We start from the raw sequence: 120,800 nt of genomic DNA on the forward strand, positions 1-120,800 counted from the left end.
TATATACATCTCAACAGGGAAGTAGATTGCAGGCTCTAAATCCTGGAATTGGGACTTCAATTTGTTCGGTGATAAGTTCATCGTTTGGCTTTTAGCCGCTTGTTTTTCAATGAATGCAAAGAAGGGCTGGCAGTAAAATTGGATAGCAATTGGGTGGATGAAGATACCTACGGCTGCATCAGGAAGGTCCAGTATCAAATACAGGTTATAGAAACCTAAACAAGTGAGGAGATTTCCAGGTGATAAATCTCCAAGAGCAGTCAAAAGCATTCGGAATTGGGTTGTTACTCCAACACCAATCAGTAAGATAAGTATGTGATTTCTATGGAGGCAAAAAATCCCTGTGCTTAACACACAAATACAAAACACATTACTAAAATGTATATATATTTATGGGTTCTTAAATTTTCTTCCAAAATTTCTCCAAATTATATACAACCTACTAACAGTAAATTTTTTAATGAGAAACATACAATGCAAGACCTCTTATTTCATCCGGACATGTGAAGGTGATCAGGATATTCTGTTGCTGTTGAAACTACAATTTTATATCCGAAAGCATATCACCTTTAAATATATGTTTACCTTTACTCCAAAAAATAAATATACATCTAACATTTTCTTGCATATTACAACCCCAGATAATTAATGCAAAAGAATCTACTCTCTCTAGAAAATGAAAATAGTATGAGTAACACACATATTGCGATGATGATAATTGTGCACGCATGCATATTACCCTCCTCCCCTGCAGCCCAGCGCTTTCTCTCAACATCCAAGACATCAGCGACCCTCTGTACCAGGATAAAAATAACAACTATATCAAAATCATTTGAGCAGCAACAAGGAAAACAGCAAAGATAATACAGATAAGCATGAAGTACAGCAACCCTACCCCCATTTCTAACCACAAAGATAGGTAAAGAAACAAATAATCTGATGCAACTTTTTCTTTTCCAGTTTTAATAAAAGATTTTCTTTCGCACACAAATATTTATGTACGATACAATCAAACCCATAACTCGCAGATTCCGCATACAGATCCCTAAAAATGTATAAAAAATTCCATATGAAACACTGGAACCGCTTACACTCCTCTGTTCTTGTTCTCTCTGAGTTTGAGGGTCACGCTGGTTCTATCAGCAACTGCTTTAGCCTGCATAAGCAAATATTCGAACTGTAGAATATCCCTGTGTGAAGATAAGAACATTTATAAAGTGAAATTCGACAAAAGTCCATTTCAGCAATCAGTTACCACCAAACGTTGAAGAGAGAGGTCATCAACCAAATTCGCAGACAATAATGACGGATGAGAAGCCATACACGTGAGAATTTTGATTCACAAGTGGCTCTTTTCAGGAAATAAACATAATAATATTAATTTCTTTAACGGTTTTCCAACTTCTATATAAGGAATGAAGCTCAACCGAGATATGCACACTACTAAGTTTACTTCAATTCCCTTCTGGGTTTCTTCGTATGGAGTTGTTATTGTGCCCTTTTTTGAAGAAAGGAGAGTTTCTGCAAGCTCTAGCGAGCCATTTCACAAGAAGAGGGGCCAACATGAAGGTATGAGTCTACAAAAACGTCTAGTTTTGAAAATTGCATCCCATCAGGTTCATTGGCACTAGGAGCCGCCTCAAGTAGGCATGTCAAAGGAAACATTGGCACTTGGAGCATCCCTTGACAGGCCTACTCAAGGCAGCTCCAAGTGCCAATGAACTTGATGAAATGTAATTCTTAAAACTAAAGGTTTCTGTATACTCATACCTTCATGTTGGCCCCTTCTTCTTGTAAAATGGCTGGCTAGAGGTTGCAGAAACTCTCCTTTCTTCAAAAAAGGACACAATAACAACTCCATACGAAGAAAACCAGAAGGGGATTGAAGTAAACTTAGTAGTGCGCATATCTTGGTTGGGCTCCATTCCTTATAGTACTTGGAAAACTGTTAAAGAAATTAATATTATTATGTTTCTCTCTTGAAAAGGGCCACTAGTGAATCAAAATTCTCACGTGTATGGCTTCTCTTCCATCGGTATTCTTAGCAAACATGCTCCTTTCACCCTTCATTCCCATAAACAAGAAAGAAGCTGTGAATAAGCAATAAAGAGAGGACATAATACCATTCATTAATAATTTTATCAGCCAAGCGTTTAATAATCTTTTTTAGTGAGCTGTGCTCGTTTAGACTCATATCCGAGTAAATTAATTTTGATGGGTAGGCTGAATAAACCTGAAGGTGGAGGTGGACCGGGTTGAGCTGACCTTGATGTAACCCACTAGATTTATGAGTTAGAGCAGATCTCAGACCTATACAATAACAAGTCTTTATGCTAGATTGATTCAAAAAATTCATAAACTCACGACTTAATCTAGTATATATAGGATTGGGCCGCAAACGAGCCAATGCATTAATTATAATAAAATAAATAAAATTTTATATTATAATTATTATTTATTTAATTAATTTTTTTATTAATTATATAAACAAAAACGTGTCGAACTGACTTATGGATCTTATGTCTAGCCCAAAGCTTAGTCTAAAATTCCCATGGGTTAGATTCAACATTCTATAATATAGATTGACCCTTCCAAGCCGGGCCATTTTCCCATGCCTCAGACCAATCCAGCCCAATTGATGCCTCTGCCTGTAGGCAACCAAAATAAGTTAATAAAACAAAATTTTCAATTCATGACATGTCTACTCTGTCTCCACAGACTACAATTCTTAGTTCTCGTCTAACAATGGTCACATAACTCAACACTTCTCAGTTAACAAAATCCCACCTAAAGTTAGACTGTTTTCCTCTGATCGCATTTGTTTTTGTTGTTGTTGTCTGTTCTCTAATCTTTTATCTTATTGATAGTTGGAAACCCTAGATTGGCTTTACTTCAATCCTGCCATTATTTAAAAATAAAATAATATTTAAAAATAAAATTCACTCCTACGTCTCTACTTTTCATTTTCTTAATAAATTAAATTGTAAAAAGGGTGGTTAATTATATCCAAAGCAAAATAAAACCGAACAACATTCCTTCTTACAACCTTAAATTCCAACTTATTATTAATGAAACATATAATATAGTATTTTATCTTATTTATAAATGATCAAAAAATTATATACTAAAACCTCTAAAACATATTAATAATCTAACTAACAAAATCACATTTTTATTATTTAATAATAAAATAAAAATAAATAATAATATGTATAATTACAGTTATATAAAAATACAACTATATATAATCTGTAAAAATTTTAACTTGTTAATATTGTCTTTTAATATTTCTATAATTTTTCTTTAATAAATTATATTAAAGTAACATTTTTTCAAAACATTTGAATCGATACAAATTATATCGAGTTACTTTTTTCAATCCTATGAGTGCATTTGGTTTTGATAATCTTTTATCATAAAAAATGGAAGATTATCACAAACATAAATTATCAAAAGGATTATTATGTATAAATTATTAATATTTGATTGAATATAATTAAAAAAAATAATATTTTACTTAAATGTCCTTAGATATAATTATTTTAAATATTTTTCATATTACTTGTTATATTAATTGAAAATGAGAGTACTTATGTTCTAAAAAAATTAATAAGTAAAGATATAATTATAATAAAATTAAGATTATATTAATAATCTTAATTATTTGTCACATCACTATTGATAGTAGAAGGTTATCAGAATCTTTTTTTACTTAGTAAAATAAATAATGTTAGTAATAAAAGATAGATTAATAAAGTAATCTTTAAATACTCGAACCAAACGTCTCCACGTATAATATTAAAATATATAAAGGCAAATTAATTTATCAATAAAACTATATACATAAATAATGATATATCATTACGTGATTGGATGTTATTTTATATTTAATTTAAAATTACTCAATCATACGATGACATATCATTATTTATGTACAAAGTTGTATACATTATTTATACATAAAATTGTACACATTATTTGTACATATAGCAATACTCTTATTTTATATAAAACCTACACCTAATAAAGCATTAATGTGGGGTTATGCATGGATTGGAAGTCATAAATGGAGGAATTTTTTTCCAAAGGTAGTCCTCTTCAAGAGATAAAGATGAATATGATTGTTTTTAAATACAATATAATACCACTCCAGATGAAATGGAGCTTGATTCAGTCTTCAAGGAAGCAGAGTTTCTGAAAGCTGACAAAAGAGAAATGGTGGAAAGGTAATTAAGAGACCTTTATAATCTTGTTTAGTTTCTTGATTACGTATTTGCATCTCTTATTATCCATTAACATTCATCGAAAAAAGTTGAATAGTTGGGTCTATTTTCTACGTTTCTGTCAACTTTTATTTAGAAATATATAAATTAACAATATGGCAAAATAAATGGGATTAGTTGGGGTTAGGCGCCATTCATGGATTATGTTTTACTTGTTTGATAAGAAAACTAGCCTTTTTACTTTTTGTTTCTTTCACCCAGGTAAATGGAAATCAGGAACGAAGAAACAACGCACTATCTGTCCTCTTTAGATGCAAATAACAGTTAGGATTTGGTGACCAAAACCATTTTGTCTCCCTTTTTAAACCTTCTTTTGTGCTAAATACATCTCAACAGGGAAGTATACTGCAGGCACTAAATCCTGGAATTGGGTTCTGTGATAAGTTCATCGCTTGGCTTTTAGCCGCTTGTTTTTCAACGAATGCAAACAAGGGCTGGCAGTAGAATTGGATAGTTAGAGGTGGATAGCTAAGGCTGCACTAGGAAGGTCAAGTGTCAAATACGGGTTATAGAAACCAAAACCAGTGAGGAGATTTCCAGGTGATAAGTCTCCAAAAGCAGTCAAAAGCATGCGGAATTGGGTTGTTACTCCAACACTAATCAGTAGGTATATGCGAATAATTAGCTTTCTCTAAGAACATCATAATGGCTTTCTCTGACTTTCTGAATAATTGGTATGTAACAGGACACAATTGAACTGCATCATCAGCAGGCAAGACAATGAAGAAGGCATCAATGGTTATTAGTAAAGTGATGGAGTAACCACACGGTTTTGTATGCTCTTGGGCTGCTTTTGAAGACTGATCACCAGGGAACATCCTCACTGGTTTTGATTTCTATAACCCATATTTGCTGCTTCACATATCCCATGTAGCCATTTTTGTTTCATCATGTGTTCTCATAACAAGTCTACTGCCGGCCCCTCTTCGCATTCAAAAGAAATTCGAGTCCCAATTCCAAGATTTAGAGTACTGTGATTCCAATGCTTCTTCTGCCGATCTTAGAACGACATGGTTTGTATTGTTGGAGCACTAGGACATTGACTACTCCCCACTTCCCTGTTGGTATGTATACAGCAACAAAAGTAGATACCTAGTTGGAAGACAGAATGGCTTTGACTCCAAATCCTGATTTTGCCTCCCTTGTTATTACTATGGTTAATGCTGCTGCTTTTACTGTATAAGTTCTTCTGGATCTTTTGATTTCATAAGATCAGTTGAATATAAAAAAGCAATAGCAATTTTATCAAGACTATATGAGACAAGGCAATAATCATCTACTTTCCATTTTTCAGATGCAGAATCGGAAAACTTGAAGCCAATGCTTATATATTTTATGTTCTATTTCCCATTATTGTACCTCTTGGAGCTTCCCATGCTTCAGCCAGCCAGCAACTGCTAAAATTTCGATCATCAAATGACTAAAAGCTAAAGAATTCTTACAGTAGCTAACAAATAAATACTGTTCTTACAGTTGCTAATATAAACAGAAACAAATAAAACTATAGATACAAATAAATTATATAAATTTATTTATACAAAATAAAATAAGTAATTGACTAACATGATACCTTACATTTTTTTCATTTTAAAATCACTTAATTAAATGATATCACATCATGTTATATAAATAAGTTGTTTGCAAATATAGTATTAGCCAATAGAGTTAACCATGATAAAAGAACTAAAAGAACACTGAAAGAAAATTGAAAAGATCTGAAAACCAAACTTGCAACCCAGAAATCAAATAGAATGACCATCACTAAATATTACCGCCTTAAACATGTTTATGATTATTCAAATTTAGGAAGAGAAAAATTAAACTCAACCAACTTTTAAAAGAAAAAAAAAAAGTTTTCACCATCAACGCTATTGATATGGCTATTCAAATATTTTTCCGATGGAAGTTGCTTTCTGATATTCTGTGTATGTTTAGGAAACATGATAATTCTATGATGCAGAATCATTTACATCATCACTAACAAATAAAGATAGTTTTCTTTACTACGTGTCTCGTGGGCATCGAATGAAACTTTTCTCACTTTTCGCAGAAGACAAATTCATGTTGAGTTCATTGCTTCACAAGCAATTACAGGACTTGCAGATGTGTCCCAAATGGGTAGTATAACTAACTGCCAGATAATGAGGTTGCGGCTGTGGCTTGGTACACAGATGTTTGTATTATGAAAAGTTTTCAAGAAAGCTCTTCCTTATTGAACTTGTTCCACGCTTCCTGTTTAAATGCATAACAATGAACCATTAAAATCAGCACAACTGAACAATACTTGTGGTGTTCAAGCACCACCCGGGAAATGAGAAGAAAGCAATATACTTTTCAAAATGATGGCAACTTAGAAACACCTTTAAAAAATGAGCATATAGGGGAAAGTATATCATAGTATCAATAGTCAATAGCAACCTGCAAGAAAATTTTACTTCACTATAATGGGTTATCAAGAAACTACCGGGATTATTTAAACCTCCCAACTTGGCACGACATGAAAGCAATATCACAAATCTGTCCTATGACTTAGCATGACCTTATTCATGGGATTATGGCAAAGGACAAAATAAAATTGCACATAATTTAGCAGACTATACAGATCAAAGCAAACTTTGAAACCTGTACATTCAAAGTATACTCAAGCAAACATACCTTGAGAATATCAAAAACCTTCTCTGCAGTATATTTTTGTTGAATAGTAGCACCTTTCTGTTGAACCTTATCAGGATGAACACATAATGTTGCCTTTCTATAAACTTTTTTAACTGAGTTAGAAGTAATGAGATCTGTTAGTGAAACTGGCTCCCAACCACATTCTGGCCAAAGGACCTGTTTGTCATTTGGTAGATATATTAGTTTGCACGGACAATTAAAGGCTGATTTCATGCAGCTTAAGCAATAACAAATCTATACTTTCTATATACTAAAAATAAAACAGCATTTTCATATAAAGTGCAAGTAACTTCAATGTACTCCATAGTGAAACCAATAATGAAGTTTTAAGTAGAATGCTACATACTGGAAACATTACTTGGAAACAGAAGTCTTCAGAATCATAAAAACCCATCAAAGAATATCAAATGTAAAAACAACAAACTTAAATTGTTCTCTCAAACCAAAAGTACCATAAACATGTAATTTCTGTGGAGGCAAAAAGTCTCTGTGCTTAACAGACAAATACAAACACATGACTGGAAATGAATAAACAAGTATTACTTCCCAATGTTTGCAGACAAGCTACTTATACAGCTAATGACATTCAGCTGTAGAAAAAGAAAACATTTGCTCAAAATTTGACCTAGATCATGGTAGAACCTGTCAATCATCATGTATGGATAAGCGAAAAATGTTCATTTTCATGCTGTTTCACAAGCCCAGAATGAGAAGTAAATAAGAATCACCATAGAAATGTTGCAAATGAGAAGCAGTAACAGAAAGGTATACTTTGTGTGTGCACAACCATGTACTTCTTGTCCTTCAAATTTTTTATGTTATAAAATTTTTAATGAGATGAAATCAGAATGCAAACATACAATGTAAGGCCTCTTATTTCATCCATGAGAAGGTGATTAGGATATTCTGGTCGACTGTTGAAACTACAATTTTATATCCAAAAGCACATCACCTTTAGATGTATGTTTACCTTAGACTGTTCAGTGTAGAAAAATAGCTAACAAAAGTTCTAAAACAAGCAACTCCAAAAAATAAATATACATCTAACATTTTCTTGCATATTACAACCCCAGATGTTTAATGCAAAAGAATATACTCTTTCCAGAAAATTAAAATAGTATGAATAACACACATATTGCAACGATGATAATAGTGCACGCATATTGCCCTCTTTCCCTGCAGCCCAGCGCTTTATCTCAACATCCAACACATCAGCGATCATCTGTACCACAATAAAAATAACAACTATATCAAAATCATTTGAGCAGCAACAAGATAAACAACACAGAGAATACAGGTAAGCATGAAGTACAGCAAACCTAACCCCATTTCTAACCACAAAGATAGGTAAAGAAACAAAATAATTTGATGCAACTTTTTTTTCCAGTTTTGATAAAAGAACCATCTTTTGCACACAAATATTTATATACGATACAATCAAACCCATAACTCGCAGAATCCGCATAAAGATACCCATAAATGCATAAAAAATTTCATATGAAACACTGGAACCACTTACACTCCTCTCTTCTTGTTCCTTCTGAGTTCGAAGGTCACGCTGGTTCATATCAGCAACTGCTTTAGCCTGCATAAACAAAAATTCAAACTGTAGAATTTCCCTCTGTGAAGATAAATACATTTATAAAATGAAATTCGACGAAAAGGTTTGGATCCATGCAGTCTAAAAGGAACATTAGCTATAAGTTGTTAATCTATCAACAAGCATAGGTAAGGCTCAAAGACCAACAGACATTTATCAAAAATTTTATCAATTACTGCTGCTATTTTTACAAAGAAAATTATGCTCAAGGGAGAAAAAAAGTTATATGACCTAAATAAAGCAAAACAGTTTAAGGAAATGCCCTTTATCAGACTGTTAGATGAGCATGTATTTCAATTTGTTTGTCCTCTTCCTATATCAATGCACTGGTAGACTTTATTTCGCTGTTAATCCAATAAACCTCCCCTCAGCATTCATATTTCCCTATATAATAAGAAAATTTGCCAATTCATCCATCTTGGAAAAAATATGTCTAGCCCCATTTTAGAAAATCAAAGCAAGTGCATACCACACGGTCATTGGTCCTTTGGTGACGTCCCAATCTGGCTCTTCGTCTTTCTTCTGTTTCCCCTTCATATTCCTCAAACTCTCCAAACAATGGGGCAGCTGCCAGGACAAAAAAGGTTAGGACAGAAAAAGATCCCTCTCTGACAGCAAAATTAATAACGTTGTCAATGAAAGTCCATTTCAGCAATTGATTACCACCAAACAATGAAGAGAAGTCATCAACCAAATTTGTTGCAGAAGAAGCCTTCTTTACGGTAGGGGATCTCCCAGAAGATGTCCTCTGCGCCACATCAGGCCCTCTCCTGTTAATTTTTGTATCAAAGACAGGGTCCTGGGAGGCACCAAAAAAGAAAAAAAAGAACTTGATCTACAGTGTTATAAATGGAATACTTTTTATACCAATAATTCTTACCAAAGTTGTAGGCCTTGACCTTGGTGCACTACTTGATCGAGAACCCATGCTAAAAAAGGATTCCAGATCATCCTCACTCTTTTTTTGGTTTTTTCGTGCAGCACCTTCAGCTTCCTTAAATTTATTCGCTTTGGCACTATGTTGATCCTTGCTTTCCTTAGCATTACGTACACTTGAGATTCCACCAGCACTATTTCGCACCCTAGCCATGGCAAAATCTTCAAGTTCATCAATTGAAGATACGCCTGGATTTATAGCCGAGTGATAAACATGTTTAGTACACTAAAGTTATGGGGAACTGAAGGAACAGAAAGCCCTCATGTTATACAATAAAGAAAAATAACCTTGATCTGTCTTCAAAACTTGAGATGGTCTTGGAGGGGGATTCAATATTGGTGATACTTTTCGTGATGAAACACCAGGCTTCCTGCCTCCAGATTGAGTGAGCTTACCGAGCTCTTCCAGTGGGTCTGTGAATGAATCTGAGGAATTGTACACTGCAGTTGAAGTTCTTTCCAATACGAAGAAAGGGTCATCTGCTGACATGAAGGCTGATTTGGAGGCCCCTGCATTTGTTCTGCACAAAAGGTATGAAACAAGAACAAAAACATAGATTTTATATATCGCAACACATCAAAATTAATTTTATAACATCAATACAAGAAATAATTAAGAAAAAATATGCATCTTTGAATATTACAACAGAAGACTCTGGTCTGATTAGCAAATTTGGTAATAAGCTTTGAAATATAATTAATTTGTATAAGGGGGAAAAATGTAGATGAAATTAATATATTAGTTGCAAAAATGAATAAAAAAGCAATTGCCACGCTTCAAAGTTTGCACCATAAACCTACCTCTAAGGTATTTTTTTGGGTATGCATCACCAGTGAGAAAACTATTTCAGCAACTACCATGATGTGGATCAGTAATGAGATGCTGCATTTCATGCAATGGTGACAAAATATAAAACACTTCAATGAAACATGTCTAAATTTTCCTCCATCAGTCTCTCCCAATAATGCTGGGTTCTTGGCTCATCTATATTTCTAAATCTTTGTGTGTGTATGTGTATAACATCATTATGACAGTGCATTCAGTGCTCTGAATGAGAAGATACACGGAATAGCTTAAAATCAATAAAAATACCGGCTAACAATCCAAGGTTCGCTAGCTCGGGTGACTAAAAGCTGCAAAGTTTTAATCCAAGCAAATCATTCCAAGATAGTGCATGCAGAAAGGCATAAACACATTAAAACTTCCATCTGGTCCTGACACTGCTAGAAACATGCAAATTCACTCACCCAAACACAAACAAAATATAATAATTGAAAGAAAGAACTACAAGGAACTATAACTATAGACTTTAAGTATAGGCTGCTGGTTTCATTTCGTTTATAAATATTTTAAAGTAAAAGCTAGTTTAAATAAACAATCAATCAACCATAGCATTATCAATCAATTACTAAATAAAAAATAAAATCAAAGTTGCCAATCATGTACATTTTTTAAGTTTAAACAAATACCCGTTATTTGGAGAACTACTGACACCAAACCCAGGTATCAAATCATCAAAATCACCCACATTTTGCTTCGATTTATTGGATCTCAGTTCAGCTCCACCAAACCCACCGCCCAACAAATCATCAGTTAAGTCATTCTGCTTTGGTGGCGAAACAAAAGAGCCAAAAACGTCATCGTTTTTGTTCTTATTCAGCTCAAAAACATCATCATCATACGCATAAGATTTCGGACCGGAATTACTTGATACCTTGAATATGGAATCGTAATCAACCGAAGATACATTACTTGATTTACTCGTCGAGTTTTGAAATTGGCCAAAAACGTCGTTGTCGAAGGTGCTAAAACTGTTGTTGTCGGTGTTTGACTTCAGGTGAATGCCATCAGGAAACCCCCCAGTAAAGGAATTCCAATCGTATGAAGAGGGTTTTGTGTTCAGACCCGAATCGGATGAAAATTTTCGGGTCATGCCGCTCGTGGAGGGTACGGCGGATCGTTTTGAGGCGGCCATTGGAGCAGATTTGCCTTGCGGCTTCAGACCAAAACGCTCTGTTAACACACCGAACTCATCCATTCTCACAAATTCAAGAAAAACTGAGAAGAAAGGAAAAAGTTACGATAAAGCAACAAACAATCCGAATCTTTGTTGATATTTAGAAGATATTTTGCGTGAAAAAACAAGAAGGGATCTGAATCAGGTAAGCTAGCCCAGATAGAGGTTGTGCCGTGTATAGACGGTGAAGACAAATTAGCGGGAATTAACTGATGAAGAAAATCGGCGGTGAAAAGAAAAAATTTCGGGAAATAAAAAGAAATTGAGAGGAGAAAATTGTTTCTGAAAATCAACCAGGTCAAGTGTTTCTCTCCGTGAGATTGTGGGTGGGTGTAAACTTTAAATAAATAAGTAAGAATGGTGGGCCATTGTTACTGAAGAATTTCTCCCACCGACAAAGATGGCTGGTGTGTGTTAAATAAATAAATTGATTTTGGAAATTTTTCATTAAATTTGAAAATTCAATTACCAATAGCATTCATAGTTTCATACATCATGAGATTATAAATACTAGAATTAAGATTTTTTATTTATTTATTATGAAATTTAATATTAGATTATTGATGATGATGTTATTGTTTCCATCTCAAGGTTGCAGCCCGTCGTGGTCGAGCACTAAGAGCTCCCACCATCGGGGCTGTTGCCGTTGTAATTGGTGCTGACTCCACCTCGACTGCTGCCTATCCAAAGTGCTTTGGTTGATTACAAGTAATTAAAAAAAAAATGTCAGACTATTTTACATGAAAGGTTTAGTTAAATTATAAATCCTTAAGTATTAATTTTAAAAAATTTAAATATTTATTTATTTATTAAAATTTATTGTTAAAATTACGAGTAAAAATATTTTTAAAAACTAAAATTTTATTATTTTTTCCTAATTTAAGGTTTGAAAAATCTTCCTTAAAGCTTTTCTTTTTTTCTGGTAACTATCTTTGACGGCTAATCTTTCCAAACTTCTCTTCTCTAACCAATGAATATTGATCTTTAAGCGAAATTGTTAAATAAAGATGATTCAGTTTTGTCTATTTAAAAAAACAATGATAATTTATTTTTATATAATGAAAATGTATGTTGTCTTCTTATCTCCAACGGAAGAAGAAGATATAATGAAGATCGTTTATTAGTCAAAATCGAGGTGGTCATTAGAAAAAAGAAGAAAAACCTTATATGAGATTCAATCATTTTTTAAATTTTGTTTAGAGAAAAATTGTTAAATTTTAAATTCAAAAAGGAAAATGGGATGCATTTTTAGTTTTCTTTTTTTGTTTTTACTTTGAATTTTTTAAAATTAATTAGTAAAAATTGTAGTTTCGCTAAACTTTGGGTGGGATAGATACATTGGCCTAATAAAAAATGCAGTAGGGAGAATAGTTATTAGCTGGCCACGGCTCGTCCTTCGCTTATTTCTTGTTGTCATCTTTTATTTCTTATTTCCTGACAACCCGCATTGACAGCGGGAATCGAAGGATGATTATTTGATAATGGATGAAGTTTTGAAACTGCTGCGTGTACCAGACCATGCCACCCGCTTTAATATCTACTTCTCATTAGGGTCGGATTAGAATCAAACTATCGGTGCTTGTAACTCAACTTGAATCCACATGAATTATGTTTAAGTAAATGGAGTTTGATGAGCTAAGAGCTAGGCTCGTATATGTTAATGACTTCGTTTTACCTAAATAAAAAACAATAATGTTTTAGGTTTAATTGTAAAAAAAATAATTTTCATCATCATTATAATATCTCTGATATAATATTTCAGTATACTGTTAAAATATTATCTATTTTAGATATACAGTCTATCGTAATTTTATTTTTAGGTTTTACAATCCAAAACATATTTTTACAGTTTAAGGAGTTTATAAGCTATTTAACTTGTCAAATTTTTTCATCCTTAATCAATACAAGATATATAAATAAAGTACAGATAGACCCAATATCTTTTTCATATTTTATTAATATAAGATTTATTTAAGAATATTATAGTCATAAAGTTGCATTCTAAATTATTCTATTGAGTTTTTGACTTTTGCTCTTCTCTCTTCGAATCCAAACCCTCTCTTCGCCCTTCATATTCTCTTTTGTTAATCTCAATTTGTGGTAGGTTCAAAAAACATTTATTATAAAATCTTAAAGTATTCTCATCGGGGGATGATATATTCTAGTTGGAACTATACACATTTTCAATTGATTTGAATTTTGCTTATATTTGTTGGATCTAAAGATAAACTCAAGTATCTGAATTTTTCTTGCTCAACCTAAAATATTAAACTATTTTTGTCGGATCTATTCTCGATGGTTTTGAAGCTATTATCATTGAATTCACATATTGTGTATTTTATTTATTTCAACTCATTTTATTTAGTTTTATTTTCATCTTTCGTAGATTTTTTTTTTCTTTTGTTGGTGTTATTATGATTATTATTATGATGTATACTCAATTTATATGCTTGATGTGCACACCATGTAACTTTTTTTTGTGCTTGATTGTTATTGTCATGTTGTTTACTCATTTATTTGATGGACTAACATCATGTGTCGATTGTATATGTTTCATTGTTATTATTATGTTTATTGTTGTATTGTCTAGGGTTTGAGTTTTAATTTAATGTTTTTTTTATGTCTAGATTAGATTAATTGTTTAGGGTTTGGAGAGATTTCAAGGTTTTTAATAAATGTTTATGTTTGATTTGTTAGTTATGATTAACCCTATATAAACATGTTTTCATATGTATTCATGACATATAAGGTGAATGAATGTTTGTGACATTTTTGTGTCTTGTTAATTATGTATGTTTGAAGATAGATGTGTATATGTATAATTAATTAATAAAAGCCAAAGGACTATTTCTCACTCAAGTTTAAGTGTAATCTCAAAACACACTTATAACGTTTCAAAAACTCAAATACCTACTCATAAGTTAACTTCTCTTAAAACTTTTTCTTAGAAATAAGAGTAAAATTCTTGTTTTATCACTAAACCCTAAAATCTTAAAAATTTATATCATTTTCTCCCTTCAGTTTGAAAAATTGAAAATTTTCCACTAAGATTAAATTTTAAAAATTTCACTTTTCACCCCTTTCCAAGTTTCATCTCTGATGGCTTAGCGAATCTGGTCGCTGATCTTCTTCGACAAAAGATGATCAATGAAGTGTCATTCAGATATGGAAGACACTTCATCATCCTTCATGGTGGTAGATGATCATCCTTTATCATCCTTCATGATTAGACCTAAAAGATGGTTGGAAAACATTGGCTATTGGTTGGAATGATAGTGGCCAGAAAAGAGAAACAAACCTTAGGGTGAACTGATAATTTTTCAAACTTTGGGTGGGTATAAAGTTGTTAGTTTTTAAAATATGGGAGAAGAATGATATCAACTTTTAGGATTTAATGGTAAAATAACGTTTTTCCTTACCTCTAACTAAAAATTCTAACAGAAGTTAATTCATGGATAGATGTTTAAGTTTTTGAAATGCCGCAGATATATTTTTGAGAATGGATTAAAACTGGGTGGGAAATAGTCCTTTGACCATTAATAAAATATCAAAGTTGTAAATGTTGTATAACTAGACCACTCTTTATATAAAGTTAACCATATTGGGCTCCTCAATTTGTTGACACAACATCATTGCACTAGCTTGCACATTCTTGGCTCTTTGTTCCAATGATGAACATACTCTAGTTTCAATTAAATGTAGGAATGTTTGTAACAATTTTGTATATTATTGATTTTACATGTCTAAATATACATGTGTCTATGTATAATTCATCAAATAAGAAACTTTTATATGGAAGGCATGTAGTTGAATAACTTGTTATAAGGTTAAACATATTGTGCCCTTTGATTAATTGATATAACATCATTATGCTAGCACGATCTCTACTTCAATAAGGAACTAACTCTAATTTCAATGAAATGCATTAATTTTATAGCATTTGTGTGTGTTATTGTGCATGTATACTTGAATACACACATGTCTATGTATAATTAAGCAAATATGAAAGTATTATGTGACAAGAGTGTTGTTGGACCATGTAACACTCACAAGTATGTTGAAAGGTCATTTTAGCCATTTTACATGTTATAATTATGTCTATCCTTGGAAAATTGACCAGTGTGAAAATATTGTGAAAATGGACCTAATGTATGTTTGTGCATATAGGATGTATGTTTGTACATTAGCTTACCACATGAATGATAGGAAAATTGTGCCATCTTGATGAGAGAAAAATGGATGCACTATCTTGCAACAAGAGAGGCACACCCATGATGCCTATTACAAGCAAAATTTTAATTAAACTAGTGTATTATGATTTTTAGGATAAAAATCATTATCCCACAATCTCATATTAATTTTGTTCTTATCCCTGTATAGAGAGAGGGGAATTCATGATTATGCATAGTCGATTTCTAATTGTTAAAATGAGCATTCCAAAAAGCCTTGAGATTTTTGTGGTGATCAAGTGAAGAAACTACATTGAATCTTCTAGTTGGGTATATGGTAAGTAGAGTTCAATGCATTAGTTAGTTTAATGATTTGATATGTATAGAGATTGCATTATGTTGACAACGATGTTTAGGGGCATAAATAGGATAGTTGGAGTAGTTGGATTGATGTTGTACGCATGAAGTATGTTTATGTTTTGAATATCACCCTTATATAGAAGTATGATTATACGATGTTGTGATAATAAACATGTTCTCTTTTCTGCTCATTTTTGGACACCAAATCAAAATATTGATGAGAATTATATAGTGGGAACTTCACTCCATGATTGATGAATTTCATATTTTAGTTTGTGGCATTATAAAATGAAATTTTGATGTAATCTATAACTTATGACTTGTTTTTATGATGGTTCTATGTTATATTATATTGTTAATATTGGCTAATTGGTAGATATATGTTAGATGTGAAAATTAAACTGAGAATAGCCTAGTTTTGTCATCTTAGACGTGCATGCATAGTCGTCCTAAGGACAATAATGATCATGGCGTACATTATTTTAGTTCAACCATATATGACATATGACTGTGCACATGAACATGCACGCTTGTATGTCCAATATCTTAGGTTTTTGTTGATCAACAATTGTTTACATGAAGGACATGCATAACCATCAATGACATGTAGGATAGGTAGCGATGGATAATCGTATCAAATTGTTGTATAATAGTTTATACAGTTTTAAAGATGATTTTACCCCTAGGGAATTAGTCCACTCAAGAGGAGAAAAAGGAAGTCGTGCACCCGAAAGGTATGCACAACTGTGCATAAAGTATGTACAAGTGTGCATAGAGTCATGACCAAGAATGCCTGTGGAAGGTAGCTCGTGCATGTGAGGAAAACATGCATGCTCGTGTAGCCTTGATGTGTGGTTGTACATCCCTATGAATATGAATGAATATGTGTGGTTGACATCTAATCGTTCATAAAGATGTCCTGAGTGATAATCAGAGACGTAAATGGTATAGTAAAGTACCAAGAGGTGGTCGTGAGAGAGATTAAGCTATGACATATAAATCATGAGCATGTACAATATAGGTGAAAGCTAAAACTTGAGATGAGTTAAGATAAACTTGAGATATAAGAGCATATATCCTAGAGTGAGAATATGAGATTAATCATGGCTTTCTAGAGTAAGATGATGAGGCATAGAAATTTCATAGACCACATGTCAGAGCCAATGATCCTGAGAATACATGTGTGAGACATAGAAATCCTGAGATAGAGAGATGGATATCACCTATGCATACATGAAATCATCATGGATGAGGGGATATGTTTATCACCTATGGAAACCCCTTATTCTGAGGGGTACAGGTTTTCTATCTAAGAAATTTTAAAATTTAGTTGTTGTTAGTGTTATAGATTCAATAAAACCCTTTCAATTGGTATTAAACCCAAGAGTTCTTTATTATGCATATAATATATTTTTGGATGAATATCCATATATATTTGATTGCATATTTGTTTTAATTTTATGTGTGATCGTTGTAGTATGTTTAAATTTGTAAAAAGAATTTATTTGATTCATGTTTGTTATATTTTAATTATTCTTGTCGGAATATTGATTGGTTTTGGATGGTATGTTATTCAGTTTTGTGTGCTTGCACAAGATAGTGTGTTATTATATAATTTTTTTCATGATAATTGATTAAGAGCATTTCTCAGGACATCTTAGATTTGTGAAAGGATGTTTTATACCCTTACAAACCCATCAAATAGGAATTACATGGCCAAATTCTAGGAATTCATGTAAAAACAAAATTTATAATTACCAAAATTTGGTTAACTGATCCAAAATATGAAAACATACAAAACAATAACAATCTCGACCAAAGTAATAAAGTGACAAGCGACAAGCTACAATAATAAAGACCAGTAGCCATAATGATTGTAGAAATTCATCAACTAAAGGCGACAATCTTCCATCTTTATTTTGTGTCTAATTGGAAAAGCAATAATTCTTAACCAAATTAGAATCAATCAATTATCTATCAGTTATCATATCTCTAATAAAATGTAATAGGAAGTTAATTTTTAAATTTAAATTATAATATAAAATAATGTGACATATAAAAAGTTCCAAAAGATTTTCATAAACGGGTGATAAATCCCTCAAAAAAACATAGGCACTCTAACTAGAATTTCTTAGCTATTTGAATCCTCTTTAATACATTCTTTCTATAATCACTCTATTGAAACACAACAATAAACTAAATTAAGTTAAAAATCTCTCTTATTTTTGGTGATTCTCTTCTCATATAATAAAGGCCAAAAGATTTATTCCCACCCAAGGTTTCGTATATCCCCAAAGTTTCACTCGTAAACTTTTAAAAATTTAAATATTCACTCATCTGTTAAATTTTATAGTTATTATTAAGAATAAAATCGTTATTTAAAAATTTTATTTAAACTTATATTTTAAGAATACCCTTAAGTTTCAAAATTTTATTTTTGCCCTCTAATGTTATATTTTCTTGGTTTAAAAAATGACTTTTCTCCTAAATTTTGGGTTTTAACTCTCATATTTTTCCCATCTACACTACCCCCCTGCCTTTTGAAAAATCACAGTTTTAGTTTCCTTTATCATTAGCATCCTTCTCCTCCATCGTTGGTGTGCTTCTCTTCTGAGACGAAGTCATCGACGTCTTTCTCCCCCCCTGGCTCGTGGTGACTCTTGTCGACGCAAAATGGGGACAAAATAGAGTGAGAGATCTTGTTCGATTTCGATTGATTTGCTTAGATAAGAGTCACCAGAGAGAAAGGCTAGCACTAACAAAATGAACTACATTGAACTTACTCGATCTTAGTGGAAAAAGGCAACAAGAAACCGAGAATAAGGCAGTCAATGACAACCCTAAAGAGAAGAAAAATCATGTTTGGAGGTCGTCGAGAAGGAATGAACTTGTCGGAGAGTGGTACTAGGCTTAACAACGGTTCGACCTTTGGTAGATTAGTGGTTGAAGACAGAGGAGATGACATCAAAAATGCAACAATAACAAAAATAAGAGATAAGGTGCAAGTAGTAAGAAAAATATATAGGGGGTTCTGAAAAATTTGTCAAGTAAACCGTAGGACCTTGAGAAAACTTAAAAAAAAAAAAAAGGTAATCTAAGGGAGGGGGAGCAATTTCTCAAAATTTAAAGGTAATCTTAAAATATAAATTTAAATAAAATTTTTAAATAATAATTTTATCTCTGATAATAACAATAAAATTTAATCGATAAATAAACATTTAAATTTTTAAGCATTAATCTATATGAGTTTAAGTTTACATTAAACTTTGTGATGGGAGTAAGTTTTTTGGCTTATAATAAATGACTCATCTTATTCTATCTCATTTTATCGTTGTTTACCTTAAACAAAGTTCAAATTTATTTTCTTTACACGTGGACAACAAATGACATCAGGAGAGTACCCATTTCTAGTTCTATCTTGCGTAGTATATTAAGTTGCTCGCAGCCTGGCCCATTTTCCAACTTGTTCGGCTGGTCTCCATCAACAGGTAGGTCCAACCAACTTACTGTTTATAAATAAATTTATATCAGGCAGACTTAATCAAAAAATTATTATATTCTTTTAGCTGTTTTTGTAAAAAAATAAAAAGTAATTTAATTACTGTTGGTATCTCAAAAATAAAAGGCAAATTTATATTACAAATATTAGAAAGATAAAAGATTAATTGATTTGAATTTATACAACATAACATTAAAACTTGCAATAAAATAAAATTTTTGAACAAAGAGGAGTGGACAAAGTTTCACAAAAATGTCACTCCTTTTAGAAAGTTTATCGAAGAATGATAAGAAAAAATAAAATTTTAGAAGGGAAAATATAAATTTTTAAATTTTAAATATAAAAAAATTATTAATTTTTTAATCTTTAGATAAATATGTTATAAATTTTTTAGTTTTTTATATTTTTTATTAAATTATATTTTTATTTTTTAACTTTAAATCTTAGAAATAAGAGTTTGCTGTTACGTATGGGATACTAAAGCCACTTTTTATGTGAAGTTGTTAACTATCCTCTATCCGAATAAATAAAGAGCACCCACCACTCCCTGTTAAAAATGCCTTATGTTGTTCCGACTTTGACCACGCACAGTAGGTGACAGGCATATCCGTATCAAACTTGGAAACCAAACACATGTGACATGTACTTTGACCGGCAGCCAATTTTGATACTTGGAAATTTCCACTCTTGATTAATAAAAATTAAGACACAACATGCCGCTGCCAAATTACACTGTCAGACTCAACATGGCTAGCCTCATCTTCTTCTTTCTCACCCTTTTCCTTTCCTTCTTCACAACTTTCTCCATTGATTCTTCATGTCCTATGGATCTTTCCTATGTCCAAACTTATCCCTGGGACAAATCTTTGTGCCTGCAGGATCCTAATGGAACCAACTGCTGCCAAAGTCTGCTCAGTCTTATTGGTATAGGACTTGCACAGTATCTGAGAGACACCTCCAACTTTCAACTACAAAATCAAAACGCTTCTTTCTCTTGCTTAACCAATTTCCAAGATAAACTCTCTGCTTTGTCAATAGATCCGGCTGTAGTCCCGCTTTGCTTCAAGAACTACACCCAGTTTGTCACCAACACTTCCAGTTGTGCCGGAATCGAAACGAAAAATGACTGGATAGAGAAGGTGGGTCAGGTGACTTCATTAAACATGGCGTGCGAGAATATGACTGGGCTAACTCAGTGTAGCGCGTGTCTTGACGCTGGCAACACAGTGACTTCTCAGCTGGTGGGATTAGCTCCAAATTCGTCAAAATGTTTTTACTTCACTGTTTTATACGCTGCTGGGATTCTTAATGACCCCAAGGATCCGAATGCTGCTGCTTGCATACTGGGGTTGCCTTTGGCTGCAAGCAATCCATCGATGAGCCGGGAAAGCATAATCAAATTATCTTTCGCTTTATTTGGTGCTGTTGCTGGTGTTCTATTCTCTTGTGTAATTATCATTGTGTACAGGAAGTGGGATAAGAACAGGAAGAGAAATGCTTTGCATGATGAATTTGTTAACAGTTTTAGGGCCACCGTCTTGCCAAACTGTGGCGCAAAATGGTTCCATGTATCAGAGCTTGAACGAGCCACAAATGCGTTTTCTCAGAGAAACATGATAGGCCAAGGAGCATCTGGGATTGTTTACAAAGGAACTCTCTCTGATGGAACTTTGGTTGCTGTGAAACAAATCCTTGATTTGGACTCCAAAGGCGATGAAGAGTTCATCAATGAAGTTGAGATCATAAGCAAAATAAGGCACAGAAATCTTCTTTCTCTTCGAGGCTGCTGCCTCTCAAGCGATTACTTGAGAGGTAAGAGAAGATTTCTTGTTTACGATTTCATGTCTAATGGCAGTCTCAGCGACCATTTGTTCAATAACCTCACCAGAAACCAATTAACATGGCCTCAACGCAAGAAAATCATCCTCGATGTGGCTACAGGACTTGCATACTTACACTATGGACTCCAACCCGCCATTTATCACCGAGACATCAAGGCCACCAACATACTTTTAGACTCAGAACTCAAAGCAAGAGTTGCAGATTTCGGACTAGCCAAGCAGAATTTAGAAGGACAATCTCATCTCACCACAAGAGTCGCCGGCACACACGGCTATTTAGCCCCCGAGTACGCCCTTTATGGGCAGTTAACCGAGAAGAGCGACGTGTACAGCTTCGGGATTGTGATTTTAGAGATAATGAGCGGGAGAAAAGTACTGGACACATCGAATTCATCGTTTCTTTTGATCACAGACTGGGCTTGGACTCTTGCGAAATCTGGAAAAGTGGAAGAAATCTTTGACGAGTCAATAAGAGAAGGAGGACCAAAAGGGGTGATGGAGAGGTTTGTTCTTGTGGGGATTCTTTGTGCACATGTCATGGTGGCGCTCAGGCCTACCATTGCAGAAGCTTTGAAGATGCTTGAAGGCGATATTGACATTCCGAGATTGCCAGAGAGGCCATTGCCGCTTAGTCATGAGTCGTATAGATCATCTTTGTGGCAAAGTACGTCAACAAGTGGAAGATCGAGAAACAGCTCCAGCTTAACGAGCACGATGATGTCTATGTCTAGTGCATAGTCAGCTGGTTTTGTAGCTTAATTGCAACAAACACGGGAAAATTACTATTGGGTTCGATAAGCTTTGAAATTTGAATTCAAACACAACGTTTTTACCACGTAATTACGTTTCGTGTAGAAGATGCAATAGTTGAAATTGAAAGCAGAGTGTGTAGCATCCGTATTCGTAATTTTATATATAAATAATAATATATATTTTTAATTAGATATTAATTTATTTTTAATTATTTAATTATATAATAATATATTATTATTTATATATAAATTTATATATATAACATTATTTTCATAACATATATGGATAATAGAGAATTAGTTGATAGATCAGGGAGGAAAAGAAGTGTGGCCAACATATATTTTGAGTAAAACATCAATTATATAAAAATATTATTCTAATCTTATACTTATTTTTCTAATAAAATTAAGGAAACACACTTTTAAATATATAATTGATTACATAGATGATATGTCATAATATAATTGAATAATTTTAAATTAAAAATAACAATAAAACTATACATATATACTTTTAATGTATAATTTATATACACAGATAATGTATCATCATATGATTGAATCATTTTAAATTTAAGATAAATAATAACCGAACACATGATGATATATTATCTGTATATCTAAATTATGTATTAAAAGTGTATACTTATAATATTACTTTTAAAATAAAATAACACATAATTTAATGATGAATCATCTATGTATTTAATTATATACTAAAAAATGTATAAAAATATTATTATTCTTATTTGATCAGATGTGTCAATAAAATGTTAACGATATTTTACCTCGATCTTAGATAATTTGAGTGACAAAAATAAAGTATCTAAACAATAAAACTATATCTAAATTAAATTAACTTATTTAGTATAGTTGTTGTTACAGTGACCACTAGACAATTTAGACTTAGATTTTGTACTATTTAATAGGCCAAACGACTATTTCCCACCCAAGGTTTAGCGTTTTCTCAAAAGTCCCCCCTTTAACTATGGTAACACCAAACACCCACTCATGACCGGTTAGACTTAACCAAATCCTAACGGTGGTAGGGGTAAAATCGTCATTTATGCTATAATATTAAAAATAAACTAAAATAGAACCTAATTTTGCCCCCCTAAACTTTAAAAACTGAAATTTGCCCCCCGCCTAAGTTTTAAAAAATGGCAGTTTCACCCTAGGGTTTGGTTTTGAAATCTTCGGCGACCTCTCCAGCTCCGTTGCCGACGGTCGCTCCCTCCCGAAGCAACCTCTCCTTCCGACGATCTCTTTCCTCCCATTTGGAGGTTCGATCAACGCCCGGAGACGCCGTGGGAGACGAAAAATTTCGTCGAGAAGACGAAGTTCTTCGTCTTCCCAGATGAAGCTGACGCCGTCGTCTTCGTCTGGGAAGACGGTCGTCTTTCCAGAGGTCTTCTTCTGGGAAGACGAAGAACTTCGTCTTCCTAATGAAGTTCTTCGTCTCCCACGGCGTCTCCGGGCGTCGATCGGACCTCCAAATGGGAGGAAAGAGATCGCCGAAAGGAGAGGTTGCTTTGGGAGGGAGCGGTCATCGGCAATGGAGCCGAAGAGGTCGTCGGAGATTTCAAAACCAAACCCTAAGGTGAAACTGCCATTTTTTAAAACTTAGGCGGGGGGAAAATTTCAGTTTTTAAAGTTTAGGGGCGCAAAAGGAGATAAAATTTTCAGCCGTTAGGGTTTAGTTAAATCTAACCGGTCATGGGTGGGTGTTTGGTGTTTCCATAGTTAAAGGGGAGACTTTTGAGAAAACGCTAAACCTTGGGTGGGAAATAGTCGTTTGGCCTATTTAATATGGTCAGCTCAAATTTGATTAGATCAAAGAGTAACCTAAAAAAAATTATTTTACCTTCACCTGATATCCATGGAGATTACTTCCTATGCAAATCTATGTAATGCTCAGTAATTTGAAGGGTACGATGAACGTTTAAGCTTTGCTGGCCGTTTTCTGTGTCAGTTAACCAGGTAAAGCGACGTATCTGTCATTTTCAAAAGGCCAAAGGACTCTTTCCCACCCAAGGTTTGGTGAAAGGACATTTTCATCCGTTAACTTTCAAAAACCCAAATACCTACCCATCAGTTAAAATTCACTCGTGAAATTAAGGGTAAAATAGTTATTTAGCTAAAAATATTAAAAAACTAAAAATGATCATATTTCACTCCCTAGGTTTAAAAATAACATTTTTTCCATCCAAAGTTTGAAAATTAGCAATTCCCTCTTAGGGTTTGGAATTTTTTTTTGTTTTTTCTAACAAGCAGAATCGACCTTTCCCATTAATCTTTCGTCAGCAGCCAAAGAAGAAGGCTGACGGATCTCAACCACGAGTAGAAGCATCTCCTCAGAGTCGTCATCGTGCTATTCGCCTCTCTGGTGTCACTTTCATCGCACGATTTGTCTCCTCAACATCTATTTCGTAGAGTGATTAGTCTCCCCGACTTTTGGAGGGAGAGGGAGCGCCGGTGAGGGAGAGAGTGCTAGGAGGAAGAGATTGATAGAGACGAAAATGGCGACAAAGAAGCTTATCGGAAAAAAATTCCACACCTTATGGGGGAATGACGAATTTTCAAACCTTAGGTAGGGGAAGAAATGTTAGTTTTTAAACCTAGAGGGGGGAAATGTGAACATTTTTTAGTTTTTTAATATTTTTAGCTAAATGACCATTTTGCCCTTAATTTCAATAGTGAATTTGAACTGATGGGTGGGTATTTAGGTTTTTGAAAGTTAACAGGTGGATGTCCTTTTACTAAACCTTGGGTGGGAAAGGGCATTTGGCCTTTTCAAAATCATTGGGGCGTACCAACACATTTTCAAACCTCCAGGGGGACTGACGGTGATTGCACTCATTTAAAGATCATTTACGGCAGTCTGACCATGTGCAGACTCCCCGCGCTTCCTCTCTTTCGAAAACTCCATTGCGAACACGACGAAATCGGCCCTCATTTCAGGTAATATAAATAAGAATGAGCAGTTTGTGTATAATCTGTATATGGCCAATGAAACAAAACAAAAACTTAATTAATTGTTATTAGTTTATCTCGTTACTCTTTTAACTTGTATATCGGAATTCAAATTTGTTCGTCTTTTTTGTTATTCTTATTCATGTGGTTGATTGAATCTCTGGTTAACACAAAACATGATTTAAAACATGAATTCTTGTATAGTTTGCGGTAACAGTATCAGTCAACTGTTCTCTGTATAACAGATTTTACTTTTTTTCTTTATTTTGCTTCTTTTTTATATGTGTTTTCTATGAATCATTCTCTCACATTTCCATCGTAACGAACGAATATACGAGCCTAAAAGTGTTTTACTCTTATACTACATATTATCTGCAATTCTGCATATGGATTCTTGGAATTTGTTTTATGTACTGTATATTGCTGCTTTTGCACTATAATTAATGAGATTTTTTTTTCTCAGATCAAGTATTTGAAAAATGATGTTTTTTGTATGTGATTAGTGGGTTTTAATTTAATTGAAGGAATCGACAGCCCTTGCTATGGATTTTATCAGCTGAATTGTGCTCAATCTGCTTGAACAGTTAGATATCAGTTTATAGTTGTGCTGTTCGACTTTTATGTTCATTGAAGGGAAAGTTGAGAAATTTGGAAGGGAAATGATAATGGAGGCACTAAACTGACATATTACTGAATATCTCTGGGGTTTAATTTCTATTGGGAAACTTTTCTTATAAAGCTTGGGAAGTTCTATTCCTTTAATTTTGGCCATAACATTTTTTACTTTTGTGTTATATGGTCTTGTTCATCTAATATTTTGTCCAAATCGTGATGCTCGATGTTACGTTTGTTTTCTGTGTTAAGATAATTGCTTCAGCAACATGATCAAATTATACACTTGTCAGAAAATTTATATCAGGATGTATTTTGTTGGTGAGGAGGCATTCAGGTGAGCCAAAAACAGAGATTACAGATACAGCAAAGACTATAACTAAGATAATGTTATCTTCCCAAACAATACCCTTGAACAAAGTTGGATTGAGCAATAGCCAGAAAGAGTTGTAGTAATCCTCAAGAGATTTAAGTATGCTGGTATGTTGGCATATCGTTTCTTTAAATGGGTTGAAAAGCGCAGCGGAGATTTGAGCACAGCATCAGAGCTTGCCACACCATGATTGAATCTCCGCCAATATAAGACAATGAGATCATGTTGGATCCTGTGAACGCCATGAGGAATAAGAGAATGGTAAATATTGAGACCTCTTGCATTATTATCAGAAAGTATGCTAGGGCTCAAAAGGCGGAGGAAGCAGTTTTACACATTTAATATGATAGGAAAAATATTTCCCCCAAAATTTAGTGGCATTCAAATGGCCTATAAGTGCTTTATGCAAGTCTAAGAATGTGAGGAAGGCTCAGGAGGGGCCTATAACAGCCAAAAAGAAAAATTATAACTCAGTAGAGGTATTCTATAATTTTCAGTTCAACAAAGATCTACATCCAAAAACTGATTATGGAATAGGAGATAAAATGATAGAATTTCTAATCAGCTGATGTTTGTACTAATAAATAAGCTACGATATTTGATCTCTTTCAGTGCCTCCTTGTTTTAGATTCGCTTCTGGTGAGGATCATCCCTGAAAGCTTGTTGACCTCGTAAAGTAGTCCAGCTGAGAACAAGAAACTGCATTGAGATTTAGGAATACGATCAGTCCTGAGCATAAATGTTTTTGAGAACCCAATACTAAATAGACAATTTTATAATAAAAGCATAATTCATTTATCTATTTTGACATTACCAAGTTGTGATGCAGACTCTATGGACAGTGCTAGCAGCAATCAGAGCAATTGCTTCAGCGATCAAGACTGCAAGGAAGTCACATAAAGAAGTGAAAAAAATTCATTTGAGTTATTTCTGGAACTATCAATGTTACCACAAAGGAGCCCAGGCACCATGAATGAACTACACTACACTGGCACTACATCTTAATCTGGATTCTGATATGACAAAAACTACATGGATAAGATTTTGAGTTCATAGAAAACAGTAAGAATAAATAAAAGGAGCTTAACGGTCCTATCCCCTTTTGCTACTGGGCATCACTATCAATCATACAGAAGCATACTTCAAGAACTTTTAACAGGGTTCAAGAGAAAATCCATGCTGTGCACTGAATTTTATCTCAACTAAAGAGTTACCAAAAATGAGCACCATAATTTAAGAAAAGCATGCCTTACAAGCACAGAATTGACAGTAGAATGCACAGACAGAGGTCATGAAGTAAATATAGAAAGACATGCAGAAGGTTTTAAAATAGCGGTTTGCACATGCAGAGAAGTATGGGATACGCGTGAATTGCACAGAGGATCTGCAATAGTGGCTAAATCACAAGTCAAGGGAAGACGTGTTCACATGCAACCCACACTCTTACCACATAGAATATACAATAAAGAAATATACAGGAATGTTTGAAAAGCCCCTTCTAAAGTCATTCTCTTGGGCCTCACTCAATGGAGGGAAGAACAACATAATGAAATACATAAATTAATTGCACTCACCGGCACCCCATCCAGTCTTCATTCCACATGTTTCCTGGAAATTTCCAATGAACTGCAAAAACATCCAAGCTGATGCATCTTAACAATGGATAATAAATTTATTTAAGTTGTATAATCAAACTGCCAACTTGGTATGCAGATTTAAATTTGCAGACTTATGGGACAATACAAGAATGTCAACCAATCATATAAACAAATATCCAGCTATACTTGGTCTAGGGCAAGGAAAAAAGGGAGAAACAAGTATCCAACAGTGGGAGTGTGTATTAATAGCCAGATTCCAGTCAATCACTAGGATACAAGAAACTCATGCGTTCAAATACAGAGATCCGAGCTTAAACGTACATGCTTCAAGAACTTAGCAATCAGAAATATAGTAGATCTAAGTTACGTGACAGTCAAAGTACACAACAATATTCTTGAACATAAGATAAAAGAAAAGGGAAGATTACATGCGAGTGCGGGGCAAAGAGAGGGAGATCTCATTACAAATAATCATCTAAAATGACATTTAGTTAGGGGTGAGCAGGTTCGAGTACCTTGTTGAGAAAAGGGAATCGGAACCGACTGGTTCTTAAGAATTAGGAAGCAAAACTAAGACATGTACAGACAAGTTCCTATCCAGAGCCTACCCGGTCAGTTCCAATTCAATTCCGGGTGCCTGATTTTGTTCTCTCCCTCTTCTTCCTCCTTAATTATTGTATGGACAAACAACTGTACAATTGATGCGAAATTCCCATCGAATCGGAAACCAGTTTTGTATGGACAATGATTACCAATGTATGGACAATTTTTCCAACTCCCATTGAAATTGATGTGAAATTCCTTATTCAAGTGATAGTTTCGAATGACAAAACCAAAACCAAAAAAATATTAACACACCAAACACACTCACTCTCGTAGACTAGTTGCTTTTTTATTCAAATATAAAACTTACTTAGATCCACCAACAACTATTTAATACTTTTACCAGTCAACAATTTCCTTTCCTTTTTTTGGTCTTTGGAAATGGAGCAGTTCATACATAAGGAACCACAGGCTCTCCTTCAAGACTGCACCGAGGGTGTGCATTTGTTTCAACGACCCTTGGATCTCACTCACAGCATCACCAAAGTTCAACTGGCAATCGTGGAGCGCTAATGATGCCTTGGGTTGGAGCTGTATTCAACATCGTCTCTGATCCAAAACCAAAGCTAATCAAGTTTAGGGGAAAAGTTCCAGGTCGGGAACCTAGCCCGGTACCCATCATACGGTTCCAGATTAGGTTTCGTATAAATTCTGGTTCCCTTAGGAGTGAAACCAAGACCTAGCCAAGGAAGCTCGATTCAAAGTAGGAACCACAACTGAAAGTCGGGTATCCTATAGTTTTGGTTCCTACCAAGTATTTTTCTCACACCTACATTTAGTTTTGTCTCCACTAAGAGAAAATCAAATTCATGGATTTTTGCAGTTTATAACATATAAAGAACTATAGACTATGAATCAAAAGACACATGTATATTTAAAGTATCACTTTTGATACATCATATGTATGTAGACTAACCCCTTTTCCTCTGAATATTAATAATATGACTAGTGAGAATATTCATTTTAGTTAATGTGATATCAATTTCTTTATAAGAAAATTGCGGACATAAAAAAATAAAACTCTGAAAAAATAACAACACTAATGTATGAAATGAGATCCCCATAACTTACAGTTAGTGACACAAGGAACAGAAGAGAACTAATGAAGCCTCCAAGTATGGTAAATAACTCAGTTGATGCCAACTTGCCTCGGTACACTTCTTGAAGAGACAGAATGACAACAAACAAAAGAAATGAATATAGCATTGAACTCCCTGACCCAGCCATTGCCTGCAGAATCAGTAACAAGAAAATCAAACACACAGTTAAGCACTCAACCGCTTGAAATGTCAAACATTGAAAAAAAAAAAAAAAAACAATGCACCATTTTAAAGGGAATCACATTTTAACTAGGAATCAAACAAAAGAAAATGTGTAGATGCCGTAAGTGACCTATGTAGTTATAAAAATTTGATTATACCTATATGAAACAATAAAAGCTTCTGTCAAAACCTTATCTTTCATGGAGTTCTAGTTCAAGTCAGAGCAGAAACGAACGTCCATAAAAATGAACTTGTAACATGAGCATGGTCTCTGGTTGTCTAAATTCATTAAGAACACATAAGAACTAGTATGAAGCACAATTTTGCATACAGTGATTAATTTTTTCGCTTACATAAATGATATCCTTAGTGACGAAAATGAGTTCTGAAGATTTCTTTATGCAGAGACTCACGTGAAAGAAACATCTGTCCAGCACATTGAGATTCTCAATCTAGAGAGAACTTTCCCTTTTGACGCTTCAAATCACACACATCGACAGTTAACCCACCTAAATGATATTCACTAATTTCATCACATAAACTACAAACGAAAGTATGAAAAGATCACCGTCATCTTATCAAGTCGCATCACATTCATTTCCTAATAAGCGCACGATTGATCAGTTCACAACAAAAACTACTGCGAAATTGTTTAAAGTATGAATCAATCACACAAAAAGACATTCAAAGATTATAGCTTGTTAGCCGCAGCCCCAATCGAAGTTAATGCATGAGCTCAGTTGAGGGCAGGCCCCGAAAATGGAAAAGATTTTAAAATTATCCATCAACAGCGACATTTTCCCGGAAACCAAAGAAAAATGGCCCAAAAACATACCTTTAAAACCCTAGAACTCCGATCTGGATCTCTTTCAATGAAACGCCCAAGTCTATGAATCTGAGACTCGGCCTAATCATCTACCAGGGTAGAGTCATTAATAAGTTGAGAACCAAGGGGCAAACTTGTCCGACAAAATGAAAGATACTAAACGATGTCGTTTACTCGAACGACGTCGTTTTATGAACATGCGCAGCGCTTTTGGCTTAAACCATCTTACTGGTACTAGGTGGTCGTCGTCATCCCTCGTCTCTGCGTGACGATGGAAATGCCCGAGTGTCCGGTGTGCTTGCAATCCTATGACAGCGACTACACAATTCCACGCGTACTCGCGTGCGGCCACACTTGCTGCGAGAGCTGCCTGTTGAAGCTTCCACACAGGTTCCCGGAAACCATTCGCTGCCCCGCGTGTACCGTACTGGTTAAGTACCCGCCGCAAGGCCCCTCCTATCTCCCCAAAAACATCGACCTTCTCCGTCTCATCGACTCCGATGCACAAAAACCCCACAACAGCACCAAAAATGTCAACTCTGCCCCACACTTGGACTTCGTCCCCCGTTCGTGGTCCGGTGAGTTCTACTCTTTCTGGAAAAAGTATATTCTTTGTCACGACGCTGTTTTGATTGAATTGAAATCTGGAGAAGATGGTGGTGTCTGTTTCGGTTGTTTAAATCAAAGTCAACGGGTGAGTCTTGTTAAGGTGGGTTCTTTGTTATCGGATGATGATTCTGTGTTTAAATATACTTATGTTGTGAGAGTGATAGAGTGTTTGAGTGCTATGAAAGAAGAGGAGAGAGATGAATTGAGTTTCATTCTTAAAGGTTCTTCAAAAGTGAGTAAGTTATGTCGAATTTTGGGCTTGTGGGGTGATTTGGAAGACGGGTCTTTGTGCTTAGTTTGTGAGAGATTAAATCAGAGTTTGTTGGAATCGTTGGGAGCTGTCATAGATGAAGATGGTATGACCAGTAAGGGATTGTTTGGTTTGGCAATGATGGGTATGGAAATGTGTGAAGCATTGATTGGTTTTAATCAACAAGGGTTGATTTTAGGCTGTTTAGGTTTTTCTTGCTTTAGTTTTGATGATTTTGGGCATGTTTTTGTTGATTTGAATGATGTTTTAGTGATAGGAAGGAAGATTGTTAAAAGTGTTGTGAATGTAGGTTGTGGTGGTAGAAGGATAGGAGATAAAGAAATAGGTGCTCTTTGGAGTGATTTATTAGAAAGCAATGTGTTTTTGAGTCCGGAGTTGCTGTTTCAGTTATTGAAGAAAGAGGGAATTGAGGTGGAATTTGGGGAGACTAGACATTTGGTTGGGTATGGCTCAGATGTTTGGTCATTAGCTTGTATTTTGCTTGGACTCCTTATTGGAAAAAAATTCAATGGAGAGCTTGTTAGTTATATACGTTTGGCTAGTGCAAAAGCAGGTGAAGATAATGGTTTGGGGATGTACACAGGTTGGGTGGATAAAGTAAGTTCTTTGTTGGAATCTAAGATTGGTTCAGAACTTGTGTTTTTGCAGCAGTTGTTTTGTCAATGTTTGAATTTTGATCCGGGGAATCGTCCTCTTTTGATTGATATGTATAGGTGCATGAGGGAGCTGATTATTAAATGTGAATTTGATAAAATGATAAAATACAATGAGACAGTAAATTTGGAGAATGAAGGTCATTGTTTGGTCTTTGGAGATCTGTGTCATTTGCCCAAGGGAAAATTATCAACAGAGGAAAAGGACAGGTCACTGGCAGTGGAGAACTGCGATAGCACTGCTATTGATCGAACTGGAAAGCCAGGAGTTTCCAAAGGTTTAGTTGATGGGCTAAAAGAGGGAAATATAAAGTTTAAAGACATGCAGGGCCATCTTGACTGTGTCACTGGATTAGCTGTTGGAGGTTTGGATTTCACTCTATGCTCTTGAATTGCAATGACAATGTTATCTCAATTGAAGTTATTTATGTGTTGCATACTCTAGTTGCCCTAGATTGCTGAGGACTGAGAATGAAGTGATATCCTTTGGATAGACATCTTTTGTTGTTGCCAACTATTGGATCTATTCAGTTTCCAAGGACTTGGACCTGTAGTTGTTGTAGACAGTGTTTTTCATTATGACTAGAACATGCTAGGAACCTCTCCAAGCCACCTTATGGAAATCCCTTCCCATCTAAACCATGGTTGGTTTTCCTTTATTTAGGAATCTGGCAAGCCCACTGGTTATGAATCTGAGGTCATTCTCCTCTTAGTTATATCTTTATTTATAACCTTTGAAACAGCTGCTAATGCATGATGTAAGCTCAATTACTAATGATCAAAAACTCTAGAGCCATGTTTTTTAATGACCCTGGAGTGGAAGTTTCATTGATGTTTGCCCATGCTCACCTGATTTTTTTCCCTCCCACCTATGTCGTCCTAGTTTATGTCAATAAAACAGTTGCATCCATGCAGGGTATTTTGTTATATTTCCAGTTTTCTTTGATAGTCTGCCTTGTGTATATCAAGTTAGCAGAGCATGACTTCTTGAAACTCAAGTTGTTGCTAGTCAGTTTATAAAAAAATGCTGTTTTGAAGCTTACTTACTTTGGCTGCTTTATTCTGAATATATATTTTTTTTCTCTTGTAGGAGGTTTCCTGTTTAGCTCCTCATTTGATAAATCAGTCCATGTGTGGTCATTGCAGGTAAGCACTGGGAAATCAACAATTATTTAAGTGTCCTTGGTGCTCTATTTCATATGAGAACCTCATCCACAGCTTTAAAACTTTTTCCTTTGAGTATTCATACTTCTTATGGTGAAATTTTGTAAAGAATATTAGTTGTGTTATAACATCATGATTCTTATCTGTTCATCATGAATGCATAAGTAGATCTACTTCAGTATTTGTAATTTGATTATATACTATGAGAGAACATAAAGTTTTCCTTTTTATTTTTATAATTATTTTCTTGGATTTGAGGCCTATTTTCTGCTATCTGTTTTCAGCAAGTACCTTCTTTGTTTTATGTGCAGGACAGTTCTCATGTACATGCATTCAAAGGTCATGAGCATAAAGTCATGGCAGTAGTCTATGTAGATGAAGAACAACCATTGTGCATAAGTGGTGACAGTGGAGGTGGTATATTTGTATGGAGCACTAGTTTCCCTCTTGGGCAAGAACCAATAAAGAAATGGAATGAACCAAATGATTGGCGTTATAGTGGTATTCATGCCTTGGCAATTTCAGGGAAATGTCTATACACTGGCAGTGGAGATAAGACAATTAAAGCGTGGTCATTGCTGGTAATGAGTTTTTTTTATATTGCATGATCTATTGCAATCACAACAACTTTTTTTCCAGATTTTATACATAATACATATTGTATTCTTTTTCAAAGGATGGTGTGCTATCATGCACGATGAGCGGTCATAAATCCGTAGTATCCACACTAGCAGTCTCCAGTGGGGTTCTTTATAGTGGGAGTTGGGATGGAACCATTCGATTGTGGAGTCTAAGTGATCATAGTCTTTTGACAGTATTGGAGGAAGTTTGTATGGGGAATGTGTACTCTATCTTGTCTCTTACTGCCAATCAGCATATTCTTGTCGCAGCTCATGAAAATGGATCCATAAAGGTGCTGTATTCCTTGAAACTTGCTTGAGCCAGGTTTGATATCTTTTATGTTTTATAGGCATATGAGCAGCTGACACTACATGTAAATAAAATAATTTTGAACTTTCAAGGTGGTCCTATAATAGCCTGCCAAAGTTGCTTTGGTCATGTTTTGCTGAGAATTTGCATGTGACACTGTGGGACAGAATATAATATTTTATTAGCATCATAAAATTGTGAAGCTTAGGTGGCAGAATCCTTATGGAGTGTTTAATAACCATCGCGTCTGTGAAGATATGAGATTTAGACATTTATTTTGATTTCTGCATTTTATGACTTCCTAGATAGTTAATATAGAGTGCTAGAATTACATTGCATGAACCTGAGGAAATTTTGATTTAAGTGCTAAGCATTATACATTTGCAGTTCTGCATTCGAAATGTGTATGCTTGAACATGTGGATTTCAAGCCAATAGAGAACATATAGTTGTGTGTCTTCTCAGGGGGAATACTAATATGGATTTGCTGCTTTTCTTTCAAGCTTTTTTCCAGATTAACTCAGTGAATTTATAATCTTTCATCGCTACATCCTGCAGCTCTGGAGTAATGATGTGTTAATGAAATCCATGCAAACACATAATGGTTCCATCTTGTCCATTTGCATGGAGGGGAAATGGCTGCTTACAGGAGGCTGGGACAGAACTGTCAGTGTGCAGGTGTAGCATTTGTTTGTTTAATTAAATTGATTATGTCAATTTTTGTATGGCTTGAGGTTGAGGGTGGACAAGCTGATTCATGACTGATATTACCCTATTGAAGAATTTAAACATATTTGCATTTGGAAGTTCCTTTCAAGTGTGATTTTAACTTTAAGCTGATAGTATTCTGTTTACATCTAAGCTCTTCTCAATCATATTTCTCATCATTGTTGCTATCAATTTGTAGGAACTAATGGTGGATGAGTTTCACGTAGATATCGTACCTATTGGGTCAATACCCTGTGGTTCTGTCATAACAGCTTTGTGTTACTGGCAAGGAAAGATTTTTGTTGGATGTGCTGACAGGACACTTAAGGTAAGTTGTTAGGAACCTAGCTCTTATTCAACTAAAATATAAAATTAAAACACAAAAAACATAATGAATTAAATCTATTTCATTAATCAAAATATTATGAAGATAAATTGAATATTTCAAAGAGTTCGAGATCTCCTATTTTTCGGTCGTTTGAGACATTAGAGACCTCCCTAAATCAGCCAAAAACGGCTACCCTCAAATAAAATCCTAATATATTTTTCTTTCTCCCCCATTTTAAAACTCAAAACATATATTAATAATAGAAATCGATCATTGGATTCAGGACAAATGTCTCAATCCTAACATTTTTCTCTCTTTCAAAACCATCTTATCTTCAAAATAGATGTTTATATATTGATTTTTTTATTTTTTTTATTATTTATTTATTTATTATTATTATTTTTTATCTACTTACCCACCCCCTCTCTCTGTTGTTGCTTTTTGACCTTTCATTTTTTTTTTTTCCAATGGCCCCATATATTTTCTTTTTTTCTTTCCAAAAAACCCACTTTCTGCCTTCCCTTCTATTTTCCAAGCAAACCACAACTCTCTTTCTCCTTTTTCCAACAAACTAACCGCCACTGTCCTCAACCTTTATTTTTTCTCTCTCTCTTTTCTCTTTCCTTCTCCTCGTCTTTTTCTCTTCTTATTTCTTCTCTGCGTTTTCTTCTTTTTGTCTTTTGTATTTTTTTTAACGCTTTTGCCGGCGTTTGATTTTCTTCTCCTTCTTCTTCTTCTGTTTTTTTTTTTTTTTGCACTTTTTCAACATGTAACCACCGATTTTTTTCTCCCTATGATGATTCTTCTTCAAGTTAGCCTCTTTTGTGAACAATTTCCAGCAACCCTTCACTTTTCGATCATCATCGGTCATTCCCACTAGATCGAATGCTCTGATACCATTTTGTTAGGAACTCAACTTTTATTCAACTAAAACACAAAAAACATAATAAACTAAATCTATTTCATTAATCAAAATATTACAAAGATAAATCGAACATTTTGAAGAGTTTGAGACCTCCCATTTTTCGGCCGTTCGAGGCACCGGAGACCTCCCTAAATCAGCCAAGAATGACTGCCCTCAAACAAAATCCTAATATATTTTTCTTCTTTCCTCTTTTGAAATTAAAAACATATATTTATAATAAAAATTGATCATTAGATTGAGGACAAATGTCATTTTGTTAGGAACCCAGTTTTTATTAAACTAAAATACAAAATTAAAACACAAAAAACATAATAAATTAAATCTATTTTATTAATCAAAATATTACAAAGATAAACCAAATATTTTGAGGAGTTCGGGACCTTCCATTTTTCAACTGTTCAAGGTGTTGGAGACCTCCCTAAATCAGCTAAGGATGACTACCCTCAAACAAAATCTTAATATATTTTTCTTTCTCCCCCTTTTGAAACTCAAAACATATATTTATAATAGAAATTGACCATTGGATTGAGGACAAATGTTCCAATCCTAACATAAGCTATCTCTCGTTCTTTTTTATATTCTTCCATGGGAATCACTACTCCATTGTCTTGCACTTGTTGCTTCTCACAACTGCTTTCTTCTAAGGATTTTCGACGTTATGGTAGTTATAGCTTCTGTTATCTAGGAACTTCCTTAGTGAGCAAAGAATCTTGATCTTATATCACATGATACATATCAATAAAATGCCCTATGTCTGTTTATTCGTGTTTTCATTTGGGTTAACTTAGGTGTTGCAGGATTTTTGCATCACCAACTATTCAGATAATCAAAACGCAAGGATTAATTTTTATTATTGATGAAAATTGGTTTATATATTGCATTGAAAAGTCAAATCTAAGGATTGTACAATTTTGTTAAATCGCAGCAAATGTGAGTTTAAAAGTAGTCTAATGAAATTGCACACAATTCACTTCAATGAGAATATCAAACTCAAGAGTTTATGATATTCAAAGGGTTTGATCTTTTGCATTATAACATCTTAACAACAAACATTCTAATATGCATTGTTGTTTTATGTTCCTTACCGTGGTTGAATTTCTAATCAGTCTGCGTATTCGATAATGCCAGGTATATTATTATGGAAAGTGATCAAAATCGCAACCACAAAGATGCTGTTGCCCGCCCTAGTAATGCTCAGCCATCCATTTCCATCTTCTGGTTTCACCTTTCAAGGCTTGTTCAGTTGAATACTGGGGGTTTTCCTTGAATCTCTTTGTTTCATATAATAGTTACTTGGCTTGACGATGTTCGAAAACTCACATGAACTACTCAGTATTGTTATGAATAGGATTATACCTCTCCAATGTTCTATATTTTGGAAGAAAATATTTGTATACATGTGGGAAAGAAAAATTGACTATAGTGTAGCAGGAAATATACTGAAACTGAAATCTCATTTCTGCCTTAAGGGAACATTGTTTAGATAATGTTGATGTATATAAGTTGATGTAAATCACATATACACAAAATTCATTAATATATGAACAATGTTCTCTGATAGTAAAATTAATTATGAAAATTCTCATTTATCTTCTCCTTTATTTAATGAGTCATGAGCAGTGCACAATACTGCAAGTGTGATCCCACACAAGGGAGAGAAAAATGAGTGGGATTAATTGTGTAATAGTGTTTAAGCAAAAATTAAAATAAAGATGTTTACAATAAAATGTTACAAATAAGCTCTCTCGAGAGTTATTGTATCTTTTCCAAGAAGTTCTCTTGTCTTTGCTCAATCTATCATTTATAGAACAAAAAATCCGGGTTGAGTGAGAAACTATATGTCAAATACATTATTGATCTTATTTTATTTAGGTTTGTTAATTAGAAGAAATATACGGATAAAGTTATCCTTATATAAAAGAAAATAATAATATTATAGTCATCGTAAATAATAACAAAAAACGATTAAGTGTTTTACGAAATTGTTAGCCACACTTTGAGTTAATAACAACTAACACTCTTTGGAGTGTTCTTTTTTTCTTTTGTAAGTTTTACTTAAAAAAAAAAAAGAATTTTTACGGTATTATATGAAAATATAATGTCCCTAACATTCATATGACTAATGTGTTTTGGCTATGGGCCATGTCATGCAGATTCACAGGTTCCATCATTCGACAAGAAAATAAAATTTGATTTAAATATAATTTGTAAAATAATTAGAAAAAAAAATTGTTAATTGGAATAAAGCAATTCAGAGCTCCCTCCCACTATACTTATCGCGAGGGAGCTTCTGCTAAAGTTTTGAAAAGCAAAGTCACCACTAAAATTTCTCACTTTCTTCCCGCTTACAGAAAACTACCATTGACGACTAAACTAAAAGCATAAGCCCTTAACATGAGCACAGCACCTGCTCTTCTCTCTATAAACCTGCTAAAACCATCTCTTCCTCAACCTAGAAGCCCTACTGTTCTCTCTGCCAAACCACCTCTCTTCGTTTTCCGTTTCTCTTCATCTCCCTCTTTTTATTCCCTCCAACAACGCCGTTTCGGTCGCATTACTCCTGCTGCAGCATCTGTTAAGGTGAGCTGCTGTTTTCATTTGGTTTCTCTTGTTAGTTGTTGTTTGCCCTTCACGTGTTTGATACTATGCTTGTGTGTGTTTATATGATTGTTTTAGGAGAATTTGGGTCTTTATGGGAAGACTTTGAGTGATTTTATGAGCTTGAACAATTGGGTTGTGAGGGATTATTATCGTCTTGTTAGAGATGTTAACGCGTTCGAGCCATGGATTCAGACTCTCTCAGATGAGCAGGTTTTTATTTTGACATTGGTTTTCAGTTAGTTTTATGGCTTCTATTTCAGTTGTTATAATAATAGTCTATGTTTTTTCTTTATAGTTGACTGCAAAAACTGCCGAGTTTAAGCAAAGGCTGAGACTGGGAGAGACACTGGCAGATATTCAAGCGGGTCGGTACCTGTAAATTTCAATTTAATCGTTTTTGCATTTTATGCGGTTTTTTATATGAGGGTTATGTTATTCTGTTTTTCTTTTTTTTTTTAATTCTTATATTCAAATTCTTTCATAGAGGCTTTTGCTGTTGTTCGTGAAGCTGCTAGAAGGAAGCTTGGTATGCGCCACTTTGATGTGCAGGTCTCTCTTTCTCTCTCTATGAATATGTGTATTTATGTGCATGTCAATGTGCAATCCCCACGTATTTTGTTTAAATTTTGCATGTGCGCACCTTTGGTCACATACATACAGATATTATGAATATGTGTTACTATAGGTATGTGAGCTTTTCATTAACTAAAAGTAGGTTTCAGTGTTCCCTATGTTTGTAAATTTTAATTTTAGATTATCGGTGGGGCGGTGCTTCATGATGGGTCCATCGCTGAGATGAAAACTGGTGAGGGTAAAACATTGGTGTCTACATTGGCTGCATATCTTAATGCGCTGACTGGCAAGGGTGTCCATGGTATGTTCTGTCCTGGATTTTCTTTAGAAGGTGGTTGCTTTCCCGCAAACGACTAGGATTGCTCATTTTCTGCCAAAAAGAAAAAACTTTTTAATGCTTTTGAGTTAAAAACATTTTTGCGAAGTTCTGTGTATAATTGAGATATTTTGGTTGATTACATTGTTCTGATTGGAAAACTGAAACTTATTTTGCAGTCATAATTAGCACGAGGTGTGCAAATTTATAAGATTATTTATATCCAAGTTTCATCTAGTGACCAAAAAATAATCTTAAGCTTTCTTTCCTCTTTAAGAAAGATGACTGAATGAGTTTTCTGGATCTTAAAGGAATGTTTATTTTTAATTTGAGATGCACAAATGATTATAGGATTGGCATGTGGTTTAGCATATAAGCTTTTATTGGGTATAAAAGATATGATGATTGAAGGAATATTAAGCATAAGAGGACATCATTTTAAGGTACTTTTAGCCTCTCTTATTACTAATAATCAAATCCTTGGTAGGTTACTTTAATGCCTTTGTTGTTGAAAGCCTAGTAGAGGTGGTCTTCTTAGTCTTCTACATTACAATTGCATGAAAACTGAATACAGAATGCGGCACTGGATTTTATTAAGTTATGATGGCCCTACATTCTCTTTTGACAGTGGTAACTGTTAATGATTACCTCGCACAGCGTGATGCTGAATGGATGGGTCGAGTTCATCGTTTCCTAGGTCTTTCAGTTGGTCTTATTCAGGTATATAAATTCATTGGGAAGTGAGATATGCTAGAATTGTTTTCTCATAATAATCAACTAGGCATTATAAGTGCTGGAGGCTCATTCCACAATACTTTCTTATTTGTGCAACCTTTGTAGGTTTTTAAGAACTTTATTAATACATACATACCCTGCAAATTATCGTAACTCATAACTGTTACTTCTTGCATATGTAGCGAGGGATGACAGCTAAAGAGAGGAGATCCAATTACCAGTGTGATATAACATACACGAATAATTCTGTAAGTAATTCTACTTCGTTTTGTGCTTTTGTGTATGTTGCTGGTAGGTATGGAGGTGTTTCTTTTTGGAATTAATTTTGGGCACTCAGTGCCTTGTTGACTTTGTCCTGCTGCACATATGGTTGATCTTAAATATTGTTTTGAATGTCCTCAGGAACTTGGCTTTGATTATTTACGAGATAATCTTGCTGCAAGCAGCGAAGAACTTGTGATGCGATGGTATGTTTTAAGAAACAATACAGAATTTGTTCTTATTTTTAATATTGGATTACTGCTGAAGGACTTTGAAAAATAGGCCAAAGCCATTTCACTTTGCAATAGTTGATGAAGTTGATTCTGTACTCATTGATGAAGGAAGAAATCCATTATTAATAAGTGGTGAGGTAAATTGTGGTCAATCTTTTGGTGGCTTTTCTTTATTTAATGATTTAGAATTTGTGGTCACTATTTCTAGAATCTACTAATAATCAGTAGCACTGAAATAGCCTAAAAGCTTTTAGAGGCAAACTTAAGATGGAATTAACTTGCTAGTAAACTCTCTTCTCTTTCTGTATGACAGGCTAGTGAAGATGCTGCACGATATCCAGTAGCTGCTAAAGTAGCCGAACTGCTTGTCCGGGACATTGTAAGTCCAGTCAATTGTATTCATATTCAGTCAAACTACAAATTTGTTGCCAGCTGACTTGTAGACTAATAGAGTATTTATATGATTTGTAATAATATGCTCTATGAATCTACTGGATGACAGCATTACAAGGTGGAGCTTAAGGATAATTCAGTGGAGTTGACCGAGGAAGGAATAGCCCTTACTGAGATGGCACTTGAAACAAATGATCTGTGGAATGAAAATGATCCCTGGGCAAGGTGAATATGTTTCCCTTAGTTTCGTTGTCAATCTGCAAATTCATTTTTATAGTGGACTAAATGTTGGAAGAGCTTCTACATATCCTTTTGAAATTCTTTTGAATTCTTCTTTCCCTACGTTGTAATTTTTGATGCATCATGTATTAATGTGGGAATCATAACATAATTGACTTAATGTGGGAAGAGCTTCAGCATGTGACCAGAACTGACTTCAGTTGCACCCATAATTATTTCAGTTCTCAGCTATTGGTTGCCATTGATGCATTGCAGATTTGTAATGAATGCACTGAAAGCTAAAGAGTTTTTTCGGCAGGATGTACAGTACATAGTTAGAAATGGGAAGGCTCTGATTATAAATGAGGTAATAAGAAACCTCGTAATATCAGTTATTCACAATGTTAGATGTGTTATTTTGCAATTTGTTTTTCACTCTTTTTATTTATTTTGTTTCTGCATTTTTTGTACTTATAAAATGCGATATTATTCTTATTTCAAAATGTGTATACGTTATGATTCACATGTTGTTTGTCTTCACTTTTGATTGTTGATATTTGATTGTAAATGATAATATGCTTTTGTGTTAGATTAACATTTGCTTGCTCAGGCATGAAAAAGAATGTTTATGTTTCACGTCCATATTAGATTAAGAGATTTAACAGGGACTGGAGAAAGAGGCATTCCTTCCCTGGCCTCATGAATAATATCTCATTAATCGTCTATTTGGATTTTATTATGGCAGTTTGTTCCACAATTGGTCAAGGATTGAATTTTAAAACCCAACTTTCAATGATGAGAAATCATGGGACTGGGTAGCTATTTAGATATGAGCCATTTACCTAAGAACCAATCGCATAATGAGGTATTTAGGACTCATATGTACCATTGCAAAAAATTGAAGGCTGGCGATAGAAACCAAAATCAATTGAGGTTGGGGCCACAAAATCAACCGAGGACCACTTGAGAAGGGAGGACCATGTGGCTAGTGATGAATGGGGCTTGCTTTGTGTGTTTATCATGTGTAAAAAGAGTTGTTGCCAATACTGATTGTAAATATTGGCTGGAATCAATGCAAACATAGCCTATTTTCCATATTTCCACTGCTAATACTTGAGATTACCATTTGTTCACAATTGTTTGTTGTTGAACTTGGCTGGGTGCCTTTATATTATATTCACATGATTGCATGGTTTGTGATATATCTGCAGCTTACAGGCAGAGTTGAAGAGACAAGGAGGTGGTCAGATGGAATTCACCAGGCTGTAGAGGCTAAAGAAGGTTTGAAGATTCAGGTATGTATTTTTTTTTTTTTTTTTGTTTGGGAATTGGTTCATTGAGTTTATTTTCTACAATTACACTGAATATAAATCTTGCTTCTCTAGTTCATAAAAGTTGAAAAAGTATTTGTTCTCTGGTCAGGCCGATTCCGTTGTTGTGGCACAAATCACATATCAATCACTGTTTAAGCTCTACCCAAAGTTGTCCGGGATGACTGGTACCGCAAAAACTGAAGTAAGGAAAATGAAATAAAATCTCACATTATCTGCCAAATGTTTGCTTAACTAATAATTATGCTGCTGTTCGTTTTTGCTTTATGTGATTCCAGGAGAAGGAATTCTTGAAAATGTTTCAGATGCCAGTTATTGAAGTGCCCACAAATCTTCCAAATATTCGTATAGATTTACCCATACAAGCTTTTGCTGTAATATACAATATTTATTGGTTCATTTTTGGAAGAAAATATCTTTTTATAATTTGCTTCCTAATGAAGTGACTTACTTTGCGTTCTACATTTTCTCAGACTGCTCGTGGAAAATGGGAATATGTTCGTCAAGAAGTTGAATACATGTTCAGATTAGGACGCCCTGTTTTGGTTGGGACCACTAGGTGATCTGTAGGCCCTTATTTTAAAATTTTATGGTAGGAATGGGAAATACTTAATGTGGGCATATTATGACATCCTTAGATCTAGGGAATAATAAATTTTCTAGGGTTTTGCACTCTCCAATATGTAAATCCAGAGCATTTATATGTTGTCATTTTTTCTTCTTCCTCTTATGTATATACTTGAGTGATCTAGAAATCATCGATTTAGCAGCTGATTTTGTATCTTTGTCTATCATATGATCACTCCAGAGGCACTAAATTTTAGTAAGTCTTTTTGTATTTAGGGGGTGAAAAATCAATGGCTGTCCCATTGATTTGGGTCAGTTGTCATAGCACATTCATTGCACTAAAACATGTGCAATTTGTGTTCATCCTTTGCCAATGACAAGGAAGCTAAATTTGATGTATTTTATGAAAGAATTTATATTATAATGGAAAAAAAAATATTCCATGTGCTTCTCCCTAGTTCAAAATTTGTTGTAATCATTGGGTACAATGGTGAGAGCCAAAGTACTGTCGCATGTCTTTTTTCTACATGTCAAATAGTTCAAAAGCATTGCCATGCTAAACAGTGGAACTTTTACTGTCTCCCTTAGAAAGGGATAATATTTCAATATATGTGCTACAAGACTTTTATCCTTGTCATTTTCCTATTCATGTATACGATTCATTGTTTGTAATCATTCAGTGCTAAGTATTAAGGTTTTAGTGTGACTCATTCAATTTCTGCTTTCCATAAATCAGTTGAGAAAGTCACTCTAATAGCTAATTTTTATCCGTTGAGTTTTCATAATTAAGCAGATTAATTGCTACAATGTCTACCCTTCTTGATGCAGTGTTGAAAATTCCGAGTATTTGTCTCATCTGCTGAAGCAACGGAAAATACCACACAGTGTCCTAAATGCGAGACCTAAGGTTTGTTAACTTTAAGTCTTGAAGCAAAATTTTCCTATTGGCTTTAATATTTGTTCTAAATCGTATATTTATTTATCTTTGAAAGAATTCATTAATGTGTTTTTCTTTGGGTTTTCTCCATGGTTGTTTCCTCAGTATGCTGCTAGGGAAGCTGAAATTGTTGCCCAAGCAGGGAGAAAATATGCTATTACAATTTCTACAAATATGGCTGGTAGAGGAACTGACATAATACTGGGAGGAAATCCAAAGGTTGGTGTTCATGTTAGATGTTCTATTTCATTCTTTATTTCACTAAGGAAATATGTGTCCTAGCAATGTTTCTGGATATGAAACTATGCTAATTTGAGTTTGTGCATAGTTCTCATCCATTTTAAATTAGTACCATCCTTTGGAGTATTCCTTTGATGCGCAGTTTGATTGACTCCTTACTCTGGTTGTTTTATGTCAAGATGCTTGCAAAAGAAATTATAGAGGATAGCTTGCTTTCATTTCTGACACAAGAGGGTCCTGATTTCGAAGTTGATGACAAGGCACTCTCACAGAAGGTAGTTAGTTGGATTATTGTTAGATGCCAAATAGTTAAATTGTGATTCCAAATTATCTATTTGTGTAGGTATTGTCAAAGATAAAGGTTGGATCATCATCATTAGCTTTGCTAGCTAAGGCTGCATTGATGGGTTTGTAATTTTTAATAGCCCTATTCTAGTTTAATATTTAGCGTGAATGATCATATGGTAATCTGGATGTTCCTCCTTTTCTCTTATGTGAATCACTCAGCTAAATATGTTGGTAAAAGTGAGGGTAAGAACTGGACATATCAGAAGGCAAAATCAATTATCTCAGAATCTGTGGAAATGAGTCAGTCAATGGATTTGGAAGAGTTACGGAGGCTTATCGATGAACAGTCTGAAATGTACCCACTTGGCCCTAGCATAGCACTTACTTATCTCTCTGTTCTAAAAGACTGTGAAGTTCACTGTTTCAATGAAGGATCTGAAGTTAAAAAGCTTGGGGGGCTTCATGTTATTGGAACATCTTTGCACGAGTCTCGAAGAATAGATAACCAGGTGAGTCCTTGAATGCAGTAACTATTTAGTGAGATCAAATGTCATATCCAATTATGCATTTAATTAGTTTATTAGAAATGTCTTTCTCAGTTCAATGATAAAAGTGTTTTAAAGTTAGTCATCAAAATGAAGAAAAATCTTTTTCTGACTTATCAAGAATTGATATATATATATATATATATATATATATATATATATATATATATATATATATATATATATATATATATCATGATATACTGAAAATATAATTATAATTTTGATGAAATACTTTTCTGGAAAAAAGATAATGTCAATCAATCCGGTAATTAATCGCTTATTCAAGAGGCTTCCATCCATGGTCATTTGGACTCATTCAAATTAGTACAAATAGGCAAAAAAAAAAAAAATCATCACAGCTTTTCATGTTGGTCTTATTTTGGCTAAAAGTTTGTTTCAATTTTCTTTCAGTTTACTCTCATATGACATAACAACCAAATGCTTTTCTGAGAAAGTTAAAAAAGGAGCAATTGTTAATTAAAGTTTTAAAAATTTAACTAGAATTGGATAATCAGAGAATAAAATAAATGACTTTTTGCTTTTTTATACTTGTTTTTGATTGAATTTTTCTTTTCGTTTCAGTTTTTTCATTAAGATCGTTTATCTGTCAGTTTCATATCTATTTGGTTTGAAAGTAATGGATTACTGGTTCCTTGCACCTTTGACAGCCAATATGTACTCTTGAAGCTCAACTGTTAATTAAATTTTATATATCTTCCTTTTATGGTTTGCTTTAAAGCTCAGACATAGTTCTAACTCTTTTGTGTCAATAACCCTTCATAGCTTCGTGGTAGAGCTGGACGGCAAGGCGATCCTGGATCAACGCGGTTTATGGTGAGGTATTTTGCTTCTTGATATATTTCTCTTGAACAATAATTGAGAATACTTCGCAAGGTCAGTGTGGCTAAATTTTAAACGTCAGGGAGACATGACCTGTTGAAAGTAAGATACATTGCTGCACTTCCCATTATCTTAAGTTTTTAGTTGAGTTCTAATTTGGCATAGTAATTAGATCTAATACTAATAGTTAAGTTCTAAACTTGAAAGCTTAGACTAATTGTTAACTGGTAGAAGTCCAATAATAGCATTTAAGCACTAGCATATATTTCACCTATTCATGGAAATAACTGCTGAAGTGTTTATCTGACAGCTTGCAAGATGAGATGTTTCAAAAGTTTAATTTTGATACTGAGTGGGCTGTGAAACTTATTTCAAAGATTACTGATGATGAGGATACACCAATTGAGGGTGATGTAATTTTGAAACAGGTGATGATGTAGCTCATGTTCATGATGTTTCATGATTTTTTTTGTGTTCTAATCGTAAACAAATATTAGTTAAAAAAATTACTAATTTAAAGCATTGTGGATTATAGCTTTTGGCCCTGCAAATCAATGCAGAAAAGTACTTCTTTGGCATAAGAAAGAGCTTGGTTGAGTTTGATGAAGTCTTAGAGGTATGCAGTTAAATATAATAGTGCTTCATTTGAACAACCTACCAAAATTCTTTAGAAGAATGTGTTTGTTAGGAACCCAACAAGGTTCGTATTCTCAACCAAAATAAACTAAATGACAGAAATACAAGATGATACTTGCAATACAAGAATAACAAGTCTCTCCTGCACACAAGTGAGAAAAACCAAAACACCCCAATTTGAGAGGCTGGAAGCTCTCCAGAATTGCCCAACTTTTGAGAGGCCATAGACTGTCCCAATCTCAGCTGAAGTTGCCTATAACTTTTCCAGACAAGTCCTCCTCCTCTCAGTCTCCAATTCCCTTTTTATCCTCTTCCACCTCTAACTACTCAGGATTGTTTCTGCCATGTTATTTCCTTTTTCTGAGTGGTCCTGACTTCCTTTTCCTGCCTTGCATTTGCTTTGTGCCACTACGGCAACACAATCCCAACATTGTCATAAATGAACTTATTATTAAATCCTTGCTACCTTTGTTAACTTCTGAAGTTTGTACACTGAAGAACCAGAAAGTAGATTGCACCACTTATTTTAGATGAGAGAAAATGGTGACATTATAAATTCCCAATTTATGCTTTAATATTTTTAGTTTTCATATATCAAAGTAGAATGAGTTTAACTCTTTGTTTTGTTCGTTGCTTTTATCTTTTATTTCATTGAGCAACTAAGAAATGACATACTTTTAATCTGAAATTGAAGCCTTTGATTACAAGCCATTGATCAGAACAGTAATTTGTTAATTTCTCTTGTATCAGGTTCAAAGGAAGCATGTCTATGACCTTAGGCAATTGATTTTGACAGGTGATAATGAGAGTTGTTCCCAACATATCCTCCAGTAAGTTCCTATCTTTAGTTCTTTTTCCTGAATTTGGTTGCCACTGCCTTGATGAATGCATGAATTTTTACTCAGTGCTTCCTCGTACATGAAAATCTATAACTTCCTCAGCAATATGATTCCAAATTTGTTGCAGTGTTGTGCTTTTTACCATACGCAATAGATATATAGTTGAAAACATTGTGTTATAAGACTCCAGTGTTTTCTTTCTTATTCTTTCTTTGTGTCATGTGACTGAACAATTTTATGTATAGTTGTAAATGTTTCTTTTCTAAGAAGTGACAAGAGAAACTACTTGTATGAAAAGAATGATTAATATGTTTAGTTGTAATATTTGTTTCTATTAAAAGAAAGCTGCTTGATAGGTACATGCAAGCAGTGGTCGACGAAATTGTCCTTGGAAACGTAGATCCAGTGAAGGTAAAATTGATTTCCCTTTTGAATGTTACATTTTATTCACCAATTCATACTAATATCCTTGTATAATTCTCCTTATAGCATCCGAAACACTGGAGTTTGGATGAGCTTTTGAAAGAGTTTATCGCAATTGGAGGAAAGTTATTGCATGGTGAGCTGATTTTATATTTTTAATTAACCATTGAATATGTTTGATAATATATATGTCCGATGCAAGTACTCATTGATCAAATTATCCCAGACTCATTTTCAGGGATCACCAAGGAAGCCTTGCTGAAATCTCTTGCAGAGCCGGATAAATTGACCATAGATGTAAACAACTTTTACTTTCCAGATTTGCCAAAGCCTCCAAATGCCTTCAGGGGAATACGTAAGAAGAGTTCTTTGTTGAAACGCTGGCTTGCTATTTGCTCAGATGATTTGACCAAGTGAGCACAATCTTGATGATGCATAAATATTTTGCTATCTCTTTTTTTTACAGCATTCCTAACTCGGGGATGCTTTGACATTGCTACAGGGAGGGAAGGTACAAGGCAAACACTTATCTTCTCCGCAAGTACCTTGGAGATTTTCTGATAGCTTCATATTTGGATGTTGTTCAAGGATCATGTCATGATGACATATATGTAAAAGAAATTGAGGTGATAATATTGTCTGACTGATCTCAGTTTTATACACCACCAACTTCATTGCTGACTCAATTTATGCACAGAAGAATATTCTTTTAACCTCTATATACCCAAAACATTGTAACAGCTCAAAATCACTATAAAAATTTGAGGCAAACATAATCATCCCAAGGCCGGTTCCTAACTAAAACTGATGAACAGAAAAGTGCCTTGAAAATTCAGAAATAGATAATAATAATAAGAGTCTTTTTAACCTCTCTTCTATTTTTATCTGTCCTCTGGAATAATTGCTGACTGTTTAGCTTGCTTTTCAGCAGTAGATGTGCTTTCTTGCTTTAATAATTTCCTTTTGCAAATACAGAGGGCAGTTCTTGTCAAGACTCTAGATTATTTCTGGCGAGATCATCTTGTAAACATGAACAGACTTAGCTCAGCGGTATGTCTTGTTATGTTATCCTGTGTGCTACTTTATTTGGATTTCCCTTAGGCATGTAATTATGAGGAATGTAACAGGTAAATGTAAGAAGTTTTGGGCACAGAAATCCTCTTGAAGAGTACAAGATTGATGGGTGTCGATTTTTCATCTCAATGCTCAGTGCAACTAGGAGGCTTACTGTAGAAATACTCTTGCAATATTGGTCATCTCCGATGGAGTCCCAAGAACTATTCTCATCATGATAACTAATTGTTCATCACGCCAAAGGTTAGTATTGTTCAGCCTAAGTGTCTACTTCATATAGTTTGGATTGTTTGGTGTTTGATTCAGTGTTTGTATTCTTAGCATCTAGACTAGGGAGTTTTGACACTCGTGATTTTTATTGTCAGAAATTGAAAAAATAAATTTCAAGTCTTTATCAGTTTGGTTGTGGTTTCATGTGGCATGAGCGGATTTGGGTATACTACCCTGCTGAAAAAGTTGAAACCGAAACCGGTTGGTTCCAAGAAATAGGAACTGAAACTGGAACCTATTCTAACCGGTTCTTGCTCGGATCCAAGGATGTTATTTCTAGTTGGGGTCCGATTCCTATCCAAAACTGACATTTCATTTCTTATTTTTCAAGAGACCATATCTCAACAAGATATATATAATCCAGGTATATGATACAAATATAGAAGGATCATTTTACTTACAAGAAAGCTTCAGATCTCCATCCAGTTTGACCATGGAAGCTAAAGCTAAATAAATGAATATTTCACCACATAAACTCACCTCAAAGCATCTGGAAGAAGCTTGTCATTTTGGAGCAAACCGAAAAAAATTTTAACCACAATTGATAATTGAAGTTTTACACAAAATTCCATCATTCAAATGCATTTTAGTATGAGTAAAATCCATGCAGCCACCAAACGAAGTAGCATAAAACTCCAAAAAAAAAGAAAAAACCAAAACCTAGTGGCTCTATACATGTTAACTTTCAAAAAGTAGAAACCAACTTGAGCAGCAAACAAGCTTAAATGTTGTTCATTCATGAAAAATTGGATAAAGTTGTACACAATCCCTACTTGCTTAGCAGACCCAAAAAATTATGTGATTCTTGTCAAAACCAGTTGGACCATACATGTATGGTAATTTTCACTTCTTCTCATCGTGTTTTTTAAGAACGATCTTCAGGGAGGACGAATGGTAGTGCCAGAGAATTAGAGGGACTTTACTGTTTTGTTTCTCTTTTTGTGTTCGTTTTTTCTTGTTTTGCATAGATTCTTACTAGTTTTAGGTCCTGAATTTTCTATTTGTATAATGAAAAATATAGTTCAATTCATTCAAATATTGTTTCTCAGTTTTCATAACACATGAACTAAAAAGCTCAAATCAAATTTCCTCCAACAGGTGATAGAGAAATATTTTAGCTCCAGGATAACAGACAGGGTACATACTTCAACAAGCATTCAATCATGATGATTTTGGTAAGAGCTACTATGTTCTTTGGCTAACATTGGCAATTAAGGGAGTTCATAGTATATCCAACAACACTGTACACAAAAATGGAATTGAACAACTTCGTTACTTAAAAGGAAACAGAAGCTGCATACTGGTGGTGCTGTATCGTGGTATGGCAGCAACTGTGCAGGTGACTTAAAAATGACTCGTCCCAGTTGAATATTATATAAGTTTCTTGGCACAAAAATATATATATTGTATGATAACTTTCGATGTCCTGTAATTGAGCTCATTGTTATTTTGGCAATAATGTATGTGCTGCTGGTATATGGAAATGGAATGAGCTCCTTTGTCTTGCCCACTTGTATTTTCACACAATTGAAAGTTGTTTTACAGCAACGGATTATATTATGCAATCAAAGTTCTTGTCAAATTTTTCTGAGTCTTGACGTCCATGTTATGAGGTTTCAATATTCTATAGGATATTTATTAATTGTTATTGCTTCATGTAGCCATCAATGTCTATCAGTTATTTTATCCTCAGGAATCTTTTATTTTGACTGGCCAATTTCAGACTCGCCATGTGCGTTCGTGATAATGAAATATATTTAATAAATTTATTTCAGGACTCTTAAAATAAAATATAATAAATGAAATCTTAAGAACATGAACAGTTTTGTCTCTGGCAATTTCACCCCTTGCCAATCTCCTGATTTCCAACTGTTGTGTCATTCTCATTTTTTACGACTCCTTGTGCCAAGTCCTTTGAATTCTGATGCGGTTTTTGCAGTTTAAGGTGACCTAAAAGCCAAAATAATTTTTCTTTAACTATGAATCATTACTATCTTTGGGTTCTGGTCCGATTGGTTGAACTGTTCAGTCTGAGCCAGGTTTTAAAACCATGATTTTGGGTATTATTCCTTTTGTCACCCTTCAAATAGTGTTTTTGAACCCTTTTTCTTTTCTAAGTAATTTGAACTGTTTCTCCATATATTCACAGGAATTAAAGCTAAGAAACCATTTTACCACAAATTTATTCTTCTTTTCATGTTAGACGACATGTGTTAATCAAATAGTTGCTAAAGTTTCACATACTTAATGCTCTCGATCTTGACAGTCCAATACTAAATCAAAATCCTGTTAAGCACTCCCATTTTGCGAATCAATATTCCTGACAGGTCCCTTGAACCATTTCCTTGCATCCAAGAACCACCAAAGCATCACCAACGTCAAAACCAAGCCAAGGGCAACCGGTGCATAGTTGAAAGTATTCCAAGTGATGGGATAAAGCGTTGGCAACAGGAAAGCTGCACAAGTATAGCATATCCACAAGAAAGCTATTAAACATATCGGCCTTCTGGCTCTTCCCAGGTAGAATGGGCCTGGCGTGAAGTTCTTCTCAGCCATCACCAGCCTCGCAAATATTGGCACGGCGTAGCCGCCTACCCACCCTATTGTACTGATGGATATGATGGCTGTGAAGATTACGTCGAGTTTCAAGATGGGCAGGCCGAGAATCATGCCTATTACTGCACACAGCCACACTGCATTTCTTGGAACCTTGTGCTTTGGGTGAAGTCTTCTCCAAATAGGCGAAAGTGGAATCCCGTTGTCTCTTGATAATGCATAAACCTGTAAAGAAAAGAAAGAATCATTTTACGCCATGCATGTTCCTTCTTGGAGAAAGACAGAGAGGAAGAGATGCTTTTTCTTACCACTCTAGCGGCACTTGTAGTAACTGAAAGTCCGCAGAAGAAAAAAGAGCCCCAGATGATGCAAAGGAAAACCACAGCTCCAGTAGAATTCTGAAACCTGCCATGGAAGGCGTCATAGAATATCTGAGCAGGAACAAGTGCACCGCCTGTCTCGTTGTTCTCATCAAATAAGTATGCAGGATTCTGCATGTTTAACCAACATGTTAGAAAATTTTTTGGAGTGGGTTAAGATTACCTATGATTTTGGTTTATTAAAATTAGATTATTGAATAGTACAGTAACATTTTACAAATAAATTTAAATGATATACAATATTAGTATGAGACTTAATCTTCATTATGAGTCTATTAATCTATTATATATTAAACAAATCTCTTCTTTGAAACCGATACATTATAGTTTTACTCATAAAAAGCTTTTATTCAGAAATGTTTCAAGAGCGGAAGCTTTGGTAGCTTTATGAATTTAGATTTACAACTTTTATAATGTTCTAAGAACTCTTATTAATATAAAGTTTTAATTTAGTCAATATCCTATAGAATTAGAATTATATGATTTTATGTTTGTTCATGTAAAATAAATCTTACACAACATACTTAAATCAATCAAAACTATGCTTTTGCATATAAAGAATTCCAAGGCAAATTGAATATTCATTTCTTTGGAGCATACCCGGATGCTGAAAGTAAGAGCCAAGTTATACGCCCATCCGAACACTGATATGATCCCAATGCTAGAAAGAATGGCCACAGGCCCCGTTCTGTCAGCGCCTTTAGTTTCTTCGGTGAGATGAGCTGCAGTGTCATAGCCATAGAGACAATAATTGCTGAGAAGAACCGACAGGATTACTGCATAAGGCTTGCTACTTATGCCAGTCGATTCTGGAGATGTTTCGAAATGGGTGAAGACGTATGAAGCCGGTTGTGTTGTTTTTGCCACCAGAGGCAGCATTATAATCACCACCAAGCCGCCAATAATCTACATTGTGCGCTAGTCAAAAACTTAAACATGCTAAAACCCTTTCAAAATATGACAATTAGCTGCAGAATTTGTCCACGGGAGTAAGAGTCTAACCTGCCACCACATGGAAATTATATCCAGAAAAGCAATGACTTGTAAGGAGAAAGTGTTGAGAAATGCCCAAATGAGAGTTAAGCCCATGTACATAGCTAGAAATACACTTCTTGGAGCCAAATATCCTCCACCCTTGTTTGTTCCAGTTGATAATAAGATGATCATTTGCAACGCCTGTGATCCCGAATACGCCTGAAAATCCCCAAAACACAAGTTAGTTTATGAATGAATCACCGTCTTGACTATGTTTATAAGAAGGAAATTCTAATAAAAATAGTCCAAGTACCTGAGCGCCAATACCAGAAATTAAACCAATGGTCTCCAGCCAGGCGCAGCACCATGAAGCAAGAGGCCCCCACCTGGGTCCGGCCAAATGTGCAGCCCAAAAATAGAGGGATCCGGTAGTCTGTTATTACATTTTTAGTATATAAATACATGCATCAAGATGATGACAATGATTTACATGAAGCCAAAAGAAGTCAACATTGGAAGAAATATATGTACAGGGAAAGAGGAGCAGATCTCAGCCATAGCAATTCCAACAAACCAGGTGAAAAATGTGACCACAATCCATCCCCATATCAAACTTGCAGGCCCTGCATATCGCAAACTTGGCCCATAAAGAGGTGTTCCAGTGAAAACTGCCATGCTTGAAAATGTTATAGCAAGCGTCTTGAATATACTCTGCAAAACAAATCTTCAGCTATTCAACCCGAGGAAGAAAGTATAAACATATAATTTCGCTAACAACGAAAAGGAAAAAAACTTTAACCATTTCTCTTCTCAATTCTTGCTTGTATCCAAGCTCGTTGAGACGTTTTTCTCCAGAATCTATTTCCAGAACTTCATCAGCTGCTCCAACTCTTGAACCCATCTTGAAAACTTTCACAATTCTGACCAAAGTTCGTTAATTAAGTTCTGAGAAAAAGGGAAAAATGAGATATGAACATGTACTATATGTAATGTGTAATTTAAATATTCCAAGTAGCTGGGAATTCTTCTGGTTTATCTCTGTCAGCCTATCAATTTTGAAATTTGATATGTTTTCCCATATTTTTAACTGAAACTAAACAATCTGACAGGGTGGTTCGCTTGAATGAGTCCCTATACATCTCAAGTCAAGGAGCAACCAAATCGGTCCAATTAAATCAGAAGTTATACTGTGGATGATGAGGAATTGATTATGGCTTGCTCATGGGAATTCTATAGATGAAATTGAAGTCTTTCATTTTGACAAGTCAAATATGTATATAATAGTCGAATTGGCTGCAATAAGTCCAAGTGTTGAACGCAAAAACAGCAGCAAAAGCAGCTGAAACTTTAGAATTTAGCTAATTTAATATTACTAATAAACAACTTTGAATTTGAATTTCAACTCCTTGTGATAGCCGCAACCTGGAGCAGTCCCATATAATTTATTCTAGGAGTAAAGGGTAGCTAACACCTTAATCATATCGGAGAGTTGACCGAGTTTCCTCATTACGTTACGTCAAATAAATTAAAAATTTAATATTGATATATTGTTAATCAAATTTAAACTCTTTCTTTTATATTTGAAAATTCACTTTCCTTATCATTCAACTATCCCCTACGAGTTAACCGTTATTACAAGATTGCGTAATTTACCTTTATAGTAAATTTTAAATTTATGTTTATGTTGATTGAGAGATTATTATAGATGGACTTGAGATATCATTAATTTTCTCATTACAGGAACAGTTGGCTTATTTGCATGGTCAACTATTAGGCAAGAGCCCATATATATTTTAAAAAAAAACATAAAGGACACTATGAATTTCAATTTGTGTTTCAAGTTTTGTTAGGAAAGGAGTTGGCAAATTATGTAAAATAAAAAACAAATTACAAAGATAATTGTATAGAAAATAATATGAGAAAATGTGATATAATTGTTTTAATGAATTATTGATTAAAAAATGACTTAAATGACTCTATATGTCACATCTCTTTATAAAAATGTCAAAATTACGATTTGTTAGTATAATAATAAATATTGATAATACGAATTTAATTGGAATTTTTGGAGAATTATTTTTGGATGTAAAAAAAAAATTAAAAGAGGATTGAAATGTAGAAGATTGAGACAAATTGGATTAGAATGAAAATTATCAAATTTCCTTTAAACTTATGCAAAATGAAGAAAGGGAAAATGGAGATACAAGTGAGAGGGGTGGGGGCCTATTTATAGAATCCCACCACCGTCGCTAGCTTTCTTCATCAAACGAGCTCTAATATTTTATTATCAAAAAAATATTACTACAAAAATGAATTATTTAAAATATTATTATATTAAATAAAAATTCATAAATATAAATAATTATTATTTATTATATTATCTATTATATCATCGTAACTAATAAAAAATTATTAAAATATTTTATTATTTTTTAATTATACATAACAATATGAATAATAAAAGATTGATAACCAAAGTAATATTTTTATCTCTTGAACTAAACCCAAGCTTTGAGTTTTGGCATATGGCTTGGGATTACGTAATTGGGTTTGTATGGGCCAAGTTCTGCCAAATGTGATGGGCTTAATCGTATATTCGGCCTACAGATACACACGCAAATTTTAATTACTTCAACTAATCTTCAACAATTAATTTATAATTAGGATCGAAAACAGAAAAGTTCTAAACAATAACCCAAAAATAAAAACAAAAATAATTTTAATTACCAAATCAAATATGTAGTAATAATAATAAGGTCGATATCCACATATTGTCATGACACAACCGAAAATGTCATAAACTTGAAACAATTTAATTGACAATGCCTCGTTGGACTGAAGCGGTTGAGCTACTGCTGATGTCGAATTCAAATTGCTTACGAGATTACTTCTAATTACAATTACGCATCACTATATATATCCATTTTAGATATACAAATAAATACACATGTGTCATTATATGTGTCATTATATTAAATGTTACTTTATTCTTAATTAAAAATCACTTAATTGTATAATGATATATATTAAATATATATTTATTTATATACTCAAAATAAATAAATATAATTTTATTGTATAATTATTGTCGAAATCTTTGATGCAAATAAGAATGGAAAGATCTTGCTGACTTTATCAATTAATAAATTTTTTTTTTAAATAAACTATTTTTGGGTAAATTTGTTAATCAAGCAATAATTATTCAGCATAATTTTATTAGTTAGTTAGTTGACAAAATACGGTTCTTCCCAATTACGGAATGGTTAGGAAACCCTAATAGGGTTACATGGGTAGTTAATTATTATGCAACTAATTAAGCATTAAAAATTAAATTAGGGATCCGTTAAGAAGTTAGGCTAACTTTAATTTTTTATGTAATTTTCCAGCCAAGTGATTAAACAATAATTAAGGGAGCCAGATGTCACTCACATTCTTTGATTTCCAAGAGAAATTGGTCCAACAAAATTTGGACCGACCATGTCAATGGCTTTGCTGGCATATTATTATATATAGTTGATTAAATTAAAATAATAATTATAATAATGTAAGACAGTGACCATAAACCAAATCTATGTACAGAGAGCCTAGACAAAGTTTTCCTTTGTTAGCTCCTTGAATGGTTTGGGAGAGACACCATTAGTCAGCAGCATGTGAGAGTGAGGCTTACACTTATATAAATAAGAGTAAATCACATTTTCTAACCCAAAGGTTTGTCGAAAAGCCCCTTCTGCTTTTTGTTGGTATAAACAATGCAATCTCACCCAAAATCAAATTTTGTTTAAAAAAACTAATTTCAAAACGATAAAATAGTAATTTTACCATTTAAAAATTAAAAAAAAAAACTAACTCTTTTACAAATCTCACCCAAACATTTAAAATATGATAGTTTGATCTTTTTACAGATTTAAAAACTTGCAATTTAATACTTATTCATTAGAAACCCTAGTTGTTGGTACCATCAATTCACCATTATCATGATCTCATCGTCTAAACCCTAAACCTGGTTACAATCCCTCTCATCACAATTTGAAATTACTTTTACAACTCAATAAAATTGACTAATTAGCGCAATCTTAAATCAGTAGAAGAGAGAGAGTTGGAAATGTAGTGTAGTTTATCAAAGAAAGAAGATGATAGAGATATACTTGGAAACGAGAAAGAAGAGAGTGAGGGCGTAATGAAGGGAAACAAGAGGATTTTTATACTAATTAGATATATGATTTTTTTTTAAATATCTGTTAATTTAGAATAATATTGTAATTTCAAAAATAAAATAATTTAAAATAATATAATAATTTAACTTTTTTGCCGCTCTGTCAAAATTATTTTAGGTTAAAGGAGATTGATTTTGGATAGGGAAGAGTTATTGATGGCCATCAAGAGTAGAAAAGTCTTTTGGGTTCAAATTGTGGGTGGGAATACACAATTTACTCTTTATATTAATTATAATTCTTGAATCGTAAGCAAGATGATTATTGATTTTAATGTAATTTTCAAGTATTGAATTGAATTCTCATCTCATGCATGAACATTACTCAATCTGACTCACATTTCAAGGCAAAATCGTTATTCATGCACCATCTCGGGGGAATGAATTTGAAGTTTTGAACTACTCTCATTGCTGGCTCAAAATAATTATTATTTGTTTTTAATAATATTATTAAGGCTAATGCCAATGATATAGCTATGATCATTAATTTTAATTGTATCTATCATCACATAATTAGATAATTTTTAATTTAAAATAAAATAACATATAATCATATAAATATATATATATATATATATTTATATATTCTAAATAAATATATATAATATTATTTTAAATTTATAATGTTATCTAAGATTATTTTAATAAGATTTTACGTGGATGAACTTTGTTGAATTGAGTGTCTTATAGTTCAGTATAAACTAGGGATGACAACGGGGAGAGGATCTCAATCCTCGTCCCCATCCCCGTAGGGGATATCAATCTCCGTCCCCGTTACGGAGATAAAAATGATTCTCCGTCCCCTCCTCACAAAGAAAAATCCCTTCCCCATCCCCTCCCCGTCCCTACAGGAAAAAATCTCCTCCCTGTACCCTCAAAAAAAATATATTATTTTTACTTTGTAAATACAACATAAATATATTAAATAATAAAATTAAGTAAAATTAAAATTATTCTACTATTTCAAATATCATAAATATAATATATTAACTCTTTTAATATGTACAACAAAAACTTAAATAAATTTGAAAAACATAAATAATTTAAAACCATAAAAATATATTGATATTTTAAATAAATATATTAATATAAATAGACGGGGAGGGGAAAGGTAGGGGCAGGAGAGGGGACACATGTATCCCCATCCCCGGCCCGTCCCCGATTGCAAAAATTTTCCTTTCCCGTTTCTATCGGGGAATCCCCTCCTCGTTAGGGTCGGGATCCTTGAAGTCGGGCCCAAATTGTCAACCCTAATATAAACCTCATAAAAAGATTACAATATTGTTTAAGATCCGATTAAAGCTCAAATGGAAACTCAATCTCTGATTAAGTTATAGTTTTATTATGGCTAGCTAATTATTGTGGGTACCAAGAGCTTCAATGATCGAGAATCAACATGATAAATAAAAAGAATTAATATTTAGTATGAATTTCTTTTATGCATAAACTATTAATAAAGTTAAATTTAGTAAATTCAAACTTTCTCAATTTGGAATAAATTTTATTAATTGAAATGAGTAATGTTTTTAAAACCGAATCGTTGATCAAATCAGTTATTTAACTAATTCATGATTTAACTAGTTTAATTGTTTCAAATAGTTTTATTAATTTTTCATAAAAATAGGATCAGATGATGAGTTGGTTCTTCACTCAACTGGTTGAACCGAATGATTTGATCTGGTTTTGAAAACAATGAAAATGAGAGAGGGAAACAACCATTGACATAACAATCTCTTCATTTGGTTTTATTTCAAAGACCATTGACTTCATGATTAATTCAACATAAAAATAAAAATGGTCTTAATATTCTAATTAACTAGATTTGAGAGTTAACCCTTGGACAATTATCTCTTAGAAGAGTTGATTAATTAGGGTTTTACAGTTAATTTTGAGCTTATGAAGGATCCATGTACATACTTAATGCTAAACCAAACATACATGACCTTAATTACATAAACTTATTGACCAACAGGCTGCCACAACATTACACAATTAAATTATTGTTCATTGATAGTCAGTTCAAACTCTAAATTAAAAATTAATCACATCTTATTATATGAAATTAAAACTAAGTACCAAGTCAAATCAAGCCATTGTAAAACTCATAATATTTATATATTGTTGATGGGATCTTGAACATGCCAGTGATACAATCCAAGTCCAAGTCCCCCAATCACCACAAAATTTCCCAAGCACTACTAAGTACAGCAATTAGCTGATTAAATTTTCTAGCTCTTGATCTGACGGCCAAAATCATCTGTCCTTTGTCAATTGTACCCTAACATTTGGACAAGTGGAATCGTGATCAGAAGGCCAACCTTACCCATCAAGTTCATTTCATATATTCATTCAACAAAGCTGTTCCATTCACAGATAATTTATTCTCTTGTATTGTATTTTGCCCCCTTCATAACATTTTGTTAGAGATCTTATTACTTTGGTTGATATCATCCAATGCACAACACTGCCGTGGTCATCAGACATTTTTATTAATGTCGCAAGAAAAATGTCATACGTATACACTTTTGAATATATTATTGAGTTTATAGATGAAGTGTTATTATAAGATTGAATATTATTTAATTCGAAATTACTTAATCACATAATAATATATCATTTGTATACTTAAAAGCATATGAATATAATTTTATTGATGTCACAAATATTGCATTGGCCAAAATAGTTAAAATTTAAATATGATATTAAAGTAATGTCATGGATACATTTTTGAATACATAGATGATGTATCATCATACGATTAAATGTTATTTTATCTTTAATTTAAAATTATCAATACATTATTTGTATACTTATTTATGAATTTAATCATGTATCCATATAGTTTTATAGATAATGTTATCAATTTTTGATATGCGATTAATTAATTGGGTGAGGAAAGGAGAGGAGAGGTTTGTTTAAGGGTGAAAGAATTGATATGGAATTACTTAACCCACAAACAGTGGCTAGAACTCAGTTAATTATTTTAACAATTACAATTAAGACTTGTCTATGTATAAATGTCAAAAGATCATTGGAATCGTCAACAGGATCAACGGTGGTCGACGCGTCGGCAGAGATTTCGATTACAAGTAAGATGACGGTTGAAAAGATCGATGAACGTGTCCAAAATTATAATTACGGTAGTTAATTAATTTATGAGCAAAGGAGAACCAAAAGCAAGCAGATGAGAGTCATGCCATCTTGCCACGTGTCTTCATCTCAAATTTGTAAATGATGTTTAGCTATAGAGTCATCCCAAATTTTGATAATTAGAGAATTAATGAGCCCTCCATGACTTCCACGTGGCAGTTGAAAAGAAGAATTAAGACTAATTGGTTTTCTAATTATAGGTAATTAATGAGGTAATCACCTGAAAAAAGAATGCTTGTGTTGTGAATTACTGGTTGATAATGCCTTAAAACAGCATTGACTTTAATATATGAATAAAATAATAAAACGTCACCGTCCAAAGCTATACCCTAACGGCTACTTTATAAAAAAGAAAACAACAATAAAATTAATTAAGAGTTGACAATCCAGTAATATGGCGGGAAGCTCTCTTATAAGTAACCCTAGCCCTGCACGTTCCTCTTCGCAATTACAAACCAGCATACAAACTAACCCTTCCATTATTCTCTTTCTCTCTCTCTCTTTTTCTTTGTGCTAATTAGTTGGTTTGATATTCTTGACGGGAGTAATGGCGATTCCGGTGATCGATTTCTCGAAGCTCAACGGTGAGGAGAGGGCCAAGACAATGGCTGAGATAGCTACTGCTTGCGAAGAATGGGGATTCTTTCAGGTATGTCTATATGCGTTTAGTTGATAACATGCAAAAGGGTGTTTAAATATTTGGTGGGCATGATTTTGTATCACGAAAATTGATTCAATCTTTTGCTGAGGGGTTTCTTTTTATGTGAAAGAATAATTAACTCTAATTGAATTATTACTGACTGGTGTAGCTGGAGAACCATGGGATTTCGGAGGAGATTATGGAGAAGGTGAAGAAGGTGGCCGCTGAGTGCTTTAAGCTGGAGAGGGAAGAGGGATTCAAGAACTCAGCTGCAGTGAAGAAGTTGAATGAGTTTGTGGAGAAGAAGAGTGGTGAAAAGTTGGAGAATTTTGATTGGGAAGATGTCTTCCTTCTCACTGATGATAACCAATGGCCATCAGCAACCCCTGGATTCAAGTAAGCTTAAAGTTTGAAACTTTTCTTTGGTATTCATTCTTTCACCAGTACCATAAATAATTCGTGTTTTATACTTTAAAAGATTTTCCTTGTAGTCAAATTGAAGTAGATACTGAATCCATTTTGATTGATATCTATTAAGTCAAAAAGTTGTGTAGAATGAATTAGATTTCTATTACAATTTAGCTTTGCTTCATTTTGTCGTCCCATTATAAGTAAGTAATCTAACTTGTGAAATTGTTGACAGGGAAACCATGGCGGAGTACCGATCTGAGCTGAAGAAACTTGCCGAGAGAGTAATGGAAGTAATGGACGAGAACTTGGGGTTGCCAAAAGGCTACATCAAGAGGGTATTCAATAACGGCGATGGAGACAATGGCTTCTTCGGAACCAAGGTGAGTCACTACCCGCCATGTCCTCATCCAGAGCTTGTTAATGGTCTTCGAGCTCACACCGATGCCGGTGGAGTCATCTTACTCTTCCAAGATGACCAGGTGGACGGCCTTCAAATCCTGAAAGATGGCCGATGGATCAATGTCCAGCCATTGAGAAATACTATTGTGATTAACACAGGTGACCAGATTGAGGTCCTGAGCAATGGCAAATACAAGAGCGTTTGGCACCGAGTCAAAGCCAAATCAGATGGGAATAGGAGATCCATTGCTTCATTTTACAATCCATCGCTCAAAGCTACCATCGCTTCTGCGCCAGAACTCATGGAAAAAGCTAACCAAGAAGTGGAACAAGTTTATCCCAAGTTTGTGTTTGGAGACTACATGTCGGTTTATGCTGAGCAGAAGTTCCTCCCTAAAGAACCAAGGTTCCAAGCTGTGAAAGCCTTGTAATATTATCACAAAAACTTCATATCCAGAAGATTATTGCACCTCTAATATCTCTTTTTTTTTCTTTTTTTTCCCCTAAAGTCTTGCTTTAAGTCTGTGGGCAGAGAGCTTCTTCCTCTATATTAACTACATGTGCAGGAGAGGAAAGAAAGCTGTTCAAGTGAAGTGAGTAAAGTATTGTTAGTGTGATTTAACTTTTGTTTTCCTAGATTGTGTTACAAGCTGAATTACAGGGAAAATGAAATAAATAAATTCCAAAAATTGCATTGAAAGGTTTAGAGAGAGAACATAGATTGACAAAGAGAAGAATTTTTTAATTCATTTCCATGACATAATAATTCCCACTGGAACAAAATCCAATCCCTTCTTAAGGGCTCAAGCTGCTCCATCTTCCTTTCTCTCTCTTTACAACAGAATGCATTTCTTTCTCTTGAGCTAGGCACCAAATGGCAATATACCCACTACAACTAATTATATAAGACTTAAAACATCATCACTTAAGCTAACAAGTCGCACCTCCAAACGTTAACCTTTTTGTTTCCTCAACTTGAGGAATACAATCATTTTGGGTTGTAATATTTTAACCTGTGACAATATCCTCCCCTTCGAGCACCTTATCCTAAAGAAATTATTTTGGGAAGCAAATGCGCATTTCATCTGTGAATTTCCATGAGGCATCTACTGGTGATTGGCCTTGCCAGCGTTTCAAAAGTTGAGCTACAGTTGCATCATTATGGGTGATTGAAGGAGTCACTATAGGCAATGTAATGAAAGCTGGTACATTTGCATACACTGATTTATACAGGGATACATGGAAGACTTCATGTATCTATGCATATGCTGGAAGTTGGAGTTTGTAAGTTGTTGCTCTTATGTGTTGTATTGAATTTAATTGGAAACGATTGAAATAACGAGGCTGTGAAATTCAGGTTGGAATTTTTCAGGTGCATTGTAATTTGCCAGTAAGGTTAAGTTTCATGTACACTTATTCTCAATGTTGAACTTTTTTTTTAAATAATTCAAATCAAAGTTTCATAAGTATTATAAAGACTCGAATCTAGATTTTTTTTTTTAAAGTTCTAATATTTTATCAATTTTTTAATATTTGATAACCAATATTGACTTTTTGTTAGCCATTTTTTAATAATCATCTCTTTCAATCCTCTTTGAGTTCTTTAGAGTTGATATTTTAAAAGTTGTAGAATTGTTTCACTCTTGATGTTTTTCATATTCTATTTACATAAAAAATTTTAAAGTAAACAAATTTGAAAAAATTGAGTTTACGTAGGAGTCAAAACCTATTCAGAATCGATGAGGCTCAATTTTGAATAAGAACTAACTTAGGCGGTAAGTTCTGGTTCCTAACCCCAGGAACCATCTAGTTCCAGTTTTAGTTCCTAATTTTTCACAAAGTCCTTGTACCTGTTCACCCTTACGCTTAATAGTAATATGTATCCAATAAAGCTTATAACTTTGATCGAATATTGGCGGCCAATCCTATTGCAAATTAGTCGGCTATTTTTTTGGGCTTATTTATGAATCAATATTAGCTAAAAAGTTATAGTTTGACTTATTTATGAATCAGTGTATACAGTTGAATTATTTGTTGTTATTCTTTGTTGTGTTTTGTGCTTTATCAATTTATCTTATAAAAATTTTTTGGGAAAAGGACTATATACCACTCAAATTTTAGCTTAATCTCAAACCCAAACCTATGGGAGATAAAAAAACTCAAACTTTCACCCATGATTAAGCTTCTATTAATTTTCTGTTAAAGAGAAAGGTAAAATAGTCATTTTACTATTTATATTAAAAAATTATAAAGTTTATTACACCTTTACCTAGGTTTGGAGATAAAAAATGCCCACCCCTAGGTTTTAGAAACAAATATTTCACTTTTACCTAAAGTTTTCAAATTTTAGAAAATAACATTTTTACTTCCAAACCTAGGGTTTTCATATTTTTTCAAACTCAGTCGCCTTCCATAACTTTTAAAAATAGCAATTTTACCCCATTCTTCGACTTCAACTTCATTTTTTGACATTGTCTTCGACCTCCTTCTTCTTCTAGTGCGACAGTGGTGGTGTGACTCTCTCTTCGTCGCACCACCCAAACAACGAAGGATGATGTTTTGTCATCCTTTGTCTCTTATCGCATCGTTCAAATGCAACGACAAAGGATAATAAAGCATCATCCTTCGTTTGTTCTTCCAGATCTGGATGACGTTTTGTCATCTAGATCTAAGCAATAAAGGGTCATCTTTCATCGTCTTTTGTAGTCGAAGATGAGAGATCGATGAAAAGCATCTGTTGTTGGAGGTGGTTGGAGAAGGAAGTAAACTCTAGGGGTGAAATCTAAACTTTTTAAACTTTGAGGATGGGTTGAGGTGTTAGTTTTTAAAACTTGGAGGGGGAAATGATAAAATTTTAAAGTTTATAGGTAAAATAACGATTTTATCCCTGTTTCTAACTGAAAATTTGATGCAGTTTGGCCATGGATGAGAGTTTGAGTTTTTTTATCTCTCGTAGATGGGAGTTTGAGATTAAGCTAAAATTTGGATGAAAAATAGTCATTTTCCCTAGTTTTTTCATTGTTCAATTTGTGATTATGTCATTTGAATGAGTTGCTAATTAGACCTGGCCACGGGCCGGTTTGGCCCGTGAACCGGATCGAAATTGGCCCACATAAAACCGGAACCAGAACCGACAGACCCAGAACCGGACTGAATTGGAACCGAAACCGGAGTTCTACGGTTTCGATTTCGGTTTACATAAATTAGAACCGTGAACCATCGGTTCACACCTGGTTTATGAATCGGCGGTTTACTGTGCTAAATCGAAAAAATTTGAATTTTTTTTTGAATTTTTTTTGAATTTTTTTAAAAAAGCCAACGGTTCCCTGCGCAGGGAACCGTTGGCTTGAAGGGAAAATTGCAAGGGATCCCCTGCAATTTTCAGAGAAAATCAGGGGACCAATTCCCTGCAATTTCTCTGAATCTCAATTCACCCCCCCTATTTTTAATTTTTTTCAAAAAAGTTTTTTCCTGTATATACTCCTTCAAATTTCATTCTCTCAAATTTCAATCTCTCCACTCTCTCACTCAATCCTTTAAACTTTCATTCTCATTCTTTAAACTCTTAATACTCTCTCAATCTTTCAATTCAATCAAATTTTCTTAAATTTAATTAAATTCTTTCTTAATTTTTATTAATTTCAATTTCAATTTTTTTTATACAATTCATAATTAATTATAGAATTTATTTCTATAATTAATTTTATTTATTATTTATTTATTATCTTTTATAATTAATCATATAATTTATTTATATAATTAATTTTATTTATCGTAATTAAGTCCAAGCCTTTCTTTTAATTTTCAATTATTGTAATTAATAATTTAAAAATTAAATCAAGATCATGTATTAGAATTGATTGTTCAATATCAGTTTCAAATCGAAACCATCGATTTCGAATCGGAACTGACGGTTCCGAACCATGGACAAACCGTCCTGTTACGGTTTCGGTTCAGGGTCCTTATGTTTTCGAACCGTGAACCGACGGTTCCGAACCAAACCGACGGTTCATGAACCGTGGCCAGGTCTATTGCTAATACAAAAGATAGTAATTTTATTGTTGTTTGTTATGTGTCAGTGAGAAGTAAGGATGGCAACGAGGAGGGGCGGGGAGGGGATATCAATCCCCGTCCTCGTTACAAGGATAACAAAGAATCCTCGTCCCCTCCTCATGAAGGAAAATCCCATCCCTAATCCCTTTCCCGTCCTCGTGGGGAAAAATCCCTCCCCATACTTGTAAATATAAATTTTAATTTCTTCTTGTATTTCAATAAATAAAATAAATCATATTTTCTCAAAATATCACTTGCTACAAGAGCTACAAAATATTCATTGTTATTTTAGTTCAAATACAAAGTTTGTGGTATAATAGATTAAAGTCCAATCAGTCCAGGCTTCCAGTTGGTGGTATCAGTTGAGCAGTTGCATCTCCATATGGTTCACCATTTTTTTGTACAAAACCTGTTGATTCAAGTGCAAAATTCCATTAGCCAACTGATACTATTCAGTACTCAACTGCTTCTTTCTGCATTCTAATTTTGTTGTTCTTACCTATTAATGTCAAAGTCCAACTACAAAACAGAGAAGCTTTGGCTGGGAGAGGGAGTGTGTGACTGTGGAGTGAAAAATGGAAGGAAAAAGAGATTTAGATTTAGGGTTAAAAGATGGGTGGCAATTTTGTAATAAATTTAACACTTTTCATTCACTTCAATTGATTTTATTAAATTTATAATTTATTTTTTGTTTGTAAAACCTAGTGGATTGGCTGACTAAGTTTTGAAATTGAAATAGAATTAATTTGGTGCATTTGGATTTTATAATAATGAGACTCTGGGGTTTTTTAAATATATTAGATTAATAGTTCAGAAATTAGTAAAAGCTGATAATTGATAATTTAGAAATTAGTAAAATTAAAGTTATAGTTTTAATAAATCATAATATAAAAGTTTCTAGAACTTAATAGTTCAGAAATTATTATATTAATATATTAGATTTAGAGGTGAGGAGGGGACAAGGCGGGGACATATGTATCCCCGTCCCATATTACAAGGATTTTTTTCGTCCACATCCCTGTCTTTTTTCCCATTTTTATCGAAGAATCTCTTCCCCTTTAGAGTCAGGGAGGGTCAAAGCTTCTAAATTCGAATTGAAATTGTCATCTTTAGTGAGGAGATGAAGACAGAGAATGTCATCATCTAGGTTTGAGCATGACTCTACGTCTACAATTGCTTCCTTGCAATCTCTTTGAGAAAAGAGTGATGTGACATGGGGACATGCTGTTGAGGGCCTTGATCAAGAAAAAAAATCTTTATCGTGGCTATAAAGGTGTCAAATGGGATGGGTTGATCCGCATTCAAAAAAATAACTTTACCTGATTGGCTTAATCTGTAAGGGTCTAGTCTATTATTGTAACAAGTTTGATTAGACCCATAAGCATTTTGGATTAACTTTAGGTCTATACACAACATTCGTAAGTTGATTCGGGATTATCTGTTATTGTTTTTATAATTACTTAAAAATTTAATTAATTAATTAAGTATTATAATATAAAATTTATTTTTTATTAAAATTAATCGATCAATCTATTATTGTTGGATCCAATCCTATATATATGGAGTTAGACCATAGCCCTTATACTTTTTATGGGTTGACCCAACCTATAAAACTCATTATTATGAGGGTCTTACAAGAAGCGTTGCCCATCCCACCACCACCTCTACATGTAAGACTGTGTATGGTCTGATTTGATATAGTTTGAGAGTATTTTTAAATTAAATTAAACTATTTTAAATTTTAAACTAAACTAAATTAAAAAAATACAGTTTGGTCTGATTTAGATTATAATTTAAACTTATTAAAATCATTCACTTCTAAATATATATTATTTAATAAAATTAATTGAATTGTAATTTCTATAACATAATATAAATATATGAAATATATATACAATATATATGTAAAAAATAATAATAATAATATGAAAAAAATTATACACTTAATTACGTATTGAAAAATTCTATCAAACATAGCTATATATATGTATTTAAAAAAAATATAATTTACAATTTGGTTTGGTTTAAAAATCACCTAAACTAAAAACTGTTTTTTTAAAATTTATTAAGTCAATCAAATCGTAATTTGAATTATACACGCCCACATTAACATGTTTTTGCTGTAGCAAGGTAAATAGAAGTAGAGGTATTAATGGAATGAAACAGCATCCCACAGGAAAAAGGGGGATATTGGTCCGTGCTTCAGAATTCCTCATGATGTTGGATATTGAATGCAAGAAGCACCAAAAGAAATTGTGTTAAAGAACAAAGAAAAAAATAAGTTTTATAAGCGTGCAAATCCTGATGGTGCACTTGTGCATTAATTTAAGGTGAAATGTTAAGTGAAGACTACCAAGAGTTCTCTGCATTTTTTATATCATACTGATATTACTAACCCGAGTGATTAACCAGATTAACTCTTTAACCATATATATGTGTATGCGTGTGTTTCATAAGACAAATCTGATGACATTTATTTTAAAAAAGATCAAAATGATAGTTTACTTGCGTATAATAACATATATTGAAAACTTAATTTTTTGTATTGTATCATAAAATGTCTTTGATACACTTTAAAATACGTATCGTTTTTCATTTATATCGTACAATATATATTGGATACCAGATAGCAGTAATAACCCTGCTACCCCTAGCATTCCTTTCATTTCTTTCATTTGATTATAGCCCTTCCTCTTTTCCATACATTCCCACATAAAACTGAACCAACATGTCAAGAAGAAATAAAATAAACAAGGAACAGTATACCTGATCAAATAGCATCTGTCAATCATAATTTCAGATCCTGAGAGGGGCTGTAAGACTAGATTTCTATTATCATATTCTAAATGACAGTATACAATTGTTGTTTCCAGTACTTTTAAGCAAGAAAAGAATTTTGAAGTTATATGTGGCCAACCCAGTGTTCAAGTGAGAGCCAATGTTGGTAATTATATTTAACTTCCGTAATTTCAATTTTTCTGCATTACATTCACACTGTACAATGATTTACACAAACCCAAATCCACATCCAGGAAGGAGTTGCTTCTCTTCCCTTTTGAAGGTTTCAAAGGGCCTTCTGATCTAGCCTCTCATTCCAGTTCAAACAGCGAATCAAGCTGTGAAACCAGTCACCAGTTTGATCGGATTTGTTAACCGTTGGGAGTGGGTGTTGGCTCATACTTATCCTGACACAATCTCCTCTCGACAGTTGCTGTCTTCTCTTTCCGTCAAAAGATACCCATGCACTGCTCCGTGCATCATCAGGAATCTGTTCATTTACAACAATGATTAAATCCTCCAAATTGAAGAATGTCATTTACAGGATATGCATGTCTCCAAAGGTAAAAAATTAATTAAATCTATTGAGACTCAACCAGGAAGGTATACAATTAGAGTAAATTGTTAGATATACTGAACATTCATCCCCAATGACGTGATTAAATATTACAACATTCCAAAAAATTCTTTTTCCTCCAATCTTTCAAATGGACATATGCTAGTGGGCTCTCAAACTCTGGATTTATCTATAACAATACCCAATTCTTTTAACTTAGTTGCATATCATCTATGCCAAATGAGCTTTCACATAACTAATCATAAATTTTATAGGCTTCTTTAAACTAATAACAAGATGACTTGGGACAATGAGGTTGAAAAATATAAACCTAGATTTTGATTCCCAAGCTCGAAATTCATACAAAACAGCATAGTGCTGAAGATGTTGACATGTAATATGCATGCTGATAGCCATCGAGCAATAAAATAAAATCAATTATATCCACTATGACTCTTCTAGCAACTGTCCGAGACACAAATTAGTCCTACACCACTATATATGTGTGTGTGTGTGTGTAAAATATATATTTATGTGTGTATATGTGTATGTATATAAAATATGTGCGTATATATGTTTATGTATGCATACTCACACACATACACACACACACACACACACACACACACACACACACACACACACACACACACATTATGTACTCCACAGCTCAAAACTAAAGTTTGAACCGAGGACAATTAATAAGATATAACTAGAATGAAAATTAGATTCCAAAATTTATAGATCCTTTTTTGCTGGAGATAGTCCCCAGTTTGTATAGATCTTTTTGCTTTCCAAGGTTACAGCTTGTTCAATCTAGGAAGTCCCTGCAAAAATATATTAAAATATTGAGATAAATTAATAACTTGCCTTCAATTCAAGCCTTGCAGAATCTGGAAGTATTACTGGTCTAAATGAGAGGGAGTGTGGGCAGATTGGTGTAAAAAGCATACAGGGAACGTTTGGGTGAACCTGCATTCCAAATTATATATCATGACACATATGAGGCTCAGATCAGAAAAAGTAAGAAATCACAATAACCAGTCAAAACACTTGGATTTAAACATAAGCATATCTGTAATGTAATGATAACAGTAAGTATATATGACAAATAAATATTGATTATTGGGAAATTATATATTCACTCCTAAAATTAGTTCTCTTACTCAACAAAAATGTCCATATTGTCTGAACTATCCTCACGTAATCAACATAATGACAATGAAGAACTATAAGATGTTAAGAACATTTAGTCAATTGATATAGATGAGCATAAGAAGATCCTTGGGGAGAGAATTTATCACTTCCCTTGTATATATTCATTGGAATATTTAAGTCACCAGGATTCAATTACTCAATGAATTTGTTGCTAAAGCAAGACTTGTAATGAAATCTACTTTGTATAGAATTTAAGTCAATCCTAAGTAAAGATCTAGGTAATATTTTTTCGGAGTAAATAAAACCATTAGATACAGAGACATGCATCCAATTCCCCCTTCCATCACCCACCAAAAACCATAAGAAGCCATCATAAAAATGTTTCACTGAATTATGATCTTAATTTAGAATTCTGTAGCGTCATTTTTTCAAATTGAGTTTGTCCTTTTTCAACTATAAACAACAGAAAATTCAATACAAGCCAATCATTTCATAATCAAACATTCCATCTCATAGCAGCTGCAAGTAAATAAAATCAAGGTCCCTTACAATAGAAACCAAGAACATCAACAGTTTCTCTTAAGTGAATTATTTTTATTTTTGTGCAAGAAAATCGAGAAAGAATTCCCTACCATAAAAATAATCTTAACAGAAGGAATTAACTACATATCATAAATTTGTAACTCCATGACTCAAAATAAAGCTTACCATGGAACCTCCTGCAGCTGTAGAGTAAGCAGTACTCCCCGTTGGTGTGGCTACTATGACTCCATCACCTTGCACCTAAAATGAGACATTTATAATAAGAGCACACAAATATGATAAAAGACCCAAATTTTTAGATCCATGGCATATACATAGATAGTGATTGTCATGATATAGTACATAGAACTTGAATTTTGAACATGTTAGTAAAGCAAGCAGACTCTGCACAAATGAAAGTTGAAGCATGACTGAAGAATTTATCTTTTCTTATTTAGAGAAGCAGATTGATGGGCCTCACCTTGGTTATAAGTCGGTCATGTTCATAACATTCAATCTTGGAGAGGTATGGATTAGAACCACGGTCAACAACTATCTCATTCAGGACATCAAATACTTTCCCAGGCATTGCCTTACCATTGCGAAAAATTTCACAGCATAGTCGCATTCTAAGAGTAATATAAACACCCTCCAGTGTGTTATTTCCATGGATGACCTGCCGTAAGTCTTGCCTGTAGTCTTCAAACTATGTGTCATAAACAAAAAACATAATAAAAAACACAAACACAAAAGCTGTCAAATGAATGATCAAATTTATAAATTAAAATAGAAACAGCAAAGAGAAAGAATTTGAGGTGCAAACTTACAGTATGTGAAGTGAGAAATCCAAGAGATCCGAGATTAAACGACACAACAGGAGGTACAGCATTTCTGAATAAATTTGATGCGTGGAGTATAACACCATCACCCCCCAAGCATGCCACAAAATCAACCCTCTCGTGAAGATCACTGTGTTAATGGCATGCAACAGGGCAATAAGGCAAAAGGAGCAATGCACCATACACTGGAAGCATTGTGCATTAGATGATATTATCTTTACCTGGCATCTTGTATATAAAAGGTCTGAACAAATCCAAACCCTGGTATTCTAGCAAATATGTCATGGACATCTGGTTCAACAAGAACATTCATCTTCTCTTGGTAATATAAGTAAGAGGCAACCTGCACATCAGATACAAAAATATTAAGATAGAATGGCTACATAAGTGCTGAAATAACGACATTTCACAGAAAGAATTACTCAGATATTCTCTAGCACAGAAGCAGCCAAAGAGGAACACATCATCTTAAATACCAAATCTCTTGACAAGAAACCTCTATCTAGATACAGTGTAAGAAAAAACATGTTATGGATTCTCAAGTTCAAGAATAAACACCGGAAGCCATATTATGAGAAAATAGAGTAACAAAGCTCCATTGTTTGATTGTTAAAACTGATACTTACAGAGAATTGTGTGTGTGCTGACATCAGTTTGAAAAATTATGAATACATAAATTTGTCGCAAGCATAACCAGGCATGGCAAGCATTTCTCACTCCAACGGATAAAGAACCACTATGTAGGTTCAGGGAAGTGTGATTAGCTTATACTCTAACATGATTATTATGTTTACAGCTAGCAATACTTTTTGCCATAATTATAAAAGATTAATGGAGGTATGCGTGCTAACAAAACAAATTAGAATCTTGCACAATCAACATAGCTATTGTTTTAGAGTCATAATTTCAAAGTACAATTTGGAAAACTTTTTAACATTAATTACTAAGATTTTAAGTGGGTACCTCTTTTGCTTCTTCCATGAGTGCAGGCCCTGGCTTCTTCAACAATAATACTGTCTTTGGTGTAGATTTCCACATAAGCATCTGCTGCTGTGTACTAGGATGAGTGAAAGCCAAGGAAGATTCAGTCACCTTTTCTCGCGCACAAGAAAATCCATCTGTTCGCACTAAAAACATCTCAGCTTTTCTTCTTGACTGCACCCTCACAACACCAGTTGCAGAAGCACACATATTTCCTTCAATTTGTTCCAAGTCGTCATCACCTGAAAATGAGGCTTTTCTGTTGCTACTCTGACCCTCCTTAACAGATTTAGATATGACATGCCCATTTGAGTTGTTACGCACAGAGGTAGAGGCAAAAGTTTCAGTCATGCAATCCCTGTTCCCTTTACCAGACCCATTCGAACTTGAACAAACTGAAGCATAACTATTGCCATTCAAATACTTCAGTCTTTTGTCAGGTGAGCTCTGATGCTCTGGAGACAGTTTTTGATTACTAACCGAACCATTGGGATATCTTGTCTCTGCAGTTCCTGAAACAGGACTAGAAGAAACAAGCTCACTTTGCAACATTTCCAACCTCTTTGGTGGATAATTAAAATATCTGGGAGGTGATATCTTTTTACTCCTGAAAAACCTGGACATCTCTTTTTTGGAGAAAAAATTCCAAGGAGGGACCTGAGCCTTTAGAGGATCAGTTTTACAGCAGAATTGCTCGATAGATTCCCTCCCATTTTCAACTGTTTTTAGTGATTCTACACCCTTAACAGAATTAAGGCTTTCATAAGCCACGTTACTCTCATTTTCTTTATCCTTACCTGATGAAAGTTCTCTGTTAACTGCTCTATTTGTGGTGTGCACCTCAACCAACTTCTCTTTCATCACCTTATACTCCTCCTCCAGGATAGACCTCTTGTCTTCAATGGTAGATGCATTCAGTCCTACCCTATCATCTGTATCTATTAATGAGACATCATTTGAAGTTATTGTCTGATTAGATATCATTTGTGATGCACAGCGAGTCATGTACTGACGCCATCTGGAGACCATGGCAGATGTTCTCCAAACCCCTTCCTTACTGTGAAGATATATGGGCTTTTTGCTGCAATCTGAAATCAGAGATGCAAATTTCTCAACCTGCTCCATTGATGGAGCAGTCCCAACTTCAACTGGAATTTTTACCAATTCAATTTTCCCTGACAAAACAGCATCATTAATAGCTGCTTCATAAATGTTATCCTTTACCATCTCCGCCTTCATATCTATAATTGTTTTAAATCCTCTCTCCATTAACCACTTCAAACCTTCTTCAGTTACCTGACCACCCCGCCAAAAAGCAATCTCAGAATCTTTGGATCCTGTATCTTCTTTAGAGGTGGATAAATAAACAGGAATCCAATTAGCAAATAAAGTATGGCAGGGATAATCATCCCCACGGGGAAATCCAGAATCATAGCAGACATTTTTCAGCCTCTGCAGTTTTCTCCACACATCCAAGCTTCGAGCATCTTCAGGTGTCAAATAATTTTCAAGAGCAATGTGCAAGCTCTCACAACACCTTTTCATCTCACCCCGGAAGATGGCAAGCGGTGGAAGCTCATCCTCCATAATGCTTACATCTACATTACGAAAGGCATTCGCAGATCTTCCTGAAAGAACATCCTCTCTTCCTTTACTTAAAAGAGATAGCATGCAGCCAAGCACAGAAACTATTTTGTCTTCCAACAATGGTTTTTCCTCTGGTGTAAAATCATATGAAACACTACATTCCCCAGTCAATGGATTGCATAATGCATCCATCAGAGCAGCATGAAGCCGTTCAGCTGCCCTAAAAATTCTACAATATGCCTCAACTTCTGCAATTTCCCCAGGAACAGGTCCAATCCAAGGCAACTGTGTTGGATCATTAGACTGAACAGCCTTCTATTTAAACCAAAAAAGTCAGTCTGCAGTACAAAACTTATATATGAAAACTGCTTACTCACTTCCATGAATGGAATGAACTGGAACCATATACTATACCCAGTGAAGGAGAAAATATAGCATTAGAAGTCAGATACAAATGCCAGCACCAGCATAATAAGGAAGCAATTTAACAGAAGTATATATGGCACAAACATTTAGAAACTGAAAGCATTTAAATAATTTTGCTATTTTCATTGCAATATAGTGAGGGGGGAGAGTACCCAGATAATCAAAGGATGAGCTTTAATGATTCTTGAGAATGGCTATTTAGGTCTTATTTTGGACTCTAAATTTTTTAAAAAAAAAAAAAGTTATAAATGATCCTAAGAAACCAAGCAAAACCTTTCTTTTCCCACATACTAGAACCAAATGAAGAACAGGCAATGTCAGAAGTCTTCCACAGAACACCAAATCTCAAGTGCATGGAACTGCTGAAACCACGTCCAGAGCTCCAACAATTGTACAGTGCTCAATCAGAAAGAATTTTTTGAACAAACGGAAATTGACTCAACAGCTCATTTACTCATATCTAAAGTGTCAACAAGTTTCACCGAGTGAACACCACTAACATTCTAGATCAAAAAAGACACCGAATAATTTATATCCAATCGCCACCAAAATTAATCTATCACTTAACCGTCATAACCCAATTGCAATTCGCAAAACAGCATTCAAGAAAACAACTCTATCAGTAATTTCATCAAAAACCATTGCATTAAACCAAAAAGAATTCACGAAAAAAGCCAGAAAGCCCAAAAATTAAAAATCACCCAATTCTAGGAACGGTAAAACCAAACTGACCTGAGAATCCAAACCCAAACTTAGAGAAAACGACCTCGATAACTCCGCACTCACTACAAACTTAATCTTCCTTTTGAAGCCATATTTCCTCTGTAACTTAAACCCGAGCCCGAAGACCTTGGTCTCGTTAGGGAGTTTAGACGGGCATGAAATTCCGATGGGCGGAGGAGAGAGCCGCTGCATGTCTACAAGGAGCCACATGGCGCAAGAAGAGACGTGCCAACATAAGTTGTTGTGGATAATATCGAAATGGATCGATTTGAGATTGAGTGGAGTAATACTATTGGTGGTTGAAAAGTTTTTTCAGCTTCTTTAGTGCCATTTGAGGTTTGTGCTGTGCTGGCGTTTGATTTTATTCTGGTCTTGTGTGGTTTTGATGTTGCATCACTCCCGGATCAAACAGCTCTGGGTCCTACGCCGGAGCCCCCACTAATTTATATATTTTTTGTCTGCTATTTAATGGATGTGAAATATGGATTGATCAGAATTCAAGTCTCGTACGAATTGGATAAATTAATTTATCAAAATTCAGATTTGAACAAAAATGGTTTAAGTTTATAATAAGATATGGTAAAAAAATATAGTATTTATTAATTTATATTTAATTATTATTTATTAATTTATTTTGTACTAAAAAAAAATTTAATATTATTTATATAAATATAATTAAAATTAATTCTTTTAATTTTTTAATTTATCCAAATTGTTCAAGTTTAAAGCTCAATATGGTAAAAAATATATATAGTATTAATTAATTTCTATTAATATTATATTTAATTACTATTGATTAATTTCTTTTCGTATTAAAAAATAAATAAATTTAAATATTATATACATAAATGTAATTAAAATTAATATTTTAAGTTTTATATATATATATATATATATATATATATATATAAAATCATTCATACATTTTCTTCTCATTGTTTCTCCAGGCCAACGGTTATAACAACTAATAAAAGTTCATCTCGTCAGTCACGATTTTGATTATACATCTCTTTCTTCTTGTTGTCGACTGGTGTATCATATATTTTCAAGTTTTCATCTCCAGCAGTAAAAATCCGAATGTGTTTGTTTGTTAATTAGTTTTTTAGGGATTTGTATTGGAGTTTGTTTGATTCTTTCATAAGTTTAGTGGATGCATTTGTCGAGTCCAATGTTTGATCAAATGAGAAAGATCATGGTGGGGCTGTTGATTTTTTTATGCCTCGCATTCTCTCTAAAATATCTTAGGCTTAAAAAAGTATTTTTCATTTTTATTTCATTATGATCGTATTACTCTTATAATTTTTAATATTAAGTTTCCAAACTTATGAAACATAAACATTTTGGCATTTGCTTATGTTTTCTACAAATATATCAAAACAAATTTGGGGTTTAAATAAAAGAAGACATGTTTTAAAACTATAGCTATGAGCGTTTTAATTCGCCCAAACTCTAATTGATGGTTGAAGTTGGTTCGATTCGAATCACCCTTGATGCAAATTTATTTATTTATTTATTTATTTTTTTGTGGACCTCAAAGAGGATTAGACACAAATTATAATAGTATGGTTGTTTAAATTGGTTTTTTCGATAGATATTTATAAATGTAGAGATATTTTTATAATTGGCCAAAAGACTTATTTTCACCCAAGGTTTAATCCAATCTCAATACACATTCGTGAGGTTTCAAAAATTTAAATATCTAACTATAGATTATTAAACCTAATTAAAATCTTTAATTAAAATGGGTAAAATCGTTATTTTATTTTTAAACCCTAAAAACTTATATCATTTCTCATCTCCCCTCTCATTTAGTTTAAAAAACAAATATTTTCTTTCATGATTAAATTTTAAAAAATTCACTTTTCCTCTTAGGATTTTTTTCTTTTTCTACAGTAACTGAAAGTTATTCCTGTCATAGGCCGGTCTTTCCACCACTTCTCCCTCCACTATCAGTCTTCCAACCGTAGCAGTTTCGTTGGACAAAGATGAGTCATCTTCATCTGACAAAGGGATGAAGACGATTCATTGTTTTCGTCCAGTCAAAAGGATGAAAATGATTCGTCGTCTTTATCTAGCTAAAGAGACAAAGACGACTCGTCTTCGTTTGATGAAACTGCTATGATTGGAAGGCTGACAGCAAGAGGAGAAAACGGTGGGAAGGTCAGGCGACAATGGCAGGAATGGATTTCAGTTACTCGAGAAAAAAGAAAAAACCTTAGAGAAAAAAATAAAATTTTCAAAACTTAATCCTAAAAAAAAATTATATAAATTTTTAAGATTTAATAGTAAAATGATGATTTTACCTTTTTATAATTAACAATTTTGGTTATATTTAATAATTTATGAGTAAGTGTTTTAATTTTTAAAACCTCACAAGTATGTATTTGGGTGCCTTCATAATTTTTCAAGGTTAAATGGACAGGATTGAAATAGGCATGAAACCCAAGCTCAATTTGTTGGGTAACAAGTCAAATTTGATTAAATAGACCTAATTGACAATCCTAGATGTGAGTGGTCCATATACTCAATTTTAAAAACAAGAATCAGTGGAATTTTGAGATGTAGAAATAGAAAATTGTGAAGAAAAATTCCCATCCGACCAATTCTGGTTTAGGGTATCTTGTACTGTTCACCAACACATCTTTATCCTCTTCAGCATACTATATTTACCATGTGACCTTACAAGAACTGCAAGCCAATTTCTGACAGTAGAACTGTACCCTCATCAAAGCAATTATGATGAAACTATAACGCTGGTCACAGTAAACAAAAAAGAATAAGAAAGGCTAGGCCATTGGGCCAAAATTACCTCCGGCGGTGGGTAGATTTAACACAAAGGCATACCTTTTCATCCGCATATCAAAACCAGTGGCAACTACTTTGATGCCATCCATTGCAAGGCAACACGTGAAACCTTGTTTCGGAGGCGCCCTATTTTCTTTTGCGCAAGAAAGCACGCATTGAGGACCTACGAACAATGCACGTGCATCAGATTCAACTTCCACCTTCACTAGTCAAAAGATAAAGGCCAAAGGACTTATTCCCAGCCCACTATATTATTTTCTAGTATTTTTTTTTTAATTTTATAAATTTATATTTTTTTTATCTATAAAATAAAAAATAAACTAAAATTTAATTTCTTTAAAAATCAAAAATTTTTCTTTACACTAAATTTTAAAAAATGCATTTCTCTTTTAAGGTTTAATTTTTAATCACCAATGTTAAATCCAGTCTTATCATTAGTGAAAAAGAGTTTCCAACACATTACCATATTTTAACAGTCTCTCTTACCTTTTCTAAAACTCTAACAGACGAAGATCTTGTTTGAAAAGACGAAAAACTTTATCAAAAAAACAAAGCTTATACGTCTTCTTCAAATGAAGCAACAGAATGAAACAACGGTTTAGAAACGGTGGAGGTGGCAGTGGAATGATGGTTGAGGGCTAAGGATTTGATATTGTTTTGATGAATCTTCGACATTATCGATTGGCTTATAGAGAGAACTCCGATTTACATTTCCACTTGGGTTTGTGATATCGCTTTGATTCGGTTGAATTGCCTGAAAGTTGTGTTATTTGATTGATACATGGAAGTTTGATTTGTTGAAATGCTGTTTGTAATTGGGAATGGTTATATGATAAAGAGTGGTTTCTGTGGAAGAAGTTTGATTTGTGCACAGTAATTGTTTACTTGCATGGGTGAGAGAAGGGTCATAGGTAACCAACAAAAAGGGAACAAGTATAAACAAAAAAGGTCATATTTACATCTCCTCAATTTTATTTAACGAAAATTTTCACTTTAGATGAATTTTTTTCAAGAAAAAAAGGAAGCGATCTCAAAGTCAGATGGGATGGGATATAAAGGCAGTTTGTAAATACTTATAAATTGGTGTTTATAATAGGATGGCTGCCATTAAATAATTTCAGGCCTACAAATTTATAACGACAATTTGAAGTTTAATATTATAAATTATATTTTAATACAGGTAAATAGTATATCAGTAATTTATTATTAAACTAACTGAAAATATTAAAAATTAAAAAATATATGATACTTTAAATTTTCGAAATTTAACGAGTGAAATTTTATCAACGTATCAAAGCCTTGTGTGGAAATCAGTCTTTTGGCGTAGAAATAAATAATGCTAATGACCACACAAGAATGCTACTGAAAACCTGTTATCAAATTTTTTTCTGGGAACAGCCTAAGTATTCAGCCTAAAAATATGAAACACATTTTTGAATCCCACTTTTAATCACGAGCCTTTTATTCCCCTAATTTCAATATATTGCTAGCATATCAAGAAATCAACTTGTAATACAAAATTACGAAACTATTAAACACTAATAACCAAACTCATCACACGTACCTGACAAATTACATCCCTTGGATCTGAGATCTTCGAATTTCTCCTGCGAAGACCTATTAAAAGTTAGTAATTAAGCTTGAGTATAAGGGACAGCGAAGTGGAAATGGTCGGAGTTGGTTACGTGATCGGAAGAGGAAATGACGTGGAAATGATTGGGGCCGGTAAGAGACAGGTCGCAGCAGAGAAAGACTTCGGCCCCATTGAGCTTAACTGCGTCGAGAAGCGCGTCGAAGATCTCCGGCGCCACCATATAGCGTGTCATGATCACGATCACACTTGCTCCCTTAAATGGCTTCGGTTTCAGCATCTTCACAATCAATTTTACTATTATTAATTAATTAATTGCTGTAATAAAAAAAGATTACACATTGATGGATTCAAATATCTGTTTTGACTTGAGTGGAAAACTTAAGAGAATGCTGTATTTAAGTAAGTTTTCCAAAGGGGGGAATTTAGTGGGTGAGTAAAAGGCGGGAGCGGTAGTAATCTCATGTGCTGACGTGCATCACCTTGCGATGAAGTTTATCACTACTGCCGTCCGATGTTAAGAGATTGATGTCAAATTTAAATCACTATCTGACGAACAGCACGTCGCTTACTTTACTTTTTCGTAAAATGTAATAAACGACCGTTATTTTTACTTTTTTTTATTTTTTTTAACGTGCTGGGAAAGAAATTTAAACAATTACTTACGATTTTTTTAATTTATAATTGATTTTCAAAGAATAATATTTTAAAGAAAACCTTTAAAAATAATGCATTTCATTGGTAATTTTACTGTCTCTAGTCGAATGAATTATTTAGATAGCGTTACTTCAGGGACAACTCGGGCATCCTTTTTGCTTGGGCAAAGTTTGAAGAATCATGAGTAAGCGCCCTGTTAATTCCACAAAAGGCTGGAAAAATAAATAAAACTACGGTTTTGAATTCAAGCCATGGTGACGGCAGACAAACTAAAGCTTTCTAATTTCTCCTATTACTCTATATAACTCTAATGAAGGTGGTGCCATACGACATCATTTAATTACAAAAATGGTAACTGATATGGCAACAATGGTTGGTCAAAATGAATGTAAACGGTCGAGAAAGAAAGAAAAGACTACGTGACAAACACTTTTGTGGTGTGAATTTCCTAAACTATATCAGCTTGACTGTTCGAAATTTGGCTGAAGATTTGATTTCTGGGGAAGACCTGCAGACAGCTTTTGCGACTTGTGTCTTTCATCACTCAGTGGGGCAGATAATTTCTCTGGATTCAATGGAGTTCCATCCAAATCCTGTTCTGGCTTCCTCTTTACCTTTTTCTTCGTCATCATGCTGTCCCCGCCTTTGTTTCATCCATTGAATTGCTTGAACTTCCCTTCAGTTTCTCTTGTTTTAGCCTCTCCCCATTGGCTGAGGGACTGGGTGTCCTCATGGAAGCTACTGTTGTATTAGAAATTGGTTTGCTAGCTGTTGCTAGACTATGACCACCTGAACCAGAGCCTAGTCTCTCTCGTGTATATGGTGGCTGCACAATTGCACCAGTCTCAATTTGAATGCTATCCTCTGTTTTATGTGTCAGCATTTTTTTCCTCTTAATTTTCTCCTGATCCTTAATAGAAATTAGCAGATTAGGATAAGATCAGACATCAATAGATATAAAGCAAACCCAAGGAAAAGAAATAATCATGGCATCTAAAAGTAAACACATTTACAGGGGCTTTGAGGAAGGAAGCAAAAATCTATGCACCTATGAACAACTGGTCTCCAATGCTATTAAAACTCTGGTTAACACGACTTAATAGAGGGAGATCCATAAATATAGTATCTCAATAACATTTAAGTCAACTGAACAACAGAAACTAAAGTCCCAACTACATTTGACTAAACTCTAAACCCAACTATTGATCTTCGTCTAAGGGAGGACACCGTTCGAGAACCTTTCTTATTACATATATGACAACCTTTTATAATTTGATGCAGAAAAAAAATGCAACATGCATCATATTAAGAAAAAAGTCTATGCTGCATGCTTCTTTCCCATCAATTCCTTATCCCAACACACATAGAACCAGAAGTCCACGACCCTACGCTAAAGTCTTAGATTAATGTCAAACAAACCAGGTCAAGCCATGTTGCTATTCGTCAAAATCAAGCAGATCTACTTTTTCAGCCTATTATAAAGCCAAAAGCCCAAATTAGAAGCACTGATGTGAGAAAAATTACATTCTGCTGGCAATAGAAGCACCTCCAACTTAAAAAAGTGTAGTCTGTACTGTAAATGCATATTAATGATGAAAAGTGGGTCAGAAGAATTTACTTACCTTATGTCTGTTGTACTGTTCCCTTCTTCTCTCCTTTGCTCTACAAATTGCACGTTTAATCCCATGGTTGTCCATAAAACCATTTGGCCACAAATGTGCAAGCTGTGTTCAGAAAGGAAGAAATACTGTTAAAATATATGAAAAAAATTTAAGACCAATTGGCCGGTAACAACAATTATTGAACCGTAAAGAAATCAACTCAAAAAAAATAGAAAAAAATAAATAATTATTATTATTTATTTTTAAACTTGGGACAACACTGCACACTTTCAGGGACAGAAATTCAAACAGATAATAATAAAAGCAAAGAAAGAAACTCTCAAGAATAACTACAAACGCTCTGGATAACCATAACAATAAACTCCTAGAAGTTTAAGTTAATAGGAAAGAGATAGCTGATGGGTAGTTGGGGTTCAGAAACCCAAAGAGAGAAAAAGATATATTCTAATAAGTAATTAGCACATTTTAAAACACATTGAACAAAGATGTGAATATGAGAGACATTAGAAAAATTTTAGGAAAAGGAACAAAAGATGATGATGTGAGTAATTTCATTGATATCTAATGCAAGCTTAAATGTCTTCTTTTTTTTTTTTTACTTTTGTTTCACTGTATATACGAGCAGCAGCAAATTGGTTACCACAACAATATATCATAATAAAAGCAACAAGTGAACAACCTCCACATAAAGCTTTCTAATTTGAGGACCCGCATCTTCATCCAGTCCCTACACATTTAAAAAACAAATACCAGGTTTATACTAAAAAATCTCAAACAGAATTATTTTCAAGAAGATTAAAAATAATAATAATTTCCAAGAAAGGCATGCTGTACATCAACATAAAGGTCATAGAGATCACAAATCTTGTCCTCCAAGTCTGTATCCATGCTATGTTTTCTTTTAATAACTCCTTTCTCTTCTCCAATTTCTTGAAAATCATCTGAAGCTCCAGCTTGATGCTCAAATGCCTGAAAAACAATTATGCACAGTCAGCACAACAGAACAACAATTAAGTACTGCAACATATTTTGAACAAAAAAATCTAAATTTAGTTAGCAAAGAACACAATGGCCATGAGTTTGACCGAAGAAAAAGCCCAAAATAATGAGAAAGCAAAGGTCAAGCAGGAAAAGAGAGAAGCAGTAAGGTTTTATTAATTATAAATTCAAAGTTTAAATTTAGCCAGCAAATAATAAATAACACCAGAAACAACAGACCAGAAAGCCCAACCAAGAGACAGAACAATATTACTAAAAACCCACCTTGGACTCCAAAGAGGGCACTCGCACTTTTATCATCTCAACAACTTCCCTCTTTATCTGTTGAAACCTATCATCTTTCTCTTGCTTATCTGACAAACCCATGTTAATCATTATTTTTAAGTTTCTCTGCAGAAAAACAAACAAAATGCTTCATCAGGAATTGTTGTTGAGTATTTTATATATTAAGAAACAAACCTGATTGGACTCAATAGTGAAATCAGATAGAAGCAAAGAAAGCACCTATTTGAAACAATTACTAACCAAGGATTATGCAATTGACAATAAATTATTGAATTGCAAGAACCTTTAGTTGTAATCAGAAGAAACAATAGTTGAAGGTAATTGGTGGCATATCTTTGATATATAAACAAGAGCTAAGACTGAAATTATAAAAAGGTGCAACAGTTACAAGAGTCATTTCATTGTTTATAAGGATATTTAGATACCTTAAGTGTTCTGAGCTGTATTATGTGTCCAAGGATACTCATTAGGCGATTAATTAACTCTTTTGATACCTTTCCCTGGCTTGCCTGCTGCAAATTTTTAAAACAACATACTTATTTTACATAAGAGGCAGCAAGCTTTAAAACGAAATAAAATAAGAATACAAGCATGATGTATACTATTTTTGTGGAACACAGAACCAAGGAACAAATTATCAGATTTTATAATACTTTCCCCATTACCGCTAGTCTAGCGACTTTGGCAAGCTTTAGCTTTATTTCTCTAGGCAATCTTCTTTTTATTGCTTGGGATGAAGTATCAGCTTCTTGGTTTTCCATAGCAGGTGGCCTTGCTGTAACATTTACGCAAATAACACTTTTCAATTTTGGTTTGAAATGTACTTCCCCTAATAATAATCTATAACATAGAAATTTAGCAAGAATAACACAACTTACATTCTGCAACCATCTTCTCTAACTCCCTGATGGCCCTTTCAAGCATAGAACTTTTAGGCCTTGCACTAGAACCATCCTTTTTGTGAATGTGAAAACTTTTCTGCATGATATTAGAACAAAAATAAAAGAAATAAAAAATGTCAACACAGAAATATTGTATTATGTGGGAAGAGAAATAAAATTCTAGTACATTTACTTGCACAGAATAAACATAAATAGCAAGAAATTTTATAATTTGACCAACATTTGCAGTGCCATGCCATCTCTTATTTTACATAAAATTTTCCAAAAATAAAAAAAGCATTGTTTTAATTTGCAGATTCAAGGATAATTTTCTTAACTGTACGTGACAGCTTTTAATCATTTGAACAATCACACACTTTCAACTAGAAATGCCTACATTATTCCAAAATATATCTGTAACAAAGAGTACCAATGTTCATACAGGGAGAAAGCTTTGATTAATATTTATGTGAGTGCTTTCACTGTTTTGATCAGATCAAAAAGTGACAAAATAGCTAATTCATACTGTCCAGAATCCAAATAGTTGCATCTGACCATTGAAACAACACCATTTTTGTATCCAGAAACCATGGCCAGTGCATTATGAATCTATTAAAGTGTAAGTCCAAAAGGAAGAAAGAAAATAGAAAATAGCAAAAAAAAAAACTTACTGATTTTTGATACTTGCCCTCTGAAACATTAAATGTTGCCAGTTCATGAATGCCATTTTTTTCTCTTTGACAAACAGATGGCTCCAGCTCATCAACATCACGCAATAATTTTCCAGATTGGAATTTTGACTGTGAATGAGCACTATGATCATGGTATTTCTGATGTGAAGCATCAGAAGGTCTGCTAACATCTTTTAATTTGCTACTGACATTCTTTGCCAGAATAACACCTGTCTTCTGCCTTTCAGTATCTTTTGGTTCTGCCAAAGAAACTGAAGCACCACCATTTAAATTTTTAAGAGATGCAGGATCCAAGGTCATTTTCATATCAGCACTTTTCTTTTTGGAAGGAACTACAGAAAGATTCAATTGATTCTGGCCTTTTACATCCCCATAGCTTTCACTTGTCACAGCCAAATTCTGAGTAGGAATGGTTTTTCCGACCAATGTTGCTGACTTCCCAGCAGCTGCTTTATTTACTTTTGCATGTTTATTTGGCATACGACCATCGTCACTCTCACCAAGACCCCTTGCCAAATCTTTTCTTCGCCTTTTCTTTGGTTGTTGGTTGGGTATTACAGCAGGTTCACTGCGAGAGAATTGAAATAAAAGTAATCAATATGGTAAAAATATAACTTTTTCACTTAGATTAAAATAGTTAGTGTATCTTGTCTTCAACAAAAATAGATATGAAAAACTCAACTTTGATGGAAAACTACAAAAACAAAGTAAAGTAATCACAACCATTGACACTAATAACCCTTAAAACTGGTAACCTGAAACCCCTAAAAGTTTCATCTACTGAAAATTCCCCAGAGTCATAAGTTGCTTATCTTGGGTAACGTTACAGCTGATAAACTTGATTTTACGAAGAAACCTAGGGCATACACCTTTCCTCCTTACACCTTTCTCCAAACACCAATCCCCATATTTTCCTTGCTGATCACAAATTAACCCATTAAGCAAGCCTCAAAATCCTCTTATTTTGGTTATCCCCAAACCTAAAATCTCTACAACTACTTGCCCAATATTTCTTCACCATTGTCATCAAATCATTACATTTTTTGGTATAGAAGCTCTAAAACCATTCTCTGATTTTCAAACCTTAAGGAAGCTCTAGAAGTACAAATTCTCAATATTCCAATAATAAGAAAAAAGATGAAATTGAAAAAAAAGGTTCTGAACGTACAAATTGTAATGCTGATGTTGAACTTTCTAGCAACCAAGCTTTTAAGGTAGGAAAGCCATAGAGCATTTCTAAGTCCTCGAGATTCCTTTGCCTTGTCACAAAATATTGTGCACATTATAGAATAAACCTCTGATGAACATGACCAACTCCCTCTCTATTTTATCAAGTAGTAAAATTCCACTAGTATTTGACTAGTTTTTCACATTTACAATAGCCGAGAGAAAGTGACCTAATTCTCACAATGGAAGAGACTTGATTTTAACCTCTTAAAGAACTTGTGCTCATACTAAAAGGAAAGAACATGAAATTGGCCAAGCTACTACTGTTAAAAAATATAACCTAGATTTATGGTAAACCAAAGGCCACATACATTTTTCTATCTAGGAATAATTTTCAAGCTTTAAGCAAAAAAATAAAAGACAAAAAGAAACAGAGAAACACTATTATACAGTCAACTAAAGTGACTTGAATCAACAAATGTATGAGAATAAGGGTCCAGGAGAAAACTCACACACGCTCCAGCTTTCCCCTGTTAACAAAGAATCCATCATGTTTTATTGCTGAATTATCAACCTCAAAATATTCATCCTGCATAACAAGTAAACAGGGAAAATCATACAGACTGAAAAAAACTTCACGTAAAATAATACTATCAATCTCAGATGCAAAAATGTAAACATGAACTCCAAAAACCTGATAAATAAAGATACCAACCAGTTCAGCATCATCAATAAAAGAGTCTTCTGTATCATACTGATCATCATCAGGAGTATCATTTAGTTCTTCATCACTACTATCCTTACCCTGAGAAGTATTATAGTTAAATTACCACATGTAATTCCCCATGAAAATCACAAGGCTCAGATGCACATTAAAATGACATGTTAGCATGTTAAACTCAATCCTCCATGAACACACTGTAGCTAATAGAGAGTCAAGCTTGTAAATGTATTGAAAAATTGTCAACTACAATATAAAATACCATGTAAAGGCGTTCAATCTTCTCAATAACAGCACTGAAACGCTTAGGAGCAGGCTCGTCTTTCCCTTTGTCCTCTTCTGCTTGTCCCTGTATTTATTCATCCAGAACTAATAATTTCATTAATAACACAAAAACAACACAAATAAACTCTATATACAAACATTACACATGAATAATCAAATTCTCATCTAATCTATATTTAGCATAAACCACAAAATCATAAGCAGAATATGTGTCTTATCCAGATTCCGCACCCCAATTATCCCCCACACCAATATAACTGTCCAATAAACAAATTATAATCCTGTTTCTGTTTTCCCTTTTGATAAGGTTGCAATAACACCAAACTGAAGTCTGTGCACTCGTACAGAGTCAATGTCACACTGCTAACGTTTAAATTCACCCAACTTCAAAAAAGTAACACTTAATTACATGTCCAGTGCTATGATAACCTAAAAAAATCATAGTACATTCTCAAGGCATGAACACGTCAAAGAATCTATCAAACACTACATATGTTAAATTCGCGTACACTGTAATAAATGAATGATCCGCATAAATAATATAATTAATTATAAAAAAAGGACTTACAGGGGCTATGCGAGACTCAAGGTTAGAGCGAGAAATGGGTTGCGGGTCGGACGCTTTGGAAGATCCGATATTATTGGCTCTGTTAGCGTCTTTCACGAGCTTCTTCCAGGACACATACGTGGTCCCTCCGGGTCGGAGCTCCACCGCAAACACCTGCCGGTCACCTGATTTCAGGAATGAAGACGTCGGCTTCGATGATGAGTCGCCACCGGAAACTCTGTCACCGCCGCCGGCGGTCTTATCTTCCTCCATCGACAGTTCGGTTCCTTTAAGAGGATGGCAATTCTAGGGTATTTTCTAGTCTTCACGATTCCAGAAGTAATGATTTGAGATTCCTGAGACAGTGAGTGCTTCAATTGGAGAGAAATATTGCGCGGGATGGCGAAACGTTTTTTTTTTTTTTTCCTCCCAAGGGTTTTTGGTGTTAATTTATATTTTTTTTTATTTATTCGAGTTTGAGTTTGACTGCGATTTGATTTTATCTTTGAATATTTTCTTGCATTTTCTTTCTCGAGAAAATTTTTAAGAGGGAAGAAAATGGGCCGGAGCTGAGGGCCCAACCCGAGGAATGTCACTAAACCAGTCCACCGGACTCGGTAATCCAAGTGACCGTCATATTTCATGTGGCCTAATTTTTCAATTTACTTTTCGTAAAATAAAAATGAGATGTTGGATTTTACATTTGTCATTTTGAAGGCATATTTATATTCAAATGTACATTTTCTAAAAGAATAATGTTTTGTGTATCCATTTTGAATATACAAATAGATACACATTTATATATGTTATTACGTAAATAGATGTTAATTTATCATTAATTCAAAATCACACAATCATATGATAATATATATAAGTGTGTATTCATTTATATATTCAAAATGAGTATACATAGTTTTATCGTTTTATGAGTAATGTTATGTGTGTATATTTTTAAATACACAAATAATATATCATTATATTATTAGATGTTATTTTATCATTAATTAAAAATTACGTAATCGCATAATAACTATATCATATATGTATTTATTTGTGTATTCAAAAGTATTATTTTATACATGCTTAAATCCTATATAATCAAAACACGTGAATAATTTATGACATGAAACTATATATTTTTAGAATATATTCCGACATCTCCTTCAAACTTACGCAGGCAAAAAATTTGTTAATCGAGTTTGCAATATAAATCATGAAATTATCAAAGGAATTTCATAGAAATAAGTGTGTATTAAAAAATGACTAACATATAAACAAATGTCATAATCATCATTTAATGTCACATTAACACATCATCTAAAAATAAATACATCAATACATAAATAAATAGTCCTCTCACGCCTCATCCATGATTGAGCAACTATCACGTAATCACCAAATCATTAGTCACTTGTAAAACATAAATGGAAATAAGTGAGTGAAAATCACTCAGTGAGTAGGAATATATAATCTTGCAGTCATTATCTTCTCTCCTTTTCTCAATCCAATCTTGCATTCTCAATCATTTTCTCGTTTGTCATCTAAGGTACTTCACTAGACTCGAATTTAGATGGTATGGAATACATTGCATATAAAATATTCTTTTCAAAATTAATAGTGCAAGCATTTTCAAAATTCAATATCTATGTCAATTAGACTTTGTTAAGGGAGGGATTAGGTACCTTGGCCATGCGACTCAATCTTTCAGGCTATTGTAATTCACAGCATGTTTAAACTTATCTTAGCACCTCTTTATAGACGTCAATCGATAAACTCTCTCATTACATCTCTTTGTGAGTGCACACCTCTCTAAGGATGCATACGATGAATGGTGTGTCCTCTTTGTGGGTGCATAGCCTATATCATATGTTGCAACAACCTTTTAAAACCATATCTCATAAAATTATGTAAGAAAATCATGTTTTTATGAGTAACTCAAAATACCTCCATCTATGGGAATTTTATGTCCCGCACATGTATCAATGTATATATAAGAGATCTTTGTGTCTCAGTCATCAACTATAACACACAACTCTAGACACCCCCCTCCTAAAGAGAATACGAATCCAAAGAAATGTGTCAACTTAAATTTCTAAAACTTATGTAGACATTTTCATTTCAATGCAACAGGATATAAACATTGAATAAGAACATGAACAACTTAAAAAAAGGGTGCAAAAAATTGTCTCAAATATATAAATAAAACATGAATATCATCCATAAAAGAAAATATCTTGAATTCCATGTAATAATAAAAGTGTGCATAAGTATAAATAATTACACAAATATCATGAACATAAACTGAAATACGAAAGACATATCCCTCCTCATGCAATCTTAACTAGTCGACCCGCTCTCCTCCCACAACCTCATTAACTTATCTTTCACCTGCAAAATAATTAAAAGGAACGTGTGAGAGTAGTACACTCAGTAATATGTGACATATTGGACACCACATCATGCACACAACTTATAATTATTTTTGGCGTTCCACATCTTAAAATATTACATAAATCTAGCCCACAACAATTATCATCAAGATTTCCCATTCATCCATTCTTCACTAGGTCTTCCTCGACATCACATAGATATCCATTCACAAATCTCTTTGTGAGAAAACAACGCCATTAGAGTCACCAACTGAAAAATCAAATGCGGTGATGGTGAGGAGGAAGGGTCCATAGTGAAACCCAAGATTGTAGAGAGAAGACCCAAGTTTTTTTTTCTAATTCTTGAGGCATTAAAAAAATGGATGTACAAATCGGATAATGGTTATCGCGGTTTTTGGAATTTATGCATTAATTTCATGGGAATTCTACGAGCCATGCAAATCTGCCTATGCCTTGGTGTATCTAGCTTTGCTTTTGACCGATTTGAAAATGTTTTTTCAAACATTATAGGCTTGAATTTGTAAAATATTTAGAAGGCAAAAGGAATATTTTCCACTCTAAGTCTTAATTTAATTTCAAAAGCAAACTTGTGACAGTTCAAAAACTTATATATCTATTTATAGATTAACTTCTATTAAAAATAAAGATAAAATCATTATTTTACTAATAAACCCTAAAAACCTATATAATTTCTCTCTTTTAGTTTAAAAAACTAATTTTTTTTTTAGGATTAAGTTTTAAAAAATTACTATTTTCTCCCCCTCAAATTTAAAATTATTTCCGATCAACTAATCTAGTGAATAGACAATAATCAAACAATAAAAGGATGACGTTTGGATGATAAAACTTCATCAATCTAAACAATACTTTTCGACGAAGCATCATCGATATGGATGATGTTTCTTGACAACAAAACATCATCAATCAAGACATATAGTTGAGGTTGTATAGTTATGTACAAACAAAATGCGCCCACTAAGTGTTTTGTTCAAAGAATGGCTAGGGTTTTTTTTCCTGTTTGATAACAGTTTTGGACTCTGAAAATCATATTCTTTCTTTCTTTCCCTTGATACCGGAGCACAGCCAAGCCCTAGTATTCCTTTCTCCTTTTTATCATGTATTTATGCTTATCGTGAAACCTTTGACGGTTAAGATTTGATTATTACACCTTATCTGTACTTTACATCATTCAGACCTTTGTCAACAACATCTCTCCCCCCACTTACTTCATCATTGACACGTGTCCTTTACGTACGACAGATGTTGATGTGCACAACTTCATGTCTAACCCTAGACACCCTTTATGACCATTTCCTCCTAAACGTTTTCCGAATTTAAAGGTACCCAAATGTTTAAAAATTTAACAAATAAACCCAAAACTTGGTTTTCTAATTATATATGCTTTCAACTTGTTTCAAAAGAAGTTTTGTATCCTTTATCTTATTTTATTATTTCCCCATAATATTATTTTCATAATTTTAATTAAATTAGGTTTTTTAGTGTAAAATTATATAATAATTTTATTATTTATATATTTAATAAATAATATTATGTATACCCACTTTAGGTACATAATTATATACACATTTATATGCATGGTTATATAATTGAGTATTAATTTATTTTTAATTTAAAATCAACTAATTATATGATCATACATATAAGTGTGTATATATTTATGTACCAATATGGGTACATATAATTTTATTGATATTTAATAGTGAAAAAAAAGGCCAAAAGACTTATCCCCCACCCAAGGTATAGTGAAATTTCTATTAAAAAATTCAAACAACCACTCATAAACAAATTTTTGTTAAAAATTTCAATTAGAATTATAAGTAAAATTATCATTTTTTAAAAAATTTTAAAAATTAAACTTTTATCATATTTTTCTTCCTAGATTTAAAAAATTCATAATTGTCCCGTCAACCTAAAGTTTGAAAAGTGACAAATATCCCTTAGGATTTTTTTCCTTTCTCTCCAATGCTAATTTGTCATTTCTGACTGTCAACAGTCCTCCCTCTAGCCTTATCTCTCCTTTCCCTCTCTACTATCTTTGGTTGATACGTCATCTTCATCTCAAAGGAAGATGAATGATCTTTGTCTAAGACGAAAACAATTTCATTTTTATCTTAGTCGAAGACGATTAGAAAGGAAAGGGAGATAAATCGAGAGAGAGATAAGGTAAGGAGAGGATGGTTGACAACCGAAGACAATGAATCATCACCAAAGAGAAAAGGAATAAGCTCTATGAGGTATTTGTCACTTTTCAAATTTTAAATTGGGAGAAATTTTGAGATTTTTAAATTTGAAAAGGAAAATATGATAAAAATTTAATTTTTAAAATCTTAAATAAATGATTGTTTTATTTTTATTTTTAATTGAGATTTTTAATAAAATTTACTTATGGGTAGTGTTTAAATTTTAAAAAATTCAAGAGAGTAGGAATTTGGATTTTCACTATCCTTAGGTGGGAATAACTCTTTTGGCCAAAAGAAAATAACAAAACTTTGTACTTTTGTGGGAGGAAATTTCTTATAGACCCCTAGCGATAATAAACAGATAATCTTATTAGTCATACATAGTTTTGTTCCAAGTTAAGCCAATCTCTTGTCTTGTCCAAGTTTCCAAATATTGAACCTAAAATCTTTGATTAATGGAATGAGATTGCAGAGAGTCGTTGAGACTAATGGTTAAGAAGGTGATTCAAAACTAACAAAGCCAAATCAAACGTCAGGTATCAATACCCCTTAAACAAAGGCTCCCTTTCTCTGCCACTCAGAAAGTTTATTAAACTCAAACCAATTATAGTAATCTTTAACCCTTTTTCCCTTCCAACATCTCTTTATTATTATTCTACCTCAGTTCTTCCTTATCTTCTTCATTTTGCAACCAACAAAAAGAGGAAGGTGAAGAAATTATTGCCATGGGGAGAGGCAAGATTGAGATCAAGAGGATTGAAAACTCCAGCAACAGGCAGGTGACTTACTCCAAGAGAAGAAGTGGTATCATCAAGAAGGCTAAAGAGATCAGCGTTCTTTGTGATGCTCAAGTTTCTCTCATCATCTTTGCCAGTTCTGGGAAGATGCATGAATACTGTAGCCCTTCTACTACGTATGTTCAATTTCTTTTCTCATGGGTTGGTTTTTCTTTGCGTTTAACCTCTTTATTATTGATGGGTTCTGAAAATTATCTGGTTTTAATGGTGAAGTTTGGTTGATATTTTGGACAAATATCACAAGCAGTCTGGGAAGAAGCTGTGGGATGCTAAGCATGAGGTATACATAATATTAAAGATTAATATATTTTTTCTTCAACCCTTTTTGTCCATAATTTTCTCTGAGAAAATCTCATGTTTCATGCATGTCCCTAAAGGAAAATGACTCGTTTTCTTTGCTAAAAATATGATAAGAAACATCAAGTATGGATTCTATAAACAGATCTACAAATAGGATGATTGTGTTGTAGCATTCTCCTCTCTTTCTCTCTCTGAGTATTTTATTGATATTTATAGAAAAAAGAATCATGAAATTAAACTATATATGAAGCATATGTAACAACAGTGAACAGATCTGGACCGTCTGGTAAAAAAATGTCATTTCTTTCACTTCCTTTTCCTTGCAAAATAGTTGGTTTTTCAAGTCACATTATTAAACAATCATAAATCCGTTTTTCTTCTTCCCTTTACCTGATTCATAGGGATGTCTCTAGGGTTTTTTAAGTGAAGAGAGAGGGTTAATGTAAATTACATATAGATCTGTTCATGAACTCTCTCCTTTTTTGTATTTTTTTAATTAAAAAAAGTCTTACTTAAGTGAAACCTTGTTTTGGGTAGACTTAACTATATTAATTGAGTAAAACCTCAAGCCTAATAAGTGATACAATAATCATTAAATTAGATACGTTAAGAATTTAATTTGAAATATTAGAAAGAATTTAAACCTTTGTTTGCTTTCTTATGTTTGGAATTCCCTCCAAGTTGGTTTTTCTTTTTTATTGTTTTGGGTGTTGGGGTTGGATTGGGAAGGATTAATGAGAGTCTTTCACTTTAATTTAAGCTGAAGTTTTAATTTGCATTTGTGTGTTCTGTCAGATAATTATAATTAATTACTGGTTAAGGTTTTTCTTCTGATGAAAAATACGAAATTAACACGTCACAGAACCTCAGCAATGAAATTGAGAGAATCAAGAAAGAGAATGATAGCATGCAAATCAAGCTCAGGTATCAATAATTGAACTTTAAACTTACTTTCCTGCTCTCTCTCCATTATTTTTCAGCCCTCTACATGTTTCTGCAGGCACCTCAAAGGAGAAGATGTCACATCTTTGAACCACAAAGAGCTCATGGCGGTAGAGGAAGCCCTCGAAAATGGCCTCTCTGGTATTCGTGAGAAAAAGGCTAGTATCTAGTACTTACATATAATATTATTAAATATGTTTATGCACTTTATTGAAGCTCTCAAGCTAAAAGAGTTCTCAAATCCAATGTTTCTGATGTTTTCTCTTTGTTCTTCCTGACAGAACGAGAAGATTGAGGGAATGAGGAAACGGGTATGTATAAATCAAACAGTATCTTAATTAAATTTGTTTATCATGTCAACTTACGGTTTTGGCTGAACTTTCAGGGAAAAGTGTTGGAGGAAGAGCACAGATATCTCCAATTTGTTCTGGTATATTGCATATTCATCTTCTTTTTTTGTCAAATATAATGCATCTTATGGAACTAAACTTCGCTATACAAATGCATTTGGGTTGTTTGATTGATGATTAATGATGTGCAGAGGCAACAGGAGATTGCTAAGCAGCAGCAGGAGATGGCAATAGAGAGCAATGTGAGAGAGATTGATAGTGGGTATCAAAGAGAGAGCAGCGATCACTATACTTCACAGATGCCATTTGCCTTTCGGGTTCAGCCCATTCAGCCAAATCTCCAAGAAAGGATCTGATTAATTAAGTTATGAATCTTCCTTAATATCAGTGTGTTGTTGGTAATAAGATTTATGACATGAAACACTACTGCCTCCTCTTGTCACTTTGACCATGTGTTGACTAGGTTGATGTTAACTTGAATATTATTATTATGCTGTGAAAATTACTCTAATTTATCTCTATATTTTTATATATTCTTACCAAGTTATTAGGATTAAATGAATGTATTCATTCTTTGCTTATCAAAAAAAAGAAAAAAAAATTACTAGGATTAACATGTATGTATAAGAAATGATAATTCAATGTTTTCTTTTGCTTGCAATATGTGACATCTAGATATGTCGAAGGGGTCAAACCGAGTTGTGCTTTTAAAAATGGACAACCTATGATAATAAGAGCTTCCAAGTCATAAATATTTATACCAAAACTGGACACACACCCATTCAAAGTTAATGCATGGTCATGTATAAGAGCAAGGAATGAACACACATCCAAAGGAGATAAACAACCATTTGTAAAGTTGTCCTGATAGATATTTAGAGGTGCATGTGATACATTGCAACATTGAGAGGTGTTTGAGAGAGAATAAGAAAGGACATTATTATCATAGACATGTACATGATAGGTAAAGCTAGAGTTGAGATGAGTTTAAGATAGACTGAAGATTGTGAAATTATTAAGAGATATATTGATACATGTTTCATGGGAATAGGGTGATGAATAAAAGAGATCATGTAGAATACATGTGGAACCAAATGATTCTCATAGTATATGTGTGAGATATAAAGATCTTGAGATGTTGAAAGACTTAAATCACTCATGAAAACATGTGTTTCTCACAATTGAAGGGATATATTTTCTAGAAGGGTTATAGCAATGCCGCATTCATAACATCGGTTGTACACCTATAAAGAGTTGATATACCCATAATGATGATTTATCATTCACCTTATGCATCTATAAAGAGGTATTATGAGAGAAAGTCCATAGATTGGCGTCCATAAAGAGATATTGAGACAAGTTTATAAATATTGTGAATCATAATAACCTAAGAGATTTAGTCACATAGTTGGTTTCAAATCCCTATCTTAGCCCAGTCCAATCGATATTTAAATGAAAAATGAGAAAATAAATATAAATGTTTTCACCACCACGATTGTAAGTTATACATGTGATGTATTCCTTGTTATCAGAGATAGAGTAAAGATAAATCATAAATGATAAGAGAAATAAATATTAGAAATACGAAATAAATTGTGAAAGGAGAAGAATGATATTTGATTTATTGTAGGATATATGCTCCAACTTACAATAAAACGAACCGATTCTATTTGATTTTACAGGTGAGTGTTGATGTAGTGACTACGAAACGGTTGGTTAGCTGTGAAGCAACATGAGGGGGATGGTACTACATTTTATGCTTACAATGATGTGCTAATTGTTTATTTTAGATTTGTATAGTGTGCACACACTTTTGATAATTTTTATTGGATTGTTATGTTATGACACTTGATATATTTTTGCATGTTTTATGATATAAGGACATTTTGGAAATTTAGGATTTTATAAACCATTGCGCGACGATTGTGTCACGATTCCAATAAGATTTTTTGTTTGATTTCAGCCTTATTTTGGTTTCTAAAACATACTTTGGAAACTTATAATTGGGATTTTGAAACCCAATTTAAGGGGTTTCAAATTCTATAACAAATGTAGATGGCTTTGATACCAAATGCCCTATTATTTGATTAACACAGCCAAACAATTGTCACATCAATTGTATCTCAATACAACAAAATTATATATATAATTTTTATGCATACCTAATTACGTGTCATTATATGATTGAGTGTTAGTTTACCTTTAATTTTGAATTATTTAATCACGTGATAACACATCATTATTTGTACATAAATTTGTGAATAAAAATTATACTCATAATATTACTCCTACAAAAATACTTCAACAAATGGTTGTATAATACTAGAATAGAAGTTTTGCATTTAAACGAACATTAATTGTGTCATAATTGATGTATGATCAACTCTGAATCTAATGGAATTAAGTTTTAATCGTGTTCATGTTGTAGAAAGGAGACATTGCCCTAATTTTATCACAAGTTTACTAAGCTTTTTATTACAAGCTCAATAAATTTTAATAGTCTACGCTTGTAACTTATATTAATTAATTGTACATGAAATGTATTAGACTTTTACAAAGTAATCACAATATGTGTGTAAAAATTTCAACTAAATTATCTTTTATATGCCCACTTATATGTCTCACGGAAAGACTAGAGTCAATACACACCATGTAAAGGACCCTTCAAGGTTAGATTTTTGCATAATGAAAGAAAAAATAAATGTAATAAAAAATGAAAGAGTGCAAAACCCAAAAACTTACCAAATCTTTGACCCAAAAACACATATACTTATATAGAGTTTTAAAAATTCTAAACATTCACCTATGGATCAACTATTATTAAAATTTTCTTTTAAAATTAAGAATAAAATCATTGTTTTACCAGTAATATTAAAAAATATATAAGTCTATCTCATTTTCATACAGATTTTGAAAATTCATATTTTACCTTACAACCTCAACTTTGAAAAGTAATTTCCCCCTCCCCAAAAAAAAAAAATCCTAGAGTTTTCTCCTCTCTTCGATGACAATGATAGTGGTCGCCACCGTCTTCACCTTTAGCTTAGTCGTCTCCCTCATCTTTCGTCTCTGTTGACAAAGAAACGAAGACGAATTTGAAAATTTCTTGATGGAGAGATGAGACAACTTTGTCGAGGAAGACAAAGTTATTCGTTTCCGTCAACATCATCTATCAAGGAAAGAGACAGTCAAGTTAAAGATAGAGATGGTGGTGACTATTATCGTCGTAATCGTCATCACCGGAAAGAGGAGAGAACCTTAAGGATTTTTTTTTGGGGGGGGGGGGGGGGCCTAGAGGTGAAATACAAGTTTTCAAAACCCGAAAAGAAAAATGAGATAAAGTTTTATATTTTTAGTATTATTAGTAAAATGATAATTTTACTTTAACCTTAATAAAAAATTTTAACAACAATTAGTTCATAGATGGGTGTTTAAATTTTTAAAACTTTATAAATATATATTTATTTTTACATTAAAACTTGGGTGAAATCTGCATATAATCAGTAATCCATGGGTTCCCTCATAATTTTTGGGCTGGGTATCGGTTTGTATATTCTTTCGTTTGTACCTGTTTTTATCCGTATCCATTTCCAGCAACGGTTGGCAAGTATAAATTTGTGTCTCACTCATAAAAGAATTACTTAATGATTGGCATACTAAATTTGATTAGACGCATCACAATTTAACATGAATTTGATTTTCTTCTTCTTAAAGTGAAGTCCAAGATTATCAAACATAAATATAAAAAGGTATTTAGATGAAATCAATCCAACCTTGAGAAAAATACAGAAGAAAAGGTCTTCACCGAAAAGTCTTCAAAATTTTATTAGTTGACAATTAAATACTTTTAAATTTCAAAAAGGGCAAAACACTGTTTTCCACCTAAATTTTAGCTCAGTCTTAATAATATATCCGTGATAGATAAAAAATCTAAATACCTATCCATTTTTAAACTACTGTTAAATTTTTCATTAAATATAAAAATAAAATTGTTATTTAATAATAATATTAAAAATATATATAATTGTATTTTATTTTTCCTCTGAAATTTTAAAACTTAATATTTAACCCTATACCTAAATTCTAAAAAGTAACTTTTCCTCCCAAATCCATATGTTTTTCCTTCACCCCTCCCTCTGACCATCGATGAACAACAGGAACACATTGCTAAACAACTGTTGTCATCCTTGGATCATCTAGAGGTCATCCTTTGGATGACTCCATCCTTTTTTTTTGTCGTTGGTTCACTGTTCGCCAGAGAAAATGATTGAATTTAAAGTTTGGCATTCTAGGAGAGAAAAGTGAATTTTTTAAAACTTAATCAAGAGAGAAAACGTTCGTTTTCCAGTCTAAGGGAGGGGAAAAATGAGATGTAATTTTAATTATTTTAATATTAATGATAAAATAACGATTTTACCCTTTAACTCTAATAAAAAATTTATGAATGTGTCCTAATAAATTAAAACTTGAATAGGTATTTAAGTATATTTGTCATTTTACCAAAACTTAAGTGAAAAATTGTCTCTTTCCCTTTCTAAAAATGGTTTGAAAAATTTATTTATCAAATAAAAAATATTTTAGACACCATTAATAATTACATTTTTTTATTTCACTCTTATTTTTCCACCGAACCTAATTACTGTAATTCATAATATTTTATTGTTAAAATAAATATTATTATAAAAAAATATTTTTTAAAAATATTAATAAATAACTACATCTAATTAAAATTAATAATTATAATATTTAATTAAAATTATTAAAATATTTACGAGAATAATTATTTTAAAATATTACACACATTATTTTTTATATTATTTAAAAAGATAGATATTTTAATCAAATTAATAGTTAAAGTTAAAATAATAGAGAAATTAAAATTATTTTGATAAAATTTTAATTTTTAAGATAAAATTGTAATAAAATTATCATATATCTTATTTATCGAATCATTGTAACCTTTTTATTATTTATAAACAAAATAAAATAATTGATTATATTAGCCGAATCACATATTATATTATCAATAAAAAATGTAATTTTTTATATTATATATGAAATATCATATCATATCGTATGATACAATTTTTAAAAAATAAAATAATAATAAAAATACTAAAAATTTTAATTAACATGTTATTATTTTAAAAAATTTCATAAATACTTTTAAAAATTTAATATTTTTATATACATCTCTATTATATATATTTTTTTAAAATATTCGATTTATATATAATATATATCGTATTATAAGATATAAAATATATTATATAACATATTTATTATATTGTATTAATTTGATGTATTTTATAATATATATTATTTTTATTTATATTATAAAATATTTACCATATGTTATAAAATATTAATAATTATATAATTATCATGAACATCATCCAGCCAGCATTGTAATCAATAATACTGAACATTGAGGACCAACGTAACTAACCCACGTCAACTCTGCAAGAACCAAATTACCCTTATCAACCACACGTGTCGTACAAGGGTCAGCCGGTACCCTTCCAACCTTTTCAGATGGAAAAACCTCTCTCGGTCGGAGCCTCCAGTAATCCTTTTATCACCAACACAACGCTTCCATTTCTCTCTCTCTTTTTCTTGCTTTTTGAAAAATAAAGGAATCACTAAAATAAATACCTGCAACTGCAAATAATTAAAATAAATTCACTGTTCAGAGAAAATTTTTTTTTTAAAAATATGCTTAAATTGGGAAAAATTAACGAGTACTCCTTTCGTTCTTCGTCAGCCTAATATCTCTTCTCTAAACAGGTATGTTCGTTTGTTTTCGACAATAGTTAATCTGTTTAATCGATTTTTTATTTTCTTTTTGTGGGTATGTGCGTTGTTTATGTGGCACTGCATTTGGTTGCAAATTATGATATTGTTTTTTATTATGGCTTTTGCAGAGAATGGGATTTTAGGGTTTTAAAAAACTTCTTTACGTTCAGTTACTGGTTGGTTTTTGACGGTTTTGAATTTTGTTCAACGAAGGTGAGGAGTGGAACAGAGGTTAGGGTTTTGATTGCTGGTAGTTAGGCCTTGCATTGTGTTGGGTTACGTTTTTAGTTCGGTTTTGATGAATTTAATTGGGTTTAGGATAATGGGTGTTTGTTAGTTTGTTGAAGAATACTGAGATGGGTTTGTGCGAGGATTCAGCATCGGTTGATGAACCCTCGTGTGATTCTGATATTGAGAAGGATTCGTGTGTGGAGTTTAGGGAAAAGCTGGCCTCTGAGAGTTTTTGTTGCTCGGAGACTGGTTTTGATATGGTTGGTGCTAATGTGAAAAGCATTAATACAGTGGATCAGTGTTTGGGTTTGTATAGTGATGATGCAACTCATTGCCTGAGCTCTGATGATGTTGTAGAGGCAGGTATTGATGAAAGAGTTCGGTTGGTACCCAAGTTTGAAAATTTGGTTAGTGTGGGTTTGGAGAATGTGATGGATGATGAATGTGGTGTTAATGGGGTTTGTTTGAATGATAGTCAGAGTGAAGTGGATGTTTGTAATTTGCCAGATAGGTGTTTGGTTTTGTCTTCTGATGAAAACAATGTTTGTGTTACCTTGGCAAATGTTACAGAAATGGTTGCTGTGAAGAGAGTTGATTCAGTCAGTAAGTGTGAAAATGTGGCTGGTTGGGTTGTGGAGAAGAGGGTGGGTGATGTATGTGGGCCTTCTATGAATGACAGCCAGATTCAAGTAGATGTTTGTTGTCCAGAGAATGATGGATTGCACTTGGAAAATGGGGGGCTTCAAGGCAAGGATGGGATTGTGAAATCACCGGAGGGTTGTGAAATGCCCTTGCAAGGGGACACTTCAGGGATAAATCATGATCAACTGAATGTTCTAGAAGATGAGTTTAAGGGTGATAGGACTGTTGGTTGTCTCTGTGGTGAGGAGAGTTTGATTGAAGAGAAAAATGATGCTTTAGCTGTGGTTGAGAAAGATATTTGCAACAGAGGATTAACCTTGCGGAGCCCTGAACTAGCACTTGTGACCAGTTCACCAAGAAATAGTGCTCAACAGAATAATCAGAAGAGTGATAGGAGCATTGATTGCCCCTCTTTAGAAGGGGTAGTCGAGTTCATGGAAGAGAAAACAGATGCTTTAGTCAGGGTACAGGAAAATTCATGTGAAGAATTGCTGCCTTCACAATGTTGTGAAATGCCCACAGAATTAATGCCCCTGACTGGTTCACTGAAGAATCTGGTTCGCCAGGAAGATTCAGAAAATGATAAAAAAGCTGGCTATCCTACATCAGAAGGGGTTACAGAGTATATGGAAGAGAAAACCAATACTTGTGACCAAATGTTGTCTTCTCAAGGACGTGCACAGCCATCAGAGTTTACACCCAGAACTGGTTTACTGGGAAATTGCATTAACCAGAACGAGCAGAAGGGTGATGACACTATGAACGAAGTTATGGAAGCAAAAAATGATGCTTTCACTGGAACACAGCAGAATGAGATAAGTGATGATGGGATTATTGATAGTCACTCTGCAGTGGGTGTACCAGAGGTTGTGGAGGAAAAAACTGATGTCACAACTGGTGCAAAGGCTGAGATTTGCACTCAGGTGTTGCCTGTAGATGAAAGATTAAAGGAACATTCCTCTGGAATGTTGCCCAACTATTTTTTTGACAAATTGGTTTCATTGCAGTCATGCTTGCCCACTGGTGTTGATGAGATTGGCTCTGGTAATAGAGTGGAAGTGACAGATCTCATTCAGAAAGATCCCTTGATTGCTATTAGTTCTAACAGTACAGTTGACTGTTCTGGACAGACATATTGTGAAGAAAAAGATAATACCAGAGTTGATTGTTTCTCCAAACCTAAATATCCTGACATTATATCATCATACTCTAGAAGGAGCAGTCAAATAAGTAAATCATACCCAAAGACTAAGTTAAAAATGATTGTAAAGAATAGCAGGAATGCTACCAAAGTGAAAATCCCACACAGAAGTGTTGATATTATCTTCAAGGTTGCTAGAAGGAAGAGGAGCTCTCTCTCCAAACCGGCTCGTACTTCTATCTGGGGATTATTGGGCAACATTACTCAAATTTTCCGTAAGAGTGACGTGAGTAGGTCAGGTCAAGTTCAGAATCTAGGATCACAGAAAGCAAAAGGCGGCAAAGGAAGTCGAAAGCAGAATAAGGTTCGGGCCAGTGGATGCTCATTGGTTTCTAGTAAAAAAAATCATGATTCAAGTAAATGCCTCCGTTTGAAGGTTAAAGTAGGGAATAAAGTTTGTCAAAGTAGTCTGAATGTTATGGTTCCAAAGAAGGGTGACAACATTGCATCTTGTGATAATATTGTTGGTGATCATAGGGCCGTAGAATTTCCACAATTTGCCCATGGTGTTGAAGATAAATCAGGGGAAGAAGGGACTGACAGACAGCTTCAGTGTTTCAACAAGAATCCAGAGGAGACAGAAAAATACTCGGATGATTCTTTTGTGGATTTTCACCTAGCAAATAAGGAATTAGTGGGCACTGTATTTTTTGACGAGGCTGCTGCAGATGTTGCAGAGGATCATCTTGGGATTCCTTCTCATAAAGGGGCCCAGGGATTGGCAGGAATGACTGAGAACAATTATGTGAATCCTGGAACTTCACCAGATTCAGAAGTTATTGATGTAATTCCTGAGGCCCAAGTTGGTGGTAAATCTCAAGAAGGCTTGGATATAACCGTTTCAACTTCCTCCACATCTTTTGCTAGTACTAGCAGTAAGAGAGGGAAGAAGAAAGACAATGTCCTCCTTGCTGATGCATCAATACAGCAAGGAAGTTTGACAGTTTCAGCAAGCAAAAACAAAGCTAAACAACCAAAGAAACGTGGAGGCAGAAAGAAAAAGGGTGATGGTTTTTACTCCAGTGAGACTCTTTCTACATTCTCTGGTGCAAATGCTTCAAGCAACTCATCAAGCACTGTAGAACTCTGTGTGGAACCACTGCCTTCATCAGAAGAGACTGGACTTGGAAATATTGAAGAGGGAATGATATCTTCCATGAAATCTAAGGAATATCCACTTTCCAAAATTTCAAAATCTGGTGGGATGAGAAAGGAAAGGTCTAAAGTCTCTGGCTCAGCAAAGAGCAGGAGAAAAAATGCTTGTACACAGGGGGGAAAGCAGCGGAAGTCTGTTCAGAAAAGCAAAGTTCTGGAGAAGGGTGTTTTGATTACAAAAGGAGGAAAGAAAGTTCTTTGTGATCAGGTTGAAAACAAGATGGAAGATCAACCAAATATAGGTATTTGCACATCTAAATAATGAGTCCTGAACCCAAAGGTTGTTATCCCCTTGGTGTCACCTCCTGTAATGTTATATCCCTGGGCTACCAAGTTTGTTGGGACTAGGGACCATAGTTCCCACTTTTGAATACAGTTTATGCTATGATCGATTTCTGGGATATAACTTCAGGGGAGTGTAATTTTCATTTTTGTCCGGATCACACCATGTCATCTGTTTTAGTATATTTTCATGTTGCTGTTCTCATTGTTTTTCCTTACTGAATATATATTTCTTTGATAGACAAGATCAAGTATTTTTCTGATTTCCTCTTGAACTGATTCTGTAGGAAACCACATTGCTGATGATATTGAAAAAAATGAATCTGGCAACATTAGCGTATCTGATGATGTAGCTAAGGTGGGCATGGTATCAGCTGGTGTAAGTGAGCAGTGTTTACCTCCAGAAAGTGCTTGGGTGAGGTGTGATGAATGCTTAAAATGGCGGTGTATTCCAGTTGCACTTGCAAGCTCAGTTAACAACTGCAGATGGTAGGATATCCTAGTTCTTTGTTCATATTCTAAATATGCTCTCTATGGGACCACTGCAGGATATTTCTTCTAAGCACATTCTTTTAACCTATTTGATTTAGTTGGCTTTCAATTGAATTTGTAAATACTGAAATATCGTATCCATTTTGGTTTTTTTTTTTTCCCATCTATTCTGTTTAAGTGTGTTCAAATTGAGTACAAGGATAGGATAGTTTGAGGATTGAGTTATCTTAGTTCTCTGACACAAATTCCCATCTCAGTTGCATTTTGGAATCCAATTAGATGAGGATTATCTATTTTCACTTAGCTTTCCTTCTCTTATCTCTATTACTATGTTTTTAGCATCCGTCAAGGCAATCCTGAATACTATCTTTGATTGTGCCTCTTTTTACATTTTTGACCCTTTTCAAATTGTATATAAATATCCTCAATTAGTTTTGCTTTGAATTTTAATTGTTGAAGGGTCTGCAAGGACAACATGGATGAAGCCTTTGCTGATTGTTCAACACCTCAAGAGAAGTCAAATGAGGAGATTAATGCAGAGTTAGGTCTTTCTGATTTTGAAGAAGATGATGGTTCTTTAAATCCCAATGGACCAATGGATTGTCCAAGTATTGCAGGTATGCGATGCTTTCTATTGATGGTATTGTAGTGATAGGTGCCTGAGTTCTTCTCCAGCAACTTCACAGTTCCTCCGCCAATAATCCTGCAAACAACAATCTGCACTCAACCAATCCTCAACCAAAAGCAATAACATAGACAATAACTAATGGAAACAGCGAAGCACTGCAGTAACCAAGATTATAATGTAACAGTGATTACAGAACAATCTGGTGCTTGGCATTCAAGAGCCCTGCACTCTCCTTCCTTATTTCTTTGTCACAAATTCTCCTTTATTCCCCTGATTCTTCTCCACCCTTTATTCTCTTCATAACTGTCATGCCACATTCTTCCTCAACTCCCTGTGGTCCTGTCTTGCTTCCTGTGTGACTTCCACCTGTGTTTTCCAGTTTTCTGCCACTTGTGCTCTCTAATTTTCTTCCTTCTGTTTGTTTTTCCTTCTTGCTGGAAACGTAGACATGAGTCCTAACATGTAGTAAGATTCTGTTTAATCTTTCTTGAAACATGAATGGGCCAAAGGTTTTAAGTTCTCTTTTTTTTTTCTTTTTTTTTTTGACATTTTTACTCTCCAATTCTTTTTTGGGTGGTTTTGATGCATTGCAGCTACACCAGATCCAACTTTTAGGCGTCTTAATTCTAATGTATATCTACATCGCAGCCGTAAAACGCAAACAATTGATGAGGTTTGAATATGATTCATTCTGATTTTCACTTGTTTTTTTGGTTAATTGTGTTTGCTGCATTCTGTGTTTGTTATTGTAGATTTGTAAATTGGATTTTCTTATTTTATCTATAAATGTAAAAATCTGGGCTTATCTATAGAGGCACAAATGCTTCTAAAGTTCTGTGACCTGGCTATGTTCATATGTTATGGCCTAATTCCTCAACATTGTTAATTCGTTTATAAAGCTGGGCTATGTTTAAAGTCACTGAACAATACTTCTTCCATTTAGTTGTTTTTTAACGTAATACTTTCTAAGGGGGTGCCGTTCATTGCATTCTCATTCTACTTGTTTTGCTTTCCATAATGATCCTTTGTCAAAGAAATGGCATGGGGCCATCACCCAGTTCTTATGAATATGATGAAAACAAACCAGTTTAGAGTTGAAATCTTACTTTTATAAGGAAATTTTATATATATATTTTATATTATCCTTTGTAATTTTGTCTAGTTGTGTATATTTATGAGCATGTGCTTCCCATTCCTTTATCTGTTTCTCCTCTGAAGATTCTTGTTTATGCATGAATGCTTTTATGCTATGAGTGTTCTGTTTTCTTGTTAACTATTAATGACTGCCTTTTTTTTTCTTTTTTGCTTGATAATTAATGACTGTATTTCTTCTGGAATTCAATTTTTATCATGGTACAGTAATTTATAGGGTTGGGGGTGATTGACAATAGGATGTTTTTTTAGAGTTCTTCAAATTTACAATTTCTTGTGATTCACTCTCTCTGTCTCTCCCTTTTTCCCTGTCTGGAACAGTGATATTTGGTGACCAGATGGGGAATAAGTTAGCATACAAGTTTCACCAACTTGCTTTTTATATTGTTATTAGTTGTACTCTGATGAAAATTCTTGTTGTTAAGATTGGTCAATGTTTCTTCTGATTAAATTGTTTCTAAATATTAATCAGATAATGGTTTGCCATTGCAAGCCACCTCTAGATGGTAGCTTGGGCTGTGGAGATGAATGCCTGAATCGAATGCTTAACATTGAATGTGTTCAAGGCACCTGTCCTTGTGGTGACCTATGTTCAAATCAGCAGGTAATTCAGCTTCTGTTTGCAGATATATATATCACAATTGGTTCTTTGGATGTTGTTTGTTTGTGAAGAATATTTGTTTAGTCCAAATATCTGTTTGCAGTTCCAGAAACGCAAGTATGCTGACATGCGCTGGAGTCGTTGTGGGAAAAAGGGTCATGGGCTGCTGTTACAGGAGGATGTAACCAAAGGGCAATTTATTATTGAATATGTTGGAGAGGTAAATGTTCTTCAGTTCTTTTAGTCCAAAGATTAACTTCTCATGAGTTAAAGAAGGATGCATTCCTGGTGCTTTCTACCATGTAAAGATCATGTTTGCTAAATTTCTGCCACTTTTTAAGTAAACCATAGTTAAGCTGTGGTGCATGCTCACAGACACACACAAAAGCACAAATTATTATATGCATATAAATTCATATGTTTAAAGCTGGATCCAGTTAGACATGGTATAGAACCGGTACTAGACTGATTTTATTTATTTTGACTTCCGTTCGACTTCTCAAATTGTTACTTTGGAAAAATGCTCATGTTAAAACAAGAATTATTACCCCTTGCATGTCATATTGCATGGATTGGGTCTCAGTTAATATATCATTCATGATTTCGCATTTCCTGGCAGACCATATAATTTGAATTCAGTTGATCTAGTTCATTGATAAGTAGATTCAATCTTCCCATTTGCTATTATTTTTTCGGTGGGATGGCCTAGAAATATGTTTTTCTTTGTAAGTTATGATGGGCTATTATACTTTCGAGTTTTTCCCTTTGCATTATTTAATACTGATTATTCCTCTCTCTTTTTAGGTCTTTGTCTCTGTGTCTCTCTCTTTGTTATATACACATATTTATCAGTATTTTACTGCCAAGATTTCTATTTTATGTTCCAATCAGGTGCTTGACATGCAAACTTATGAGGCACGACAAAAGGAGTATGCAGCTCTTGGTCATAAGCATTTCTACTTCATGACATTAAATGGCAGTGAGGTTTGGATCTTCTTCATTACATAAACTGATTTCTAGTGTTGATATGTTGTTACATATTGCTAGTTTTTTAACATGTTTGCCTCAAAGTAGGCCTATTTTCACTCTATACTGAATAGCCAGTATGCCAAGATATTAATCCTAGGATGACCCAACTATAGTGCATATATTCTCTGTTTATTTGCATGGCTGAATATAATCAACTATCAAATGAAAAACACAGTCCTATATGACTCTGTGTTGTAATCTAATTAGTAGAATCGGGTTTTCAGGATTTGATCAGATGAACTGTCAGTCAAGAAGGCTTTAACACATTGTACAAACTAACCATGTTTTTCAAAGAAAAATCATGTTGAATAACAATTTATATCAGAAGTTTGAGCATATAAAAAGAGCCAAAAAGTTTTAACTTCTTAACTTGAAACTGCATATTCTGCTAAAATTATAGCCAAAAGTTTTAGAAGGATGTTGTCCTGTTTTAACTTAAAACCTTGCTTGTTATGTTAGTTTGTACTTTATTTGTCTTTTAGTTGTCTGATAGTCTTGCCATTATAGCTTCATTATGATTTCTTAATCATATTTTGAATTCTTACAGGTAATAGATGCATGTGCCAAGGGTAATCTAGGCCGTTTCATTAACCATAGTTGCAATCCTAACTGCCGTACTGAAAAGGTGAACATCCATATGAGCATTTTATACAAAATTTTAAATTCAAATTAGTTGTTTACTTTACTTTTTGTTATAATAATTTATATGATTAGGTCTACACCCATGTTCTCTTGCATAAGGAACTGCTGCATCTTTTCTTTTAATTTTTTCAAGAAAACTATCTTCAGAAGGCTCTTTTGGGTGTTCCTTTGTTTCTTTGTATTCTCATCTCTTGTTCTCATGGAGGAGCCCTACTACCATAGGAGTTCTATTTGGGGGGAATAGATAATTGGATGTTTCATGGTTAGGACTATTATTTTGGTCTTGATGAGGTTGATAATGAAGACACTGGAGAGGGTTATGGAGATGAAACAAACAATAAAGTACTGTAGTCTCCAGGCTTTTGTTGAAGATCTTTAATGCTTCTTTGATCTCAGTGGATTGTCTGTCAGTGATTTCTTTTATTAATACATTGTTGATTTTTTTTTTTAATTTTAATTACTAATTATAACTACTTTTTGATAATGAGTCAAATGTTGTAGTTAACCAGGTTATTTAATTTGTGTACTCTCTGGTTTACTCTTGTTGGCATGTTATTATTGCACAGTATTTTGTTGAGATTTTTTTTTACCTTGATTTATTATATATATACACAAGTTGCATGACTCTAATTCTTACAATGCTCACTTTTATTTCTGTTTTTTTTTTTTTTTTGGAGCAGTGGATGGTGAATGGAGAAATTTGTGTTGGACTTTTTGCGATTAGGGATATTAAGAAGGTATGTTTGCATCTGCCATCAATTAATTCTTTGTCTACCCACGGTTGGAGTCATCAATCACTACTTTTGTGCTGACTTGCTGGGGTGTTTTTGTTTTTGCCAGTCAATTGCATATGTCTGTTGATTGAAATTCTTGATGGTCAGGCTCTGTGAAATGAAAATTGCTGTGCTTTTTATATTTATTTATTGCTTTCAGAATTGGTTGAAAGTTCATTAGCACATCTTACTTCCAGTCAATGTCTGAAAGAGAAGGGCTTAAATGAACTTGTTATCTTCATGTATGAAACATAGGAAGGTCTGACTGATATTGTTTTCCTTGATTCAAGTAAAATGATGCATTCTTCAAAAATTTTAATTCTGCAGCTACTGTAAAACCTTTAATGTGCTGACCATTTGTGGAATAAATTATTTAGAGATTTTGTTTGCTGTTGTATGAAAAGTATAGAGAATTGCTGGTCTTTTTTACAGTATTTGATTATTTTGTTTTAGTACAACGGTTTTTTCAAGAGACCAGCTACCAAGACTGAATTAGAATTTAGTCTCAGTCCATATGGGACTTTTTGATCTTAAAAACTCAGATATGCTATGGGACTGATTTCACCAGTCTGTCACTTACCTCCATCCCAGTTTTGTTGTGGCAAATCTCATATTTAAATCTGACACTTCTTTTACGTTGGCAACTCATTTCTGTTTTTGATGAGACGCCCACTTCCTTTTTGCAATAAAAAAATATACTGCATGAGTCAGATGGCCTGGTGGCCTGACTTGCAGACTCATAAATCCACATCCCAGTTATTTTCTTGTATGCTTCAATGTTTTTCAGCATGAAGAGCTGACATTTGACTACAACTATGTGAGAGTGTTTGGAGCTGCTGCCAAAAAATGTTATTGCGGTTCTCCTCAATGTCGGGGTTATATAGGTGGGGATCCACTAAATACTGAAGTAATTTATCAAGGTGATTCAGATGAGGAATATCCTGAACCTTTGATGCTTGAAGATGGAGATGATTTGGAAAGTGCTGTAACCAGAGCCAGTTCCTTCTATGGTGACAAGACTCAGTATCCTTTAAAAAATAAAGATAAAATTGATGATTCTGTCAGAGCTGTTCAACAACCAGGGATCTTCATAGAAGTTGAGAACCTTGTGAACCTGTCTGCATCTGACATTTCCCAATTGCACAGTTCATTGGAAGTGCAAGCAAAAGGAAAATATCATTCAGCTCAGCCAGAAAGTTCCATAGAAGCAAAAGATGTAAATCGTTTATCAATATCCACTGTTTGTCAAGAGATTTCCATGGAAGAAGATAGTGGTGATGCTAATAGGAAAGACAACTCCGATACAGTTGATGACAAGCAAGGGTCGCTAAAACCTCGCCCTCATATAAAAACTTCACATTCATCTGGCTTTATGAAGAAAGGGAAGATTAGTAGTAGTCATCTAAACAGAAACAAAGTTAAGATGGCAGCCAACAAATTTCAGCTTATCAAACCCAAGAAAGTAGTGGAAGGTTCTTTTAGTGGCCGTTTTGAAGCAGGTCAGGGACCTTGTTTTTACTTATTATGACATAACATGTTCTTGCTTAGGGTGATAATTTTAATGATAAATGCTTGACAATGCTGCAGTTCAGGAGAAATTGAACGAGTTGCTGGATGCCAATGGAGGCATAAGTAAACGAAAAGTGAGTAAATTTTGCATTGTCCTATTTGAGTGTTTGAATTTGATTTCTTTCTGTTTGGCCCGTGGAATGCTGTTGGAATGCTGTTGGTGCAGGTTTAATAGTCTCTCTAAAAAAGCAGAAGAAACCGTGGTGGTTTCTGCTGTTTGATCATTAAACATGTCTCACTTTGTTGCTTTTATTCCTTTTAGGCTCCACTAACAACTAAATGATAAATCATTATAAATTCTAAAATTTCCAAACATTGATAACTCATAAAGATCACTGAAGGTCACATTTTGACATATAAAAGTGTCAAACACACTACCACACATCCATTTTCAAATGTATCAAAAGATCACTGAAGCATGCTATTTTTCCTCTGTGTGAAACATGACTCACCCAATTTCTTTTTTCTTGTGTATATATTCTAACAGGATGCTCCTAAAGGATATTTGAAGCTTCTGCTACTGACTGCTGCATCGGGTGATAGTGGCGAAGCAATTCAGAGGTCATTTAAGAGTTTTCTTCATTTTATATATTATGTTAGATGTCTCACTATGCCATTTATACCTTTTTCCATTAAGGTCTCAATTCCACTATTGTCTCTTTTCTTTTCTTTGTTTGATTTTAGTTTATTTGTTTTGCAGTAATCGAGATCTATCAATGATTCTTGATGCACTTTTGAAAACAAAATCACGAGTAGTGTTGTTAGATATAATCAACAAAAATGGTAGTGTTTTCTTGCTTGTGTTGCGTGCACTCAATTTTATTTACCATGTGTCGTGGAATAAAGAAATTTTAGTTTGGATTCTTTATTTTCATTTCCAGGTTTACAGATGCTGCACAACATGATGAAGCAGTATAGAAGGAACTTTAAAAAGATTCCAATTCTCCGGAAGCTTCTGAAGGTCTGCTTGCTGTGAACCAACCTTTGACTTAACTGAACATGATCTGTACCACTATTAACTTAATTGTACATGGTTGTTTTAATAATTCATTGCATAAAGTTTCTTTAGGATATCAAGCATTGTCTTTTACCCTCTATAGGTTTGGGATTGTGTCATGAATTTAATGTAGAAGAATTTGTATAAAGAGATGAAAAATAACTTGTTAAAGAACAGGAATGCTTATTTCACCTTTCAAGACTACATAGGAGTGAAGATTATCTTTTAGAAGTTGGATATCTTTAATTATCATACAGTCTATACGAGTGTGCAGGTATAGTCTGGTGAACATTCCATCTGCACTTGGTTCAGTAGAGCAAACCAACTTTTGAAATATGGTTATTTTGGGTCAGTAGGAGGGTCTGTTTCATATATTATGAACATTAAATTGTACCTGGAACCTTCATGAATGGCTTAAATACTTGCATATAGTCTACTGGAATTTGATGAAATTAGAACTGTTTTTAGTGATCTGATTGCATAAAAATCATCACCATTCAGCTAACTGACTGCATCTGCAGGTTTTAGAATATTTAGCAGTGAGGCAGATTCTTTCACGGGATCATATACTCTCTGGTCCTCCTTGTGCTGGAATGGAAAGGTTAGAAAAATATATCTGTTTTTTATATTGCTTGAAATTTTGTGATTGTTTATTCGCTTTTTCCAATAAAATAGGGATCTTTCCTTTTGAATTTTGTTTGGTAATTATGATGGGACTGGATTCAACAAAAAGCACTTATGGATCTAGCATTAATTTATGAGCAATGTTATGTGCACTTGGTTTTAAATACTCAGATGTTATGTCATTATGTGATACCTAATTACATGATAATATTAGGTATTTAAACCTAAATGTACATAATTTTATTGTTAATCTATTACATACAACAACTACCAAAGCAAGTTATTAATGCTGCTGATCCATAAAAAACATTTATTACATTTTCCTGAGAGCTGTGCTTTCTTTTGCAGCTTTAGGGAGTCTATACTGTCATTCACTGAGCACGATGACAAGCAGGTTTGTTTAAAGCTATCTTGAATGGATTTTTAATCTTGTACGTAAATTTCATTTACGGGAAAAGGTTATGTATCATTTTGCCTCTGTAAAGTGTCATTTGTTGCAAATAGTGTTTTTACAGATACATACATAAATAAATAAACAAATAAGTTCAGTTTTCTTGGCGACAATTTCATTGTAATCAGTACTTTGTGCTCTAACAGGTTCATCAAATTGCACGGAATTTTAGAGATAAATGGATTCCTAAACCTTTCAGAAAACCTAGCTACATGGACAGGGATGGTGGCAGGATCGATTTTATCAGGGGTGTTAACTGCAATAGGTTCTTAGCTTCTCATAATCGATGGCATGATCAAGGCTCAAGACCTCCAGAAGCAATTGATTGTGCCACACAGTCAGTCACAATCACTTCTGTGGATGGTACAGCCAATAAGATGGGATCTGCGCCTTGTACTGGTGGTCTTCAGATAACTGGCTCCGCAACTCGCAAACGTAAAAGTCGATGGGATCAGCCAGCAGAACCAGACCTAGATTCAAGATTTGTTACTCATAAGGAACATAAGCATGAATCTACATTGCAACAGCAGTGTGAAAATTCCAGCTCATTTTCCGTTAGAGGTCAACTAATGCCCAATCATGCTGATAAGCTGAGCAGAGAAGACAGCAACTGCCCTAACTGTGTCCACAACTACTATAACCGAGATGAAGCTGTTAGCTCTGAAGATGGGGGGCAAACTACTCAAGAAGATGCTCCACCGGGTTTTTCATCTCCCTTTAACGTACCTCCCGGTTCATCAGATGCCTCGTCAACTACTAATCTTCCTCAGCAAAGTGTTTTACATCAAAAGTGTTTATGTGATGTGGCTATTGGGCATCCTCAGCAGAAATTCATTTCGAAAAAGCCTGTTTCATATGGTATTCCATTACATATTTTGCAGCAGTTTGGGTCACCCCAAGCTGAAACTCCCGATAGCTGGGTTATTGCTCCAGGCATGATTTTCCATCCTTTTCCACCTTTACCCCCATTTCCCCGTGACAAGAGGGCCCCTCCACCCGTTTGTACTGATAGCTGTAAAACTGTCACTGAAACTATAGAAGAATTGCAACAAGACAATCACTGCTTACCCACTTGCCATCCTGAGGAAGACAATCCAAGCACAACAGGAACTAACCAATCAGATGCAGAAATACAACAAACATGTAAACGAATGAGGGGATCGTCAAATGATTTGGGGAGAAGGTACTTCAGGCAACAGAAAAGGAAGGGGCCCCCATGGCTTTGGAGAAGAAATGAGCTTTCTTATTGTTCACAGGATATTAGAGCGGATAAACCAAGCAGTAATTTTTATCAGCGTCAATCCCAACAAAATCATCATTGAATTGATTTATAGGAATTCTGGATTTTTCATCCACCCCATTAATGTATTCTCAATTCTTTTACTTGTGGGTTTCATTTTTCTATGAAAATTTTATTCAATTTCAGAATTCCAGTCCAGGTTATAACGTTACAGCTGAGGGAAATAATGGTCCAATTTTTTGGATATCGACCCATTTGCACTCTCGTCATGGAGGTATCCATTCTTGTTTATGGTTTTTGTATTATTTTATCATATAGAAATCAAAATGCCTTCGAATGATTTAATTAGTAGAATGAAAGATTATCATATTTGCTCGTCTCTGCCGTTGAAATATGCTTTAAAATGAAAGAAATCGAACTGTTTCTGTATAGTAATTATCCTGCAAATGGACATTTATCCAATAGTTTTCCAGTCTGCCCTGCTGTTACACCTTCAGTACAAGACCAAATTTACTTACAAAGCTCAGAATCAAACTATTAATGCATCATGCTCAAAAAGATAGGCTTTACATGAGACAAATTTGGAAGACCCACTCCAAATAAAACTTCCTACCAAGATTTTTCTTTCGCTTCTCAACATTTCTAATTTACAGAATAGAACTCAAAACATTCATCAGTTTTCATCAATATCTCTTTAGCGCACTTCTGATACGAACATACCACCATGTTTTAAGTAATGTTCTGTACTTCCTCCAGCCACTGAAATACTTCCCAACTACCTTTTTATAGCTAGGCCTATGCTGCACTATACTCCAGTACTCAGCTATGTTTGGCCGACAATTTACGTACTCATCTTCTAAACCCAGGAGCACCAAACGCTCCAATACTGGAATAAGCATAACATCTGCCATGGTAAACGCCTCGCCTGCTAAATATGATGTTTCATTCAGCTTTGTTTCCACTTCATCAAGAAGTCTAACGAGATGCTCTTTGCTCCGTTTCACAACATCTGGATTTTTCAGCTTGTCTTCTGTTTCATATGCTTCTTTTAGCTTCCAATGGTATGCAGTTGCAAGATTGGGCGATTCTGCCATCCGTGCAATCACAACTCTCCTAAGGAATTTGGATACATAGCAGCGATATTTCTCAGGGATATGGGAAAGCGTAAAATATTTGGGGTCCCAATCTTGTATCTTATGCAGCCACCCAACCACTTCTCTGCTACTAGAGGTCAGGTCATCAGCACTGACAGCACCTGAAGAGATGACTGCTATCCTCTCTATATACCTGCAAATTTCTAAATAACATCAAAATCTTCTCGTCTTTATATGGAAATCAATTTCAAAAATAATACGTCTTGAGGTTTAAAGAAAAGTAAAACAAGTGGTCAGTTAGCTTGTTATGTCTTTGGGTCTTCGAGAAACTTCAATACAATCCAAAAATCATTCTAAAGGGATATTAAGTAATGGAGGACAGACTTACTGGATTATCTCAATAGTGTCAAAAATGATATGTGAACCATTCTTAAAAACCGGTAGTTTAGCATGCAGGTTCATCCTAAAGAAGGAAGAGTCCATGTTCTTCCCAGTTATGGGGTTAACATGGAATGATGTGTAATCAATGCCTTTCTCTTCTAAAGCAAGTCTCACTTTTTGGCTGTCTAAAGAAATTGGATGATGATACAGCTGCATGATTTAATAAACATCGGCTCTCAGGATGTTACTCCAACAGAGAGAAAATTGAGAGCTTAAGTATCAACTGCAATAAAAGAGAATAACCAAGAGCTGCAGCTGAAATATTAAGAGAAAAGGCTATCAGCAATTTTAAAGTTAGGCCGATTAATAAGAGAATAACGCCATACAACTAGTAATCTTTAGAGGTTACTGTGCTCAAAAAGCAAAACTCTTTAAACGCAAATCAGTTAAAATTATCACCCTGCTCAAGCCACAAGACACTGATTGTATGTGAATAACTTTAGAGGTTCATCCAATGGTTATGGCATGTTTTTATGCAAGAAAGAGATAGAACCCAAATCAGCTTGAACGTTATGTGATTTTTTATGCAACACTAATGGTCTTTTGCAACCCTTTATCCAAGCTCCAAAAGACTAACTTATTTGCAGTATATAGCAGGAAAGAAGTTCAGCAAAAAGCCATGCACTAAGCCAATCTTGTGTTCTAGTTGCCAATTCAGGCATTCAAATGAAACCAATTAGTATCAGCAATGGATTCTAGTATCCCCCATTGAAAAAGAATAAACAAAAGAACACAACATAGCTTAAATGCCAAAATATACATTCAATACATACAGAGCTCAAAACACAGAGCAATAACCAGTCAATTTCAGCAGCTCAATTCACACAAAATCTTTTCATGCAAAAGTGAAACAGTATCAAAGTAGAGAATTCAACAAATAAAAGAAGAGAAAACTTAATCACAGAATCAAAGAAGAGTAAGAAAAAGAAGAAAAGACCCCCTACCAAGAAACAAAAAGGAAGAAAGGTTAAGAAAACACAATAACAAACTTAAAAGGGAGTAGAAACATAGTCATACCCAGATGAAGATGACGGGAAAGTTGTAGTCTGGAAAGCGTTTTAGTGATATGCAGGGGCGCCTGAAAAAGATTAATAACTTTTTGTGGACTTAACAGGAACACAAAAAAATTAAAGTGAAAAATTTAAGGTAGAGAGGAGAAGGGAAAGAGAACATTGAATGTTGGCAGAGGAACTTATGCTTCCCATTTGGAAAGTGCAAAGAATAGAATAGAATAGACTAGTTTGGAAGAACCCACTGTTCACTACTCGCTAGAGTAGGAATCTTAGTTATACTCGCTGTGATCGATTGCCACATTGAATTGAGATTAACTGAAGAATTAATTATTAATTAGATGACAATTTTCAACCTATTATGGACATAATATGATTGGATATGTAAAACTCTGGTGAAGATTAAATTTTTCTTATAGAAAAATAATTCCGGTTATCGTAACATAATTTAAAACTTAATTGGGTTATATTTTAATTAATATGATTATAATTTGAATTAATTTAAATTTTAGATTAATATTATTATAATAGAATTTATTAAATATGGATTGAATAAATATTAGAGAACAAGTATCGATAATATTTGAAATTCTTATATATAACATATAGATTCATCTATGTATAATTATAAATACTCTAATTATTATCGATTTTTAAAAATAAAATTTTATTTTATTTTTCAGCATTAAAAATAAGATTCAGTTATTAAGAATATTGATATGATTTAAAAGGTCTTAATAACCTTAACATATATAAGATTGGATTAGTATTAAAAATTTTTAACACATATCTAATTTGGTATGAGTTGAGATTTAGGATCTTTGACCCAAAGTTTGAAATAATACTATACAAATATGACATAATGATATGAATTGTCAACTCTATTTTTAATTATGAAGTTTCATGTTGTGAAAAATAACACTATGTAATATTATTTAAACAAACATTACTAGAGTATATTTGATTAATGGTATTAAAATATTATTCTAGTAATTTATTTTTTATTATTTATATTATTTTGTTTGGTTTGTAAGTAACAAAAAAATTTGGTAATATTTTGTTACTAATAATGATGTGACAGATAATATAATAGAGAAGCGTAATGGTACAGAGAGGTGCTTGTGTAGGGGCGCAAATGCAGAAACATGTGCACAAGGGGCATCACACAGACGAGATCGTTAGTCGTGCGAGTGTGCAAGGGTGACACAGAGGTGCAAGGGCACACAAAGTGAGTGTACAAGAGCAACGCATAATTAGAGATGTAGAGAAGAGCGAGTGTGAGTGCAACACAAAAACAGAAGTGCAACACACTAAGATACAGAGACACGCATAGGGTACAATCTGTCTTAGGTATTCAAAGATTATCAATATAATCTTAATTTTATTACAATTAAATCTGTATTTATTATTTTTTTAGGATAAAAATACAATTATTTTTAATTAATATAACAAACAACATAAATGCTCAATTAGATAATGTTGTAATACTTATCAAGTTGGTTTTTTTTTTTTTTTTTAAACTAAGAATCCCACATTTTACATTAATGTTAGGTGTAGATAGAATACAAAGATAAAATATATACGCAAAAACTCTACTATTTGATAAGTTGAGAAAGAATTTTATTCCCATATGATATTCATGTCAATTTTGTTAGTATGAATTTATGGATACACTTTCAATCAAAGCCCTTATATGTTGTAATAATAATCGAAATAATAAAATTATGTGTATACATTTTCGATATATAATTTGAGTATACAGATAACGTGTCATCATATAATTAGATGATTTTAAATTAAAGATAAAATAATAATAATTATTTATTAACATATCATCTATATATTTAAATTATATATGAAAAATATGTATATATAATATTTCTTAAATCAAAATAATGAGTTGTAGAAGGAGGCAGGCAGTGCCTTGTTTTGGAAAATCAAGCCCACCATGATCAAAAGAGAAGAATTAGGGTGAATATAACATATGGCAATTCCAGCCCAGCCCAGCCCAGCCCAGATTTTGTATATGGACTTTTTTAATCTTTGTGTTAAATCAAGACCCAGTTCAACCTAACTTCACAATCCACATGCAGGGATATGGACATCTACTTGTGCCAACGGCTGCCCAAGTTCTTGTCACCATCAATCTATGAATATTTCCTTATGATTAGTGGCAAAGCTTCTTCTACAGGCTCCACTAAATGAATGATCCTTTATCCCATCTAACCTAAGATTAAGTGTCTTGTCATGGAAAACAAGGCAACCAACTGACAAGTGAGCCTAATTTAACGGCCCACTGTTAGGCATCAAAGTGTCATGTCGTTTACTTTATTAATCATGGTAACGTTTGTTGGGAGTTGTGAGAGGACGCCTAAAGTTAGTCGACACTACACACTATTTATTATTAATCACAATTAGATCATTGTTTTAAGGGATAATCACGTTTACTTTTGATTCCATAACAAGGCGGTTTTAAGATTATATGTCGAAATTTTCTTGCCATTTTATAGAACAAGAGACAGCCTCTTCAATTTTCGAGGGGGGGACCTGTCACCGACGCATTGAACAATGCCCTTAATCACAAGGCTATGTACTTTGGGTTGGGCCACAAAGGCCAAAAGTCATATTAGCGTCCAAGATTGGCCACTCACATTTATTAATTTTTAAAAATTTATTTATTTTTTATATAATTGTGCCTCCAACTTTTTAGAAAATTTTAATTTCACCCTTTCTCTCTTTTTTAATTTCCAGATTTTATCTCCAGTGACCATCTGTTGTCTTTGGTTGTCAGCTGACTCCCTCCTACCTTCTCTATTCCTTCTGGTCACTCTCCCTTTTTTCTCTCACTATCTTCCTCTTTTTAAACCTAAAAGAATGATATTAAGAGATATAAATAAAAATTTTAAAACTTAAGAATAATCATAAAATATGAATTTAAATAAAACTTTTAATTGATAATTTTATCTTTAATAATAATAACAAAATTTAACACATAAATAATATTTAAATTTTTTAAAAATTAATATACATAAATTTAGATTTACACTAACCTTCTTAAGTGGTCAGTTACAAAATAATAAAAATTGGATCTCCGACGCATTTATTATATACATTAATATTTTAATTCTGATAAATAAATAAAAATGGATTAAAGGCCCACAAACATCATAATAGAAGATGAAATATTGTTTTGTTCGTGCATTATCATTGACCTTGTAGGACCATCATCCCTCACTCTCTTTTGTGCTTCAATAATTCATTAGTTTGTCTCTCTCTGCATTGGGACTAAATTTTTGACTTTAACAGCAGATTAAGACCCAGAATTATTTGGTGCAAGCTCACCAATTTTTCTTTCTTTCTTTCTTTCTTCTGTCTCTTTGAATCCACCAATCTTTTACCACTATTATGAGTGTTTCTTAAACAATAATTATCACTTAATCAATAATGGACTGACTAATTACCGAATTTCAATTCATTTATAAACTATGGGCATTTTCCCTCTAATGTTTTGGTTTGATTGGTTTTAGAACTCTCAGAAAAACTAGCAGCAACCCACATCATCATTCCGATTGAACCAAATTTAGGATGAAACCTCACCAACTTGACAAGTAAAAAATGGAGTAAAATTCACTAAATTCTCTAGCTTTGAATAAATTATAGCAGCCGCCTGAGCCTCACCTCACCTCACCTCACCTCCTCCTCTGTGTTAAAGTGCCTGGATGTGGGATGTGACATAGCGGCCACAATTAAATTGTTTCAGTAGCTCCATCACCCCCTGGCGCACGTGACATCCCACGCACGCTCAGATCCACCGACACATATTCATTAATTAATTTGTTATTATTTGGAGATAAAAATAGTTAATCAGTTCAATGATTTGCA

General features: G+C 33.6%; 13 protein-coding genes and 1 long non-coding RNA gene across 26 annotated transcripts; 6 read left to right on the forward strand and 8 right to left on the reverse strand.

The window, feature by feature from the left end:
* Nucleotides 1-526: 526 nt before the first annotated feature.
* Nucleotides 527-1,939, reverse strand: LOC123228557. Its single transcript, XM_044653960.1, has 3 exons — nucleotides 1,256-1,939; nucleotides 1,092-1,156; nucleotides 527-794 (listed from the first exon to the last, which is right to left on the reverse strand). Exons 1-3 carry the CDS (start codon nucleotides 1,319-1,321, stop codon nucleotides 539-541), a joined length of 387 nt encoding a protein of 128 aa, XP_044509895.1. The 5' UTR covers nucleotides 1,322-1,939; the 3' UTR covers nucleotides 527-538.
* Nucleotides 1,940-4,416: 2,477 nt separating this feature from the next.
* LOC123230140 lies at nucleotides 4,417-5,466 on the forward strand. Its single transcript, XR_006505019.1, has 2 exons — nucleotides 4,417-4,890; nucleotides 4,969-5,466. It is a non-coding gene; the product is annotated as an uncharacterized LOC123230140 (long non-coding RNA).
* Nucleotides 5,467-6,160: 694 nt separating this feature from the next.
* On the reverse strand, nucleotides 6,161-11,876 carry LOC123229739 (auxilin-related protein 2). 5 transcript variants are annotated; one of them, XM_044655667.1, is made up of 10 exons: nucleotides 11,669-11,865; nucleotides 10,966-11,554; nucleotides 9,784-10,016; nucleotides 9,440-9,684; nucleotides 9,223-9,358; nucleotides 9,029-9,126; nucleotides 8,479-8,544; nucleotides 8,092-8,181; nucleotides 6,939-7,115; nucleotides 6,161-6,515 (listed from the first exon to the last, which is right to left on the reverse strand). In XM_044655667.1, the coding sequence occupies exons 2-10, from the start codon at nucleotides 11,532-11,534 to the stop codon at nucleotides 6,477-6,479; spliced, it is 1,653 nt and encodes a 550-aa protein (XP_044511602.1). In that variant the 5' UTR covers nucleotides 11,535-11,554; nucleotides 11,669-11,865; the 3' UTR covers nucleotides 6,161-6,476. The 5 variants fall into 5 exon arrangements, with proteins under 5 accessions (XP_044511602.1, XP_044511604.1, XP_044511601.1 ...); XM_044655669.1 differs by having other exon boundaries at nucleotides 9,223-9,307; nucleotides 10,966-11,870; XM_044655666.1 differs by having other exon boundaries at nucleotides 10,966-11,864.
* An 8,352-nt stretch (nucleotides 11,877-20,228) lies between these two features.
* LOC123229072 (probable receptor-like protein kinase At1g11050) lies at nucleotides 20,229-22,326 on the forward strand. Its single transcript, XM_044654647.1, has one exon. The coding sequence runs from the start codon at nucleotides 20,255-20,257 to the stop codon at nucleotides 22,118-22,120; it is 1,866 nt and encodes a 621-aa protein (XP_044510582.1). The 5' UTR covers nucleotides 20,229-20,254; the 3' UTR covers nucleotides 22,121-22,326.
* A 4,110-nt stretch (nucleotides 22,327-26,436) lies between these two features.
* Nucleotides 26,437-30,522, reverse strand: LOC123229844 (keratinocyte-associated protein 2-like). Of its 3 annotated transcripts, none has more exons than XM_044655831.1 (6): nucleotides 30,391-30,499; nucleotides 29,969-30,064; nucleotides 29,365-29,523; nucleotides 27,667-27,718; nucleotides 26,907-26,973; nucleotides 26,437-26,791 (listed from the first exon to the last, which is right to left on the reverse strand). In XM_044655831.1, exons 3-6 carry the CDS (start codon nucleotides 29,518-29,520, stop codon nucleotides 26,701-26,703), a joined length of 366 nt encoding a protein of 121 aa, XP_044511766.1. In that variant the 5' UTR covers nucleotides 29,521-29,523; nucleotides 29,969-30,064; nucleotides 30,391-30,499; the 3' UTR covers nucleotides 26,437-26,700. The 3 variants fall into 3 exon arrangements, with proteins under 3 accessions (XP_044511766.1, XP_044511765.1, XP_044511764.1); XM_044655830.1 differs by having other exon boundaries at nucleotides 29,909-30,064; XM_044655829.1 differs by lacking the exon at nucleotides 29,969-30,064 and having other exon boundaries at nucleotides 30,391-30,522.
* Nucleotides 30,523-30,626: 104 nt separating this feature from the next.
* On the forward strand, nucleotides 30,627-50,883 carry LOC123229843 (protein translocase subunit SECA2, chloroplastic). Of its 3 annotated transcripts, XM_044655828.1 has the most exons (37): nucleotides 30,627-32,279; nucleotides 33,005-33,060; nucleotides 33,390-33,659; nucleotides 33,755-33,991; nucleotides 34,566-34,685; nucleotides 34,915-35,043; nucleotides 38,645-38,779; nucleotides 38,865-38,934; nucleotides 39,054-39,118; nucleotides 39,323-39,443; nucleotides 40,087-40,178; nucleotides 40,376-40,441; nucleotides 40,596-40,660; nucleotides 40,737-40,824; nucleotides 41,001-41,066; nucleotides 41,190-41,305; nucleotides 41,576-41,666; nucleotides 42,511-42,594; nucleotides 42,722-42,814; nucleotides 42,909-43,004; nucleotides 43,104-43,189; nucleotides 44,026-44,104; nucleotides 44,240-44,353; nucleotides 44,554-44,649; nucleotides 44,718-44,781; nucleotides 44,882-45,171; nucleotides 45,994-46,049; nucleotides 46,361-46,478; nucleotides 46,586-46,666; nucleotides 47,437-47,516; nucleotides 47,882-47,936; nucleotides 48,015-48,084; nucleotides 48,175-48,361; nucleotides 48,451-48,574; nucleotides 48,924-48,998; nucleotides 49,076-49,265; nucleotides 50,391-50,883. In XM_044655828.1, exons 1-36 carry the CDS (start codon nucleotides 30,653-30,655, stop codon nucleotides 49,238-49,240), a joined length of 5,427 nt encoding a protein of 1,808 aa, XP_044511763.1. In that variant the 5' UTR covers nucleotides 30,627-30,652; the 3' UTR covers nucleotides 49,241-49,265; nucleotides 50,391-50,883. The 3 variants fall into 3 exon arrangements, with proteins under 3 accessions (XP_044511763.1, XP_044511762.1, XP_044511761.1); XM_044655827.1 differs by lacking the exons at nucleotides 30,627-32,279; nucleotides 33,005-33,060; nucleotides 33,390-33,659; ... (1 more) ...; nucleotides 34,566-34,685; nucleotides 34,915-35,043 and adding an exon at nucleotides 38,162-38,548 and having other exon boundaries at nucleotides 48,187-48,361; XM_044655826.1 differs by lacking the exons at nucleotides 30,627-32,279; nucleotides 33,005-33,060; nucleotides 33,390-33,659; ... (1 more) ...; nucleotides 34,566-34,685; nucleotides 34,915-35,043 and adding an exon at nucleotides 38,164-38,548.
* A 496-nt stretch (nucleotides 50,884-51,379) lies between these two features.
* Nucleotides 51,380-54,290, reverse strand: LOC123230102 (amino-acid permease BAT1 homolog). The gene is made up of 7 exons (XM_044656222.1): nucleotides 54,003-54,290; nucleotides 53,735-53,914; nucleotides 53,517-53,636; nucleotides 53,231-53,422; nucleotides 52,829-53,134; nucleotides 52,157-52,339; nucleotides 51,380-52,073 (listed from the first exon to the last, which is right to left on the reverse strand). The coding sequence occupies exons 1-7, from the start codon at nucleotides 54,102-54,104 to the stop codon at nucleotides 51,582-51,584; spliced, it is 1,575 nt and encodes a 524-aa protein (XP_044512157.1). The 5' UTR covers nucleotides 54,105-54,290; the 3' UTR covers nucleotides 51,380-51,581.
* A 6,735-nt stretch (nucleotides 54,291-61,025) lies between these two features.
* LOC123230132 (1-aminocyclopropane-1-carboxylate oxidase 5-like) lies at nucleotides 61,026-62,640 on the forward strand. The gene is made up of 3 exons (XM_044656261.1): nucleotides 61,026-61,212; nucleotides 61,373-61,599; nucleotides 61,847-62,640. Exons 1-3 carry the CDS (start codon nucleotides 61,111-61,113, stop codon nucleotides 62,442-62,444), a joined length of 927 nt encoding a protein of 308 aa, XP_044512196.1. The 5' UTR covers nucleotides 61,026-61,110; the 3' UTR covers nucleotides 62,445-62,640.
* A 6,237-nt stretch (nucleotides 62,641-68,877) lies between these two features.
* LOC123229422 (NAD kinase 2, chloroplastic) lies at nucleotides 68,878-76,025 on the reverse strand. 3 transcript variants are annotated; one of them, XM_044655223.1, is made up of 8 exons: nucleotides 75,646-76,025; nucleotides 72,883-74,799; nucleotides 72,141-72,262; nucleotides 71,908-72,049; nucleotides 71,562-71,786; nucleotides 71,267-71,341; nucleotides 70,271-70,372; nucleotides 68,878-69,334 (listed from the first exon to the last, which is right to left on the reverse strand). In XM_044655223.1, exons 1-8 carry the CDS (start codon nucleotides 75,844-75,846, stop codon nucleotides 69,131-69,133), a joined length of 2,988 nt encoding a protein of 995 aa, XP_044511158.1. In that variant the 5' UTR covers nucleotides 75,847-76,025; the 3' UTR covers nucleotides 68,878-69,130. The 3 variants fall into 3 exon arrangements, with proteins under 3 accessions (XP_044511158.1, XP_044511156.1, XP_044511159.1); XM_044655221.1 differs by having other exon boundaries at nucleotides 72,883-74,802; nucleotides 75,646-76,022; XM_044655224.1 differs by having other exon boundaries at nucleotides 72,883-74,825; nucleotides 75,646-75,783.
* A 2,154-nt stretch (nucleotides 76,026-78,179) lies between these two features.
* On the reverse strand, nucleotides 78,180-80,419 carry LOC123230084. 3 transcript variants are annotated; one of them, XM_044656198.1, is made up of 4 exons: nucleotides 80,127-80,418; nucleotides 80,006-80,048; nucleotides 78,481-78,604; nucleotides 78,180-78,389 (listed from the first exon to the last, which is right to left on the reverse strand). In XM_044656198.1, exons 1-4 carry the CDS (start codon nucleotides 80,310-80,312, stop codon nucleotides 78,371-78,373), a joined length of 372 nt encoding a protein of 123 aa, XP_044512133.1. In that variant the 5' UTR covers nucleotides 80,313-80,418; the 3' UTR covers nucleotides 78,180-78,370. The 3 variants fall into 3 exon arrangements, with proteins under 3 accessions (XP_044512133.1, XP_044512134.1, XP_044512132.1); XM_044656199.1 differs by having other exon boundaries at nucleotides 78,180-78,604; nucleotides 80,006-80,058; nucleotides 80,127-80,419; XM_044656197.1 differs by having other exon boundaries at nucleotides 78,180-78,604.
* A 470-nt stretch (nucleotides 80,420-80,889) lies between these two features.
* LOC123229867 (ubinuclein-1) lies at nucleotides 80,890-88,366 on the reverse strand. Its single transcript, XM_044655862.1, is given in 14 exon segments — nucleotides 80,890-81,329; nucleotides 81,332-81,599; nucleotides 82,312-82,413; nucleotides 82,991-83,038; nucleotides 83,146-83,280; nucleotides 83,575-83,700; nucleotides 84,021-84,107; nucleotides 84,261-84,370; nucleotides 84,474-84,573; nucleotides 85,148-85,736; nucleotides 86,848-86,924; nucleotides 87,051-87,140; nucleotides 87,319-87,405; nucleotides 87,910-88,366. Coding segments are annotated over 14 exon segments (2,253 nt in total). The 5' UTR covers nucleotides 88,162-88,366; the 3' UTR covers nucleotides 80,890-81,147.
* Nucleotides 88,367-93,098: 4,732 nt separating this feature from the next.
* On the forward strand, nucleotides 93,099-95,389 carry LOC123229193 (agamous-like MADS-box protein MADS9). Its single transcript, XM_044654836.1, has 7 exons — nucleotides 93,099-93,392; nucleotides 93,490-93,556; nucleotides 94,439-94,500; nucleotides 94,577-94,676; nucleotides 94,800-94,829; nucleotides 94,904-94,948; nucleotides 95,060-95,389. Exons 1-7 carry the CDS (start codon nucleotides 93,205-93,207, stop codon nucleotides 95,222-95,224), a joined length of 657 nt encoding a protein of 218 aa, XP_044510771.1. The 5' UTR covers nucleotides 93,099-93,204; the 3' UTR covers nucleotides 95,225-95,389.
* Nucleotides 95,390-100,341: 4,952 nt separating this feature from the next.
* Nucleotides 100,342-114,561, forward strand: LOC123230000. Its single transcript, XM_044656084.1, has 18 exons — nucleotides 100,342-100,655; nucleotides 100,793-104,135; nucleotides 104,463-104,664; nucleotides 105,127-105,284; nucleotides 105,889-105,968; nucleotides 106,920-107,051; nucleotides 107,152-107,268; nucleotides 107,940-108,032; nucleotides 108,625-108,702; nucleotides 109,400-109,456; nucleotides 110,280-110,991; nucleotides 111,080-111,135; nucleotides 111,549-111,622; nucleotides 111,762-111,844; nucleotides 111,943-112,022; nucleotides 112,580-112,659; nucleotides 113,031-113,076; nucleotides 113,280-114,561. The coding sequence occupies exons 2-18, from the start codon at nucleotides 101,021-101,023 to the stop codon at nucleotides 114,453-114,455; spliced, it is 6,339 nt and encodes a 2,112-aa protein (XP_044512019.1). The 5' UTR covers nucleotides 100,342-100,655; nucleotides 100,793-101,020; the 3' UTR covers nucleotides 114,456-114,561.
* Nucleotides 114,562-114,777: 216 nt separating this feature from the next.
* Nucleotides 114,778-117,116, reverse strand: LOC123230001 (glutathione S-transferase TCHQD-like). Its single transcript, XM_044656085.1, has 3 exons — nucleotides 116,926-117,116; nucleotides 115,856-116,163; nucleotides 114,778-115,660 (listed from the first exon to the last, which is right to left on the reverse strand). The coding sequence occupies exons 2-3, from the start codon at nucleotides 116,062-116,064 to the stop codon at nucleotides 115,057-115,059; spliced, it is 813 nt and encodes a 270-aa protein (XP_044512020.1). The 5' UTR covers nucleotides 116,065-116,163; nucleotides 116,926-117,116; the 3' UTR covers nucleotides 114,778-115,056.
* Between the last annotated feature and the right edge of the window lie 3,684 nt (nucleotides 117,117-120,800).

The sequence above is a fragment of the Mangifera indica genome, chromosome 11, assembly GCF_011075055.1.
Source record: "Mangifera indica cultivar Alphonso chromosome 11, CATAS_Mindica_2.1, whole genome shotgun sequence".
Lineage (NCBI taxonomy): Eukaryota > Viridiplantae > Streptophyta > Magnoliopsida > Sapindales > Anacardiaceae > Mangifera > Mangifera indica.

Excerpts from the sequence above, each read along its gene's own strand:
- LOC123229422 (XM_044655221.1), bottom strand. The coding sequence starts at position 75,846 with ATGTGGCTCCTTGTAGACATGCAGCGGCTCTCTCCTCCGCCCATCGGA. Across the intron at positions 71,342-71,561 it reads ATGACCGACTTATAACCAAG|GTGCAAGGTGATGGAGTCAT; the intron begins GTGAGGCCCATC and ends GTCTCATTTTAG. Across the intron at positions 69,335-70,270 it reads CTGCAAGGCTTGAATTGAAG|ATTCCTGATGATGCACGGAG; the intron begins GCAAGTTATTAA and ends GTAAATGAACAG.
- LOC123229843 (XM_044655828.1), top strand. The coding sequence starts at position 30,653 with ATGGAAATGCCCGAGTGTCCGGTGTGCTTGCAATCCTATGACAGCGAC. Across the intron at positions 40,179-40,375 it reads TTTCAGTTGGTCTTATTCAG|CGAGGGATGACAGCTAAAGA; the intron begins GTATATAAATTC and ends TTGCATATGTAG. Across the intron at positions 41,667-42,510 it reads AGGCTCTGATTATAAATGAG|CTTACAGGCAGAGTTGAAGA; the intron begins GTAATAAGAAAC and ends ATATATCTGCAG.
- LOC123230000 (XM_044656084.1), top strand. The coding sequence starts at position 101,021 with ATGGGTTTGTGCGAGGATTCAGCATCGGTTGATGAACCCTCGTGTGAT. Across the intron at positions 107,269-107,939 it reads TTATTGAATATGTTGGAGAG|GTGCTTGACATGCAAACTTA; the intron begins GTAAATGTTCTT and ends TGTTCCAATCAG. Across the intron at positions 112,023-112,579 it reads TTCTCCGGAAGCTTCTGAAG|GTTTTAGAATATTTAGCAGT; the intron begins GTCTGCTTGCTG and ends CTGCATCTGCAG.
- LOC123230084 (XM_044656197.1), bottom strand. The coding sequence starts at position 80,312 with ATGCTGAAACCGAAGCCATTTAAGGGAGCAAGTGTGATCGTGATCATG. Across the intron at positions 80,049-80,126 it reads TCATTTCCTCTTCCGATCAC|GAGAAATTCGAAGATCTCAG; the intron begins GTAACCAACTCC and ends AGGTCTTCGCAG. Across the intron at positions 78,605-80,005 it reads CAAGGGATGTAATTTGTCAG|GTCCTCAATGCGTGCTTTCT; the intron begins GTACGTGTGATG and ends CATTGTTCGTAG.
- LOC123228557 (XM_044653960.1), bottom strand. The coding sequence starts at position 1,321 with ATGGCTTCTCATCCGTCATTATTGTCTGCGAATTTGGTTGATGACCTC. Across the intron at positions 1,157-1,255 it reads TCTCTCTTCAACGTTTGGTG|GCTAAAGCAGTTGCTGATAG; the intron begins GTAACTGATTGC and ends TTGCTTATGCAG. Across the intron at positions 795-1,091 it reads GAGAACAAGAACAGAGGAGT|AGGGTCGCTGATGTCTTGGA; the intron begins GTAAGCGGTTCC and ends ATCCTGGTACAG.
- LOC123229739 (XM_044655667.1), bottom strand. The coding sequence starts at position 11,534 with ATGGATGAGTTCGGTGTGTTAACAGAGCGTTTTGGTCTGAAGCCGCAA. Across the intron at positions 10,017-10,965 it reads AGTAGTTCTCCAAATAACGG|AACAAATGCAGGGGCCTCCA; the intron begins GTATTTGTTTAA and ends CCTTTTGTGCAG. Across the intron at positions 9,359-9,439 it reads GGTCAAGGCCTACAACTTTG|GACCCTGTCTTTGATACAAA; the intron begins GTAAGAATTATT and ends GGTGCCTCCCAG.
- LOC123229193 (XM_044654836.1), top strand. The coding sequence starts at position 93,205 with ATGGGGAGAGGCAAGATTGAGATCAAGAGGATTGAAAACTCCAGCAAC. Across the intron at positions 93,393-93,489 it reads TACTGTAGCCCTTCTACTAC|TTTGGTTGATATTTTGGACA; the intron begins GTATGTTCAATT and ends TTAATGGTGAAG. Across the intron at positions 94,677-94,799 it reads CTGGTATTCGTGAGAAAAAG|AACGAGAAGATTGAGGGAAT; the intron begins GCTAGTATCTAG and ends TCTTCCTGACAG.
- LOC123229072 (XM_044654647.1), top strand. The coding sequence starts at position 20,255 with ATGCCGCTGCCAAATTACACTGTCAGACTCAACATGGCTAGCCTCATC.
- LOC123230102 (XM_044656222.1), bottom strand. The coding sequence starts at position 54,104 with ATGGGTTCAAGAGTTGGAGCAGCTGATGAAGTTCTGGAAATAGATTCT. Across the intron at positions 53,915-54,002 it reads AAGAATTGAGAAGAGAAATG|AGTATATTCAAGACGCTTGC; the intron begins GTTAAAGTTTTT and ends TTTGTTTTGCAG. Across the intron at positions 53,135-53,230 it reads TAATTTCCATGTGGTGGCAG|ATTATTGGCGGCTTGGTGGT; the intron begins GTTAGACTCTTA and ends CGCACAATGTAG.
- LOC123229844 (XM_044655829.1), bottom strand. The coding sequence starts at position 29,520 with ATGGCTGGGTCAGGGAGTTCAATGCTATATTCATTTCTTTTGTTTGTT. Across the intron at positions 27,719-29,364 it reads TGTTCCTTGTGTCACTAACT|TTCATTGGAAATTTCCAGGA; the intron begins GTAAGTTATGGG and ends ATGTTTTTGCAG. Across the intron at positions 26,974-27,666 it reads GAAGACTGGATGGGGTGCCG|TCTTGATCGCTGAAGCAATT; the intron begins GTGAGTGCAATT and ends ACTTCCTTGCAG.
- LOC123230132 (XM_044656261.1), top strand. The coding sequence starts at position 61,111 with ATGGCGATTCCGGTGATCGATTTCTCGAAGCTCAACGGTGAGGAGAGG. Across the intron at positions 61,213-61,372 it reads AAGAATGGGGATTCTTTCAG|CTGGAGAACCATGGGATTTC; the intron begins GTATGTCTATAT and ends TGACTGGTGTAG. Across the intron at positions 61,600-61,846 it reads TCAGCAACCCCTGGATTCAA|GGAAACCATGGCGGAGTACC; the intron begins GTAAGCTTAAAG and ends AATTGTTGACAG.
- LOC123230001 (XM_044656085.1), bottom strand. The coding sequence starts at position 116,064 with ATGCAGCTGTATCATCATCCAATTTCTTTAGACAGCCAAAAAGTGAGA. Across the intron at positions 115,661-115,855 it reads GACACTATTGAGATAATCCA|GTATATAGAGAGGATAGCAG; the intron begins GTAAGTCTGTCC and ends AGAAATTTGCAG.